The sequence below is a fragment of the Dromaius novaehollandiae genome, chromosome 4 (assembly GCF_036370855.1).
Source record: "Dromaius novaehollandiae isolate bDroNov1 chromosome 4, bDroNov1.hap1, whole genome shotgun sequence".
Lineage (NCBI taxonomy): Eukaryota > Metazoa > Chordata > Aves > Casuariiformes > Dromaiidae > Dromaius > Dromaius novaehollandiae.
Window position 1 is genome coordinate 87210267 of NC_088101.1, and position 144179 is coordinate 87354445.

At 46.0% G+C, this 144179-nt stretch overlaps 1 long non-coding RNA gene across 3 annotated transcripts; it reads right to left on the reverse strand.

Moving 5' to 3' along the window:
- Positions 1-34370: 34370 nt before the first annotated feature.
- LOC112989009 (uncharacterized) lies at positions 34371-109301 on the reverse strand. 3 transcript variants are annotated; one of them, XR_010389175.1, is made up of 8 exons: positions 109000-109126; positions 108779-108846; positions 78581-78930; positions 50715-50772; positions 47778-50182; positions 40196-40253; positions 37328-37469; positions 34371-34628 (listed from the first exon to the last, which is right to left on the reverse strand). It is a non-coding gene; the product is annotated as an uncharacterized LOC112989009 (long non-coding RNA). The 3 variants fall into 3 exon arrangements; XR_003260689.2 differs by lacking the exons at positions 34371-34628; positions 37328-37469; positions 40196-40253; ... (1 more) ...; positions 50715-50772; positions 109000-109126 and adding exons at positions 60595-61724; positions 109265-109301; XR_010389174.1 differs by lacking the exons at positions 34371-34628; positions 37328-37469; positions 40196-40253; positions 47778-50182; positions 50715-50772 and adding an exon at positions 60595-61724.
- Positions 109302-144179: the final 34878 nt, after the last annotated feature.

Genomic DNA, 144179 nt, shown 5'->3' on the forward strand with positions numbered 1-144179 from the left:
TCGCTAGAGTCTCGCAGTTTGCACTCACCACAAGCACCAAAAGCCTGTGCCTGCCCAATCACCAATGTATTCAGCAGCTTCAGCAGAGTCTAGGAAGCAACTGGACTATGTCTGCGTTGATTTACGTACGTACCTCAAGGAGCAAACAAGCCAAGCAACATGGAGTGTGCTGGACCACTGCTGCTCAGAGCATACCTCTTCTAGAGCAGCCTTGTTGCAGCCACGCTGTGTAGCGCTTAGACCAGGCCCTGGCTCGGAGCATGTCCGTGTTGTCGGCACAGAGTGAGACCCTGGGGTGAGTTAACCCTTGGGCAAAGCCTGCGCTTCTTCTCAGAAGGAACTGAGAAGTTTGCCCTGGAAGTGAGGCAATGGACGTGAAGGCACTGCCAACATGCAGGGAGGGACCTATGCACACCGCCTGAGATGGGCTAGACTGACAGCACAGACATTCCCTTTCTTTCCTAGGACAAATGGGGAATGCCCTTGGAGATGGGGGAAGGGAGAAATTTGCATCTCTGCATCGGTACTGTCCCTATCCTAGAAGATAGATACCTTAAATCTAAGCCAGTGAGGTCAATTCTAATAAATAAAAAATAATAATAATAATGTAGGAAATGGAGGTATCTCAGTTCAGATGCAAAAGACAATGTTGCTGTGTGGTATCTCACTGGTTGGTACTATCAGTGAATGATTTAACTTGACAGGTCACCCTCTAATGACCTGCTCTCCCATGGCTCTCCAAAAAACATATGTTAAGGCGGAACAACTTCTGGGCCAGTGATCATTTAGCTTAAAAAATCTGCCCCGCTTGATTCCTTGCCATGAAACGGAGTTAAATTGGGACCCATGCTGGGGAGCTGCCTAATCAGATCTCTAATAAGAAAGAACTGACCTTGAACCCTGTTCCTATTGTGCTGAAACTGCTGTGGCATTGAGAGAGGTAAAATGCCCTGTCGCTACCTCCACACCTGTCTCTGAGACCTCGTGGTAGGAGGTCTGTTGGCTTCAGGGGGTTCCTGGCATGGTCACAAATGCTGGCAGGGATGCACATTGTGTAGCCACCCTTGAGTAACATGCTAAGGACCCCTGAAGGGACACTTGCTCCTTGGTGACTCTCTTTGACATCGGCTAAGAAGGAGGAAATGATAGATTATTAACCGTGGAATTCCATGAACCGGAGGTCAATTGTTGTTCAGGCCTTAGCAGGCTCTGGATATCATAGGACCGGTTCTCTTGCTTGCATGCTCACTTCTGATGCATGTGTTTACTACTGAAGTGAATTTATGATGGTTAAGCATTGACCAAAGTCTGAATTTAGCCAAAGTCTGAATCCAGATCTGAAAGAAAAAACAACAGGACAATGCAGTCTCTCAAGTCTCCTTAGCTGAAATTATCAAAAAGGGAGACATTTAAAGGAGGTTAATTTTGTGATATGGCAATGTGCCATACTAAATACAAAAATCTGAGCTCTGTTCAGAGAGTCTCTGAGCTACAGAGAGTATTTAGGAAAAGAATCGTTCTATTCTTGTCCGGTTTTTATATTCTTTCTTAGGCATGGACCTCCGATAGAGAGAAGACATTAAGTAAGATGGACCATTGATCTGACTGGTCTAGTGTTGTTCTTATGATCACTGAAGAATGGAATGAGATTTCCAAATAAGCTTTCAAACAACCATTTGGAACCAGACTCCAATTATTTCCAGTAGCTGTTGTTTCGTTGTGCTGGATGTGCTCCATTGGTGTGAACAAATGCTGGCCGTCTGGTACCCTGAGAATCCTCCGCAGACACCCTGATCCCTGGGCTGATGTGTGAAGTGATGTGATTAGCAAACATGTAGATTAGATCATACTCTGGCGTCTTTTGTATATATAGAAAAAGAAAAAAACCTCCAACAGTCAGAAAGAAAGAGAGAAAGATGAAGGAAAAACAAGACAAGAAGAGGCATTTCTTGCTAAAGCCCAATGACAGGAATGTTTCTGACAGCACATTTGCAGGGCTTTGGTCTCACTGATCCCATCTTTCTCTCTTCAGACTTCTCCATAGCCTTAGAGAATTTGTTGGAAAGTATTGTTTCCTGAAATTCCTTTCCTGGTATTCACCCTAATTAGCCCTTTTCTTAATTTTCTCCCATTATTTTTTTCCCTTTCTCTCAGTCCTGACCTGCTTCTTCGGCACTGCCAAGTCTTGCAATAGTACCGTAAGTCTTGCAATATTTAGTGTTTTACTGTAATCCCTAGCATCTGGAAGCAAGTGGTTGTGCAAGGATTCCAGCTTTCATTAAAGAAGTCTTGAGCCCTTGAAGCTGCATAGGAAAGCTTGAATATGTGACCTGAGTGTACTGTAAAGCCAAAGAAAGAAAGAAAGAAAGAAGGAAGGCAGGAAGGAAGGAAGGAAAGAAAGAAGAAATGAAATCATCAAAAAAGCCAAACTAGAAGGGAAATGTACAAATAAAATGTCATGAATTACAGTCTAAAGAATAATTCACAACTTTGAATATTTGGGATTGGTGATATTGGCATATGAAACCAAGTCTGTAGGATGTGGGTATATTACAGTACACAGAGGTTGAGTGCAAACAAGGAGAAACCAGACTGTTTTCCACATTCACTGGGGGGCAGAAAGAAACAGCACCAGTCTAAATTGCAGCAAGGAAAATCCAGATGAGAAATAAGGGGGAAAAAAACCCTTTTAACAGTAAGAATGGTTAAAAAATGGGGACTGCTGGCCTGGGGGTAGGGTGGACTCTCCTTCTCAGGAGATCCTTAGGAGCAGTTAAACACACATCTGTCAGGGACGGATTAGGCAGAGCTGAGCACAGCTTGGGTGGAGCAAGCTCAGGGCTGAAGAAGGATGAGAAAGGAATGGATCGCACTTGTCTGAAGGCCACCACCAGCCTTCTGTGTTATGATTTGCCAGTCTCCTCATGTCCAACTTCTGCATAAATAATTCTTTGACTTTGCCCTCATTATAAGGATGAGTTAGGGAAGGGAAGGTGAGGAGTTGTGTTGGGAGTGAGATACGTAACTTCCAGAGAGTTCCTGTAAGGACAAAGTCTCATAGTTCAAAGCTTTTATGACTCACTATTAACAACGACAATGAACAATGACAACGATCCTGGAGCTTTTGGAAACTTGACAACAGAGAAAAGATTCGTCAGAGAAGCCAGTAGCTTCATGTGGTTTCAGGGCACAGGCTCAAGTCATCCTCTAGATTTCCTGAGACTTGGAAGGTTGGACATGGTCCTTCCTTTGTCTCACAATAGCCAAGAGAAGGTCTACAGCAGGGAGGCAGGTTGGCACCTTCAGTCTGTGTAAGAAAAGGAGAGGGGTGACCAGTGATGTTTACCTGTTTCTGCTATAATTAAGAATTAGAAGGTGTGATAAGGATGGTCTGACATGGCCCAGTGTCACTAAGCCAGTGAATCCACCCCTTTGCTTTGCAGGCTGCCCCTATAGGAAGGTTTTCCAGGATTTTGCTTCTCTGATGCTTAAACTGCCTGATTTCTATCCATGGCCAGTTCCCCATCCCTTTGTTCTTGTGCCAACACTGGCCTTTAGCTTTAATAGCTGTCTTCCCCTTGGTGTATTACTCCCAGATGTAGTTCTGGTCACCAATTAGATCCCTTTTTATCCTTCATTTACTAAGCTAAGCTGGCCAAGCTATTCTAGCTGCCTCTCATGAAACCAGCTCTCCACCCTCCTGATTATCTTAGCAGCCTTTTTCCACACCAGTTCCAGGAACTATCTTGTCAGCATCAGTTACCTTGCTGCAGACCTCAGCAATGAAACTCTGGTCTTAGCTTTCTCCTCTGAAATGGGATTTATCTTTCCTCTGAATGCAATGGGAGCAGCTGGAAACTTATCACATCTCAAAAATTGGTCCACTCATGGAGGGGCCTAAATATTGGACAAGATGTCCAACCTCACATTTGAAACTAATGGCACTGATTATGAAGAGTCCATGAATAAGGTGGAGTCAATGCAGGTTTGTAATCTGAACAAAGGCTAAAGTGTTGTAGAAGTCTTAAATGTTAACAAAGGCCATAAATCTAGAGAAGGGCTGCAAGGTCTATAAGCTTGACAGTGACTTTTATCTAAAAAAAAAGCTGGAATCTTAAGAGATGGCCTATGTGATAATAGCCACTTGCACACAATAATTAATCAAGAGTCACTTAAGGTAGGGTTCAACTCATCTGACTGTAACCATTCATAAGTTAGTCATATTGTCTAAACTAGTCATCTTCCTCCCTGAAAAGTCATGAGAGAGAGGCTGGCATCTCCAGAGACTGATTCAACAAACAACTTCTATATTGTGCTGTACCATAAAAAGCAATGGCCACAGAGAAAACTCAATGACAATGATGACAACATCATAAAATCCTGAGAGTAGATGGGATTGTGCTGTTCTCCTAGTGGGGATTAGAGGGCGAGGAAATTCTCTAGCATTGACTTCATGCCAAGTAGTTCAGGACCTTTTTATCCACCTCATTGGATTATCCACAGGAAGTCTTCTGACTCATTAACTCCATTGAGAAGGTCAAATAGGATTTTCAGCAACCTTAACCTCCCCTCAGCAAGTGGTTATGGGCTGCAGAGATCGCCTTGATTTCTGTCGCAGTACAATAATCCCTGAAAAGACATCGCAGAAAACTTACTTTCTAATTTTTGTTCATTTTATGACTGGTAAACACAAAATGGCCACTGAATATGAGGATGAAGAAGCCTGTGGATTTTCAGCCCATTGGTGAGATATTTTAGAGTTGCAATGATTTGCTCAATTTGAACTTTGATATGGTTTATCTAGCACGGGGACTGCCAGGAGCACTGGGAAACATGATTAGGATACAGTCATAATTTTCCAAGGAGTGGTGGGAGAGATCAGGTTAGGAGAAACACCTCCAAGAGTAAGATGTGTCTCCCCTTAGATCTGTGCAGGTCTACTTCATTTCAATTCATTTAATACAAATTATCTACCCTGAAGGCATAGACTTCTGATCCTACACGTAGGGGAACACGTCAGTATTCCTGTTGACTGCTGTGGGGTTAAGATCACAGTCTAAGAAGAAATGGGGATGGGCACCTAGGCTAACCATGAGACTTGAGCTACAGCTGAGAATTAGTCTACTGAGCTGGTCACATCATGAAGGGGCTGTACAAGAGCTCTAGCTGCCCTTAAACACAGGCTCAGGAATGCACCTTCTGGCCCTGTGGATGATCCATCTCTGCAGCTCACATATGGCTTTGCCAGGACGTAGCATGGGTGCTGCTGAGCAAAAAAAGCTAGTCTGGGGTTCTTTCTTGAAAAAACCCATATGACAAGTGCACAAGGGATTTGTGGACGGTGGTGCTTTAGGCCGTCTGCATAGGTACAGCACTACTGTAGGGCTGGGTCAGGGAGGGTCCTAGCTTGGCCTGCTCAGGTTCAAGATTGCTACCTCCATGGCACTATGTAAAATTGGTCAGTGCCTATTCTCTGAACCAAGTGGCATGTCCCAGCTCTCAGCCAATTTCTTAAATTATCTTTTCCTATCGAACAAGCAGATTACAGCCAAATATCCTACTGGGGACAGTCCTTGCCTTGTGCCATCCCCTGAGATATGACCCACATTACTGGGAAACACTGCCCAAAATCCACAACAAGGATCATACAAAAAACTGTACAGGATGGCTGCTTGCTTGCCATTACGTCAGCCACCACCTAGGCCCTGTTTTGCTTATGGGTATATATGCAAGCCATGTGTGAAGGGGCAGAAAGCTATGCATCCTCTCCCCAGCGCATTGCTAAACAGCTAAATGAACAGAGTGTGAGTGTTTTGACCCTGTAACATCTTAAGCAGCTGTGATTTGTTACCTATTTCTGCACTGTCTGGTTTGCATTCGCACCCTGGGAATTAGTGCCTATTTGCTGGTTCAGATCAGGCTGGAGAGCTTGAGGTCTGCTATCACTTCATCAGATGTTTTGGTATCAGACTCCTGCTAACCGTAAAAAAAAACATGGAAATTGGGTATGCATTTTGTGATTAAGTGTCTTCTGTGTTGTGGAAATCACCTTCCTAGTGCTATACTGAAAAGTAAAGGACACTTCACATCCTGTCCTTTGAACCTAGATGATCCTAAAAGGATCTAAATTCCTAAAAGGAATCTAAGGGAGCTAACGAAGTTGTCTCAGCTCTGTATTCAGCTAGATTTTTTTATAAACTGTGTTTGATAGTGGCTTACATCTAGAGAGAAAATAGAATTTGCTGCAGTAAATATCTGCTTATCAAAGAGGAAAAAATATATATATAACTGAGACCTATGCTATGGAAGCAGCAAAGACAGAGATGCTGCTTTACCTTAGTAGGGAGCAGTGGTCACCCTGGTATAGAAATGCTGGTCCAGTTCTGGTGATGCTTTAAGAGAGAGCATGCTAAAAACACCACAAAAGCAATTAAGCAGCAGGAACAATTACCTTCAAAGGGAGAGACAGAGCGAGCCCGTGCTCTGTGTATCAGAAGAAACAGAAACGTGGGGAGGGAATTAGAATAACATGCACAAGCAACAACTTGTGAGGAAAACACAAGTAGAACACCATGTGTGTTCTGTAACCCAGGAGAAAAAGGTAGGAGAACTGACACACGGCAGCTAAGCTGGGAAAACTTGGGATAACTGAGAAATGGCAGCAGTTAGCTGTAGCAGCATGCTTCAGGGCAGGAGCAGTCTCTTGCTTAGGATCTGTTCTCTGAATCCAGTTACCTTTCTGTACGGGGGTTCAGCTGCACACAAGCTATAAAGATTAATGCAAGAATATTCGGGTGGAATTGAGAGCTTGTGCAAATGAAGGTCCATCTAAGTGAGCAAAGTGATCTTTTTGAACTTACCTTGCAAGACTTTTAGTCTGTTGTCAGGGATGGGAAAGTACAAATTGCTGCATTGCAGAGGTGCTTGAATCTTACACAAAAATCAGCCAGAGCACAGAGGATTCAAGATAGATAAATGCTTGTTCTTGGCCGGGGGGGGGAAGAGATACTGGGAGCAGGAAAAGGTGTGAAATTGCCCTTATTGACAGTCTATTGATCACCTCCCCTCTTCTCTTGTTGTGGGATTTATTTATCACTACCTAGCGAATTAGACGGACTCTGTCCTTGCATGACATCCAAATGTGCAGCTGGGGGATTCGGGCAATGCCAGAGGCCACATTAAACCAGCGGATGGGAACAAGACTCGGAGTGTGATTGCACAAACGGGTTGAAGACATACGAGCAGCCTTGATGAGTGAGACCAGCCACCCATCCAGCACTGTGTCCTGTCTCTGGCCAATAACCAAGGTCTAGGAGGGGTTCATCCAAGGGTATGAACATGCACTGGTGACTCCACAGGCAGCTGCAGCAAGCTCAAGGTGGTTCGCCCAGGAGAAAGGCTCAACAGCTCCTGTCTACCAAACGCACTGTGTGGTGCAACACTTTCGCAGGTGATCTCTGCAGTAGCTGCCGTGCTGTGAATTTGCACCGCAATTCAGCCCCCAGTAGTACCCACAGACTTGGAAAAGTCCCGACCAAAATGTGCCCAGTTAAGGCTTGTATCTAACAGCATTTACTGGAACCCAGGTTTTACAGCAAAATAAATAAATAAAACCCAGTAAAAGCCTCTGTTGGGTTTTGCATAAGAAACTGGGAAAATCTATGGCTTGAGCTGGAAGAAAAGGACAGAACTGGCTGCAGATAGAGAGCTGATGTCAGCTGTCATCCTCCTTTAGAAAAGCCCCGGACAATGGCTCTGAATTAGGACAAGCCTGAAAGACATCCCTGGTACTGGGAGCTTGGGTGTCCCGCCTGAAAGGGCCGGAGGGCCAGTCATTATCTGCAAAGTGAGGCCTCTTTTGTTAACCCTGTCACCACTCCTCCACCCACAGTGCTCGGCCCCGGATTGCTGGTGGCCAAGAAAACAAAACCCAGTCCCGCTGCATTAGAAGGACAGCAAGGCAAGAAAAGAAAGCAGAGGGAGGGCAGGCAGCGAGCGGGAGTGAGAGAAACTCATCTTGAATGCGCTATCAGATAAGGCCTGTTGAAATAAGCACTTTTTTTCTTCTCCTCCTTTTTTTCCTTTCCATAGCTCCCTCTGCAAGCGGTAGCAATGGGAGGAAATAGATAATTAGAGGGCCTTTTAAAATGGCCCCACTGTTGTCCCAGGGCTGAGAAGGTGCGCTGGCAGGACAAGTGAAATACTCAGCGAAGCAGACCTTTATCTCTTCCTAATGACTCGCAATGAAAAGGGTTTTTTTCTCGAGGCCCCGGGCTCGGCCTCCTACCCTGGGAAGATTTCACTCTCAAGGCCCGGAGAATAAGTCCTCTTGTCCACTTGCAGGCTGCGGATAAATGGACAGCACTGTTGCGGCGGGGTTTTGTGCCTCAACAGCCCCAAATGGCTTGGGCTGCCAATGAAAGAGGAGAAGCTGGAAGAATTGATCTCAGGCATGAGTGTTTTCCCCTCGCTCTCCTTTCACCTGTTTTTTCCCTCCTCGCCCTGCCTTCATGTCTCTTCTGAAGATTTCTTTCTGTATTCTTGAGGAGTACAAAAAATACCCCATCTTTTACCCTTTCTGCCCTTGCACCCTCTTGAGGGGTGCTGCAGCAGGCTTGCCCCAGCCAGGCAGATGTCCCGAATCCCCTTTGTCCTTGTACGGACTTGGATCTCGGTGCAGCTGAAGTGAGGAGTGCCCTACGTTGGAGCAGGTTTGCATCCCACTGCCCATATGCTTTTGGGGTATCGCGAGTTCCCAGTCGCGTCCCTGTCCCCTTCATCGCGGCATCCATGGCACTCTTTCTGCGTGACACTGGTACCAACTTGAAATCCCTCTAAGTACCTGGCAAAAGCGGTCTCCATTCCCCACGTCCACACGGCAGGAATGTTGTCTGCTGGCTGAAACACAGGGATGGTCATCGGGATCCCTCCCGGACTCTGGGCAAGTCATTGCCCTCCTCACCACCCCGTGCCTCAGTTTCTCCATTTGTAGAAGGGCGGATTACCTCCTCCCCTGCCTTGAAGGTGTGCTTTGATCCACAGAGGCAGAGGTAGTGAGTAAAATCTTCCCTTTCAGCCTGCTGAGAACGGAGGCTTGGGACCAAGTAGAGCTATTGTCACCAGCTGGGTCCCTGCAAAGGAGACATCGCAGGTGCCACAACGCGATGCACAGTGACACAAGCTCAGATTAGGGCTCCGCAGTGAAAAACTCCACACCCCTGGGTGCAGATGGCTTTTGCTGGAAAAACATCTAAATTTCGCAGTCTAAATAAAACTACAGAGAGTCTGAAATCATCCAGTTACAGAGTCCGTGCTATGAAAGCAAGAAGTTGTTTGTGTCCTTATTCACGGAAGCAGAGTTTCTCAGTCTTACTTTTTAGTATTATTTACTTATTTTATTGAATGCCTGTGTGACTTCTGGAGTAGGTCAAACTGCCAGATCATCTTGTATCACGCTGCTAGCTGATGTTCGGGGGAGGAGAGACGTTAGATAAATAGCATTCTTAGCAGGCCAGGCGGGCCAAGACCATTTTATAGCATTGTAAATTTGCTGCTGCTGCTGTTGTAATTACTAATAGTTTACTTCAGCCTAAGCAGTAGTCGGGAGCTGGTCCCTGAGCTTCGTGGAAATGGGAAAGTGGACGGTTTGCAGCCTTTCCTGTTGGCTCTTTTCTGGTGCTCTGTGGTGCTGCCGTGGCCTTTCAGCCACAAGCTAAGCGACGCCGTGCTGGACTTTGCTTGCAGGGTTCAAACTGAATTTTGTCCATATAATCTGCAAATACTGATGCCTCTCCCACCTCATCGCAAGAGACCGGCCAGGTAGAGGACAGGCTTTGACTTCACTCACCCCTTAGCCCACTTTTCCCTGCTACGCTTCTGAGACTTCCCCCAGTGACTGTGCCTCATATATGGACATGCAAATCCACATCGCCCTGCTCGTCCAGCTTTTAATGCACTTTCTTTCCACTGTTGGCCACTCACAAACACAGGTAAACCCCCAGACTATCTCCTACAGGGGCTCCACAAGCCCTGCTAGGTACCGTTCTCAGGGGATGACCAGCGTAACAGGGCAGCGTCGATGTGAGCTATAACTTCTACTATGGCCAAAGGAAGGGCTGGCTGAAGTCAGCCTCAGGGTCCATCCCAAATAGCAGTATAGCTCTACAGAATGGAAAGGCAGCCACGGAAACTGGGTTTAGGGACAGGGACTTTGTTTCTGTTCCTTGTCCCATCTCTGTACATCTCTGCATGACCCACTGGATCCATTCCCTTTCCCTGTGCCTCAACTTTCTGATCCAGCAAGTGGGGAAACAGCAGTCCTATCCGACCAGCCAGGGGTGTCAGTCCCAGAGAAACTCGACCTTGCCTCGTGCTGCCTTCAGCGCTCCTGCAAAGTGCTAGCAGACCTGACCGGCCGTGCTCAGCACCCCTCCTTGCCCTGAGGTCAGTGATGGGAGTGAAACCAGCACCGTGCAGCATTGCACCATCTCTCCAACCCACAGGAAGCCTCCACCCCTGAAGAAGAGGCTGGGAGCAGACAGCGGGAGAGAGAGAAGCAGGCAGAGGCTGGAGGGAAAGGGCTGGGAAGAAAACTTGTGAATCGTGCCAAACATTAGAGGTGGAGGAGGGAAAGTATGCAGGGAATAAAAGCACAGCATCGTCTCAGATTCTAATTAATGTAAAAACACCGTTCACTTGGGCTAAGACAGATCTTTTTACTGAGTGGAGACAGTTTTTATCTGCCCTTTGCAGCTCCGGCTATTCTTCCCTTTGGCATCCAGTTACCTATTTAGCACACATGTGCGCACGCACTCACACACCCCTGGCCAGCACACGCGGAGTCGAGCCTCATGGACACAGCTGTGGTTGCGTTGTGGTGTGTGTATTACCCTGCTCATGGTATTAAACAATTTCCTGGGTGCCTTCAGAAAGCCCCTACACAGCAGCGTTTGATTTGCTAAAGCAGCTTCTGAAAACGGGAGGGGAAAGAGAGAAATGGTAGTTTTGATTTTCCATATGCCCTGGACAGCTGGAGGGCATATGAAAGCTGGGAACTAGCTTCTGAATGAAGGAAGGAAGAGATGAGCCGCAGATTCTTCTCGTTGTAATGGTGGGATTCATCTGCCTGAACAGAGATGTCACTCCAGAAAGGTACCAATCTCCTGCACATGCCATGTACGTTGGTTCCATGCCAATCTGCCAGACACCCCAGAGCATCTAAAATGACACCAGAATCTTTGTTTAGGCTTCTGCACTCAAGGCTACATCTCTGGGAGGAGAGAAATCACCCTCTCAAAGTTTATTTTTCTCCCTCAGAACCAAAGGGATCCCCAGGATGCTCAGAAGACTCCCCCAAGCTCCCCTGGAGTAAGTCAGCCTCGACCCAGGGGTTATTTTTATTGTGCATGTTCTGCTTAATGGACAGAATAACATCAGACGCCTTACATGTATCTGAAACACGTGTCCCCCCCAATACACCCTCAGTACTGTTTCCCAGGGGAAGCTAAATATTCAGGATGGTTTCTCCCCTCTTTCCAGTGAGTCACTTCCACCTCCTGGGTCGTGTGTGAAGGCCCTGTGGTGGGCTGGCCCTCCATACTGCAGCTGTATAACTCTTGCCAGGCCCAGGTATAAAGCAAAAACTCCTTCAAAATCTGATCCTCTGTTTATCACGGAGTGCAGCTGCAAATCACTGTCTTTTATGGCACTTTATCATTTTTCTTTTACTAACCTTCCTGTGTTCAGCTGGTATTAAGTTACTTCTGGCTCTCTTCTCCTTACATGAGGATCGCTTTATCATGTCTTCCTTCAGAAATGCATCTTCTACCATGCAGGTACTAGCCATCTTCTCGCTCTCTAACATTTATAGTCAAACTCGAGGCAGTTGTTCTCAGCTTGCATTTGCCTTTGAAGTTCACCATTGCTATTTCACGCTGGGAAGCGACTGTACCTCAGGAGGTACCTGAAAGCTCCTGTTTCTGCCCGGTTGTCCCAGCTGTTCCAACAGCAGGTGTTATCTCTACCTGCAGACCTTGTCTTGCTTACGAGTGACGTATGTGAAAAATGCATTGCCCTGGAGAAGGCCTGGAGTCTTCCAGACAGTGCGTCCAGCCAAAACACGAATTTCTGCTAATTCCTCTGAGCCTGGACCATTGCACGATGCAGGGAAAGCCACTCCATCCCCTTTCATCTCTGCCCACACCACCTGCTCTCTTTGCTCATTTTTGTCTAATCCTGACTTCAGGTCGTGATTGACACAGAGGTGTTGACCATGGCTGGAGACTGAAAACGGTACAGTTTGTTACCGTTAAAATAGAAGGTACCTGATATACCTTGTATGCCCTCCCATAGTGAACACGAGAGGAAAATGAGACATGGGGAATCTTAGTGTTGTATTAAAGAATAAACCAGACACCCAAAGTCTGCAAGTTTACCACCTGCCACTCTCTACTATATACTATTGTTGCCTTTGTAGCTCCATGAAAATAACAGATACAACAACAAATAAGTTGTCATCCGCAGGCCTAGACAAGGTCAGGAGCATTTTAGTGAAGTGTTCTTTTCCTTGCTATTTTCACTGCAATCAGAATGTTTAAAAAAAAAGAAATGACATCCACATCATTTTGTTTAGACCTAAATAATTAAAGCATACAGATAAAAGTTCTGAGTGTCATTTTCCTTCATTTGGAATTTACCCTTCCTTCCAAGCAGAAAAACAAAATTATTTGTGTATGTGTGTGTGTGTGTGTGTGTGTGTGTGTGTGTGTGTCTGTATATCCTGCAGTTATATTTATATTCTATGTTTTAGCTATTAAAAACAAAGTTTCAGTCAAAACAAAACATGCGCTGGACCAACAAATAACTGTTATTTATTTAGCCAGATGTCACCTCTTGGCAAATGAGTATACACTTTTGGGTTTAGTCATAAAAAATTAAAACTGTGGAATGTTCCCCAAAGTGGAAACTCTGGATACATGAGCGCTGCTGAACAAGAGAGGCCAGGGAGTGTGCCTGAGCTCTGGGCCCTTTCCTGTCCACAGTGTTTCACTCACGCCCCAGTTCTTAGCTCTGCTTCGGACCACCCCAATTTGTTGCCTCCAAGCCTCGGTTATGGAGGTGGTTCACCCCAGTGACCCCAGCCTGCAGCCTGAAAGGGTGAGGTTGCACCCAGCTGGGCTCTGCTCACCCCACACACGGCTCCAAACCGAGCCCAGGAGGCTTTGCACCCTCAAATATCTCTGAGCTTGCGAAACATACCCTCTTGCTGTGATTGCATCGTTTTGAGCCCATGCTATTTCACTACTTCAGACACTCTGAACTGAAAAAACACAGGCAATATAACGAGAGTGTATTGGGGTGTGCAGGGTGGCTGAGAGGAGAGCCTGGTTCAGCTGCTACACAAGGTGGATGTGGCCAACCTTCTTCAGAGGGGACGAGTCCTGAGCAGCACGGGTGTCAGGCAGCCTGCGCTCCTTGGTCCTTGGCCCTCTCTTATTTAGCACAACTGTCATACCTCTAATTCCTGCCCAAGTCTCTTTGTTGCATATACCGTTCACCTGATATTCTACATTTAAAGATAAAGGATTCATTTTGCTAATGGAGGGAAGGGAAGTGATCACTGCACCTGCACAACACAGCTGACCAGGAAACAGCTACTGTTGCAGCCACTGAAGACAGTGAACCAAAAGGATTTTCCCGATTCAAGAAATAAAATGTTGAGAGAGAGAGAGCGAGAAATAGAGGTCAGCTCTGCAAAAGCTCCAGCAATAACCCTGGCAAAGAGTTTGCTTCTCCCCTTTCATGGTGAAAGCACAGCATGGTGTGTCCATCCCAGAGTCCAGCCAGTCATCTTCGGGGCAAGTGAGAAGGAGCCAGCCCCGTCACTTTGGGATGCTGGGGCCAAACTCATCAGTGGTCTTAATCCAAGGTAGCACCTTGACCGTTTACTGCAAAGAGGAGTTTTGCACATGCCATGATGGAGGTGGTGACTGGCTTCCAGTTTCCTGATGTGAGCCGGGGGGGAAGGAACAACTTATAATCAAATACGGGACTAAACCGTGAGCAGAGCCTCTCTTCTCCCTGCTGCAGGCGGGAAGGGAGGGAAGCGAGGTGTAACTGTGGCTGGAGTTCAAGTGAGGTTGACCTTGGGCTTCAGTCAGCACCTGCTTTTCATGCGAATGACAGCCCCTCTGTTCCCAGCACAGAGCTAGCTCAGTGAAAGCCTGCATGACCAGGCAGCCTGGCACAGACCCAGGCTCCCTCTGCATGATAAACACTTTGTCTCTCTACTGTTTGACAGACATCCAAGAGAGAAGGGGAGAGAGAGCGCGATGCTAACCGGCTTGGAAAGACATGCTGTGCAGAGAGGAAGCCTCTCTCCGGGGACTGCAGAATCCCTTCTACACCAAATGCCGGGCCAGAGTAGGCACTGCACCTCGCAGGCTTTATTAGCACTTGCAAGTATCAATAAAAGGAAGGATATGTGGGTTTGGTGCTGAAATACATCTTTGAACAGGGAGAAAAAAAAAAAATCCCCCCTTTTAAGACATCTATGCTGGCATTAAACCCGAGTCTGCTTGCAACAGGGAGGGGATCAAAGACATTTATGGAGCTGAAAGTAGTAGAAGAACGATGGGCAGGGAGGAGGTGCATGCATGCTGCGTGTGGGGATGCCTGCTGATTTACAAGGACAGAGAGAGTTAAGCAGTACGAACTAAATGTGCCGTAGAGACATGGCTCGCAGACCAGAAAGGTTTTGCAGACCCCAGCTGATGTGCTATAAACCATGCTCTATACAAAGTTCCTGCTTTCTTTAGCAAATTGATATCTCAATGAAAAAAAATCGCAATGATAAAACACCATCAACTCAGCTAGCACTTCTGCAGAACTGAGGAAACCTTGATCTGGGGCAGAAATATTGATAATTTCTTGAGAGGATGACATCATGCACAGCTCTTTCTTTGACAAAAAGAAAATAGAGAAAATCTAAAAAATTGTACATGTTGAAATTGCCTTTGGCATGTACTGTATTTCTTATTCTAGTGTTCATTCATCAAATTAAAAAAATATATGTCTTTAAAACTCTTGGTACCGCAAAGTCCATCATTGTGCTGAGCAAGGTCTTTTCTTCCGATTCTCACTTGTATTCTCACACAATACCCTGAAGGATAGCTCTTCCAGCCCATTACATTCATGATCTGAATACCAGGTGCCTAAATCTGAAATTTCAGTTTTCAATCCCCTCATCCTTCAGCTGCTGCCTGTTGTTAGATGCACCTAAATCTCCACAAAGAACCTGCATTTCTGTTGGTCGATATACACCCAAATCCTTGTAGCGCTCCTCAAAGCTATAACTCCCAAGAAGGCCTTGGAGGGATTCTCAGATTAGGGTCTCAGGTGAGCTTTTGGGGTGGTTTCGCAGTTAGATGCGGAAGTTAGGATGCTCTAGCAGTTAAAAAAAAAATCACAGTCTTTCCTGGTCCCATTTGCTCCCTTATGGCAGCTCTGATGCTCATCTGTGAGTGTGTAGCAAACTCTCAGAAAACTCACGACCTTTCCTCCCTGATTTAGTCCTTTGCCAGTTTAGAGAGAGAAAACAGGGGTTCAGATAGTGCCAGAGTCAATGCAAGGGAGAGAGCAGGACCACGTGGCAATCGGCAGGGCTGAGCGAGTGGGTCTGAGCCTTCCAGCAGCTGTGAGCTGCCAGGTCAGCTCAGCCATCAACACCTCCCCCTTGCAACCACACCTAAATGGGGCTTCACACGTGTCCTAACCACAAAAATCTTCCCACTCTCCTCATACCAGGCCTGTAGTTAGAGCACAAATTAGTTTGACTTGCCACCACCAGAATAACCCAACCATTGATCTTTAAGATATCCTAGACTGTGCTTTAGCCACAATATCTCCTGCTTAAGTTGCTCCACTTTGAATAAAGTGCTTCAGTATTCATTGCTGGAAGGACGGGGACCCAGATCTGTGAGGCCTGCAAGAGTTATGCCATCCCGATGAGTAAGAGATTGAGCCCTCAGCTAGACATCTGGGCTTCCTATACGGTGCACAGGGAGAGCCGGGCATCTGTTCCGCTGCAAATTATGCTTGTGTGCTACTGTGGCGTTAAAAAAAGTATCTCCAGAGAGGAGGGATAGGGGAGATGAAGTCTGTGGGAGTGGAGCTGAGGAGAGGATTTGCTGGAGGTTATACATGAACTTGGACCGGTCCCATGGAATTTCACCAGCCTATTAAGGAAGCATTTACATCAACCACAAGTTGCTTAATGTTTACTATGTTAAATAATCCAAATTCCATGGAACTCTTTGTTCTTGTGCATTCGGGGGAAAAAATGATACCTATAAGTAGTGCTGTCCAAGCTTTAATAGCTTTGGCCCCATTTGTCTGCTCACTGTGTTCCGATGGCTTTTGTGCCATTACCGAGTAAAGTATTCCTTGTAAAGCGTGCATTCCCGGGGAGGCAGGTCATACTGCAGGGCTTTCAGACTGCCTTTCCAGCACCCTCTCAGACCTGCTGGGGTGAGAGTTAAGCTTCTCTGCCTGAGAAGTGATATTATCAGATCTCTTCTCAGAGAAACCCTATTATGCCTGAATAGAGGCAAAGCAGGGAGGGATATAAGCAAAGAGACGATAATGATTCTTTTTTGAAGCATGACAAAAGGCAGCCAGGACTTCGGTAGGAAACCTGAGGAGTTAAGAGGCAGCACTGAGGTCTCAATGGAGATGGGGTATTCTTCTTCCCCTCGGCAGGCCCTTGAGGTATTTTGGAGTGGTCAGAGCTGAGAGGGGAGTTAGTAATCACCTGTCCAATAAAAGGATCATTGATGGTGGAAGGTGAGCATGGGGAGGAGGGTTTTCACATTAGATTTGGGCCAGGGCCAATAGACTTAATCATGCTGGCTCCCTGACTGGCTCCCAGTAGCTCCAAATCCCTCCCTTGTTCACTCTGCCACGTTGGTGTTGGGAAAACATGAGTGAGGTCAGCAGAAACCTTTGTGAATGGAGGGTTTTAGCTGTCAATAGATTTTTTTCTGCTGCAGGCCAAACAGCCTGAGGAGAGGAGAGAGGGGGATTCATACTTGCAGATCCCAGCTGCAGTGGGTGAGTTGGAAGGAAAGAAATGCTTCTCCTCCTGGCCAGCATAACACGATGGGATTCAACTCACAAGGCCCCCCATACTGTCTTCTCCTAGGCAGAATGCCCTGGAATGACAATTCCATGGGATAAACAAACCAGGGGCTTGTGGACATGGCTGGCTTCAACAGCACTGATGGCCTGTGTCTTCACTCCTCCACAGCCTATTGCATTCGGTCCATCACATGGGCCCACTGACTTGGAGCTATGCAGTGGTCCTAGTGCCAGATTTTCCCCAATGTTTCTCCAGTGCTTGTACTATCACATCTGTCAGAGATGTGTTACAGTGCCCAGAAGTAAGGCTCTGTACATCCGCGCTGTGTGCGAGCCGACCGGTATTTTGTGTTGAGCTCTGGGTGTTGAAGAGGCATGTCATGGCAGCAGCTATGCCTCGCATGTTTGCAAAGAGATGGCAAACAAGGCCCTTCAGACCCTTGGGCTCTTGAGACTGACAGGGTTTTTCCTCTGTTTTTTGTGGTAGAGCATATGACAGCCCTTGTGTTGTGGGATCCAAGATAAAATTTACAGCCTTGGTATAAGTGGTTTCAGATTAGTACCCAGTGGCTCCACCAAGAAATCTGCAGAAGGCAAACAGACACTGTTTACTGCAGAAACAGCTGCTGAACATGGCGAAGAAAGTAGAAGGAAAGTTCCTGAAAGAAGCTGAAGAAAGCCCAACACGGAGAGAGGAAAGAAAGGAAAAGCTTAGGAGAGATGAGTGAAGAAAGGACAGCAATCCTGTCTCTTGTAAGACTTTCACAGCTGATTTCCACCTCACAAACCCTTCTCTGCTCTCAGCTGTGGGTTTGCTGTGACACTGCGTCCCAGCACCAGGTGCTGGTCGTGGTCCAGTGACCAGCAGCATCTTGACAGCATAGGCAAGGAGGCAAAACTGGAGGCTCCACTGTTGCCTAGTGCCACCTAACTTACCATGCTGCTTCTGTCTCCAAATGTGTGATAAGACACGGTGCTGGCCTTGCAGTGGGAAAGAAGGGCAGAGGCAGGCAGGGTGTAGGTCACGATCTCTTTTCTGGACAGGCAGGGAAGTGTGTTACAACAAGTGCATGAACTGGAATTTGAGGAGCAGGGAGCTGGAGTTGCAAGCTCCAAGGACAGAAGTGAGCATGGTTCAAGGAGCTGAGAGTTAATGCCAGAGTGATAAATGTGTAGTAGGGTGCTGAAGGTCTGGGGGAACCCTTCTGGTGTTGTCAATAGTGAAGTATGCATCAGATCCGAAGATGATGGCTGAAATTACAGTGGGTGGAAATTCTGAGGGTCCTTGTTTGTGAAGGAAATATCTGGACTTAGAAGTAGAAAACACAGGAGGAAGTAGAAAAACTGGAGCTGTCAGGAGCTGAAACCATGGGAGCTGGATCGCAGGGGCTGGAGTCAAAACATAAGGAGCTGTGTGGTCCTGGAGTGTGTGCTAGAAGTCAGAACGATTCCTGCTCACAAAGACAGTAATGTGGCAAAGAAGAGAGGGGAGGGGAGGAATAAAGAATAGGAAAAGGAGAACGATATGAAGGGGAGCCTTGTCCATGCTGCAAATCATATTTTGCTCATAGAAGATAGGTCTGGAAGGGATTTCAGACAGGATCCCAAGACAGAAGCAATGCTGAACTGTATTTCAAAGGTATTTATCTGCTGAGTGTCTTCCAGAGATGGAGATACCATGACGTTCCTAGCAGAGCCAGTCCTGTGCTTAGCTTTGCATTGCAAAGTTTTTCTCCTTGTCTACCTTAAAACTCTCTTCTTGAAATTTAAGCGTGATACTTTTGTCCTATGTAACACAATCATGAAGAAGACTTTTATGGCTAGAAGCCAACAAGAATAACATACAATAAGAACAGGAATAGATAAACTGCTAAGAAGAATTTGCCCAATGCTCAACCTGTGAATACAGAACAAGCTTGTCTGGTTCTGTCAGAGCACAGGAAATCTGAAATCGGTCCCACGTATGCTTACCTCTGCTCCAGCACTTTATTTCTAGACATCACCAAATATGAATGAACATCATCATTTGCATTTCAGAGTGAGGAAAAATGAGCCATAGAAAAAGGAAATAGTCAGGCCATGCATGAAGCCAGGAACAGAATGCAGATCCCGTAGCTTTCCTTCCTTGAAAAGCTATGGATGAATTTTTCGACACCCTAACTAGGGCTTTCAAAGATTGCTCAGCAGAGCTCAAAGAAGCTCAGCCACTAATATCTGCTTCCAGCCTACAGCTTCTGTTCAGTGATATTCGAAGTCTGTAAAGGAAATCACTCTTCACCTGGTACTCTTGCAAAACAAGGCCACCAGGTCTGATTAGAAATGACTACAATTTTAAGTAGTGGTGTCTTTTGTGTTGTTTTCCCAGAGGATTAAAAACTAATACAAATTAACTGCATTCATAAAGAGTTTTCTGTGCAAGGATATATTCATGAACAGCCCCTGTATCATGTCAGGGCAAATCTGGGCTAACCAGTGTCCTGGAGAACTGTCCTCAGCCTGCCATGCGAGTAGCTCAGGGAGGAGGAGTCATCCATCCATCCTGCACTGCACCAGAAGGGAAATTCTCAGCCCAGCCCAAGCAGCTGGAAAGACTCATCAGGGAGAAGACTGACACAGATGGGAAGGGAATCGGCATCTCAGCCTTGCAGCAGAACAGCCTTGGCTGGGCTTCCAGCCCGCTGCAGCGCTGACCTCCCAATGCCACGTCTGCCAGATCATGCCCCTTCCTTTCCTTGTTGGTCAGTTCGAGTGCCAGAGGGAACTTTTCCAGACAGACGAGCAAGAAATAGTATTGCATCAAACCTAACATGTGATGTGTTGTGGTAAAAGCTGTCTTATTGTGATACTGAGGCTAGAGTAGGCACCGGGCCCTGAACTATAGCTCAGATAAGTCCCATCTACCCTAAACTTCAACAAGCAGCCTTTAAACTGGGTTCAAAGCCATATTCATTAACAGCTAATGCTTTTCTATCTGAAGGAGCACAGTTAAGGTGGCTTTGAGGTGAGGCCTCAAGTGGACCTCCTATATGCCTTCTTCCTCAGTGTGCACTTCTCTGAAATATCCCAATTTGTGGCAATATTACTTGACTGATGCAGGGCACAGAAGATGACTTCAGGCCCTTCCTAGAGAGGACCTCACATCACAAAACTCTGCTGTAGTCTACAGTACCTAGAAGGGTGACAGGGACGTGAAGAAACAAGTGTTATGAATAAGTATTTTGTGTGTAGGACATGTCTACTTGGTGCACCATGACATTACTGGGACAGCGATCAGGGGACTCATGTCTGCAAATGCAGAACAATAACAGCTGAAGGCAGGTACATTAAAGCTGTTATTTACAGACACGTGTCCTTGCTCAAAGGAAATAATCAAAAAGTCTAATGCAGGAAACTTACAGTGAAGCAGCAGAAAGCCAGAGCAATGATTTGTGTCAAGGGTTTCCAGGAGACGTTGGCACTTCTCTAAAATTGCGGGCAAAGCATGCGAGGCCTGCCTGAGTTTCTCTTCCAGTCTATTTGGAGAAGCTTCTGTTGGACTGGATGCTTCCCAGGCTCCCGTGACAGGATAGTACACTATGCTCCACTTCCCATCTCATGCCATTGGAACGAAAGGATGGAGCAATGGCATGTGCTCTGTCACCAAGGTTCATTAACACTGGCCTTCCAGAATGCATTTTGCACATGTGGCAAGACAAATCTGCATTGATTTCTTTCTTATTTTCTTAACAACGGGAACAACAAAAGGTCTGTTTACCATTATTTAAGCAGCTATGAGAACCATTTGCTTAGAACAGATTATGATGTTTCCATCAGCTATTGGGTTACAATGGTCAACTGACATTAACATTAATTGCCTACATGTTTTTGTCTGATGAACTACCAGCTTCCTTCCATGCCGCAGTCATCACAGAGTGATTATTGTGAGCCTTGAGTTCATGTTGTATTTGAGATACCATCTTCTGTTCTCTTTCTGACAAACTGACATGTGCAGAAACACTAACCTGAATTTGACAGGGCAGAAACCAAGGTAAATTTTCATACTCACAAGAGCAATTTTTTGGCTGAGGTTTTCTAAAGCTTCTACCCTTTTTTTTCCTTCCAATTATCCAAAGGCAGTAATGTTTTCTTTGCAAAATAGCTAGCAGGATTTTGCCATTTCTATATACAGTATGGCCAAGGGAGGGAGATAATATGATTAACTGTTCTCTGTGAACATATCTCCTTTAGCACTGACTGGGTGCCAGCACCAAGGATGGTGCAAGGGCATCAGCCTTACAAGGGTTCCCAGTCCAGCACCAGTGTGATTACATCTGCTCTGAGACAAGGCCATGCTATGGCAAAGGTCTGCAGGGTCTAGTCTTTAGTAATGCCTGAATCTCTGACCATTACTGTCATTGAGGTCCTACAGCTCAGAAATAAGATTGGCTTGCTTTCCTAACCGGTATTAAACCTATGCTTTCCTCTTTTTGAGGCAGAACCCTAAAGTAGAGACAGGCAAAGTACATGAGTCCCTTGGCTTAGGAACCTGCAATGACTTAAGCAACCCTAGACTTCATCTGCAGCTGAGGGACTGCTTTGCTGTGAGTGGTACAGTGCAAACCTTCAGTGTCTGGCTCATCTGCCTAGCTAGCTGAGGCAGTGCACATGCTTCTGTTGGTGGCTGGATTCCTGTTTATGCTCAGATTTTCACAGCTGTCTGGCTGAAGCCAGTCGTGACCATGCTCTTTGAGCAGAAGCCCATCTCTCCCTACACCTGAGGTTCTTTGCCTGAAGTTCCTGTTCATTTGCTGGAGGCCACAGAAGGGCTGATAGAGAGATAGAGAGAAGCCTGGTACAATTTTCAAGATGCCAGATTACAGACTGGTGACTGTACTGGGAGAGAAGCACCCAGGGTTTTTAGAAATACTTTGGAAATGTTTTAGAGATATTTTAGAAATATTTTGGCATGCCTATCTGCACCTGCAGTCATGACATACCTTTGAAAACCTGGCTTACAACTGGCTGCATTTGCACTTGTCTTTTCTAGATCTGTATTACTATATAAAATAAGCCAGGGTCCAGTCCCTGGCTTTGAGGGCAAGAGGCATAGCACAGCTTGTGTACACAGAAATAAACTCTCCTCCTGGAGCCTCTCCAAAATCAGGTGGCAGCATCTGAAAAGTGTTTGGGGAGCAATGTCTGGCCCTTGCCATCCTACCCAGATATGGGATGACATTGTCTGGGAGAGTTCCAAAATTGGGCCAAAACTTTACCAGGGATTTTTCTGAAAAGTAAACACTGGGCAATCATGACTCAGTGCCCTAAGCCATGCTCTGTCCTTGTTTAGTTTATGAGTGTAGACATGAACTCTGTGATCCAGCTGGCCAGGGAGACCTGGTCCATGGTAGATTTGCTTCTTCTGGAATGGACTGGCATGGGGAGACCTGCCTGGCCCTGCACGTATCAGTATCAGTGACAGCAAACTGCCATGTTGGCTGTGCCCTGATTTCCTCCAGATGGGAACCGATAGCATCCTCCAGAAGGGAGCCTAGGAGTTCATATGCGGTGGGGACAGTCAGTGACCAGGGTCCCAGCAAGAAATAGAGACATTTCTTAACTACGGTACTTTCCTGCTTCTGGATAACCACCGCTCCCTGCCCTTCCTTCACAGTTCTATGGAAAGGCATTTTGAGCTGAAACTCTGCTGGGATTAAAAAGGAATGAAACCAAACTCACTGGAGTTTGCTTATTGTTTTTTTTCTGACAAGCAGTGTGACAGAAATACGATGCTGTCTCTCCTTTTTTATATAACATTCTGCTTAGATTGCTTCAAGGAGAGTGCACGAGCAGTCCACAGAGTGGAGAGGTGGCATAAATCATGCCCATAAATCAGGAGCCCAAGCTTCCCCTACTGGCAGAGAGTGAGGAAATTGGAGCAGGTGCACAGATTAGATCCCGTATTTTACCGCACTCATCACCACACCTTCTTCCGACTTAGCAAACAGTTCGTGGAGGGAAGAAAAATTCTCTCCATGCAGCAGAGTTTTCTGAGGGAGTACAGGCCTGCCCAATGCACCTTCAAGTTTGGGAATCAGATTTTAAATGAAAGGAGGAGGGCTAATTCTTTTAAAAAGAAAGCAGTTACAGACTGAGTGGAAGGCCAAAAGGAACTGTGGGATCAGCTAGTTTGTATTTCTGGGTAGCACAGACAATGTCCTGGATTCAAGCTCAGTGCTACGCTGTTGATCAAGACAGGTCATCCGTTCAAGCTTGCTTTCCTCAAGGACTGGGGAGATCAGCATTCGCTTTTGGAGGTTAGTCCAAGTGTCTTCACTCTGGGAAAAAAAATGTGTTAAATTTCCCGTTTGCATGGTTTGGCTTCTGCAGTGCCTTGACATGCTCATCCCTATTGGTCTGGATAGCCTGTGATGACCCAAGCTCTGTAGCAACACCAACACCTGCAACATAACATCACTGAAACACCTTCTGAGCTTGCTGTCCTTAGCTCTTTAACCCTCTCCAGCAGAATTCATCTCATGTTAGCTTTAGATATCAGAAGAAGTGAATCCCAACTTCACTATAAGACACTTTCCCTAGTTTTCCAACCAATATTCTGATGGCTTCCCTACACTGTCTCTAATGTTTGTTGGTCCTTTAACTGCACTAAATTCTCGTGTCTGTCTGCCCAGCACTGTGCTCTCCTTTCTGCTTTGAGTCATTGCTTCACGGACGATGCTTTTAAGGATCCCATTAATCTTTTCCGGGATTCAGTTGCAACAGGAGCTTGTGTTGAACTGCCGTTAGTCTCTGACCCTTAAATCCTTTAAAAAGTTGCTGTTTTCCAGGTCTGTCTTTCTCCAATTGTGGCCTTCCTGCCTTCCTTGTCCCTAGATATATATGTGACTTTGCATCACCCTAGACAGAAAACATGTTTGAGTAATGCGGATAAGCTAGTAAACCAGAGCCCTTTGTATGATTGCCCAGACCTCATCACTATCTGACTCTGTGAAACTTCTTGTGTCAGTTTTTCAGGGTTTCATTCGTATTTCTCAATCAACAGTAAAACGTCATCAGGACTAGATCTCCACAAATGTTCATACAAAACTCCTTCAGCTGGTGATGATTTTCCAGTGATATATGTGCTCTGAAACCTGTCGGTGGTTTTGTTCTTAATAGCATAAGTATGGCTTTATTGATCTAATTATTTTAATAAGAACAAAAGTGCAATGCTAAGTCAAACACTTTCAGCCATCAAAGTACATTATGTCTATAAAGTTACCCTTTCAGCTAAACTTATTGGATCATCAAAAAGTAAAGCAGGTTTCTTTTTTTTTTTCTTTTTTTTTGCCAAAGTACTGTCTCCAGAAAAACACATTGATGGGCAACCTTTACTTCTACGGTGTCTGAACTGCGTATCTGATTTCCTGTTATTTTCTCTTTGAGCTGTATTAGCTTAATTACCTTATGCATACCTGGCATATGCCAGTTTCTGGGCTGAATGGCCCAGAAGTCACATCTGCACTGTCGAGACTGCTTGGTCCTGTGACAGCATCAGACGCATCCTGCATTTTGAGTGAGCGCTACAGCATTATGCCCCATCCTCGCCTCTGAGCTCCTTCCCTGACAGAGCCCGGAGACAGGTCCCAGATCAAAATGCAATAGGCAACGTGGAGAAATAGTAGACTGTGTCTTGGCTTGAGCTCTGAAGTGCTGCTCTCTGAGAGCACAGTTGCATCCTAATTTCTTCCATTCGGGGATATGGACACATCCGGTCTGGAGTAGTTTCATCTCCATTTAGGAAGTTAACCTTTAGAGGCACAGCTTTGTCAAGACCTGGAAAGAATCTCTATGTCTTAATGGCTTAAAGGATTCTCTTCATTTGTTAGTATTTGAGCTGCTTAATTGTGATATGGAATTCACTGATTAATGATTTTTCCTATCCCTTCTTTTCTGCGTGATGCTGATATGCAAGGAGGTCCCGGGAAGTTAAGGGAAAACTAAGAAAATTCACGCTAGCTGTAAAGCTAAGTTGAAGCCAGGATATGCTAGGGGAGACTATCTGTATGATCCGGATTAAAAATCTGGGTGAGAGGCAACCTGAGAAATATTTTTTAATATGTTATTCAAGTGCTTTCCTAAAAGGCAGTTTAAAAATCTCTGTTCTTTCTTAACTATCATCTTCCAGAAAGTTTTATTGTCTCAGAATCAGGTTCTGAGGTAAGTCTTCGAGATCAGAATCAGGAATTATAGAATAGGGAAAGAAATACTGTTTGGGTCAAGTGTGCATTTCATGTCCCAGAGAAGCGCTATGAGGGGAAAGGACACCAGAAGGACCCTTGCTTGTTTGCAAAGGGATGCTGCACACTGTACAGCCAGGATCCCTCTCTGGGTAGGATTTAGATGTTTCATGGAAACATCGGAGCAGGTCTATGGTCAGAATTAGTTCTCCCAGATTTGTTTTGAGTAGAAGGATAACTTTCTGGATAACAGCATATTTCTGAAGGCCCAGACACCCCTGCGTTCTGGTTGACACTACGAATTGCCTATTTGGCCTTGGCCAAGCAATGTAGACCCGATTACCCAAAAGTATTTAAAATCTGAAATTAGCAGTGGTAAAACACCTATTGCTATCACTCAGTTAGAGTTAGGGTGAAGCTAGGATTTATCTGGAAACCCTTCCTGACATACGCTTGAGAAATCAGATCTGCCCCAGAGTTGCAGGCTTGATCCCATCATTGCAGTGATCAGGATGAGCCAAAACTAATGTTTGTCTTGCAGATCCCCAAACTCCTGCTTTTCCCCAGGCAGTGTGGGAAGGAAAAAGAAGAATGTCCTTAAACTTAGCGTGGTAGGAGCTGTTGCAAGGTTTTTTTTTTTTTTTTCCTTTTTTTTCTAGGTGAATTTCAATAAGGTGACCGCCAGTCTTGCACAGGCTGCAGCTGCTGTAAATCCAAGCTCAAAATGTCAGAGTCGTAAACTATTTTGATGAAATGCCATCAAAGAAATCATATTTATCGGGATGATTTGTTGATACTGAATACCCAAACAGTTTGGAGTGCAGTAAAGTTCAGGGGGACGCCGGGATTTATGACTCTCTGTTGCTGGGGTTGTTAATAACATTTCAGGAGACTAAACAAGAATGTTCTGGGGACTTGGATGGCTTGGGCACAGGAGGGGTAAAGAATTTCTTACTTCTGAAAAGAGCAAAAAGGTCATCAGTGTATTTATGGAAGCAGATTATCGTCCCATTACATTAGAAAGTTCCACTGACCTGAGTAGTGGGGTTGCTCATCATGGCCTTCATTTCTGGCCTGTTTAAGCTCTTTTAGAAATCGGGAGCCCAGGTTCTGGTTGTGCTTGAGGTAGGCCACAGCACTGGGAAATGCAGTCCATCATACTCCTCTTACCTGAGCAGCTGAGGGGCAGTGGCTCGTTACCTGTGCTTCATCATACTGGATATCCCTTGACTTCATTTCCAAAGAAGGAGTTTGTCCCTCACTTCCAGGACACTGGATATTGTTGTTGCTCATGTGAACATCTTCCCATCTTGCTTCAAACCGCTGTGCTGTTCTTGGTCCCAGTGGCAAACGTTCACTCTCAGCTGCGCAGAGCAATGTTATCCTGAACACAAGTCACTCTCCTCCCTTAGCCTTGTTAATGGTCCCTTTTGTTGACTGACCCTTTGTCCCCTCACTACAGGGGAGTAGCTTCTCAATGCCTTCCTCCACATCCCTCATTACTGTATGTTCTGAATCCTATTCTTTATCAGCTCTGATTGCTGATGCCATTCTGCTGTAACTGGCTGCCTGTCCACGACAAAGGCCCATTGTGGGCTTGGACAGACAATGCATCGTGCCTTAGCAGGACCTGACGTGGACTGGAGCATGGAGAAAGGAAGCAGGGCTGTCCCGAGGAAGGTTTTCAAGGATTTGCTCTGTAATGAGTGCAGTTTACTGGCCAGCTAGTTGAGCCCTTCTCAAAAATAGGCAACACCGGAGCATGAAAGTGATGGAGAACCTGAGTCTTTCACCAGTGTGAATGATGTGCAATTTCATGTCTTGGTTTCATCCCACTGAGGCTCAGGGAAGTCTTGAAAGCTTTCGCAGAAAGCGAAAGCATTTTCCACTCAGCTTGAGCATAATTAAAAAGCACCAGCTGCCCTTTTCTCTCCCTCCCTCCAAGGGGTGGTCACTGACAAATGACAGTTTGGAGAGTAACTGCTTCCACAGCAGGCTCCTAGATTATATTTGATCACAGGTTCTCAGCAGGGGGTGAATGGCTCCATTAAACATAATAAATATGTTTTGGGAGGAATATTTAAGTTGGTCAAGTTTCCCATTAGAGACGTAAATTGCTTAAAAGACATGGGTTGTCCAATTAAATAGGACAGTTTTTTGGCTCCGTTGTCTTTTTTAAGAGAAAAAATAAAATAACTTTTGTCAGAAAAACAAGCTTTTCTCTCAAATTTTGACAGGTTTTTAACAAAAAAAGCTGAGATTATGCAAGGGGAAAGAAAAAACCCAAATATTTTCCAACCAGCTGTAGTCTTCTTTAGTTGTAGAAGGGAACAGATTTCATAATGCTCATGGGAAAAGATTCCCAAAAGTTTTCATTTTCTTTCTTTCCTTCTTCCTTTTATTTTTTTTTATTTTTTTTTATTTTGACCTTCTGAGATGGAAACGGTTGAAATTCACTTGGTTAAATCAGTTCTGAGAAACATCTGCCTTGGAATACTGGCTGCTCTTATGAAAAGAAAATATTGAACAAGCTCTTTTTTTTAATAAATCCAAATAACTGGCTATTAACAGGATACTGTAATTATGCAAGATCAAGCAGCTGAACAGATCTTTATTCCAAAAATTTCTAACCAATGCTGTAATCCAGCACCCAATTATTAAAATAACATAGCAGTGTGCTATCACACACAGCTAATATGAAGCCTGAGGGTACTTACATGAGTAGCCTTGGTATGTTTTAAAGTAGGGCTAACAGACGTTGGTCACAATCTGGGAGCCATAGCCATGGTGGGGTGACCAGAGCAGAACCATGCAAGGGTTGTCCCTGGCTGGAGGAAGCAGCAAGTCCTAGACCAAGCAGGCCAGCTGTGTGGGGCTAGTGTGGATCCAGCCAGCCTCCATCCCAAGGAGCATCCAAAGGAGCAGTAGTTGGGGACAAAGGTAACTAATTACTCCAGCTAATGGAAAAGATTATGACTCACCCTTTATTAGAGAATCTAGAAAAGAGAATTTCTATTATGAACCAGGCATCATTAGTTCTGCTGCTCACGGGACTAATTGTTTTACTCCAGACAGCCCCAGAGGACCAGCCCAGCTCTGACAGAGGAACATGGATTCACCAGCCCAGGTCTGGGGAAGACAACTGACCTCTGCTCCAGCTCATGTGTTATCCACAATACTCCTCAGACCCGAATGCAGAAAGCTATATTAGTGCCAATGATGAAGGGACTTGGCTGATATCAGGCCAAACCAGTGGTGCTGAACAGCAGAAACTGCCTCCCCACTCTTGCATGCTCCCAAGAAAGTCACTGGGGAGGACAGCTATGGATGGCTGCAATGTCATTTTTCCAGGTTCCCTATTCAGGACCTAACAGCACTTTAATGGAAAATGTCCCTCAGTGATCTATAAATCACTGTTTATCACTCCAGAGGCCTCCACAGTCACCGAGATAATGCACCAGTATTATAATATTGATCGATGGATATCTCTTCCCCGCCCTCAGCTCTATCAAATAGACTGCTGTCCCGAGTGTCAGGAATGAAATACTTTGGCGTGGAAGATGGAATTTGGAAACTGTCCATTCACAAGCTCTCAGCAAGATGTCCGGTTTTAACCTGATTTTCAGAAGGTAATTTCCTGAGGAGTAATGCTTTTTTCTCTGCCAGGGTCCTAATTGCACACAAACAATAAATAAAGGGCTTTGTTTGGGGCTTTTAACATTTTTATTTTATGAGGTTTTACATGACTTCAGCACTGCTTCAGATGAGGCTGTAATCCTTGCTAACAGAGCCAGGAGTGGAATAACTATCTTCTGTGAGCATAGAGATGGTCCTCAGCTCCAGAGTATCAAAGTTCTTCGCATACTTATCCTGTGAGGTAAAGAAATACCCCCTTCAAAAGGAAATGGGGCAAAAGGAGATAAGGGACTTGACCGTTGTCCCAGAGGAGACTTGTGATGAAAACCCTCTCTCATCCAACATTCCTTCTTTCACCACCCACTCCCAAGGGTTCAAAGCACTTTGCAAACTTGGCTGAGTTTACTAGATCACTGGAAGTGGCTCATTTTTATTGCCCTATTTTCCCATAGGGTTGGTGAATTGAAACGTGGGAAGATGAACTGGCATGGTCAACAGCTCTATAGCAAAGGACACGCTGTGTTGCAGGGATCAGGACTATCCAGAACCCAAGTAAACTGTGGGTTATCCAATGCTCTTACTTGGGCATGAAAGTCAATTTCTTCGACCTTCCACAGCATCACTCAACCAAGACCTCAGCCAAGACTCCACATGTTCTGGTGGCCAACACCTCCAGGTGTTTTGCAGGGTTTTATAAATACGCCAGGCAGGGGCTTAGCGTGCACTGAGTTCCACAGAGAGAAAAGCCAGGGTTGGTGCTTTGTAATTCTCCAGGGAAAGCCCACTGATGATTTCCACTGCGGAGTTTTTAATATCTATATATGCTCTACCAAGTCTCATTGCGTGACTCTGACATGGCCCTGGCAGTAGAGAAAACCACTCACTGATGAAGAATCAAATCCGTACCACCTCTCCATCCTATCAGTCTCACAGAGCTCAGGATACCTAGTAGAAAGCTCAGATACTGTTCCCCTTCTCTCTCTTATCACCCTATCCTATGTCCAGCCATACAGGGGATTGGAAGAGGAATGACTCTTCAGCATCTTGAGCTGAGTTTTAGCTAGAATCCAGTCTCTGACACGGGGAAGTGAGCTCTGCTGGGCTGGGCACAGTGCCTCCTTACAAAGCAGCTTACAGCCAAAGAGAGGAAGCTGCAGATTTCCCTGGGATATATCTCTGAACTGAGCTGAGAGGCTGCTCACTGTCTTCTCACCGATGGTATGTGACCCTCGATGGCTTTGTCCTGTACCCCCTTCTTCTGGTGCAATGTTGTTAAGTTCCTGCTAGTGGCTGACTGCTTCTGGCTTTGTAAGTCTCCTCCAAAGGGCCCAGTGTAGACCACTAAGCTCCATCCCCAAAAGTCATGTGCATGAACTCTCTCAGCTTGAAAATGAGTTTGCCAGCGCCCTCCTGCCTGAGTGGCAGTTCCAGGACCTCCCTGCTCTACTGAATAGGGATATTCTTATTTCTAGCTTGACTTTATCCACAGTCGGCTCGGACTCATTTCTTTTTGCACTAGCATTGATTGTTAGCTTGGAGATCTGGATGTTCAGTTCTCAGTGGTGGAGCCCCTCTTTGCATTGGTCCAGCAGCTGCTTCACTTATTGGCATTTGGTATTTGGGCTGCCAGTCTGCTGCTCGGTTCCCCCCATTGCAGAAATTCCCCAGTCTGGGGAGCACAGTTTTGGGAGAGCCAGATGGAGCCATTCGGGAATAACAGAAGTGAAACTCCTTCCTTGGAAGTGGTCTGGCTGGTCTGGCATCGGGGAAGTGTGCTTTTCAGGATGTAGTGCAAATTCAGGCTTGCAGAGCTGTCAGTCGGCTTCACTTTTAAAGTACTAAATTCGTACATAAAAAGCTTGGTGTGTTTTGGAAGAGAAACGTAATCTGTGCAATTTCTTTGAAAAATTATGGACACTGACATTTTACACCTGTAATTATGATAAAAGCTCTCAGCACAAGCCTGCGAGTGTTTCCACCAAATAAATCATCTTAACCCCTTGCTTTTAGGAATTTAGGGATTGGCCCTCAGCTATAAATTAGGAACAAGTGATAATAGCTCAGCTCACAGCTGCCGTCTCATGCTCTGGAGATGAAACACACCACGAAGGAGGGCTGAGTGGTCGCAGAGCCTCCTCCCCCACCTCCCATCTGCCCACACAGTTTCTGCATTTCTGCATCCCAAAACCTGTGCCTGTCCCTTTACGTAGCACACCGTTAAGTTTTTTATTTGATGGCCTCCTCGTGCTGAGGTGACAGCTGATGTGTGGGACAGTGTCCTCTGCCTGCAGCGTGGAGCTCAGGATGGCATCACAGCCACTGTTTGCACCAGAAATAGGGTGCACAGAATTGGGAAGTGAGCTTGTGCCGTGTCTGACGGGTTGGGAGAGTGAAGGAACAGAGAGGATCCATTGGTACTGCCTCTGCTGTGTTTCGCATGCAAAATCCTTGCACAGGATTTCCCTGGTCTGCCCCTGCTGCTCTCAGGACACCTTTCACCTTCTAGCCAGCTGTGCATGGCATCGTGAGGGCGTTGCCCCATCCCTGCTGCTGCAGAGCTGGGCTGTGTGTCCTCACTAGCAGTTTAGATGGGATCAGAAGTGCATTTTTGAGGTGAGTGTCCTGACTCCTCCCCCCATGCCATTTACCATGCTTTTCTCCCCATCGCAAGAGTCAGAGCTGGATTCCCGCTGGATGAAAGGAAACCAGAAGATGTGCCCACCTGATGCGCCCAACTGCTCATGGTTGGTCAGTGCACGGGACCAGACTAGAGGGAGTCCCGAGGGATCCCCCAGCCCATGTATCATGCAGACAGGGGGTCCTCAGCACCTTCAGTCCGCACCTACGTCTCTACTACGCTGCACTGCTTGCTAACATGGACACAGCCTTGGTACGTGGGCTCTCACACTTTCAAGGTAATTCTGCAAAGTTAAATACAAGTGTTGTGACAGTCACAGCACACAGTCAAAGCCTTACTGAGATAAAGAGAAACCACCTGAAACTATGCTTATGCTTGCAGGCAGAGGGCATCCCCAGTTACATCTCCTGAGACCCGGTCCACACAGGCAAAATGTACATTTTCAGGCCAGCAAAACACTAACGCCCAGGCTGTATTCAGCAGATTCCCTTGCAGCTGAAATGGAAAAAAAAAAAAAAAAAAAAAAAAAAGCAAACTTCGTCCCTTACTTCTTTTTTTTTTTTTTTTTTTTTAACATGGGTACCTGGAATAAGTGACACTGCGGGTTTTGAATGCAGATAGGTCCCATGTACATAGCTTCCCAGCGTTGTTCCTTTTTCATTATTATTACCAGCCACGTTTTCACTCAGCCCCAAGAGCAGTCATTTTTCAAAGGCTCTTTGCACCCTTGAAACGCCTGAGGTGACACATCTGCAGAGTCCCACTCTTGCAATGTCTCACTGGGCTCATGTCTAGTCAGCTGTCTGAAGAGAAGGTCCGAATGGAAAGAGCAGGCCAAACAAAGTGAAATGAAAGTGCCTTTCACATCGACAGGACTGCAGGGAAACAGAGGAACAAGAACCACCAAGTGTGGAGGCCAGTCCTGGGCTTTCTCACGGAGTGTGACCAGGCGGGAGCGTGGGAGGGAGAAGACATGCACAATGCTAGGAGATGGGATCTCAAGAGTTGTGAGTTTGAGAAGCTTTTCACTGGTTTCTGGAGCCATCTCCTGTCAGAGCTGATCAGGAGCAGGACGCAATCCCCCTAACTTCACTTATCCAGAGCACAGACACCTCCAGGAGATCTGTATGTCTTGATTCCCTCCGTTCTCTGTAGTGGCATGAACGGTGGCCCGTCCCTTGGATGATGCAGAAGATAAACGCTACATGGGCTTAGCTCAGAGGGAGAGGTCTGTGCTGTAGATGTCCACAGGCAGTCAGACAAACTCTTCATTTAATTAGGCTTCTAGCTCAAGCTGGGCTCCTATGAAGGAGCCTAGAAAAACAGTTTGAATGGGCAACCTAGTTTTCAAGGACTAAAATTAGACGTTGCATCCCACCTGAAGGATGGAGGCCAGGACTCGATGTGATCATTGCTGGGGCTGGAAAGACAGAGATGCTGTCTCCATTAAATGGCAGCAACCAGATCTGCTGTGCAGTGCCCATGGGAGACCCTCTGCTGAGGTAGAGTCTCAGGCCGAAGGAAGGTGTGGGTGTCCTTCCCGTTTTTGGAAGGGGGTTGATTTCTTCATTGCCCTCCCCAAAACCTGTGGCTGGGGTCCAGTCCTGCTTTCCGGATCCGCTCTCCTGTTCAGTTTGAAGAATTTGCTTCCCCTTTTCTCTCCCGAGTACGGGGATCTTTTCCACGTTGGGGTTCACAGGTTGCCGTGTTTCCTATCAGAGACGGCTGTCCACAACTGGCAAGCAAAAAGCCCCGTTGGCAATTTGTGTGTTTTGCTTTGAGGGTGCGTGTTTGTGTGTGAGAATTTGCCTGAAGTTCCCTCTCCCAGCCGAAATGCTGACGTTGGAGAGTGCTTGCATAGCAGTGGGGAGAAGAATTCCCTCCTCCGCGAGTATCCTGAAACGAGATTCAGGAAAATGAGAACAGATGGCCTTAAAACATATGCAATAACAGTCGTGCTAATGATCCAATAACTTTCTGCCCCATTCCAAGCCCAAGTCCTTGCACAACATAAACCTGGTCAAATTGTAAGAAAATACAGTGTTCACTAGACTGATAACGAAAGCGAGAGAGGAGAATGAGCTCGGAAGACAAGCGGAGCATGGGGTGAAGTGGCAAGAGCACAGCGGGGAGGGATGAGAGCCGTACACTTTCCCTGAACCAGGAGAAAGCCCCGGCGTCCCAGACTGGCTGGACTTTCTTGGAATGTGCTCCTGCCAGGATAATGTACTGGGTTATATTTGTGCACAATATTTTGAGATATCTGACACCACCAAGCGCTTAATAGTGGGTTAGCATAATCCTAGGCTCTTTGCGGTCACAGGAGGTGGTGGGGGGAGATGGGGATATAGTGTCATGAGTTACTTTAATCACAGGGAAGTAGTGTTTTCCCTGCAAAATAAATGGCCCAGGGGGAATATATACTTGGTTCACCCCAGAGAGATTTTTTAATTTCATTGTTTTTAAATTATGTGGAGTAAATGATGCAACTTTAACTGAAACTTAGGCAAGGCATCACAGGTAAAATGAAGATCATCCTTTACAATTGAAAGAAGCACAGGAAATTTAGTGATCAGAGCAAGAGATTCCTTGGCTGGGAGAGGGCAATGAGTCTAGTGGTTAAAGCAAAATTCTCAGGTTCTGACTTTTTGGTTCTGTCATTGATTCACTGAGTCACTTGGACAAACAACTCATCCTCTCCTAGCCTCACCTGCAATGGCAATGGTTAAATTTCATTCGTAACCTCCAAGGAAACAGAGCTCATGGAAAAGTAACATTTCACCAACATCCCCAACATTGAGGGCAGACGTTATTTTGTCATATATTTGTCAGAGGACAAAAGTTGTTTTAGAATTGTTGATTTCCCTTGAAAAATCAGGGGTAAAATACACAGCCTTTTTTTTTTTTTTTCTTCTTCCTCAAAAATGTGAAGCACATCTGAAAGGATGACTTTTCCTTCTCCTGCCATCCACAGCTTTGGAATGGTTTTCTGCTGGTGACAGCTGAAAAAAGACAGAAAATGGTGGGGAAAAAAGCTTGATTTTAAAATGAAAGATGACTTCCTCCCACTTCAAAAATAATTTCATCAAATTTAAACCATCCCTCTAAAACCAAGGAAGGCTTTGTTTTTCTTTCTTTTTCTTCTTTTTTCCCCCTCCCCCCCCCCCAGGGAAAAAGGGCTTTTAATTAGAACCTATTTCCACCAGCTCTGGTTTTGACACCAGTAAGATTGAGATCATCTGGTGGAAGATGGTATCAAAGCTTTTCCTTCCCTTTTCTCTATGCAGTCTCAGTACTGAATTCCTCAGTTGTGTCAGTATCAGACTAGTTCACTCCTTCTTTCTTGTCCCCCAAAACAGCATCCAAGGTTGGGGTCCAGGCTCTCCATCCAATAACCCACCTGTACAGTAGTCCCTGCAGGGATTTTTGGTCTGTATCAGTCAGCACTGCTCTGGAGTTAACATGGACCAGGGACTGTTAACAATCAAAAATCAGTATGAAGCCTCCCTGTTTTGGAGGCTTAGAGAGTTTAATGATACGGACACAGAATAGCTCGTCCCACTGCCAGGAAGACTTCTTTATTGTGAGTGTGGCTGAGCACTGGAAAGAGTTGTCTTGGAGAGGTTGTGGAGTCTCCATCCTTGGAAATATTCAGAAGACATCTGGACAGGGTCCTGGGCAGCCTGCTCTAGGTGACCCTGCTTGAGCAGGGGGTTGGTCTAGATGATCTCCTGAGGTCCCTTCCAACCTCGGCTGTTCTGTGATTCTGTAATGGCCCAGGACATGTTTAATCTTCTACTGTAGATGAAACCTGATGTTACAGTTTTAATTTGCATCCAAACACTGATGGGCAGAGGGATCCACCAAGCACCTGCCGTCCCCGCAGAGCACGGAGCAGACCTTCATCAGCCTGTAACTTCCGCACAGAGCGGGATGGGGGTGCAAAACCACCAGGCCAACTTGGCCTTCACAGAGATGAGGGCATGAGTGGAGAAGCTGCAGGATCATGGGTAGACAGACAGCCAGACAGACGGATCCATCCCGCTTCTCCCATTCTAGCTCTGGCTGGAAGTTTGCAGCAGAGGAGGTGCGTTGTTATGCTAACTTGGCCTGTTTGCCAAACTCTAATTACAATCTGCTCTATTGACTCAAGCTAACAAGTTAATTGACTGCTCTTTGTGGCTTTGGTGTACCACAAGCCTAACTATCTTCTTAGGTAATGCGAGTGTGGGTGTGATAAAGCAACACAGCCAGGGCTGTGAAAATCATTCCAGGGAATGTTTGGCCAGATAAATTTTCACCATCTTTTCTGCCCCTGGGTTGTCTGCCAGTTAAGTGTCAATTGCTGCCAAGTCCAGTTTGGAAAGAGTAAACTCTCTCAAAATTTAAATAATTAAAATAAGAGGAAAAGCCATATTGATCTGCACGGACAAGCTAGGCTGAACTCGATTCTGTTTGCTGTACTATTTTAGCATATTACTGTTGCCCTGGATTATGAGTTGGCTGCAGATTTACTTGCTCATATCTCACTATTCTGCAAGTAATGCTACTATCACAGCAGCATGCTGAAGCCCCAGTTGAGGTCAGAGCCCCCATTGCCTGGACTGCAAACCAGTTTTTAAAAGCTAGTTTTAGCCTTTGTGAGCTTATGATCGAATCTGAAAACAGAGAGAAGGCTTGATAACACCATGGGCATGTGAGCTGCTCTTTTTATATATGTAGCTTTGAAGGAGGTCACTGTCATCAGTTGGGAAGTGGTACAAAAGTGGTTTCCCCAAGTGTTCCCAGCAGGCTGAGGAAACAGGAGACTGGCCTCACTGGCACAGATTAAGGTCCGTGTAGCTGGATGCATCTCCCCAAGTTCTGGCATAGTCTAGTCCCTTGGTAAAACCTTGTTTACGTCAACGTTAATGAATTAAATGCCCCTGGTCATGCTCCTTCTGAGGGGAAGGGGCAGAGCCTCACTCATATCCATACACATAACCTCTTGCCGCACCAAAGCGATGGATGCAATAATTCCTGGTGGGAACAAACAGTGGTTTTGACTGTCTCCTGACCTCTGCCTGGTTTTCCTTTGGCAGTGCTTTGGGCACAAGCCAAAACCATGCCAGAGAGTGTGCTGACAGTTGAGCGGTGTGGATGGTTGTGGGACAGTGCTCAGAACAGGGCCTCTTTGGTGTCACGGTATAAACATGGTCACTTATACTTCTGGCCTCCCCAAAATCCAGCAGAAGGCATTTCCGCAGTTCAGTTATGGGTAGGACAAAAGGGCTGGGAGTCAAACTCACGAGCACCATAAGCTAATCCAGTGTTTTATTCCTTCAGTCCCACTGGCTGCCCTTGCAGCTGGGGCCCAGATTGCCAATATTGGGCTGCTTGATTTCTTCTGAAACCAGGCAGTGTGACTTCTGCCACTGCACACCCCTGCTCCGGCAAGAGGAACAGTTCCCCTTTGCCATAGGCATTGCCAAGGGCTGGAGTCACCCTGTGGGACTCCTGCTCCCGATCCGAAGGTCAAGGAGCTGCAGTGCGGTGGGAGCATCGTTTCACGCCCAGAAATGTTCACCTACAGCAGCGCAGGAGCAGAGCATCCCCGCGCAGCCACCGAGGAGAGCTCCCCAGCCTGCCCCGGCCGGCCGGCACGTTCCTGAGCCTTCCAGGAACACCCACGCGCACGCACGCACTGAGCACATTAACCCACCCATCTCCCTGCCCTTTGGTGCGAGGCACCGGGCCTGGAATCCACGGGGTCAGCAGAGACACAGAACAGGCTGTTTACGGGGAAACAATTCAGCCTTGTCTTCAGCCACGTCCAGCTTCGTGCACGGGTCTCCATGCAACCGCTGGAGAAGGTCGGGGGAGAGGGCGGGAGACAGAAATATTTTGTGTTCTTCCAACTGAGCTGGAGCAATTCAGTGATGGTCACACATGCCTCCCCCCCCAAAACTCATTTTTAGCTCTGAGAGACGGGGCTGGGTTACCAGGAGTGGAAGGACAGCCCTGAGGAAGGAGGCAGAAGAGAGAGTTTCTCTCCTTGGCTTTCCCACAAACACACCACCAGTCCCAGTCAAGTCACTCCGTCACTGACTGCCTCAGTTTCCCCTTTGCCAACTATGGAAAACCATCTTCAAAGTATAGGGCAGCAAGAGATGGGAAGTTTTCTGAGCCTAATGTATTCACTCACAGCACATGAAATGTGCTCCAGGGAGCCAGAACCCAAGGACAGGTATTAGCTCTTCTAGCTGGTATTAGCTCTGATTTTCCTCTTGATGTCACAGGAGCCTAAAAGATGCTTTGCCCTTTTTTACAGCTAGGTCCCAGGCAGCAGCCTCAGAAATAACTGTTCCTGAGGCAGCTGTGAGTCCCTGGGCCTGATCAGGGGCCAGAGGTGTTTGCACCTCCAGGCTGCCAATTGGAAGAACAGCAGACAGCAGGGGACAAGCTTGAAGAGCTCCTGTCTGTGCTCTGCCAGATGCAGCCTAAATTCCTGCAGAAAGAATATTGCATTTGTGGTAGTCAGAAAATTTGCACACACACACACACATGCACACACTCCCTCCCAGAGTGCTTTGCATACTACAGGTATATTATTTGTTTCATTGACTGGGTGCACCGAAATGAGGCCATGTGGGCAGGTGAACACAGCATCCCTTTTCTTAGCACACACTAGCCAGTTCAACCTATACAGAGGAATCTGAGTGAGGCAAAAGATTCAAATGTTGAAACTTACAGTTCATATTTGGCTAGAACTCAGGATAAACCTGCTCCTGTGTTGTAGCAAGTCCTGGGAGATCTCTGGCAGTGCTGATATTTACTGCACTGATGGGTAATGAGAGACAGTAGTCCTTACCTAGCAGCTGCCCAGTACCTGTTGTGCATGGGGGAAGCCAAGCCATAGAGCTGGCAAAGCATCATACCTCATGCAATAACAGGGGTTGGTATAGAAAACAGTCCTGTTTTTCATCCCAGTCCCATGACTCTTAACCTTGCATTCCTGTGCAGCAGTGACAAAGCACCTCCCATCTACCGCTGCCTAGGGATACGGCACAAGCCAGAAGTCTGCAGCTGCTTCAGCCAGAAACCTGGCTTCCAGTGTTATCCCATCACCATCAAGCTGCAGAAAAGTCCTGGACAGTCGGCACAGAAGCCCTGTGGGCACATGGGCTGTGTCCTGAGCCCAGCCATGGCGTATGGACCAAGGAGCCTGCACTGATCCTGCTGCTCTGTAGCTGGGGTCTCACTGCACCTGCTTACACCTGCGGGGCAGCTTGTGCATGGGGGGGGCACCAATCTCATACGGAGCAAGGCCATTAGTTGGAAACTGCCACTTGCACTAGCTGGTGTCTAATGTGACGAAACTTCTTCCTCCCCTTCCTGCTCACCCCTTTCCCTCAGGGTCCCTCCAAGTCCTGATCCAGCTCCTCTTGTGAGACCCTGTGGGCTCACTGTGCGTTAGCCTGTTCCCCCTTTAAACCCAAAGAGCGTCTTTTCTTGGCAGGGACTTAAGGCTGGAATTACTTAAGCTAATAGAGCAGTTAAATAAGACAACGCTGGCTGCACTATCCACAGGAAGGGTACATTATACTACCCTGGAGACAGAGAATACATTAGTGGCTTTTAGACCCTTGGAGTCTTTCCTTGTACGTGGCAAGTCCTAAGCAAATCACTGCAAGCCCAGCATCCCTGGGTTTATCTGTCGCAAACCCTCAGCCAGGGGTAGATGTTGCTATTAGGGACTTTGGTCTCTCCAGCCAACAGCAATGAATGCACAGTACAGCAACAAAGGCCAGCAGGAATGTTAGAAATTAGCCCAAGCAGAGCCCGTTGCAAAACCACGTGACCTCTGGAAAGTCACTTTACCCCGTGTCTCTGTCAGTCCCACATGGAAAATTGGGGAAAGCAGGAACTATGCTAAGATAAAACAGATGCTGCCTCTGATCCGGCTGCTCTCAGGGGGAGAGGCCTGGTGTCCAGGCTGTTGTACCATGCCATCGGGATGTTGTCAAAAAAACAAGTATATAGGGGTAGCTGGCTTTCAGTGTGGCAGGAAGGCTTGTGCAGGCCAAAGGGATTAGGGCTGAGGATGGACCCTCATGTCCCTGCTCTCTGCAGAGGTCGCAGCACAGAGCTGCTCTGTCCCTAGAAAGGTCCCTTTGAGCTTCACCCCTAGCCATTGCTCCCAGTTCGCTTATCCTTCCTCCCACCCCACAGCCCCATCAGCACCATGACCTGCCCCATCCCTGCCCTTCACAGGGTAACAGCACCTCTCTGAGCTGCGGAACCTTATGAAGCATAGGGATTTTGTGCTTTTTCAGGCTCCCAGCACGTGGCTCTCCATCTCCTTCTAGTGGCCAGTGCACACATGGAAATGCCAGCATCTCTCCAGCATCTCTCCAGCTCATCGCCCAGGTCCTCTGTGCAGTCCTTCCCACTGTGAGGGCTTCTGTCCACCCCAGAGCACCCATAGCCCCTCAAAATGCCATATGTCGCATCGAGAATGAGGGGCTTGCTTTTGGCTATAATACTGATATGTGGGGGCAAGTATTTTGCCAGCCACCCGTGGTCTCACCTTCCTTTCACAAGCAGTATGACTTGCACAGTGTCTCCTCTGGCTTCTCTGCTGTGGCCTTGAAGAAAAGAGAAGTTGTGAGGAAATTCCTTTGGTCTTCTCCTAAGCCCTCCCATCTCTATTTATGTAATTTTCTGTTTCTTTCCTGTATTGCAAAGGTCTCACAAGCTGTCTCAGAGAGAGCCTCTGCAGCATTTCTCAAAGCTCTCTGGGTTCTGGGCTGGTCTCACATTGCTGGAAACATTTTTTGCTGCTTTGCTACAGCTTCTTTCCAGCACTCTCATATTTCTACCTCAGCCGAGAGGAGCAGAGCTGTCTTCTTGGACTGAGGATACCTGGTGCCTCTGCCCAGTAGCTGTTTTGATGGTGACTCAGATGCCAGAAGGGACCAGTTTCTGGGCTGGAGGTGATCAAATCCCCAGTCTACCAGGGATGGATGAGTGGGCTTTTCCTGAGTCTAGCATGTATATCTAGGGCCTTTAACTTGAATTTGATGGGACTCATAAGGGTTTCTCCTCTACCTTTTGCTTCTACTCATGAGGAATAAAGGAATTAAAAAAGTAAGAACCTCTTTCCCTTAGTCTTCCCATCCAGCAATAAAAACCCTTCTCTAGGCTCAAATCCTTTGGTAAAGCCTGACACAAACATCCTGTCTGCAGCTGTGGGTTCCTTCATTTATGTCCTATCTTCCTTCTCCAAGGAGTCTATTTAGCTGCTGAGCCTTCAGGACACAAGCGTGCCTCTTCCTCAACCTGTGTGTCCCAGCACCTCTCAGCAGCCACCTTTAGATATGGTCTGCAGAGGCTGTGAGCAGTTGGAGCCACTACGCAGAAGCCTGGACATTTATTGTGCGCTGTGGCAGGCTGTGTTGCACCTGGTATGTGACCAAGACTGTGGCTATCAGGAGCTACTAGAATGACGGTGGTTCTTCAGAGCACAGAAGAGAGATGACTGAGAGGGAACAGGGAAGAGAGTCAAATCTTGTGAATCCGCTTTCCCTCCCAAAATGAGAACTGCAGGGCATTGAATGGAATGAGAACTCTGCACATTCAAAGTACACGAAAAGCAGTGCTTCACAGAGCGTGCTGTTGTGGGATTTGTCACAGAAGGACACTGTGGAGGTAAAGGGTCTGCAGGGGCTCAAACCCAACTGTACAAGTTCATAGGTGAAAACCCCTTCAAGGTCTGCTAAATGCAAAGGGTTGTTGCTCAGGAACTGCACATCCCAGATGGCTGGAAAAGTACCCTGAGAACTACCAGGATGTGCTTGCCCTGATCCTTTCAGCAACACCCTGACTGACTCGACCTGCCCACCCTCTTGGTTGTCTCAGGCATGAGAGTGGAGAGGGAGCCATGCAAGCAAGCCCCCAGGCGATACAAATTCACCGTAATGCAAATTCACCATTAAATACCAGGAGTCTAACAAAGAGTCCTTAAATTAAGCGATTCCTTTCCTTCTCTTTTCGCCTATTCTCATCAGCTCAGCTATGACAGGAGGAATAAATGGAGCCTCCCACTGAGTTCAACTTCCATAGCACTGGGTTTGCCAGGTCTTTGATCAAACCCTCTTGGCTGCAATATCTGGACTGAAAAAGGTGGACCTCCATTGGAGCACTAGTCAGGACCAGGCCTGCCTAGCTTTCAAGACCGTGTGCATTCAAACCAGTATGGACAAGTCAGAAAGAGCCGATAATAAAAACAAACTCCAAAAAAGAAACAAAATGATCAATACCTTGATAAAAATGCATGCTCTTAGTGCCAAGTGTGTATGGCACAATTCAGTCTAATATGATTTCAGATTTATAAGGTATTGGAGGGCTCCTGATTCCCATCACACTGCTAATTCATAAAACACAGTAAGATTGCAAGGGAGAAAGGCAGCATGTTCATATTCCTGCAGGCCAGATGTCTTTGGAGAAAAAGAAAGGGTCGTGTGAAGAGCAGAAGTTTTGTTCTGGAAGGGGCTGGAGCATCTGAGGTATGGTTTGGATACAAATAAGGGGAGAAAAATAGAGAATTTTATAAATGCTTACAAAGAGAAGAAAAACATCTGTTTTGATTAAAGTGTTTCAAATGACCCATTTTACTCTGATTTCCATCTTTTTGTAGATTGTGTATTTTAAATGTAGATACAGATATTAAATGTCACAACAAATTCTTAAACTAAAACTAAAATTTAAAAAAACACATTTTGCAGCAAGCAATCGGAATATTTTGTTCAGAAGACACTGATAAGGGATGTTTCAGCATGGCCTGATATTTTCTCAAGGTCTTTTTCCAAAATGAAGTAGCTGTGAAACATATCTCTAGGTGCAAAGCACTCCAGTCAGTGTGTTGTGAGCTTGGTAAGGCTCTAGGCCACACTAAGAGGAAACATTTTGGGTCTCAGCAACGAGTTTTGCACAGAAGAAAGGCAGCACTTTCTCACCCCACACTTGTGGTCCCTGTGGTGCTCCTTGGTGTTACATTCCTGGAGACGTCCCCGGGGGCAGTGCCTCCACCGAACGAGACTCCAGGGCAACCCCCAGCTGGATGCTCAGCGCTGGGAGGCTATAACCAGGGAAGGACGGCTCACGTCTGCCTTAGGCTCATACCTTGCTTAACAGGATCTTAGCAACCATCGCCAGAGACAAGACAGGGCTAGGTGGACCCTTGGTCTGGAAGCCAGTTTTATCTGAATTGCTGCTTTTTCCTTTTTTCATTTTTTCTTCTCTCATTCTGCTTTCTTTTCTTCTCTATTTTCTTTTTATTCTCCTTTATTTTTCTTTGTTTTCTATATTCTTTGCAGTTTCCCTTTTTGTGTTTTCCTTTTTCACTTTTCTTTTTCTCTTTTTTTTCTTCTTTTCTTCTTTTTCTCTTTTTTCTTTCTTCTCTCTTCTTCTCTCTTCCTTCTTTTTTCTTCTTTGTTTTGTTTCCACTTTTCTTCCTCTTTCCTCTTTCTTCTCCTCTGCTCTCTTCTCCTGTTCTCCTTTGCAACCTACTCATGCCACTTCTAGAGGTGAGCAGACCTTCAGCACAGCAGACCTTTTTAAGAGACTTAACAACTCTGGTGAATATTCCTGAAAGCAAAGAATCTGTTTTCTTGGTCCTAATGAAGATGACTCTGGTGAGACCTAGCTGAGCAATTGGTGTTTTCACATGTCAGCTAACACCCATATCCTATTTTACTGCTGAAGGGTCTTCCCACCACCTGTGTCCTAGCTGGTCTCTTCTCCTGTCACCATTCCAGCCTTTACTTTTATGCATCCCCCGCTTGTTTTTAAAGATCCCTTTAGGTCAGCCTGGCAACTTCTGCTCACATTTTGGAGTAACTGGGTCTGTGCTATTCTCCACGCAGGGAAACTACGATCACCTTCCCGGTGTCGCAGGGTCTGGCGCAAAGTTACTCCAACATTGGAGTAAACCTTGGCCTTACAACGAAAAGTTAATTTGCACTTTGCTGACCAGTTCTGATGTTGAAGTTTAGCTTCACGCCTCTCTCAGACCAGCCAGGGAGACCTTGCTTTGCTGAGCCACAAGCAGCACTGCAGCAATTTTGTTTTCACGGGAGATTGCAGCTGTCTCGTAGTCTCTCATGAAAGCACCTAATGTGGGATCTGGCTGTGCCGCTTGTGGCCGGGTGGGACTCCCGAGATACCTATGGCCTGATTCAGAAAAGCAGTTAAACACGCATCTAACTGCATCATGAGTCAGGAAAGGACACGTATGTCCCAGTGGTTTATGTAGGAATTAAGCATGTGTTTAAGTGCTTTTCTGGCACATGATAAGGTTATGAATGAGATGATATGACGCGGTCCCCAGCACAAGCCAAGACACGCCTTTCACATCAGACACAAATTTCTGAACTTGGATTACCTCAATTTAGTACCTTGAATTACCGTATTTAATCTCTAAATAAATGTGATGCAGGTGTTTAAGGATGCTGAGTGCAGGCAGATCTTTCTCACTTCATTGTGGCAGTGGGTGGGGAGGGGGAATCACCTCTGAAAATTAGGCTGTATCTATTTTGGGGACAGAATATGGTCATATATGTTCCTTGCTTTTTTGGTGTGTTATACAACAAAGCTTTTGAGTTTGACTACCAGTCTGAGCCTCCCTAGAGGAAACAGGAAACACTGTCATGTGAAAGAGAATGGAAGATATCTAGGTTTTTATTTTTATTTTTTGCCAGTTGGAGTCTTACTATTTGTAATTAATACAAGTTGGACTGAGCCAGTGCACTGGCAGTGGGTTCCCATTGGAGCCCATAGCAAAACATATTTTGCAGCTCTGATGATCTGGGATTCTATTTTACATTGAATCTAGTTTTTTTGTTTTGATTTCTCTTTCTGCTCAAGAAACTATGCTAAGAATTTTGCACCCAAAGAACTAGGCCTGTAGAAAGATGGCCAAAATACACCTGCAAAAACCAGAATGGGAAAAATCATGCTGATAGAAAAGCGCCTTCAAGGCTGTGGCTGTCTCTCACAGCATGAAGCACCTTCGCAAGGGGTACTACTTGTGTAGCAGGAGCTGTAGAAACCTATTTGCTTAGATGAGGCTTTAGGCTGAGCTTTTTCCCTTAAAACTGTGCAGTCTCCTTTAGGAAGTTCCTTCTGCCCATACATTAAAAGAAAAATTTCTCTGCTGAGTACTTGTAGACTTTATTCATTCTTCTTTCTTCTGCGGTGGGACAGTGAGACATGACAAGGCTTTAGCCATTTGCAAGCAGTTGTTCAGTTTTGGCTGCAAGCACGGTGGGCAATTCTAAAGTAGTTAGAGAACAATGAAGATTTGATAGGAATTGAAACACTAGAAATGAGTGCTGACATGTAAAGATGGAGGAATAGATACACAGACATCAGAAAAATAAGTACAGGGAGATAGATGGGATAGGTATGTACAAGGTATTTGGATAGATGAGTATAAATGTAAGACGGGGGTGAAGAGTGGCTGTGCTGCGTTGGAGCACCTAGCTCAGTATCCTGTGTCCACCAACGGCCAAGAGCAGATGGAGGGAAGGCCCAGTAAGTGTCATGTCTTATTATTTATTATTGGGGTGACGTTCTCACACAAAGTCCTGTTGGGGGTTGGAGGACGCTGCATTCATCGCATTTTTCTGTTCTGCGTGCCCAGATGTTGAGCAGAACTCTCCTGGTAACGCTAGCCAGCTTCCACTTTTTACCTTCCCTGTGAATTATGGCCCTACAATTTTTGCTCTGTAAAGGCTGAAACCTCAGAGTTCATAGGGAGTTTAGTGTCTCTGCACGGCGAAAATCCATGGCAAATGCATTTGGCTCCAGCTGCTCTTATCACAGGAGGCGGGCTCAGTGCTGAGCCCAATCAAGCTAGCTTATCAGGACAGGCAGAGAGCACTTTCTTTTGCAAAAAAAAGAAAGCAGAATAACACCCAACACTGGGGCCACACTTGGCTTTTTCTTTTCTTTCTTTTCTTTTTTTTCCTTTTGGAATCATCATAAGCCCCTGGCAGATCCCTCAGCTCCATGCAGCACAATCAGAGCTAACCAGAAAAAAAAAACAGCTCAGTCAACGGGGAAACGTTCCTTAAAGATTTACAAGGTTTCCTGTGGTTTTTGAATGCAGCAATTACATTTTGTTCCATGCAGTTTGCACTTCGCTCTCAAGGTGGAAAAGCCGCAGGTTTGGGGTGTGTGTATGTGCATGCGTGCATTTCTTCAGGAAAGGAAAGTGCAGAATGGGTCAGCCGTGAGATGATCCTGCTCACTCCTCTCAGGAGACACCAGGACTGCACGGAAATGGCAGCTGGGGGAAGGCGAGGGTACAGGTATCAAAAACATTTCTGAGCTCTCTTTAATCTCTTTGACTCTTCTTTTAATATTTTTTTGTTGAGTTCCCCCTCTCCTCCAAATTGGGGAAAGGAGCTCCTTGGTGGCATAGCAGGACAGGAACCATCAGACAGTGCTGTCCCCTCCTAGAGAAGCCAAGGTGGGATCTCTCTAAGGCAAGCCATGTGGCTTCGCAGAGACTTAACTCATCCTGGTAAGCCTGAGGCATCCCAAGCTTCTGAGTGCAGATGCCCACTGTTTGAAAACCACTCTCAGATCTCGACGATATTCAGGTATCTGGTTCTCCAGTTGCCTTCATGGACAATTAAGAATGCAGATACCTCCATGCCCATGGGGACAACTGCTGACAGAAGCATGGTGCTGCTTCCCAGCAGGACAACTGCTAATCCAGAGTCAAACTCTTAGAAGCCTGGGCCAGGATATCATGTCTTGGATATCTCTGATGAGATGGATATGATGGATATCTCTGATCTCACTCTGATGAGTGAGAATTAGAATTAAAACCACCAAAGCTGGCTTGAGGTATGGCCAAACAGGCAGCAAAATGACAGTGTTTCTGCATGGTCTTCCCATAGTAGAGCACCGAAAAGCCATTATTCATTTTCCTGTAGAGTACTTAACTCCCATCTGAGAAGGGGAGCCAGACAGATAAGCAGCGCATGAGTCCAAGGAAGCAGAAGAGGGCACAAACTGAGCAAACGAGGCAGGAGTGTTGAGTAAAAGCCACTAAAACTAGTAGCTAGCATTGCTTGAAACAAAACTATTCCAGAGAATTAGAAACATCTTCTTCAAATTAAACAGAAGAAAGTATTTTAAATGCGAGCGCACATATGTGTGTGTCAGTATGGATCGGTATTATTTTACCGTAACGGATTCAGACTCACTGTGTTGGGAGTGGTACACAAGCAGAGCAAAATGAAAACCCCTGACCAAGAGTTGCCTTTCCCTGCTCACCTTTTCCCTCCTCCTTGTGCATCAGCCTAATTTAAGGAAGAGGTGCTGTGTTTCTCTCTGTGGCATTGAATTTCAAAGACAAAAAAAGCCTGACATGCACTGTTGGAAGGAAATTCCTCAAAAAGTTTGATTCTCAAAATTTCATTGGCACCAAAAATTGGCTTTTTTGGAAGCAAATCCAGAACAAGCTGTGAGAAAGAATTTCACCAAAAAACTGCTTTCTGTCTGTTCTTTCTCAGTGCTGGTGGGTCCTGGTGGAAAACATTTGCATGATTACAAAACTCAAACAACCTGAGCAGTGCAGCAAAGTCATGAGAATATTTTAGTAAACAGAATTTTATGGGGGGGGGGTTGTTTATAACATTAGAATTTATGTTTTAAGAAATTTCCTTCAGCCTGTGAGAGCTAGAAATTTTTTTTGTAAAAGTTAAACCTGACATTCAAACATAATTGCATCATTCCACAAACCGTGATAATAAAGCCCCCTATCCCAAAAATATTCTGAGACAATGCAAATCTGACTTTGTGTTGATTTTCCTCAGCTCTTCCACTGGCAAGTCAGGTCTTAGTTTGGTTTTATTTAACATTTTAATTCAAATTACACTCACCAATGGACAGTATGCTTTTGAATTGAAAATGGAGCCATGAATAAAGTGTGGCTGACTGTTCACTCTCTTGCATTGGTGGAAACCAAGACTAACTGCATTTAAACAACAGATAATAAAGCTGATGTATGGGAAAGAAATAAATGTTGCAGTTGTTTAGCTTCTGTAGACATAGATCAGGTCAAAGCTAGAGACATGGCCTTCAGATGCACTTACCTCAGTCAGATGTTGTACATGACACTGAGGAGTTGGGACCAGCAGAGACATCCGTCCAAGGAAGAGCACATGACTGAGAGTCAATGTGGGAAGGGCTGGTTTTGCTCGTTAGGCATATAGGAGATAAACAATGGCCCGTGTCCAGTCTCACTCAACCATCCCAGCTGCCTCTGCAGCCAGCACAGAGAGAAGCACTTGCAGAAAGCTGAGCATCCCACTCCGTTCCTCACCAAAGGTAGAGGAGATGGCCCACCACCCAGGGCACGGTGTCCCTCATGGGCTGTAGAGGAGTCTAGAGCACACCCACAGCCCACGGGCTGTATTTGGAGAGCTGAAGGGAGGTGAGATGAATTCTTCCAAAGCTGCTCTTCTGACCCCTGCCACCAACTCCCAGGATTTCCTCGCTCAAATTGTGTAGGCCAAACCGCATCAACCATGTCTGTGGGAAACTGGATCTACATTAACTGCCTGCACAGTCATGGGTGTTTCATCTCTCCAGGCACCCATCTCTCTGAGAGAAGTCATTACAAGTGGCTCCCTTCAGCCATAAAAATGGCTCAGCTCATGTCTCCTTGTGCCTCAGTTTGCCTTCCCTTTTAGAGAGAAGCTTACTCACACCTTTTCCCCTGGACCAGTAGAAGACAAGAGACTCTGCTCCAACAAAGCGCGTTCAGGTGGGCTTAACTTTAAATGTTCACCCACTTTGAAGTCAGCAGGAATTAAGCAGACACCGAGGCACTTCTCTGAACCAAGGGCTCATGCATTCATGCTGAAAAAGGCCTCTGAGAACCACGGCTGATGCACGCCCTCAAACCCTGGGGCACCATTATTCTTCACACATGCAAAGTGATCGATGGTGGCTGCAGCGATAGCGAGCGGTTAAAATCAGCCAGCACTGGCCATGAGGTCGTGGTGCAGTAGCTGGGCCATGGACACCTTATGGTTTGTCAATAATGACACCTTCGTCTTGAGCTGCAGCGTCCCAGCAGGCTGTGGAGGACCGTGTGGGGAAGGTCTCTGAAGGAGGCGAAGCCAATTAATTTCCATTTTCTCAGAAGACACTGCTGCTGGTGTTTCAAAACTCCCTCTATTCTTTGCTTACCCTTTTGGATCTCAAGGGATGCCCCATGACAAATTGGAGTTCTCTGGTGAACCGATTGCTTTTTTTCCCTGCTTTTTTTTGGTGCTAAAGATGAAAGATTTAAAATGCAATAATGTTTTGTCTAAATTCTTGTGGAAATAGCTTATGACCTTTCATAGAGAAATGTGGTTTCAGCTTTCCGGTAAGAGAGCTCCCAGCTAATGATTTAGCTCTATTTTCTAATAAATAGTTGGCAAGAGACAACCACTCTTATACCCTTTGTCATTAGGGACCTATTATTTATGACTCAGAAATGAATCATTAGGCTTGGCAAACAGCAATTTCTTTGTGGCCAATGTATTTTTCCACTCGGTAGCAGAGTATGCTTGTAAATTCTTCCTAAAAATTACCATTAAAGTATCTCCAAACAGACTCTCCCCCACACTACTATAAATTTCTCTCCACTTTGGTGACTATTGGTGGTCTTCCCACCTCAGAAAAAAGGGTTTCTTTTTTGTTCTTAACGCCTTTCACATTTCCTTCCAGCTAATTACACTTTTATTTAATAAGGTAAATGCATTTTGTCTTCCTTACAGTCTCCTTTTCACAGGATGAACTATTTCCTTCTAATGGAGCCTTCCTGTCTTCCGTGTTCTGGCTAACTCAAGGCCTCTTAGCAATTAGAGATGGAAAAGACCTTTGCACTTGCACTTACGAGGTGGCGTCAGGTTGCCAAGGGCTTCAAAAAGTCTTTTTCGTGGCAAGACATGATGACAATAGTTGCACATGAATCATTTGAGGGGTAGATTCCCCCAGATTTCAAAGGAGTGTAGGAAAAGCAGCAGCCCAGCAACTCGTTCTCTCTCACACTCTCACCCTTAAATTATTATTCGCCTAGTGAGTGACTTTTGCAATCTGCTTCTTGTACCTTGAGTATGTCTTGAGGGATGTACAATTGTCCAGCTGATCAGCACATGGAAATTAGAAAAAGCTTTGAGGAACAGAGTTCAGGTTTCATTTTTTATGCAGATCTCACCAGTACTCAATCATGTCCAAATCCAGGAAACTGTTTCTTAATGAAGAATCAGCCTCACTTTGGGAATTTGATCTCAATATCAACTTTTTCCAGTTTTGTAAAAGTATAAGTCATAGGTAGGGTGCTGTCTTTTAAAGCAAGGAAGAACTGATAGGAATATTTTACGGAGTCTGGGAAAGTTGCACTCCATTTTTCACTGCTGCTGCTTCTGGGCTTTCTTTTTTTATTATTTTTATTTAACCTCCTTGAGACCAGAACATGTCAGGATCCTGTGTTCTTGTGCGATTTCTGGGCAGAAAGCAGAAGATAAGAAGTGCTGAGAAAATTCAGGGAAGAAAAGAACAACTACATGCTCGTGAGCAATGCAGCCTGCAGCCCTATGTTGACAAGCCAAAAAGATGGAACAAACCTGGGATCAGTGTGCAAATTCATGTATAGATTCATAGACCTCAAGACAGAAGGGACCATTAGATCGTCTCACCTGACCTCCGGTGTAGCCCTGATCACAGGGTGTCTTCCAGTTACTCTACTACAGAGGCTGGAAACAGGGTTAGTTGAAAATTCAAGATTTTTCAGAGATGGAGAAGCTACCCTTGCCCTGGAGAGTTGGCTTAATCATGCTCTCTCTCTGCAGCAAGTACTTTTTGGCTCACTGTGGTGGTTCAGAGACTTCTGGGTATCTTCACTGATATGATATAAGAAGGAATTTATTAAAGAGAGCATCAATGGCTGCTGGCAAACAGTAAGAGATCAGCCTAGACCTAGCCCCAGTAGCATCAGAGAATAATTTGCTTTTCCCAGCCAAAGCAGCAATACTTACTTAAAATTTGTGTTTTGGTCAGAAGGTCGCTTCTTATTCATCTTCTTCCACAGAAAGCCTACAAGTGAAATGCATATGTTGTAATAGAAAAAATATATTTTAATAGAATTTTGCATGTTTTGGGGTATTTTTTTTCCTTTTTTAAGTGTAACAGCATTTTATTTTAAAGAAGGTTCATGTGAATCTTTTAACAGGTCAGCTGAGAAAAGAGAGAAGTAAGATGGGAACCACCGCAACCTTTGGGGAATAGAAGGAGCAAAGGACGTGGATGAGCGCAACAGACTTTGGGCATAGCAGAGAAAAAGATAAAATGCAATATCAAAAAAAAAACTTCTACAAATTTAGAATAAGAGAATGAGTTCTGAGAAATGGAGTCCTGAACATACAATTATCTTAGATGCCTCATGCGTATGCTGGAAATAGCAAACTATATCTAAACAACCTTAACATAAGGTTAGGGAAAGGAAAGGTGGCTGAAGATTCCCATCAAAACACCTTTGAACTGATTATAGAAACAAAATTAGTTTCTTTCTAAAGTCTGGCGTATTAATTTACAAGAAAGCCCACAAAATTTTGGAAATTACCAAATTTTTAAATGATGAAAAATAAATCTTTCAATAAAAGTCTGGAAAAAACCAACTTATTTTGGGCTGGGATGAGTCATTTTCTGAGCATCTGTAATACAGGGAAGATCACTGTGTTCCTTATTGGATCAGACCAAAGATCCACATGCTCACAGAGGGGCCAGGAACAGATATCTTAGAGGCAGAAATGAGAACCCTGCAGAACGTTAGGTGACCTTTTTGTGGGGAACAGCCCCATTTAGCACTCTCCCTCCCCCTTTTAGTCTGATGTTGATTTGTGCTCCAAAGAAAAAAGGTTTCCTATTTCTTCCAAGCTTTTTAAAATTTCTTCTGGTACTCTAATGCTCAATAGCTTCACTCTCCATATAAGCAACCAATCCTCCGTTGATTCTTGCTGAGCTCTTAATATTTCTTGTCACAAGGAGTTCCACACTTCAAAGGAGAAATGTTATCATTTTTACTGTGATAGTGCCATTGAGTAGCCTTCAAGAACTATGAAGGTTGTCTAGGTTGAGAACACAATCTCTAAGCTGAGAAAACAATACCTTTGTGAACCTAGTCCAACTCCTTCAGATGAGGATGCATCTAGAAAAATTGAGTTTTATTATTATAAAGTAAGAAGCATCCCTCTGGTGAACTTGCATATAACATGAAGAGAACCCATATTGAACCTTATTTGAGGTTTGAAAAAGTGTGAATAATCTTTTTCTGCTCAATATTTTCATTGTACCTCGACGTTTTCCAGTTCAGGCCAACACTGTGAACAGATGTGCCAAAATTCTGAGAAAAAAAAAAAAGAAGAAAAGAAATGCAACAAAAAAACCCCACCCACAAAAGAACCTTCACTCCTGGGCATTCCTGGACCAGCTGGAAGCTGAAAATACTGGCAATATTACAAGAAATGCAAATACACAGACCCAGGAGGTTAAATAAACAATATCTAGGTTCCTTTTGTTTGTTTGTTTGCCAAAGCCCAGAAATGGATACAATGAACATTTTTGTTTCTGTTCAAGTGCAGTCATGCACTTTCGCTCCCTTCACCCTGTCATTGGTAAGTGATCCCAACAGCATCAGAATAGAAACTACCAGCCTCACCAACCACAGCTAAAGAGCTCATTTCTGCAGAGGGATCACCTGCAGATACTCACATGCCATGCAGGATGCCAGGACAATCTGCAGTCTTTCCTTGAGCACCACCTGAGACATTTTTGGGTACATCACATTTTGGGTATATTACTCCTCTAGTTTGGATGAGGACTGCGTTTCTGAAGTGAGTCTCCTGGTTCTCCCAATTTGCCATGCTTCGGTTCATGTCACAGGACAATCTCAGAGTGCACAAACTGGATTCCTAACCCAAACTGCATGCTACCGGAGCATGCCTAATGTGCTCTGATGGCCGATGGGCATTCAAGCCACAGGATCTGATTAAAACTAGTTCAAAGTAATCCCTGCCAAAAGATAAGGCACAGCCAATAGATATGGCATGGCCATCAGTTCCTCAGCACCATCCGTTTCACTCTGCAGCACTGGCTCTATTGCACTGTAAGATTTTCTAATGTAAACATGATCACTGTGGCTTTAGTTTTCAGGGTTTCCACTTCACCTTCCTACCACATTCACTTTGCTCTTGGTTTGGTGGTTTGCTCTTAACCATCTGACTTTGACTGCTAAGGTGGAAGGGCATTAGGGCTCAGCAATTTAAAATTCAATTAGCAGTAGTAGAGCTGAAAATTTTCGTACATGCACCTCAGATACAACATAAAATATGCAGTTAGATAGAAGAATATATGCATGTCTTAATTTCTAGAGTATATGATTGCCTTCGTGAAAGCTGGAATTCATGTGTTGTGTTTCCAACGAGAGGCTGAGTCAGGGGCACAAACACAGGTCTTTCTGTCTCCAGGCCCATGGGGTCATGAGACTTCACTACAGGATTAATTCAGGTTCTTCATCTGCATGTCGTACCCTCTCTCTCCCCGGCCTAAACAACTGACGCCTTGTTCCCGAGCTTGGCAGCCCGCTGGCGCCACTGTGTTCCTGTAGCTCGAGAACCCTGTCAGCAGTCCCAGGGAAGCTGATTTATTCCTTTAAGAGTTTTACGTTTTTTCGTCCATGCAATCTGCTATATATAGAAAATCCCTGTGCACTCAGGTAAATGCAATATAGGTTAATCTACCAGAAAGTTTGTGCATGGTGAGTCTATTCTCCAGGCTTACATTGTTTCCTGGATGCTTTTACTTCAAAGGTGGGTGACCTCCCTTCTGGAGAGCTGGGGATCCTTTCTCCACAGGAGAATTTGGCACACAGGCAAGGGTAGGTCAACCCTCTCTAGGACATTGCCGAATGCAAAGGGAGTTCAGTGCTAGCAGGAGAGGTGGGATAGGGAGAGGCTTACTGTGAGGGCGACTGAGCATTGGGACAGGTTGCCCAGAGAGGCTGTGGAGTCTCCATCCCTGGAGATAACTCAAAAGCCATCTGAACAGGGTCCTGGGCAACGTGCGTTTGGACTCGATGACCTCCAGAGGTCCCTTCCAACCTCAACCGTTCTGTGATTCTGTAATTTTGTCACCTACCCTTGGAGATGGAAATCCCATTTGTGAAGGATGCAGCAAACAGGGCAAGACCTTCCCGCACCAGGCCTTAGCAAGACAGCACCCTGAGCGGTGCCAAGCCACCGTGCTCTTGTCTTTGCCGAGCACCCACTTCGTGGCCTGCCCGGAGCAGCACCAAGGTGAGCGCTGCTGAGCGCGCTGCTACAGTTCGCTCTTCAGAAGACGTGCCCTGCTAGAGCAGTGGTGATGGAGAGAGAGCAGGCCAGTTTTTGCCCCAGCTCTGACCACTCTTTAGTTTGCACTTTTTTCTCCTGTGACCTTTTTTTCTTAATATGGTTCCTCTGTTATTTTCCACGCATGTTTGTCCTCACCATGAGGAACAGCACTGCCTCTCCCCTACCCTGAAATGGAAGCGAGTTGGACACTCTGTTCCATAGAAAGCCCTGGGGGGCAGCGGGACATTATTTTAGTATTGTTTACACTTATGATCATCAGACCCAGCAAACGCCCACAGGCTGGAAACCCATCCTAATTGTTGCAAGTTGTTTTGTTTTTTTCCCCTGGTGGAAAAAAATCTGTTAGTTATTAATCATCACCAAAACCTTGGTTTTCAGCAGCACGGAGATGGCTATATTGCATCCAGGGAGCGACAGACAGAGAGGAGGCTGTACCATGGGGATGCAACTGAGAACCTGGCTCCAAGAGCTAGGTAAGTAGCTGGGCTCCTTACAGTGCCCTGCCATGCAGTTCTCAATAGATACGGTCACTTTTGGCTATAATGTTCCCAATGGGGATATTTGTTTCAAACATTCCCACCCTCCAAAAAATTCTGAATTAGCTTCTCCTCATCCTTCCAAAATCCAGTAAAACAAAGACATTATTTATAACATAATATAAACTGAGGACTAAATAATAAGGCATTAATCTGGCTATATACACACAGATTCAGTCTTCTTCTGCTTGCATTCTCATCTATCCATTTATCTATTTATTCATCTATTCCTGCATGCACATTAGGTGTTGCCACTGTATATTTATCACTCCATGTTTACATGCATGCACACGTGCATGCGTACACACACACACACACACACACACACACACACACACACACAGAGCCTACGTACCCTCTATCCTTCCTGCCAGTCTTTGGAGTAGCAAGAGACTTACTTTGATCAGATGCCATCCAACCCCACTGCAAAATATTCCAAGATTCAGTCAATCTTTGATGTTGTTATGCATTAAAAGTACTGTCCAGAGAAGTACGTGGGACCTGCAGTTGTTTTAAATGTATCTCTGAATCTCTATTTGGAGCTACCATAGAGGGAGTTTGTTTTTCAGAAGGATTTGCAAAAACAGCCTGCTCCCGTACCTGCACGACTGGGCAGGCAAGGAAGAGAGAAGTGTATCTGGTCCTAAGGATGCACAAAGCCAGCGCCTATTTATAGGCCCCAAACTGTGGAGAACAGGGTATTGTTTGCTGGAGAAAATGAGCAAGGAGGTCTCTGCACCCGTCGGGGGTACAACTGATGCGTGTGACTGATGTGCCTTCAAATAACCTGGCTCTTCAGAGAGCAAGTAGTAAGCGTAACAATCCGGATGCCTTGCAGCCGTTGTAAATTGGATGTTTACAAACTGGTATAAAATGACATTTGTGTTTCTCTCAAGCTATTTTCTTCCATGGGGTGCCTCTTAGAAGATGTCAAAAACATCTCCCAGGAGGAGGAAGAGCCCACATTTTCATCCTGCCTCTAATTCTACCTTCATTTTGGGAGAAATGCAAATAGTGGGAGGGAAGATGCGGATTGTGAGCTTGCACCTCTTGTTATCTATATCCCTAATTTCCACTCCCCACAGTATCTGCAAAATGCAGACACTGGTATTGATCCTTGTAATGTTAAAATAGCCGTTTCTCCCTGTGGGGTACAAGTGACCATCCTCTGGTACCTCCATATACATCTTCCAGCAGACACATCCCATCATCCTAAATGGCCTCCAGCTGAAATACAGCTCTGTCTCCGAGAAAGGGCCCAGAGCTGCACAGCTCTGTGCACTGAGCCCTGACATATTGCTGGAAAGGTCCCCCCTCACGGCCCGTCCAAGAATAACAAACCTTTGCAATGCACTCTCATATATCATCAATAATTAAGGACGGTAACGATTCAAACAGCCATCTCTCCAGGGACAGAGGGAGGGAAGGAAGACTTATTAGGCCCTTGAAGAAATGTAAACCCAGCACTGTGCCGGCCTTGCAGTTTCCACCCCACTTTGAGAGGCTCCTGCACGATCGTGAGTCCTGGTCATCTGGACTGCAGGACAGCGGCTTGGGCGGACCCGTGATGGGCCAAGAGCACGGTCTCCTTGGAGAGACACGCTGAGGCCAGGGCTTGGACTGTCTCATGCTCCCTCCCCTTCTCTTTTTTTGGACCTTGGACAGTATCGATCTGCAATCCATGCCATGGGGAAGGTGCCATCTATGCATAAGACGTGGGGCTCTCTGGTACAGCTACGCGTTGCACTGCTATCCCCCAGCCCCGCAAGCCGAGTTCAAGGTATCAGCAGGGCCGTGCTCGTTAGCAATAATTTAGAAGCAGCTGATTCTGCCCTGGAGCAGCTGACGGGGTGCAATGATCTCTCTCCAGGGCCTTGCCAGCCCTGCTCTTCTATGATGTGGTTTAATGGGAAAGGAAAGCCTGCTGGGAATGGCTCCGTGGTGTTGGCTCATGGGGGCTCCAGGAATGGAGCAGACAGACGGACTCTGGTTTGCAGCCGCGCCTCAAGATCTGCAGGCTGCAAACAGGGACGTCTGGCCGGGGGTTTTTTTTGGTGGAATTGCTCCCATGGTTCTCCTGGAATAAATGTTTCACCCCTCGCTGGAGAAGCTGTTGCTCGCTTTCCTCCCCGTGCTGAGGACAGCCTGGCTTCTGCCACGGATGAAGCCGTGGGACATCAGAGCCACAGCCTGCGGTGTGAGAACAATGTCACACCTCCCCAGCCAAACTGGCCCTTCGAGAGGAAATACTCTGAAACGGCTTGTCCTGTCTTGTGTCCCTGCTCCTCCTCCTTTCCCAAGCACCTGGAACATGGCAGGAAACCTGTCTGAGCTAGCTGTAAATCATCAGAGCAAGCGGGATTGCCAGGGTGGGGGTTAGAAGGGTTTGCTGTGCCATTTAATGTGTCTATTAACCGTCTTGGGCTCATGCACTGGGAAAGGTTTTGCAACCCATCCTTAATCTCCAAAGAAAATGTTGGATTCAGACCTCAAACGTGTCGGATCCCGCTCTGCGAAGGGCTGAGCACTCACGGCTCCGAGCAACCACAGCTCTTTATCCGCACACTCAGCATTGCCCAAACGTCTCACTTTGCCTGTTATTGCACAAACCCTGCCCCAGTCTGTGCCATTCGATGCCGTGGGACAGCACGATGTGTCTTACCCGGCACGAACACGTTCCGCAGGTACCTCCTAGGCAGCAGGAGCTTCACAGCTCCGCTCTGATGAACCCTTGTTAAGAATAGCCTCTCTCAACTTTGTGCTTCGCAGCGCGGTTTGGCTGACCAGCTGGTTTTATATTAATTGCACTTACTTCTTAGGTCCCTGTTGGACTACCCTAGGAGGCCAGGATCAGGCCCCGTGTTTTTTTAGACCTGGCTTGTCGCCTACCCGCATTGCTGGGCCAAAGCATGCTCTGAGCAGGCCTGGCGGAAAATTTTGGATGGGACAATTTTCCATTGGCAAATGCAGTGTCAATGAAACCCAAATATTTTGTGGGTGTAGCTCAATTTCCATGAAATTCTCAACAAAAATTGTCAAAAAAAAAAAAAACCCAAACCATCGCGGCAACTTTGAATTTGCCATTTCAACTTTCTCCTTTTATTTGGGATTGCCAGGGCATTTTATTTAATGAGGTAAAGCCCACTGTATGTAGACATTATTATTTTGTCTAATTTTGTTTTGCCTTTTAGAAATGATATTCAGTAACATCTTTAGTATTTCATACCATCGTGTTATTTTGACATAAAGCATTTCTGTCATGTTGAAATGAAACCCTTAGCATTGTCAAAATGAAACGATCTTATACATCAAACAGAAATAATCCTACAATACTGAAATGCAGTGAGTCAATGTTATCAACAAAAAAACATTTCCAACTGGACTTTTTTGGAAATGCCATTTCACAAGAAGTTTCAGATTTTCACCTCTGTGTTCCAATTTGGAATAAAAACAAATGTAGAAATGTTGGCATTTCCCCTGGGATGGAAATTTGATTTTCCAAAAAGTTTTAGTAATAATCTGGGCTACAAAGAGACATTTGAAAATGGGCTATTAAAAATGATTGTTCAGCCAGTAAAAAATGGTGTGAAAGGAATGGCTTCAAATATAGATTAACAGGGGTTTTTTTATGTTTCCCCTTCGTAACGAATGCATTTTTATAGATACATTTTGCCTTCTTAATACTCCCTCTTTGTTGCAAATATCAATCATTTTCCTCCTCAGATGCCGTGATTAACTTGATCGAGTCAACCATGAGTAATTGTTCTTGAACTATAATTTATCTGAGACAATTATTGCTTTTATTTCAAAGCTGAGAAAGAACATTTGTGCTTGAAAGCTAGTCTGTTATTTTCAAAATATATCAGTTGATTTAATAAAAAGCATTACCTTTTATTTATTGAGCATTATTTATTAACCTTATTTATTAATATTTATTTTAATAGCTTATAATAAGTATGCTGTATTCATAATATTATTAATATAATTATTACTTATATTAATGATATTGATAAATATTGCTTATTTATTAAGCATTACTAAACCTAATGCACTGGTTTAAGACCATAAGAACACCCACACCAAGTCAAACCAAAGTTTTTACTCTGTTTCTGACAGTGAGAAGCACCAAATATACAGAAAAAGTCTATAAGAAGGAAAGCAAGATTAGAGCTGTCCTCTTGGACTATACCCCCAGCCTCTGGGAGGCAATAATTTAGGAACTTACTGAGATTAAATCTGCATCTGGACTATCATGCTTAATAACCATAGATGGATTTATGCTAATTTATTTAAAACCTTTTAAATCCAGTGGACTGGGATATGTTAAAATAATTCAATCTAAATTATAACTCCTGTTTCTTTTTGGTTTAGCATTCATGGGGGAAAATATTGCTTGCAGGGGGGAAAAAAACTATCTCATTTTAAGTTTTTCGTATTTAAAATGGCTTTCCTTTTATCCTTTCTATCACAGTCCAAAGATTTGCATTTTAACCAAAGAGGGATGTCTGCATACTCAATTCAGATGGATAACCAATATTTGGATGTTTATCCTAACTTTCTACCACTTCAGTATTGAGCTGGAAACATCTCTTATAGATAGGCCCTTTTGGCCAGAATTCTTTTGTTTCCATCTCCCATCAAAATAGCAGAGTTTCTTTATTGCTCAGGGCATGAATGTGTGTGTCAGGGTGATAAATCCCTTTGGGAAGAGCAGTTATGGTACACCGGTGCAGTGCACATTTTGCATCCTCTCCCATCAGCTTTGATAATGATGCAGGGAAGACAGAATGGAAAATAACATGTTATGCTGTAGTTAAATTGCTTAGTTTGTATGTGGAGTCAGGAGTTGGGCTGAGGATTTAGGGCTCTAACCAGAAAGAAGTCACTTGAGGGAGAAGAGCCTGTTATAAAGGAGAGATGTTTAAACCATGAAGAAGTTTCAATGAAGAGCTGAAGATGTGAGTGTGGAGGGATTCTTGGCGAGGAGGGGATATTTTCCTTGTCATCCCAAGAAACCTAAAGCAAGAAGAACCATGAACTGTAATTTAGATTAAACTATTTTAGCATATGCCAGGAAACCTCGGATGCTTTTCTCTCCTGTTCATAAAGTCAGGAGTAGTTGCCATAAAACATGCGGGTCGGCTCTTTATTAGCTATATGTGAAAATGAGTGCACACAAAAAAATCTCTGTGGGAAAATCCTGAGTCCGGGCTAGCAGTCAAGCTTGTCTTCCCAAATCTTAACTCACTAAGACACAGCTTCTTCTAGATGAGGATCAGGAGGAATCAAAGCCAATGGTCTTCTTCCTGGCCTGGCTCTGAAATACAGAACCAGTCTCTGCTTGGGGCTGGTCATGTAACCTTAAATAAAATATTCTGTGAAGATAACCCTGCAACACATACTTCTGTTGGGGAGAGCGGGGTTAGTTGGGCTGTTTGTTTGTTTGCTTATTTTTTAATACAGATAGCTTCAGTAAGGCAAATTCATCCCAGATGTTACTCATTTGACTTTAGCGGGGTTATTTTGCATCGACTTTGATGGGATGAGAAGACTATCTGGTTGCGTCTATACTAGTGAACAAAGTGCGCCGGGGTCGGGGTACAGTCTTGTGCGCTGGCACAAGGTCTGAGCCTGAACTTGCTCTTTCCCCTGTGGTGGAGATGCCTCCCTCGACCCATTGGACAGAGAGTCAATCTCGTACCTGTTTTCACAGGATTAAGATAATACTAAATCCAGCAGGGAGCTAAGAAGGGCATCCAAACCCACCTGTTGACCCAAGGAAAAATCAGTTCTACCTACAGCTCTCCTGAGAGCCTTTTCACTCCTTTTGGATTTGGGTGTAGTTGTATCCAGTCTGGGTTCAGGTCCAATTCAAGACACCACAAAAATAAAACAGATGTTTGGTTCCCAGAACAAACCAGTCAGAACCGACACCAATCAAACTCAAGTCATAGTTCAAAACAGTGCTGAAACTCAAAATTGGTTTTTTGTTCGTTTATTGATTTTCTGACTTTAATAACAAAAAAATTTCCAAGTAGTTTTTGTGTTGTCAAATAAACACAGGTTTTTTTAGGAACACTTTGTTTTAGTGAAATAAAAACAACATCTAATATTTCCTCTGTCATAGTGGATGCCTGCAACAAAATGATCTGAGGACTGAAAATGTTCTTTCAACACACACTTGTGTTGGTGGAACAGCCAGAACAATTTTTGCTAGTTGACACAGCTCAGGCATGACATTTTTATGATATTCCTGGTAGTTTAATATGTTTTTTTTTTCTCTTCTTATTGAGACATGGCTCATCTGCAAATGAATCAAAAGTTGGCCTGGTCTTTTGGGGAGTTTTTCTTCTTTCATATATTTCTTCCTAGTTAGAGATCTCATGAGCTTTCAGACGAAGAAATTCCAGTCCTTCGTCTGGTGTTTCAACTCTAGACCTAGTTCACATTGATTCTGTAACATTATCTTTTGCTTCTGGGTGAAATCTTTCCATCTACTTACTGATATCAATAGACAAGATACACGAAAAACAGATTTTTTCTTTTTTTCTCCTTGATGCAAGCAGTGTTTCAGCAGAAAACAGAGAGGTTTTGTGTTTCCCATTGATATCTTAAAAAAAAAAAAAAATCAGTTTTTCAGTTGCTGAAAAATCTTTGTCCTCATCTCACAGTCTTTCCAAACAATTGTGATACATTTAATGCAACTTTATCCCCTTCTGTCAGATCGAGCAGATGGTTTGAGATGGCCATGCGTAGCAGAAGCTCCTGAGGAGCTCTAGGAGTCATGCAAACATCAATAACAGAGTGCCAGCTCCATCGGAAGTACAGAAAATACCACTAGCTGGGAGGGAAATTGCAGCGTATGAGAAGCCACACTAATCAAAATAAGTTAGTAGCAAGGACCAAGACAGTCCCAAGTATTTCTTAACGCTCTGTCACTGTAGAGGTGAAGAAGGCAGCATACATAGTCTGTAGGTAGATGCCAGCTTCTCCTGGAAGGAACTGCTTTCCAGCGGATTTTGCTCTATTGCCTGGAGGCCTCTAAACAAAATCTTAGTCCTGTGCTAATAGGGCTCCTTCCTGTAACTCCAATGGGAAAAGCCTGTATGTTTAGGAACAGAAGAAAGAAAAAATTATATACTCCTCTTGATGTCAGTGCTCAAGCTTAAGTGAGCCAACATAAATGCATTTGGGCAACAGAGGGTTTATTGTTCCCACGGCCCTGTATTTTCTTAAGTGAGCGAATGTATGTTTTGGAGGAGAATGTCTTGACAGTGCTGGTTAAAGACATCATATGTTAAAGGGAGTTTGGATGTTACCTCCTTAGTCACTCCACCTGTCACTAAGTTGGCCTGCTATTTGTCAAGGGGAAAAATTTTTGTTTGCAAGGAAGCAATCATGAGTTTGAGAAAAATCCTGCAAAACTGCTCTTTTATTTATTTATTTTTTTTAATGGGAGGAAAAAGAGTTGCTGTTACGTCATCAACTGGACCCTTCCACCTCACAAAATCTCCTGGAACTTGCTCAAGACATGCAATCCCCATTAGGCTTTCGAGAAGTGATCATCTGGTAAAATTTAGGGCAGCTTCCAGTGGTCGGGTTTCTGAGGAAGTGCTGTCTGGTGGCAAACAGAGAGGGAGAGGATGTCAATACAGACAGAAAGAGAGCTCCTAAGTGTTCTCCCTTGATATGTTGTTGAGTTCCTGGGAGACAAAGGGCTAGTCTTAGCCTCTTTCTGATTCTCACCATGTTGTTATAAAACTGGAGGCTCTGTTCTTCAGAAAACCCTTTTAGATGCTGCAAACTCCCTGCAGAAGCATATGGCAGGAGTAGGATTGGTCAGATGGGATGAAATTTGCCTTGCAAAAGGGAGGTGGCACAAAGTCTAGACCACCCAAGAATGGGACTTCCATGGTCCTTCAAGTCTGTGCCACCTCCCTTTGAATTTCTCCCAGTGGTGGCTGGGCATAGTGAGGTACAGATGTGGTTCCTGTAGGCATGGCAGCCTGCCAGCCATGCACCGTTTCAGATGCTCATTACTCTTCACTTTAAAACACCACTTAAGGGATCTATACATCCACTTCAGAGATGAAGGTCAGAAGTGAAAAGGGAACAGCCTGGCAGTTACAACTTTCCCATCCTCTTTGGCAAATATGAAACCACTTCTCCTCCATCACAAACAATCCCCTTCACCGCTGTAGGGGTTTGGTGGAAGAAGAAAGGTTTTGACCTATTTCAAAGCGTCAGCCGAGGAAAATGTGAAATGATGTATGACCTGGCTCCCGACTCTTCTGCGCATGAAAGAGAATGGGCTGGTCTACCCAGTACAGCAGAAGGCAGTGCCAAGGATCCAGATCAGATGCCAAAAACAGGAGAGGAGTGTCAGCATAGGACTGAGCTCAAGATAATAAGCTTCGATGAGAGAAGGATGAATTACCACTGCCCTTTTATGACTAGCCTGCTTCCTGACCTGCATCCTGGGCCACATTGCCTATGGTCTTTGAACCTACCAGAATAGGTGGCACTAGCTCAGATGTCTTTGGACCATGATGTGCTGCATAGTGCAGAGGTGCAAAAACCCTGGTCTGTCTGATCCTGGGCCAGAACTGGTGCTCAATATCAGATATGAAAGAGCATTTGGTATCCCAGGAAATAAGAGGTTTTAATGAAGGCAATTGTAAAAATGACACATTCTTGGAGGGTTTAAATAGAAACTGGTGTTGTAAGTATCTAGGAATTCAGTGTAATTGGTTAACTATGTCCATCCATTAGAAAAATGCTATTACAAGGCAAGGACGTCTTGGACAGATGATGAGCACAAGTCCATGAGCACTTTAAAGATCAGAGGCAAGCCACATGGCCCAGGACACTTCTATCCATCTCGCTAGGTAGTTAGAGCTATTGCTTTATCTCTTTCCTTGTTCCTGTGTGCTTGCCTCCTTGTACCCATCAGATTGATCTCACCCTTCCATTTACTTATTTACCTGAAAACCAAGGATGGGATTGACACATACACTGAGACACCCACATTTATAACGTGGGCATCTACAGGTGAGCAGGGCATCTGGGCTCCCATTCTGGTCAATGGAGATCAACAGTACGATTCATTTGCCTGAATGCAAATGTCTAGTGTCATTTGAGATTTTCTGGAATGTTAGAGACATCCATATTGGGTTGACAGATATGACACAGAATTAATAGGAGATGACAACCTTTCCGGAGTGACTGCTACAGGCTGGGAAGGATTTCTTAGGGTGTCTCAAATATCAGCAAATGCTTATGTTTAGGCCACTGAATGGTGCCCATTGCTTGAGTTGACAAAATCTCCATTGAGAAGTTTAGTCAACTTGCCTGCATGGAGACGCTACAAATTCAGTGTCTTAATCTGCATGCAGATTGACATCCTTGGCGTTTAATCTTAACTACTCATTTAAATGGAGGCATTGTAGAGCTCTGAGCTTGCAGAAAGCATCATCCACATCTGAGACAGCTACTTTAGGAAGGGACGAAGCACTTTCTGCAAGTACCAACTTCTTCCCATTGACCAGAGACAGACACAAGGTTATTGGCTCAGATTCAATGCCTGGATGAATTTAGATGAGTTTACATTCAGATTGATTAAACTTAGATGAGTCTTCACTCTCCATTTTCGTATGAGCGGCTCAAGCTCAAGAAAAGCAGCAACTAGTTAATTGCTTTCAGCATTTGGGTTAGAATTTGATGTGAAAAAAATGTCCCTTCTGATGCAGTATTGGCACAAGAGACCCTTCCAGGAAAAAAAAAGGCATGCAATACCAGCGGGACTGATAAGTGTCAGAAATCCCCATCAGTAATATGACATCAATAGGAAAGGCCGTGACAAAAGTCTGATAGTGCTATTTCTGAAAGGCAGTGTGTGCAACTTAAAAGCATAGGAAAGTAGCCAAGCAACACAAAACAACAGTATTAGCTTGGAAATATCTCCAAAACAGGATGTTTTGGACAGGATCCAAGGTGAATGCATACAACTCCCATAAAACTGCCAGATTAGAAAGGGTATTTCACATCTAAAAATTGGTCACAAGGCCTTGATGAGAACAGAGACAGAAAACAGCAAGCTGTCCAGGGACTTCCATCTAGATAGGACTTTTAAAAAAAGAAAAGACCCTACAGCCCTCAAAACAAAACTGAAATATGGGATGGAAAATACAGTGAATGCTGCCAGGAGATGCTCAGTGTGCAGAATTCGAAAGAGCGAAGTTAGAAGGAGGAGATCCAGCAAAGTGCAGATTGGAAATTCTGCTTCTGCTCATGCAGCAAGGTGCATTCATGGTGAAAGGGAATGATTTGCCTCTGTCACAGGATGCCAGAAATTTCATCATAATGTAAAAATGGCTGCATTGCAACTACTGAAACTGATCCCAAATTCACACCTCTGATGTCTGCTTTACTGAGACTCTAGGTTTGACCTCAATGCTCCTTGGGGGAAATCAGCAGGGAAAAATATGAGGAAAATCTCCCCAGAAATTCTTCTCTTGTGCAGTGTCAAAATTCAAAACCACAGGAAGATTCACAGGAATGTACAGCACTATATTTCTTACTAACATCAAGAAATATGTTATCAGTAGCATGATTAGCACAGTGATGATACGGCCAGTCTGTTTCAAAGAAACAATGAAGTCGCAGTGGCCTGCATGAAACCACAAGTTCCTCTGGCCCTGGGAGAAGTTTGGAAGGAAAAGAAGAGCAGAGTTACTGTACAGCATCAGCTATGCTAAAAGGGGACTAGGCAGCGAGTCCAAGGAATGTGCAGCCAGAAGTTCAGAGAAAGAGTCATGAGGGACATGATGTGCTATGCGAAAGACAAGAGGAAAGACATTTTATCAGCTTCAGTAAATGCACAAGTTGAAGAAACGGTCAGCAGTGCTGTATCTGGGCTGAGCATCCAAGATGGTAAAGCAAGGGGACTTTACTCATGTCATAGCCTTCAGTAATTAGCCACTGACTTCTTTGAATGCTGGGCAAACTGCTAGATACACTGTGCTGTTTATCACTGTTTTAACTTACTGTTTTTATTTTTCCTAAGGTGATTCTGCCAAAATATATGTCCCTATCCATGCAATGAATCAGCCCCAAATAAGCCCCAAATAACACTTCTGCCCAAGCTCTTTCCGAGAAGCTTTGTCTGGGTCATGGACGGCACCTGAGAAAATGTGAAGCATTGGAAAGAATTGGCCAACTTCCTGCCTTGCTCAGAGACCGAGAGTAGCCAAATCATGCCTATAACTTGCTACGCATATACTTATGCACAAGTATAAGCATATAGGCCCCACTGACGGTAACATACCCTGGATCTATGCCAGCCTTCAGTTCTTCCTCCCTGCTAGACCAGGGCAGATGCCCAGTTTAGGCCATTGCGGTCCTGGGCAAAGCTGGAGAGGCAACCAGGAGACTCTGCTTGGAGCCTGCTGAGCTCAGCGTTATCTAAGAGTTAGGACCTATGCTCTGAAAGGTGCAAGGCATGCTCGGAGGATATACAAGAGCTCTGTTCAGTGCAGCAGGTCCAACCTGATATCTTGTCCTGGAGAGTGATTTTTTTACCTCTTCCATGGCACATCAAAATTTTGCAATTGTTGCAGAGAATCCTCAGTTGGTATCTACTGCCCTGGAGTATATTGGCAAAAGAAATCTTTTCTCCCCATTAGAACGGTGTAAGAAAATAACAAAAGTGTTGGTGAACAACAGACACTGAAACCCTCTGAGGTTTCATGCCACCATGCTAGAATCACGCCAGAGAAATGCCCATGTGAGGAACCTGCGCTGTCAGCTGCAAACAAGTGGAAATATCGGAGGAAGTTGAGCACTGGATGGCCATTACATAAGAGAAACTATTGGTACCTGAGGGCCACTCCTTGGAGAGAACATTATGTCCACCTCTGGTGACACCACATCTGTATTTAAAAGAAGCATCCAACAGAATGAAGACTTTAAACCTGGATAGTGCAGGACTTCTCAGTGGTGCTACAGAACAGGGATATGATGATATCACTACCCTTGCTTTGGCAGGAGCCTCCCCACACGGTCTTAGGAATGACTGCATTTGTCCCTTGCATCACCAAGAGACACTCCAGCGCAGAGAACAGTGAAATGCGGCTTGGAAAATGCCAGTTCTGACACATCCACAAGCAGCTCAATTTGCTTCTTACCCTTTTTCGCTCACCCTTAATAGGATGAGCACTTCTGGGTGGAGTTTATTTCTCCTGGACCACAGGTACTCTGAAATCGGTGCAGTCAGCTCCTGCCTGGTTTGTCCCAGCATCCAGGCCCTCGTGTCACCCCTTGGCAGCTGACTGCTGACAGGGAGAAGCTGCTGTGCAGAGATACAGAGCAGCGCAGAGGCCCTGGGGTCAGGCAATAACAAGGGCATGCTGAAAGGAAAGTTAACCCTACCAGGTTGCATGACAGCCCTTCTTCCATCGCGTGACCCCCCCTCCAGCACCAGGAATGTTCTCCTGTCACAGTAGCTCACACCGGGTCTTGCACACCAGGGCAGAAGAAAGGTGAACAAAATGCATGGGACGGTACAGCCCCCACATTAGAGGTGCCAGTGCAGCAGGGACGGCCTGGGGCTACTGAGCTGCGTGCAGCTCCTGAGCAGGACGATACAGCCCCCGGGCTGAGCCCGCTGCGAGACTATCCGTGGTGCAAGGTTCCTGGGGGGTCACTGGTGTCCCTGGTTTATGGGTTCACCCCGGCACCCAACTGCATGTCCCGTCCCATGGAGCAGTGGGACTTGGAGGAGGTTGTTTCCCACTTGGAATGACTCCAAGAGCCTGGCCAGGCTCAGGGAGGTGCCTTGCAGCTCTCACGGCCACGAGGAGCGAGGCCATCCCCGCCGCAGCCAGAGTCATCCTGCAAAGATGCCGCTCACCAACCACGGTCCCGGCCACCGCTTTCCTTCCCCAGGCAGTGTGGCTGTGTGCCAAAAGTGATGGAAAACTTCCTGCGCTTCTGAAGAGTTCGGCTTAACAGGTCCACGAAGGAGAACGTAGAGGCCATACCCCTAATTTCCCTGAACCGCTTTTGGGGCCATAGCCACACTCCAGCTAGGGTGGCGTTACGTGTTCCTCTTTCTTCCTCTCTTTTTTCGAGTGAGGTCACCAGCTGCTCCCTTCCAGTCTGACTTGTCTTGCCCTGCACAGACGTTGATGTGGTTGCGGAAATTGAAGGCGTGATAGATGACAGAGTTGAAAGAAAACACAGAGGGCGCTGGGTTTGCCTATTTATAGCGGGCAGTTCAGAGCCTGCCACTTAAATATACATTCCTGATAAGTGAACAATCTCTGGCAGGGCATAAAAATAGCTCTGTGGCTCCAACCATAATTACACGGTCATGGTTCAGTAACCTGGCCCGTATCAAATAGACTACAACTGTCACTGATGGGAAAGGACAGAAGCAGTGAGGAGGAGGACAATTTAAAGTTCAGTGTAAAATATAGTGTTTTAAATGCTAAATATATGACTAGAAAGCTGCAAGGACTGGGCTCAGGATAGCTGCAAGAAGAAGTCATCTTGACTTTGGGGCAGGCAGAGGCAGAAAGTCTGGATGCTTTATGTCCTGCTCAGAGCCAGAAAACCTGTTTTTCTCCCTCACAGATAATACTGAATTTTCTTGACCTCTTCTTGGACATATGATCTAGGGACATCTCATGGACGAATCAAGTGCATCTTCTTATAGCCTCTGATTGGAAAGAATGGAAGGGGAAAGTCAAGCCAGGTCGGCCCCAAGGTCCAATCAACCCAACATCCTGCCTCTGACAGCTGTAAAACACCAGCGGTTTTTAAGGGTGGTGTAGGATATCCGCAGAAGAGAGACGTGGGAATATCAGCCCTCCATCTTAATCCTTATACTTAGAAACTCGTTTAAACTCTGAAACATGCTATGTTTTTTATTATTGTTATTCCTTGAAAAAAACACTCCTTTCTTTTTTCTTTTTTTTTTCAGCATTAGCCATAATAACCTTTGCAAAACTCTTGGCCTCGGCAATGTCCTGTGGCGATAAGACTGACAATCTCATTATAATCCACTCCTGAGCTGTGTTCAGCCTATATGTAAACAGGTGTATCTTCTGTTGGTGCCAAGATGCTCACATCTGCATATTCCCATTGACAGGAACCGCAGCCGTTCATTAACATCACAGCAGGCCTGGGCTGAGATTGGGTCCCCACGTTGCACTAGGCAACTGCACTCTGAAGGGGAAAAAATGGTTGGAGAACTGACTTGCTCATGACCTCCAGTTTCTCCCAGCAGTAGACTCTGCCTTTTCCCTTTGGAGTAAATACAGTAAGTCCTTGCACATATTATATTGTACCCTCCCCTGCCCTAAACATCTTTCAGGAATCATATAAATAGAGCTGAACTTTCCATACAGCAGAAAGATGTCCAAGGTGAACTCTTTTTTTCCATGGCACCATAATCCAGAATTCAGGCAAGGGTAAGGCTTTGTAGCTAATGCCAAAAACAGAGACAAGAGTCCCGGATTCTGTTTAAAATTGACTAACTTTGGGATTTTCAGAATGGAGTGGGATTAATCACACAAACTGTTGCTGTCTAACAGTTAGGTGTTGATCTGACCTACTGGTCTAGGCCCCTCTATCATCATAGGCAGAGCTCAACCTGTCAGAGGGTAATTTATCTCTCCTGTCTCAGACTCCAGCCTTTGGATGGATGAATTACCCAGCGAAGCTGTCTCTTTCTCTCGTAGAAAGCCTGGATGATTTAGGCAAGATGAATAACTCTTAGGTGGCTTGAAGCAAGATGAAACAAATCCCTCCCTTGCTCCCTCTGGCTTGCAAATGTGCTGGCAATCTGGTTAGTCTAGGGATAGGTGACTAAATCAGCATGCAATCCAAGATTCCCCAGTGCATAAATAGCCTGCTTCACCCAAGGGACAGGCAGGCCAGAGAGGCAAATTTTGAGATCACCCCAGAGCAGGGAACAGAGCCCAAATGTTCCATCTCTTACCCTGTTTCTGCTGGAAAAAGAAAAAGGTCTGAGACTGGTTCATGGCTATGTTTTGCTGAATGGGTTCAAAAACAAACATTTCCCACCAAAACACCCCCAGCCATTTGGAAGCAGTCATCGTTCCTTCTCAAAACCTGCAGAATGAACCCAGCTTCAAAACGTCCCTCAAAGACATCCTCACCATTGGTAGGCCTGGGCTGAACTAACCTGCTGTCCAAAACACTCATGAGGGGAAAAAAAAATCAGTTTCAACAGCAAAATATCAGGAAAAGAAATCATGGCCCAGAGAAGGCAAGTGACTTTCTTGAAACAGAGAAAGTCATCTTGTACCTAGGCAGATATTTCTGCTATTTAGGCATGCTATCTCCCCATGGCCATAGTTCCTGTCCTCCTGGAGTGCTCTGGGGACACATACATTAATAATTCACTGCGGAGCTCAGGTACTGTAGCAGTAAAAGCCATGTAAGAATAAGAAAAAAAGAAGAAAAGCGTTTCAAAGACCCATTTATTCCTAATACCCAAGCCAACTGCCAGATGAACAGAAGCCTTGACAACGAATGGAGAGAATTAAAGAAAACCTTTCTTTCTTTCCCTAGGGAACTGCCACAGGAGCTGGATGAGCTGTGCACACACTGCTTGTTATTGCAGTATCTCATAGCTTCTCATCCATCGTTGTTAACGCCCGCACAGACTTGCTGAAACATATAAATGTTTCTCAGCGAAGTGTTATAAATGAAACAGAAGGGAGAGCTGAGCTCCACTTGGTGCTCTTTCAAACCACAGCATCTTGAGTGGCAGCGGGTAGCGTCTTAGATGGCAGATCATTAGACCACATTGTTTCTATTAATCACTTGATTCCACAGAAAATGTTGCAGGCCTCTTCGCCTGCTTCCAAACTGTGCTTTAACACAGATCTTTGGAAAGTCTAGATTTGGGAGGTGTCTGGTAGGAGGCAGCTTCTCTTTTCCTTCCCAAAAGAGTTCCAGAGCTAGAAGAATACTCCACATTGCACACATCATTGCTTATTTTACAGCAGCAGGTAGAAGTTCCCAATGAATCTTAAACCACTCTCTCTGCCCCCCTCAGCCACCTTTCTTTAAAATTATTTTTTTAGAGCAATGTGCGTTTAGTAAGAGAATATCACTTACCTTGAAAGCCAAAGTTTAAATCTAGGAGGTCTTACCTTTCTGCTGATGGGGAACCAAGACAACTAGATAGGTGTATACAGTTTTTAAAAGATTTTAACACCTGCAAAGAAAGCCAGGCCTCCCAAAGCACAGACCTGTTGGAAAATCCCAATAATAATGAATCTGAACTCAGATCTGGGGCTAGACCATTCACATAGGCTCAGCTGGCACAAACCATGGCACTTCAGTGGACTATGAGGGAGCTTTATCCTTTGGCCCATGTTTCAGCTTGTGATAGACCAGTCCTCTGCAATGCAACAGTTCCTCCATCTCCCACCCCTCCTGGAGGCCACAGGGCAGACTGTGAATATCACATCTTGTGTCCACGCATGGGTGTATGGATGTGAGTTATCCAAATGGTGCCAAAAGCTGTTCGCGTCCCTGTCCTCACCCAGAATCCTAGCAAAGTGAAGATGTCCTACAGCAACCACTGCCAACAGGCCCTGCTTTCAGAAGCCCGTCTTGTATCTCCTCTAAAGTAATCTGCTCTTGTGCCAACACATCAAGAAGGGAGCCAGCACTCTGGCATGTGCTGTGCAGAAGACAAGACCTTGCTGACCACTACTGCAGTATCTAGTCTTCCACTTTGCCCTAAAATGACTGTTTCCCCAACACAAACAGTGTAACTGTGGGTGAGTTTTGGACTTGTGTTTTGACTCTGAGTCACTCCTGTTAGCAGAAAAAGTGGCTGCCTTAACTGACATCTGCCCAAACCTCAGCATCTCTGAGCTCTCCCTGGGGTCTCTGAACCTGCACATGAAAAGTGCTATAGCAGAATTACATATTCTAAGAGTTTAAAAATCCAGGGAGCTCAGCTGATGCTAGGAAACACTGTCAGGCAATGCTTTCAGAGCCAACATTTGACCAGCCGCTCAGTTTATTAAAGGAAAAGCCTCTTGTACTCTACTACATCCTGTCTGAAATAAGTGCTGTTCCGGATGCGCTGCACTACAAAGTCCTCGCTTACCAATTACCCGGCTCCGCGGCCCTTTGCCTCACCCTGAAGACACCGCGCACGCTGTGTGCAGCCACACGTACACGTCTGGCATAGGCACTTGTCTACCCAGGCCATCGCTCCAGCACTGCCACCTCTTGGCAAATCCTGCAGGATCTTGCTACCGCTGAACCCGCGTGGCAGAAAGCTATTTAAAGACGGGGAAAAGAAAAGCACCAGTGTTGCAACCAGAAAGAAGCCAGTAAACCATTTTTCCTCCAGAACCTGGCGGTGCAAGCCCCAGGCTCTGCCACCTCCGAGGAAAGCCGTTATTTCCACAATCGCTGTCCTGGCCCTCCTCCATGTCCCCCCTGAGCATGCAGTTCCTCCTGGACTCCCGGGTCCCTGCATAAAGGCTCTTCTGCTCATTAACTCCAGTTTGCCAGCTCCTCTTCAGGGTTGCATTGACGACATCGGCACCGGGGAATGTGTTTGTGTTTGTTTTGACTTTTGCCCTGAGCCACCACAAATCCTCAGGGCCAGATTTCAACTCGACACTCCGTTCTGGGGAAGGCAGCTTGTCATCAAGGCCTTTATTCTGTGGGAGGGGAAGCTTGTACTTAGCGTCAGCCCGGGGAGGAGGAGGAGGGAGAGGGGGCGGAAAGGGACGAGCATTCATTTTGCTGTCCAACTTGGGGCCCTTTGCTCCGTCTTTGGCCTCCTCCACTCCAGGTTCTTGCTGGATGTGTCTCCTCTCTGCCCTCCCCACCGGAGCCAGCGTTAGAGCTGCTGGAGGCCTTGCCCAAGTCCCCCACCTACGGAGGAAACCACAGCTCCTTGCCCTGCCCCACGTCTATGGACGAGGACAAGACCCTCCTCCGAGGCTTCTTGCTGTGCCCAGCCTGGGAGCAGCCATCAGGAGCACTGGGTTGGTCTGTTTCGCATTAAACTGGATTTTATTCTTATTGATTAGCTGGATAAACACATAGACATTTTAACAATGATTTTTTTTTTCTTCCATGCTGCCAAAGCCACTGGGAGATTTTTCAATCTGCCAACTCCCACGCCAGATGCGAAGCGTGGTGCTCATGCAGCCTGACCTCCTGCACGGCCAGTGTATTCCCGTGCAGGGACACCAGGGTCCAGCCCAACACGATGGAGCTGAAGTGTGGCTTCACTCTGCAAAGCAAATGTGCACCACGGTGCCAAGCATTTCTTGCCGTCCCTGTGAGCTCACTTAGTCTGTAGCAAATAAAAGCAAAGGGGAGGGAACGAAGATTTGGTTGGTGGTGTTTTTTTCTCCCTTGATATCTGGTGGCACCCTCTTGAACTGCCATCCGAAAGTTAAACCAGGGAGGCTTCTCAGCCCACGTAACCAGGAGGACACCAGCGAAGCAGGCTGCCCTTGGTGACCCAGCTCCACCGTCTGCAACCCGGGGGCTGCGCTCTTCCTTTTAGCAGGGTTGCAGTTGTCTAACAAAGAACAGAACTTGGCCTTGGACCCTTCCTTGTTTCTAGATTGCCACTTTGTCTGCACGCAGTAGAGGGCTCTTTAATCTAGCAGAAAACAGAATAACAAGATCCAGTGGCTGGAAACTGAAGCCAGACGAATTCAGTCTGGAATAAAGCACACTTCTTTCCCTTTTAATATGATAATTAACTACAGGAACAACTTACCTAAAGGTGGGGTAGGATCTCCCTTTGAAATTGAGATGGGATGGCTTTCTAAAAGACATGCTTTAACTCCCTTGTGAATTAAGGTGCAGGAACTCCCGGGCAGGCAGGGGGAGATCAGAAATCTGATTTTGTCTTACATTCTGTGAATCTACCATTTGCTACAGAAGTTGGATCCTTTTCCCCTCTGAAAGGCAGTGCTTTCAGTGATTAATGCACAGCATGTTTCCTTTAGTCTATCAGTCCATTGCAGCTTTTCCTCTCCATTTTCTAAGCCTTTTCCTGATAGATACTGGACACCATCATTGACTTCGGCACTAGCTTAATATGCTTTTCAACACGCTGCTCTTTTTCTCCTCCTGTTTTTATTTTGGAGCAACTGTGTTACATTTGTCTCCATGAAGAACTAAGTATTCCCTGATCCCTTTTTCTGTTGGACCCTCCAGAGCATCCATCAGCACTGACGGAAGTGCTTTGGTTCATCGTGTAAGGGTGCATGCAATGACGTATCTGCCACATTTACCTACAGATTTCTTTTTGGCAGAACTGCCAACTTCCACATAAGTCCTAGCCACAGGATTTTGGTGCCTTTATTTAATTTTGCAGGCTTGCTAGGAATCCCTCGACAACTGCAGACACGCTGGGATTTCACAAGGCTGCAAGAGGTGGCAGCTAGCTTTTTATCCTTAGCAAGGATATCCATACATTAATTTGAGGCCATTCTTTAGCCCCAGGGTATTGCAAATCTGAAATCAAACCCCAATTCCTTCTCCAACTACATTAGGTCTCAACAAAGCCAGAGGCAGGAGCAGCAGATGTGTTTCTAAGACATTTCCACATCATCTCCGTTACTAGTCTTGAACCTGCCTTGTTCCAGAGGCTGGCTCATACATCTCCACAGCGCTGAGGAAGCCAAACCATGGTGCTGGTAAAGCTTTGTGTGCTCCCAGCCGCAGCTCCACGTGTCCATGCTGCTGCGGAGAGGTAGCCTGCAGCTCCAGCTGCCAATATTCACAGGATTTAAGAGCTGTTTAAAGACTGGATTCAGGCTGCCCGCAGATCACATCTGCCATTTCAGTAGTAAATATCACAGCTTTTCTAGGGATGGCCTCAGGCTGTCTCATCTGTCTGGGGATGCTGGCTGCTACCTGGTAGGGGCCAGGCAGATTAAAAGGCCTGTTCCCACGCTTAGAGACTATTCACCCCTTTCACCAAGTGAAAATCCTTATGTGAGTGAACAGATCTATTTTCCTGACCTACAGACACAAGAACACTAGTTTTGATATTTCTGGGCTCAGCAATATCTGATGGTCTGTAGTAGGTATCCTCATGTTGGCATTTTATTGAGAAAAAAGAAAAATGCACTACTTCCTGTATTGTCAAGGGACAGGGACCTGCTTTCTCAACATCCAAGCAGATAGTAGGCGAGAAAACAGCCCAAGAGGCTGCAGCCAGAGTCAATACATACAGTGCCAGGCCACGCATCGCCAGATGACACCACTATGCAAACCGATCCGCTGCACCCAGTGCCTTGAGTCCAAGGATGGGAGAGAATCTGCAACTCTGGGTTGAGTAGGAAAAGCAGGAAACAGGGCCCAGATGACTGACTCTTTTATCAGGCACAAGATTCAGCTGAACTGCAAGGTTCACACTGACATTTTGCTCAAGGGCTGAATCTTGGGGAAGCCCAAGACTCGTTACAAAAGGTTTTAGCCCACCAAGGTCTTCTGCAGCCTCCCCAGTGCCCTGCTCTCCCAGAGGCCCTCTCCTCCTCCTCATTCCCCTCCCTGAACCCAGAGCTGGCCACACATTGTATGATGAATCACAGCCAAAGCGAGGCCTTGGCTGAGGACATGCCGAGGAACCCATGCCAGCTGGGAACCCAGCAAGCAGGGAGACGGGAGCTGCAGAGGGTCCCATAGGCAGGAGCTGAGATGGAAGCCATTTCACACCATGAGCCGTCTCCCCAGTCCAGCCCAAAAGTAGGACAAGCTGTTGGATGGAAGTGGGAATCTCACAGGCTTAGGCCAGCCAGTCTCAAGATGCCATGAGAACAGCCTTTCCTGGCATAGATTTCAGTGTTTCCAGCCAGAACGGGGAAGCACAGAGACATGAAAAACAGCGGAGGAAGAGGAGAGAAGGAGGTGAACGTCTTGGAGCACCCACAAAGGGGGGTCAGTGCAGGACAGGACGTGGGCTGAAGCATTGGGACACTTCTCAATGTCCCACCTCCCTGTCAGCCAGCACCCAAGAGACAGTGAGGACGTGCAGACAGAATCCCAGCGCCCTGCTCAGCAGCGAGCACGGCTCAGCTTTGATGAAGGTGGTTTGCGCTGAGAGCCAGCTCTCAACCGCAGGTTCTAGCTGTGAGGAGCCTTCCTCCTTCCTCCCTGTAACGTTCCACTTGCATCTTCACATCCTCGCGCCCGCGGCGGCTGCCACCCAAACCACAGCTTAATTTGACGTGTCAACATGCCCCGCAGAGGCACATCCGGCTGATGGAAGAGTTTATATAAAGAAATGTTCCTGCTATAAATGCCTTTGGATGGAATGAAATTGTAAGACGGAAGGCCATGTTGTCCTTTTTGAGGAGAGCCTTGCTTCTGTCATCTCACTGCAGAAACCATTCCAGCACGATGCTTTCTGATCTTCACCCTACCACTGCTTTCATCCAGTACTCCCAGATCTTTTTAGCAGACGTGCTGTTGTGTTGGCTAAGAACTGTCCACAGTTGGCCCCATAATGTGTCACCTAGAGATGTCGGGTGCTTTGGGCTGTTCAGAATGCCTCTCCAAGGTGGCACACCCCTCACAGGGACACATGCCGCCCAGGACATCCATAGTTTCCAACTCTTAGCATTCAGCCAAGAAAGGTCCAAGTATCCACTGTTTATGGTTACTGAATCTAGCAACACAACAGAGGCAAGGCGGCTGCAGCTCCATGTTCCCAGGTCCAGCCAGTAGCAAGGCTGGCCATGTATTCCCAATAGGAATAGGCACACGTATACATAAGACGTATATATACATGTATACATACACATGCAGCCAGCCACGCAGATCAACACAGACAGGAAACATTGCTCACATAAACAGCACCAACAGCCTCACCATGTTCTCCTTGCTGGCTGGTCAGGATGAAAGCCCACTAATGGAAAAAATATATATATATATTTATATATACACATACACATATATGCAATATAGATCCCTCTGGTCACTGGTTTTACCACTCAGTCCATCCAGTAGCTGGCCCCTGGATTCCATGGTCTCCTGGTTGCCTGATGCAGACACTCAAATGCAAGTCTCTCTGCTAACTGACCCAAACTTACGACCTTGCTAGCAGCCGAGCCTCCAGGCCTTAGGGACTCTCCCACAGCCGGCCTGGACCACCTAGTCTCTCCAGTAGCCAGTTTGCAGATCCTCTGGTCTCACCAGTATCCAGCCCAGACTTACGGCCACTTCAATGTCTGTCTCCCAGGCCTTGTGTCCTACTTGCTGGTCTGGCTTGGTATTTACTAGCAGTCCCACACTGACACACTCGCCCACAATACGCACTCACACCAGTCCCTCCAGGTGCTGGCACCACAAGTGCACGGGCCTGCACGACCTGGGGTCCAGCTCCAGCCCCCACCATGGGTCATCCTCTCTCTGTGCTCTTTCGTATTCGTGGAGATGAGCCTTTAATCACATAACCTAATGCACACAGCCCCTTCTTTGCCAGGAAAACCCTGCTTTCCTGCAGCTCCCAGAGGACCCAAACCTGGGAACGCAGCCCATGTGCCGGCTGCCTTCTGCACATCGCGCAGGCAGCTTCCACGCGCCAAGGGCTCAGCCGGCACTGGGAGCAGGCACTGCACGGCACCGCAGCCCGGCTCTACCGGGGCACAGCTAGGCAGCAGACAAATCCTCGGAAGGAAAATTTCTCCTGATATTACCTCGATTCCTTAACAGATTACTAGCACTTACTGTTCTTCACTGTCTTCTCTCGCCTCTCTCTCCCTGGTATAGATTTTACAAGTACATGCATAATCTCCTCCCTGCCATGGCATCTCTCAATTTTCAGCATCTTATGCTGCCACGCCCTTCTGATACCTTCTCTGCTACTTAGGTGTTTTACCAGGGTATTGCTCCAGTTCCTGTGGCTGTAATCACCAGGGTTATCAATGGCTATTAATTACCTTTTTTATTATTATTATTAATAATGATAGGAGCCCCTGATTACTTGTACCACAGCTGAGTTACAACAGACTCATGAACATCTTTTTGGCAGGGTAGAAAAGGGTTGTTGAAACGGGGAGCTAATCCGAGGTCTAATCACTCTACAGCAAGAGTTGAGCGTAGAGGGAGGCAGTGGCCTGAGTCTTCTTTCTCTGATCAAGGTACAAATTCCAGAGCAGCTCCCTGGACACCAGCAGGGAATGAGGCATGGAGCGCACCAGGCTCAGCACAGCGCAGAATTTGTGCGCCTTGGGGTCACAGCGCTTTTCCCTTTTCCCAGCGCCGAGGCGGCGTGCCCTAGAAGCCACCGCGCAGAAAGCGGTTAATATCGCCTCAAATGGACTACACCAATTTGCTCATACTCGGAGCATATTCTTTTTCACTAAAGCCTTTCTGTGGTTTTGGCTGGGTGCCGCGGCCTGCCCCGAGTACAGAAGCTGGCAGGGCCGGCGTGTGCGTAGACGCACAATTGAAACGTTACCAGTGCGAGACTGCTGGAGCAGCCCGCGGATGACAGAAAAGCGCTTGTGAATTTATTGGCTAATTAGGAGACAGGCACGCTGGAAAGTGATGTGGGAGGTGGCGTCGGTGACTCAATGGGTGGCAGGTTTCCACGTCCTCCTGGACGCGTCCTCGCCGTACGAGAGGGCACTGCACTGGCAGAGCCTTAGGCTGCCGGAGGTGAAGACAGAAAAAGGCATTGTCCCAGCTCAGGCATTAAGGAGGCTCTGGCATGCCTGTGTTTTGCTTTGTTTTTCTTTCCAGGGGAGAGGTGTTAACCTCCTTCTCCTGACTGTTCTCCCACCGGGGTAAAATGCTCTGCCTTTACCTCTCCCCCTCCTCTTGCAGCGGTTCCGCTTCACCAAGCGCGTTGTACTTCCCGACGCAAAACTGCACCACCACCGTCACCCCATCCGCCAAGGTGCTCACAGCTGAACATACCTGGTTGCGTAGCTGCCGCTTGAGAACTCGGGTCTCTCTTCCCCAGCGCAAACACCCCAGGTCCCACGGTGAACATCCCACATGCAGAGGGACTTACTAGTTGACGGATGCATAAACGATTCTGGTTTGCCATCAGAAGCCGAAAACCATTCTCAGCTCAAACCTGTGCGTTTTGGTTCAGACAGGCAGCTGCAGTGCCCTATGGGAGCTGTAGTCCCCCCATGAGAGTCTGGTTCCTCAGCCAAGATGCCACTGCCCAAGAGGCCCCGTGGTCACAGCAGTCCTCTGACGTTCTTCGTTCTTCAGTGACTCAAAGGGAGGGGAGATGCAGAGTAGCTAGCGCTCACCTCCTAGAAGAAAGAAAAGGGGACGAGCCATTCAAATGACAAATCTTATTGGGCACAGAATGGCATTTCTGATGGGAAAGTTCAGGATTCAGACAAGGTTTTGATTGCTGGGTTTTTGCTTTTTTTTTTTTTTTTTTTTTTTTTTTGGAATGAAACAACTTAAGTTTCAACTAAAATGGCTCAATCTGGGCTGAAAACACAAAGGATTTTTTTTTCCCCTAGAAATATTCATTTTGCAATTTCAGGGGTCACTTTGCTGCCAGAACGCTAGTTCTGGGCCTGAAATCTGTGCTTCTCACTCTCCAAACACTTCTAGCTATAGGCTGTTAAAAGGAACAAAGCCATTACAGTGGCAATTCAGTGACAAGCTCCAAGGAGGCTGTGAATAATACAACTCTTCATATTAAAGCTGTGAAATTGGCATCGAGAAGGTGGAACTGACTTGCTCGCAGTAAGTTTCTCCATCAGGTCCTTTCCGTGATGCACAAAGCATTAAGCAAGTCCAGGAATGATTTCTCTAGTCTTTGGCTAGTCTCAATACTGGCCAGGAACATGGAGAGAAAGTCTTAATTGCTTGTGTTTGCGATTCAAAATACTGTTTCAAGAATTTCTCTAAAGTAAAAGATCAGGAATGTTGTTAACATTTGCTCCCATTTAACATGCTTGTTTAGGATCTACCCCTACAAACTGACACAGCTTTCCTGGGAGGCAAGGCAGCACTATGACTCCTAAAGGGCTGGTGGACAACGAGGCTTAGTGGCCTGACAACAGTCACATCAGAAAGGTTGTGGATGCGCAGGGGCTTCAGACTGACTCATAGCAAATGTCCTGGCCCATGGACCATTCTTCCTTCTCATGGTTAAAGAACACATATAGACACATGCCAAATCATCACTGCTACCTTAAAATGCCTTGTTTCTTTAAAAAAATGGGGTAGGCCAGGCAGGTAAAACAGGCGAGTTGCTTACCATAGAAGCAAGGGAAACCAAAGCAGCGTTGAGTTCAGATCAGTCAGCAACCCCAACATGCCTGTTTGCCTAATAGTGATCCAAGAAGTGACTTCTAAGCCTCCTGTCTTGGCTCTGGAAGTCCAGGCAAGAACAACCACAGCGCACCTACAAAAGCAATTATCTAGCATGTTGGAAGAAAGGAGGATGTGATCGATGCATGAGTGGGGAGGCAACTTCCAGGAACACACAGCTCCCACAGGTCTCACACCAAAGTGAAGGCGTCCTTTTTTGATGAGGCTCCATGTTCACATGAAGGAATAGACCTGCCTGCTTATTACAACAGGAAAGACCCCAGAGCACTAACCTGATAGAGTCCAGCTCCCAAAGTGTTTGATTTCATGGTCAACTGCCAGCACTGGTCAAACCTCTTCATAGAATAACGTAGGTCAAAAGGAATCTCAGAAAGTCATTCAGTCCAACCTCCTGCTTGAAGCAACACCGAATTCAGATCAGGTTGCTCAAGACTGTTGTCCAGTCCAGCCTTGAAAATCTCCAAGGAGAAAGAGATCTGGGCCCCTGCTCCTGTATTTAACTGTCTTTATGTAAGGAAAAAGTGTTTCCCCATGAAGTCAGAATTTCCCCTAGTTGAATTTATGACTGTTGCCTCTCATTGTCCTGCCATGCACCTCCATAACAGGCCTGGCTCTGTCTTCTTCATGACCTCCTGATAGGCTCTGGAAGGTGGCTATGAGGTCTCCCTGAAGCTGCCTCTTCTCCAGGCTGAATAAGTCCTGCTCCCTCAGCCTCTTTTCATGGGGCAAGTACTGCAGATCTTGACCATCTCAGTGGCCTCTGCTGAACTCACTCCAATTACTGGTGTCTTTCTTGTACTGGGGAGCCAAAACTGGATGCAGCATCCAGATGTCATCTAACAAATGCTGCACAGAAGAGGGTAATCATTTCCCTCAAGCTGCTGGCTGTGCTGCTGTTAGCACTGTCCAGGATGCTGTTGGCCCTCTTTGCTGCCAGGGCACACCACTGGGCTGTGTTTAGGCTATTTTCCACGAGGACACGCGGGTACTTTTCAGGAAAGCTGCTCTCTAGGGAGGCAGTTCCCAACCCAAGTTTTCCCACAGTTGACTCTTTTATAAGATCTCTCTCCCTTCCTTGTTCCCTAGTGATGAATAACACATGAACTTCTACACCACAGCTACATTCCTCAGTTGAAATGTTTATAAACACAACTTATCATGTCTCTCTCATATTTGTTTGCTAAAAACTGGCCAAAGCTATGTAACTTTGCCACCTCTGTCCCAAATCCAGTCACTGAAATCAGGCAGGAGTAGAAAAAATAGGCAAAAATTCATAAGCGGGCAGAAAGACAGATACAAAGCACAGTCATCTAAACTTGATTTCTTGAGGAAGGCAAGCCTATAATTCAATCCTAATGCCACCCCCTGGGAACAGAGCAGATGTGCACTAGATATTGGCTAACTGGGGTTTTAACACATGGGATCATCTAGAAGAGCATGTTCACTGCAGAACAAGGTGTGGCACGAGATACCTCTCTAAGCTCTGGTAGTGCATTACTGCTCAGCAGAGGAGGCCCAGTTAGATCTGAAGCACGCAGTATTTTCAGCTCTTGCTTTGAAACACCTTCCTCCCTTTGGGCACGTCTCCAACTGGTGCAAACAGTCATGGCTGTATCACAGACCTACAGCAAACATAGATGCTTCAGAAGATCTCCCTCTCTCCTGATGAAGGACTGAGACTCCATATATCACGGAGCAGACCACAGCAGCTATGGAGTCCTGGGATGAGAGCTCGGCCTCACACCGCACGTATATATGTAATTTACAGGGTAACAGCGCCTGTTGCCCAGAACACAGAAGGGCCTTACGCACTGCTGGTTCAGAAGTGCTTCTGTTTCTGATATTTTTCCTTTCCTGACTGCAGGGAAATTTGTCTCTCAGCCAAGCCATCTTAGAGAGCAAGAGAGTGGCAGAGGCAGGAAAAAGGCGGATTTGGCATCGCACTTTCGAGACTGTTCATTTTAGGTAGGACGCAGACATTGGATAACTTTCGTGGAGACTTGACATATCATTCAATTTCCTCTTTCTCCCCCTGAATCTGAATGCTGCATGGAGAAAGACTAAAATTCAGGCAAAGGCTGGTGGGTAAAACGTCTCGTTTCAGAAAGTAAAGGGCAAGGACAGCTCTTTGGTACATTCAGAACTCTCAGTCTCCCCTAATTATTCCTGATTTAAATTGTACTGAGACACACCCTGAGCCATAAAATACAACCCTCAGGAGGTGGAATAGCAGCCCCTTTCTGACAAGCATCTGGAAGGTAGAAGAGGTTGTGTCAAATTCTGGGCCCTTGAACTGCACAAGCTGGAATAAATATGTTCAAAAGGATAGTTCTCGGAATGGAAAATCGTGGGAAATTAAAGAAAAAATACTGCTTGGATCTAAATTCTCATGAAGCTTAAGAGGTTTTCATCAGTACAAATCTGAGTGCTGTGAGATCCTGGGTAAAGTCACCCACCTGGCAAGAACAGCTTTTTCATTAAATACAGTTTGGAAGGGGGAAAACTATCATCTCCAAGGTCATGTAAGGGACTTCTAATTAATGCTGATGGAGAATTTAAAGGAGTAGTGTCTCCTAGCCAAAGCACATGATTCAGTCTCGCTTCGAACAACTGAAAACTTGTGGAATCTACATTTGAAATTTTCCACTCCACATTTCCTCAGCATCTACAAATGCTGAGAGTAGTCTTTTGTGACAGACCTGCCTACAGCATCAGGGCTTGGCTAAGTCCCCTCTTATGATCTCTGGCATCTTCATGAAGGTGCCTTCTCAAGGAAGAAAATGGAAGGAGGAGAGGGGTCTCCAGAAGACCCAGAGTCTGTTGCTGCTCCTTTATGCCCTTGGACAAAGCACACAGGGTAGGTCCACTTGTGTATTGTCTTGCAAACAGTGGCACTGCTGAAGGGGTAGAGCCTCCAGTGCAACCCAGATCCACCTGCACCCCATTGTGCCCGGGTAGAGGTATTCCTGCAGAACAGGAATCCTGGGAAGCAGTGCACCAAGCAGAGGGATCATCAGCCAGGTGAAGGGAAACCTGAAGGAGACCACTGACAGGGTGAGAAGGAAGGAGGAAAGGCATGAGCATATTAGTTTCAGTGCATCAGAAGATGTGGGTATGAATCCAAGACCCAGGCATCAGGAGAGCAGTCATGGATTTTGGGCCTGCTGTCACATTATCAAGCGACACCCACATGCAGACCAGAAACTAGCAAAGAGAGAGAAAAACAAGTTTACCTTTGCATGAGAAAAGTTCCCAGAGAGAGACAAGATCCCTCTTTTTTTTTTTTTTTTTGGGGGGGGGGGGTGGCGTAGAGGAGGTTGCAAATTCTTTTTCATACAGCAGCATGGCTTAGGGAAGGGGTTGCAATCATCTTCCCTCCAATAACTCAGATCCAGGGCATAACCATCCTCATTCTACAAGAGATGTGAAAAACATTGGATGACTCATAATCCAGGAACACCCACTTCTTTCTACCAAAGACAAACAGAAGCCAAGGTGGAGACATCACTATCGAAATCATCTGTACTTAATAGATCTCCATGTCCTTTCATCTGTGCTTGTCCCATCTGCAAAATCAGAGTAACGCCACTGTCCTGGAGCAGTCCTTCATCCTCCCAGGGGCTTGTGAAACACTTGGATATCACAGCAGATGCAAAGATTTTTTTTGTCTTTTGTCTTCTCCAGAAAAAGCAAGGCTATGAAGACACGGAATCTGGTTTAAAGGACAAGCACTAAGATGGAGAAGAGCAACACTAACTAGAGAGTGATATTTGCACAGGAACAAGTAGGGGGTAAAATGTCCATTAGTCATTTTAATCGAAGAGTTACTAGCAAATGACCAGTCACCGAGACAAGAGGCTCTGAAGCAGCGTTAAATAGCAGAAAAGGGACAAAAATACTTCAGAGTTATAACAGGGCTGGACTATTTCACTAACATGCAACCCAGCATCCTTCAATGACCAGGACCTGGACTCAGTGACTGCAGAGCTCTTTCAGCTTTGATTTACAAGAGTGAGGGCCAGGTACAGAAGTGAGACCAATCAATTCTTTAGCCTATGATTTTTCCTTGTTTTAACCCAAACTTTGTCTGGGATTGGAGTGCAAGGGGCCAAATGAAGATACTGGACACAGCTGTCCTGGCATGCTTATGCCAGATGGAAGCTGGTGATGCCAGATAACCTCTCAAACACACTGTTTCCAAGTACATGCACATCCTTTATAGGTAGCTGAACTTTGGGATGGCAGTTTGACCAAAATTGTGATATTTTTGAAGTGCATTGATGGCTGTTAGCTAATATTTTGCATAGGAAAACTTTTATAAAAAAGTCTGGAAATAAAAGAAACCCAAGAACTTATATTTTCAGTCCTCCCTCTGATCACATTATTCTCAGAAGCTTGGAGGAGTTTCAGTCAGTAAATGAATTAGCAGGTGACCAGTCACAGCTACCATAACTTGTTCTTTAGTCTAGTGCAATAGTTTACTGCAAATATTTTATTTAAAGCCCAACAGCAGTGAAATTCTCCATACTTAAATCACACCCTAGTCCTCTCAGTTGTTCACAAGCTATCAGTTTTCAAGTATTCCCTATGTGATATTAGCCTCTAATTTGAGTAGCTACTCAAATTGAGTAGCTACAAAACTGCTCAAGCTTTCTTTGGAAGAATCTGGACAGAAAAGGCAATACTTCACTCGCATCTTAGTAAAACCAGGGTAAGATTTCACATAGACAAAGGAAGGGCTTCTTTTCTGATCTTATACCTGTCCTGATAACAAACAATCAAAGGCTTGCTAAACATAAAAGCTTCCAAAATTTCACAAATAAAACAAACCAGCTCTTGCAGCTAACCTGGGCAGGTGATGGAGGTAAAGAGTGCACATGTGAGGGCTCTGCTATCTCCCTCTATTTAACAAAAGCAGATTGCGTGTTGCTGCTCTATTGCACCTCACAGCAGATTAACTAGGACATAAGCAAATTGAAAAGGTTTTTTATTGTTTTTTGGGGGGGTTGTTTTTGTTTTAAGTCTTCTTGAAACATTATCAGACAGTGGAACTAATTACCGCACGTTGTGGAAGGCAAGAGTATAGGGAGATACAGAAATAAACTGGATGCTGGGTACAAGTTAAAAGAATATCAAGACTGAATAGAAATGCTAAAAGCTGTAGGGACTTAATTGCTTTTTTAGAGGAATTTTGGATAGTATGCAAATCTCTGAAACCATCCTCTATCAGTATTATTCATGACTTACAAATTAACCTGCAGTGGTCCTATGGTTAGGTTCCTTGCATTGCCATTTGAAGCGTTTGTTTCAGACCACCAGGGCAGACAGCAGAGGGGCTGGCAGTGGAGCCTTGGACTAGCCTGCAACCATCAGTCCTCTACGATGGGAAAATTCAGAGATCGTCTCCACAGAGCATGTGATGAAGATGGGATTGGGCTCCCAGGCCCCAGCGCTCGCATCTCTGGGAACGGTATTAGCTTTGGCTCATTGACATTGCATTCATGACTTTCCAAGTCCTCCTACCCACCTCTTCCTTCAGGGACAACCCCACCCCAGCAATGTCTTTTACTGCCGCCTGGCCCAGCAAGTGACAGAGTGAGTGAAAATCCAGGAGGGAGGAAGCACTGGAGCCGAAGGCATCTCCTGAACCAGAGCAGACATTGCTGACTCAAGAACCCGTGAACAGACACTGACAGCAGCCAAAGCTGGAAGTGCTTGCGGCACTTCCCAACCCAGCCCAAGACGCTGAATAACCCAGAGAAAGGAGGGAAAGATGGATTAAAAAAAGGAGTGGGGGTGGGGGGATAGCTCACCTCTCAGCATGAACTAATATAGCTTGGACGTGGCACGTGATGAGGGGCTGCTAGGAAGCTATTTTGTGTTCCCCTCCCTACAGCATCCTTTTTGCCCCAGTATTTCCAACAGGCTTGTTGGCAACTGCTCCTGTGCATTGCAGACACTTAATAGCCCCTGAGAAACAGCCAGTCCTAGGAGGGGGAACAGCATCAAGGAAACCATCCCGTGACACAAAGCAGAAGCCCCTCAGGTCTACAAGGAAGTGGACAGCCAGGGGTAACAATTAGCTCTCTCCCCTGTATGCCACATTGTATTGAAGAAAGTGCCTTGTATTTATTCTGCAATATTCACCTCACCTAACCTCCAACCCTCAGTGTCCGGCATCCAAACTAAACTCATCATCTGGGCTTCCTCTGTCTGGACAGTGGGAGCAATATATCCAGACGGTTGTTCGTCCCATCCTGAGACAGATGCTTAAGTCATTTGAAATAACTGTGCCTTGAGGTATGGCAGGAGGGCATGACAGGGGCAGCCCATACAACTGACTCATCCCAAATTGCGTTACCTCTGCACTACAAACCTTGTGTAGCCTATACCCTTAAGACATTGTGGCAATGCCAAAATATTACTCGCTTTGACTAGACATGTCATTTGTAAGTAGCAGTTAATTTAGATAAAAGTAGGCAAGACCGAACCCATCAGCATGACCAAGCTTTGTCTTTTTTCTACTGTGTTAATAGCAACAACTTTTAAAGCTAAGTAGGTATTTCCACAAGAGCAAAGAAAATCAGATGAAATTTGCTTCTCCTGCAAGCCTGTCATTAGCTTTCTCACCAGAGAAGCAGCATCTGAGATGGCCAACACAGAAAACTCAAAGGCCGAAGGGAAGTTGAAACATGGCTATTATATTCTTTGCCATTCCCCAGAGCATCTTTCTTCCTGGTTGCCTTTTAACAAAGGTCTTTCAATTGCATATTGTGGGCAATAAGCAATGTACCTTTTAGAAAGACAGCACACTCGATTCAGACTTTGTCATTAATGGGGTTTGTCACATGCCTGCTTGAAAATCTTCATTCTTCTCTTGTTACAAAATATTTTACTTATACACCCATATGCCACACTTCATACCTCTGTTTCACCTCTGCAGGTAGGATTCATCTGAGGAAACAGTGATGCAGACACACATACATCTGGATTTAGTTTTTAGAATACTGCAAAGAGAAGCACTTTTGCGTGTCACTAATCTTTCTAGATTAAAGGTCTAAAATAAGTCAGGACACCACAGATCCTCCTCAATATCTCTAAAACTGGGAGGGACAAATCCTATCCTGCGACTCTAATTTAAATTAGTCTGGAACAGATTAAGTCAACCTCCTCCCATTTAGTACAAGTTCATCAATGAGCAATATGGCTTTGTTGTATTTCTGGACCTTCCCCAAACAGTCCAGTATAAGGATCACTTGCTCCAAAACATCCCTGTTTTTGATTTTGCAGGGGAAGAGGATTGACTGATATTTACAAAACCAAACCAAGCTCATTTTGCCCATTTTGCTTTCCGCAGGCCCAGTGGTTCTGCTGAAATAGCCATCCTCACAACACCCTGCTGGTGGGAAAGGACGACTGAGCAAAAAAAGTTAATTGAACTTTTTTGAACCACAGAAAACATTCACAGGATGATGTCACTTTATGGCTCTAATCTGCGTGCCAGTCCTTCAATCATCTCTAAGGGCTCAAATACATCAACAGTTTTGCTTGGTATTTGGCAAAGAAGGGAACAGATCATGAAGCTGTGTGAGAAAGATGCATACAGGGTTGTAGAAACTTCAAGCATCCAAGTACCATCCAAGAGTCACTCCATCCATTCACAGAGCTACTTCTGGCATTGCTGGTGGTCTCCGAGAAGGGATACCTCCTTCTTGCCAGAAGGACCCAGAATTATTTTTTTTTTTTTTTTAGACATGTTTCCTATATGGACAAGGTGGCTTTAAAAGTCTCCTAGCTCCTCCCTCTGTTAGCTACCTTCTAGGTGTCTCCTGCTGAACATTGCTTTTAGGTGTTAAATTCATATCTAATCCCATATCAGCACTTATTTGGTGTTGAGGTGCTGTGGAAGAAAGCTTTCAATTAACATTCATTTTCAGCATCTACTAGCTCAGAGGTGATGGGATACACTTTTCTTCTCAAATCTATGAATCAGAATGGATTTTGAGGGTCATGGAATTACAGATGGTTACCAATGTCAGCTGCCACAGAAAACAGGATTTCCACTAATGCAGGAAAAGAGGCTGCCAAGGGTGGAGCAGAAACAGGTATCTTGTTTAGAAGGAAGAAATGAAACAGCCACAGGATCCACGCTGAGCTTAGCAGGACAGTGCAGGGAGACAGAGGAGAAAGAAACCACTCCTGTAAGTGCATGGGACAGTGGTACATTGAGAGCTGACTGGGCGGAGGAAAAACAAAAAACCACAAACAAACCACCTAGCCCTAAATCCTGCTCACTCTTAATGAGCTGCAAGTCTGGACCAATCCCATCAACTTCATATCTAGAAGACATTAGATTATTCCCGATTTGGTCTTGCACGCTGTCACTGGGCGTTGAATTAACCCACCCTGTACATTTAAGGACAAAGCACGTTGTCCATATCATGCAGCTGTACTTGCTTAGAGTCTTCAATTTAGCATGATTTAAAAATCCCTCTCCTCGGGGAGCCCCATCTGTGTATCTTTTCAGTGACTGTTTACTGCCTAATTCCTCTGCCTCATTTTTTTCCCCTTGCCACTGAGAAAACAAAAAAGAAAAAGGGAAGAGAAAAATGGGCCTTACAAGCCAGCAGCAGTGGCATGAAAAATGGAAGTGGTCGTCATTGATTTTTCACAGTTGTTACTCAAAGGCCAGGATTACAAGTTCACAGGGAGGCCACTGGCAGTAACCCCAGTCTGCAGTTAATGTGTTCCATCCAGAAACTCCCTTACAAAAGCCATCCAGTTTCTATGAATCTCAGTAGTGATAAGTTGAAGCTACCCCAGCAGATAATGGGAAAAATATGTTGAAAATACAATGCACCTGTCTGATTATACCAAAGCATTACCAAAAGAAAAGGGATGCAAAATGTGTGGATGCATAACCACTTACTGGATCAAACCCTCATACCCCAGAAAGCTCTGACCTTGGTATCACTGGCCTTTCAGGAAAGAATTAGGGTCATTTCTGGTATGATTACTTCCCCATCAAGAGTAAAGAGATGCTTTCATCTGGAATGTAGGAAGAGCTGAGACAACAGCATTTTTCCCCTCCCCCCCTCAGTGGATGGTGCTGAAAACTAAATTTAGATTTTGACTGCACTCATCACCCAAAACTGAGCATGTTTTGTATTAGAATTCTCAAACATTTGCAAGGTGAAAAGAAAAAAGTAAAAATAAAGAGAATACCTAGTGACCTGGTTTGGAAAGCTGCAGCGAATAAGATTTCCATCAACTCTTTGCAGCAACTCTCTGGTTTAAAAATCAGACCAAATAGACCTATTGTATCACCCCTTCCATCTCTTCGCTAATGTAGATTCTTTCCCTCAACTATATTGTCCATTCTAGTACTAAAACCTGCAGCTTTCACTCCCCCTCGAGGACAATTCCAAGCCAAAAAGATTTCACTGATGGTCTAAGTGATCATCTTAGTCTCATCCTAGTACCTCATCATTATAAACTCATTAGACCACATTAAGCAATGCATTACTCTCCACACTGTTGACGTCTTCACTGTTGTTAAACGATTATCACATCCCAGCTTTAGCCGGGACCTTCTCTCCAGCTAACATTAATCACAGGACCCAGAACAGATGAGCCTGTGCAGGATGATGTACTTTAAATCCTTCCTCTTAAAATAAGTCTTGCCAGCTCTTTGGTCATCTCTGCTTCTCTAAACTCTCTCCAATTTGTCCATGTGTTTCTGGGCGCAGGTTGCTCAGAGGTAAACACAGCAAGTGTGATTTACTAAAATATTCACCCCTTTTAGGCCAAGGTAACTTCAAGGTGCCAAACCCTCCCCAGGAGGCAAAGGACCAGATGCAACATCTGGTTTCTCCAAGCAGGTCCCAGCTCCCATCACCTCACTCAGCTGGACCAAAGTGGAGTAGTAAGACACATGCCCCAGCATCACGCAGCAAGCCAGCACTTATAGCAGCTTATGAGGGATGGTGTGTCACAAAAATGGGACTTTTCTTGTTCAACTTGTTACTGCCTCCTTGACTTAGTTCCAGCTTTCATGGCTTTGTAGCAAGACGCATTTGCAAAGAGCAGTAGGCTGGAGGAACACAATCTTTGGTGAGACTAGTGCAACATGTATTAAGTAGTAAGAGAGCAAAAGAGGTCATATTGCCTTCATCCTGCGATGAATTTTGGACCCACTGACAAGTTATGTGTACTCATGGGTGTATGCAGGTATATCATGGTGCACCACTAACAGAGGGAAAGCCTGTAAGCATCAGCTGCAACTTTATAGGGATTCATGTACAAACTGATATAACCTCTGCCCAGCCCGAAATATTCATTTCATTTCACTTCACTCGGCCAGACAGCTGCAGACAGCAGATTTTCACTTTGGTGGCTAAGAGTACCAGTGATCATCTCAGGTTAGCTCAAAATACTGTGCTCTTTTCAGGTTATTTTGCCCTACTTTTTTTTTTTTAAATCTGAAAAAGTCACTTGTCCATGAAAAAGATAATGGTCAACTTTTTGAAGTTTTCCTCCCCTCCCATCTTTGATTTTCATATGAAAATCACTCTACTCTGTTCCAAACAACATTTTTCAGGATGAATTTAACTCTCACCAGAAACATTACAAGCTCTGTTCTTCTCAAGTTGTGGTTTTAGGCAACCTTGAAAATATTTAAATATGTAATTATTATAATTTACAGTTCCCTCAAATACCCCCTAGACAGCAATTGCTAGAGAGAAACAATGCCCTTTTACCTTTTGCTTACTATTCCCCAGCCCCTCTGTAAGAGCTAGGGAGAACAGCATACTAGACAGCATAAATCATGATATTTAACAGGTTTCTGGACCACAAGTCTTCTTAAATCTGCACAACTGTATCATATTAATTACATATAATATCACATATTGTGTATTAGATAAGTGCCTATTAGATAACAGTGTACACGTAAACTGCCTATTTTTAGTAGAACTTGAAGTAAGAATGGAAGCCAACAGCACCAACATTAAACTTACGCCTGAAGAATGCTTTTGCATGCATACTATTCTGATTAAAAACAAAAAACAGCACCAGATAAGTGATCTCTCTCCTACAATAACTGCAATCGAGAAGTGATTATGCCATATGCGCATGCTTCCAGTGTGATCTCAGCAGGGAATTTGCTCTTGATCTAATGTTACTCAATACTTTTATCACTGATCTAAGAGAAAATATGAAGCAATGTGTTAAAGTCTAAAGATGACAATGATGTAGTGGAAAAATATGTATTTTTTCTTCTGGCACTCTCCACTGAAACTATATAAATGAGTGTCAATAAGCCATTTAATATCTGGTATTTGTGGCTAAGACAGCAGGTCCCATTTCCTTCTTACGGGCAGCTCCGTTGCGCAAGTGCCATTGAATTGTCCTTTTAACATAGTCAAATAAGGGGGTATATGAAATTAATACTAATTGGGCTAGAAGAGGACCTCAAGGGGTTCATGGCCACCCCAAATTAGAAACAAATAGACTAAACCTGTGTCAATACAAGGTACCTTAGTATTCAAGCCCCAAAGGACTCTGCTAAGCTCACTCCAGAAGTCTCTGGCAGACAGGGAGATGAACCTGGGTCACATCAAGCCCCGACCGTCTGCCCTAACTAGTGGCTGGCTTTGCTCTTGCAGGGCTGCAATTCCAGGAACAAGGAAAGCAGGTCACGTTCAGCGAGTACATTCCTGGATGGTCTCGAATCCTGACACACACTTGGGGTCACAGCCGATGAGAGAGCTAAAGGCAGTCCTTGGATGTATAAACAAGCCATTAGGACAAGAAGGAAGATGGCATGCCCTTTATATATATATATATATATGTGTGTGTGTGTGTATATAGCATTAGTGAGATGCTATATATGACAGAAGAGACTCATTCTAGTGTCCACATTTCAGAAACAACATTAAAAAAGGGAAAATTGGAAGTGATTCAGGAAAGAGCTATAAGAATGGTCTGAGGTCTGGGAAACCTGCCATGAGTATCTCAAGCTAATAGCTTATCCAGGAGAAGGTTAAGAGGTGACTTTATCACAGCCCACAAGTACCTACACAGGGAAGAGATTTTTTGATAGCAGACAGCTCTTTAATCAGCCAGCTGATGACTGCATAACAAAATCCAAGAGTCAGAAGCCAAAAGGAGGCAAATTCAGGCATGAAAAAAATGGAAGTTTTCTGACAGTGTGAGGAGTTAACAGCTGAAACAAGACACCTTGAGATGCACTGGGCTTCTGGTCACTTGGAGCTTTAAATCAGATAGTCATTTTTCAGAAGTTTGGGTGAGATTCGCATCTCTTTCACTATTTAAAAGGAGTCCAGGTGATTGGCCAGACAGCCACTAGAGAGAGAGAGGCATCTCCAGATGGCAGTTTGCTCCGCTGTTCTTGGGGGTGTCCATCAGCATCTCCCCCAACCACACAGAAGTTGCACTAGCTTTAGAGGCAGGGGTGTCAATAGATCTCATCAGATGCAATGGTCAGGTCCATAACGTTCATATGATTCCCTCCTCAGAGTCACTCTTCTGCTGCTCCCATCCCAAACAAGTTCTTTAAGCATCTGGTTTGTGGACCAAGAGCATGTTCACACGCTCAGAGGCCACAGGTGCTCTGAAGTTCCCAACTTGTTGCCACTGTGCCTCAGAAAAGGCACCACAAAAGAGCTGAAGGATGGGAAAGGACTGCTTCCTAGGCCTCCGACATGTAAGTACGTACAGGAGCACACCTTCCTTCCCTGTAAGAGTGTAAAGGCAACCTGGAGAACCTAAACCACTGCTGCTAGTTCTGGGAATTTCCACGTGGTTTATTGTCCAAACTGCATTTACGGGAAAACTCAAGTGACAGTAGCATCCAGCTCCTCAAGGACTTGCAAGCACACTCGAAGAAGTCATTAGGGGAGGGCAGGACTCTCGGCAGTTTGGATCATTTCCAAGCAAGGACTGAAGCCTGGATACAGTCAGCAGCTTAATGAAGAATATAGGCATCCTGAGTCAAACTAATATTCATCTGCTGAAGCAGACTGCCCTGCACAGTGGCTGTGAAGTCTGTTCCTTAATTAGTGTTTGCAGGACACTCAAACACAACAGCACCAAGGGCTGTAGCAGCAGACAGATGAACACTTGGGAGTATCAGCAAATGGTATCCAGAGAACAAAACACTGCCCTTTCTTGCTGTGCTTCTGGCTTTGCAAATTTATCCAGAACAAGACAGTCTCCACAGGCAGTTTCATTTGCCTCAGCCTAGGGTTGCTACAAACCAAAAATGCAGAGAGACTATAAAGTTGACTCCCTTTCATCTCCCTCACCCCAAATAAATCTTGGCCTTTATGGTTAGTAGCCAGTGAGCTATTAGGAGACAGTAGACTTTCCAGGGTATGTTTCTGAAATGCAGCAGCAGACAGAGCAATTGTTGCTTGGGGACTCCTTGGAGTTTTTACAGTTTCCATAGAAAACCCAGGCTGTGATGGTCTGAAGGTTTTTTTTTTAAAAAAAAAAAAAAAGAAAAAAGAAAAAAAGCATTTTTCTTTTTAACTGATTTCCAGTCTGGTATCTCTTCAGACCTGCCTCCAGTTTTTTGGGGGTTTTTTTAAAAGTCCTCTTAAAATTATTGCACTTCAGTTCACTACTTACTCGAAACTACCTTATTCTCAGGAATTATGTCTCAACTGCTAGATCTGGAAACAGTTCCCACCTCCACAGCCTGTGGGCTGTGCCCTGGCCTTGGCTTGACTCCATGGAAGGGCAAGCCCTAAGCACTCACGTCTCTTCACTTATTTACATCCTGCTTTCTACAGAAGGAATGAGGGGTGGAAGGGACTTTTACTGTATGCTCCATCTACATCTGACCTTAGCAGCCCGTGGATTGCTGCAAGATAAGCCTGTCACGTACTTTAGGCAGAGCTTTAGAGAAGCAGCAAAGGGACAGGAGTTGGTGGACAACATAAGGTTAAAAGGCGGCCCATGCAAGACACAGCATACAGGGGTTTTTGGAAGAGCAAAACAGACTTCATATTTAGAGGCCTCAGGGTGCTTTATAAAGCAAAAGTCTTAAATACCATCTTGCCAAATGGTCAAATGTCTCAGTGCCCAGTAATTTCACATGTCCATCAGAAACAGAACTCGGCTTCCCTGCTGCTTGCTCCATCCACTAAGCTAAAGAGGGGGGGATTAAGCTGTTCCTTAAACACATGAACAAATGCAAACACACATGGACTTTGGAAACTTCTGAATCGGACTCTGAGTTAAGACACAATCCCAATCCAGTTAAAAACATTAATAACCTACCAAGGAGCTTGTGGTTGGAGTTTCCCTCTCAGGTCAAAGCCCTGCTGAAGACAGTGACTCAACTGACCTTTTCAGGTGCTGGATGAAATCCCATCTTCTGTCACGCAGGAAAAAATTGCTGTCTCACTGCAAGGCAGTAGGTACCAGCACCCAGCAAAGCAGCCTTTGGTTTTGTCACGATCCTGCTAATATTGAGCAGAGCCAGTCAGTGCTGTTACTTTGTACAGATCCCCCAGTTCTCAGTTTGCAAGCAGATCTGAGAAACTGGAGAAGAGATTTGTTTCAGGTCAGACCAAAACAGAAATATTTAAAAATTCTCAGCAAACCAGAGAGTCATAAAAGTGTCATTGTGAGGTTGAACACAGCCCATCACCAGACTCAAAATGAAATGGCTTGTTTCCTCCTTGAGCTTATTAAAAGCTTTTATTAAAAATAAAAATGAACATAAATTTTGAAACTGAACTTCACTCTCAATCCAAAATTGAAACTTTTGTGCTGAAAAGATTGAAGTGAGCCATTTAGATCCTCCTCCCCCCCGCTGTCGGTGTTACTTAAAGGGATGGATATTTCCACCAGAACAATTTGTCCAAAATCAACATAAATTCCAGAAATGCTTCCTTTGAACCCACTGCACATTCTTCAGTGAAAAACAACTGTGGCTGAAAAGACCAGCTTGGATCTAGCTGGGAAGCAGCTCATAATGAAGGTTGCTAACAGTTTCTGCCAAAAGCATGCCGGGAGAAGGCTCCACCTGAATACTCCCTAACCCATGTCAAGTAGGCAACCAAATTAGCCCAAAATGCCAGTGGGTGTAGGTCTGGGTTTGCACATCACTTGGCCAACTGTCTGATGCAGTTTAGGAAGTATCCTCATAAGTTGTTTTGCAAGCAGAACCGTGGATACAGAAGCCTCCACCCTAGGAAGAGGGAGAGGGACCAGTGAGCAGCTGTGGTTGGTAGCACCTCCCACAAGCACATCCAGATGTGGGGAAAGGCAGAATGCGTGCTGTGCCCCATCAGATGACATGTAAGTTACTGTGACCATCTCCAGTAGGACTGGCCCATCTTTCAACACGGAAAAGAGCCGGGCACAAAAATCGCTCCATGCTATTCATTTATGCATGGCATTCAAATGCCATCCTCTTCAAACCTGGCAGGTTTCAGCATTAAAGTGAGATTCACCTGCACATCTGGATATCCAGTGGCTGCAGGTGACAGTGACAACTCTGGGGCCTTTCTTCACCTCATCTGGAGCAGGGTCTGACCATAGTTCTCCCCAGGGCTGCCTGAAAGCCCTCAACCACAAGCCTGTTTAGTTTACTGTATTGAAGTGTTGTCCTGTCAGTCTTTCCTCGCCTGGGGAGGCCTTTCCACTGAAGCTCTGAGCTTTGCTAAGATCTCCACAAAAGCAAAAGAAAGCAACACAACCGCAAATTTGTTTTACCAGCCTAAAATTTTCTGACAAAAGCCAGACAAGCCTCACTGAAAAATCTCAAGTGCCTACCACTCCAGACATGAATTTGCAGCCCAGATCTGCAGGTTTCCAACACTATTAGTAGTAAAAGGGGTTAAAAGTGTGCCAGCAAGTTAAAGACAAGGCAAAAAGTACTGTTCTTCACAAAAATGCAGGGAAGAAGGGAAATCATCTCTCTCAGCTGATGGAGCAAAGTCTGTGGCTGGAAACTTGCTTCCAGCCATCACTTCTCGACAGCTAGGCATATTGTCACGCAGCCATTTCCAGTGGGACACAGTGCTTATGACCAAGAGATGTGCTGGCACCTGAAGGACCTCCCATTGTCACCTCCTTATTGCTCTGACCCAAATAGGAGCAGCTGCACCTAATGGTTAGCCTAGCCTAGGAGAAAGAAGTCACAGCTTGCAGTAAGGGCAGGCCTAAGTCAGGAGCCAAGTCCTGAACATACTGGTCCTGGATGGGAGGAGGGACAGTCAGCAGAGACACTAGAAGCTGAACAGACCATACAGAGCATGTCCAAACAGCAAGGCCATGCCATGGTCTGAGTCAGGCCAGAGATGAAGAACAGGAAGGGCAAACAGTGAGGAAGAGTGCAGGAACAGGCAGAGGTGGAAGAGAACTGAGAAGACTTTTGCGGAGCAGGTGCCAGGGAAGAAACAGCTGGAAGCAAGTTTGGAGACTCACCAGCAGAGGTGCCAAGTAGATGCACAAGGAATGGTAAGAACAGGGCAGATAGATACAGTATTTTCCCAAGCAATCTGACTGCTTTCAGCCCAACAGGCTTATTATTATGGATTACTAAGTAAACAAGCCACACCAGAACTCTTCCAGGTATTTGTCCAGTCTCAGCTTTAATCCACACGGAAGAGTCAGGACAGCACATTTTGGTGCTCTGGGAGTTTTAAGAATCTCTCTCATGCCCCTGTTCAGAAAGCATGGGGTAGCTCCGTAAGATGAGTACACTGGAAAGCTGTGAAAAGCAGCCGCATTTATATCGTTATCCCTTGATAGGGCAAACTAGTGTCATTCCCGTCTCAGGCCATGGGGTTACAGTAGGGGAGTGACACCAGACTAGCAACACATTCTGGCAACTACTCTCACAAAAGGAAAGCTCCTGTTAGCCTCAGCCTCAACGCTTATTTCCCTGAAGCACTGTCGCAGGGAACAAGGGAAGTGTTCCCAAACCCCCAGAGAACTTGAGCAGGGCACAGATAACGGGACTTGTGCACCAAAGTCAGATAGGGACATTTTAACTTTTCTCCCTCTGCCTAGGGGATGGACTAAATCTCTTATAAAGCCAGGCCTGGAGCAAGATGCTAAATCTAAGAAACACTCCGGGTTTTTTCTTTAAACAAATCCTTTGCAGCAGGATATTGTGAAATCCAGACAGGGGCCACCGTTAAAATGAAATGCCACGAGCACAAAGGATAGCGCTTATAGCAGAAAGCCTCGGTGACTCCGTGCATGAGAATGCACTATCTATACACACACATTTTATAATTTTTAAACTGCTCTGATTCCCTGCCAGCTGCTGCAAATTTTACCTGGAGAAGGGGGATCAAGTCCAGGCCTCATTAGGTTTTTATATTCTTTCTGATTGCTTTTGCAGGCCTCCAAGCCTGTCTCCAAGGGACCCCAGAGTTCAAAGATCAAATAAATTGTCTGGCAGATTTATCAGGTCTCATGGTAGGTAGCCATGTAGTAAACTTCCTTTGCTTTCCTCCCCTCCCCCCAATTCAGCAGCAGAAAGTAAAAGGGACACTAAAAAAGATGGTCTCGAGTTGCCCACTTCATCACCTCTCTGCTTTTAGGACAGAGAGCCCCGTGTCTTCTGTGCAACCTGGCTAGCAGAGAGCAGTAGCAGCACAGGAGGAAAGCAGGCAATGGCAGGAGCAGTCAAACAAGCCAGAAGTCAAGCTGTTAGGCTGAACATCAGCACAAAAAGAGTTAGACATTTGCAAAGTCACATTATCTTTCACAGAGCTTCCCTCAGGACAGGCATCCCAGAGTATTTCTGCAGAGGCCATTGCAAGAAAGGTGCAAATCAGCCCTGCCAAATGCCTGCAGGCAGCTCTGATCCCAATAGATCATTAGCTCAAGCAGGGAATGGTTTTTACCCTTGTTACACGCCTTCCTGCCCCATGCTGGTTTGCAGCTGGCCATGAGGAATACAGACAAAAAACACACTTTTACCTGCCTCTGAAAGACCACGTGAACACAGGGCTTGACAAATACTTTTCTCCCCTAGTTCTCCATCAGCAGCTTTCTGGGGCAGAAACTATCTTTTTCTTCTGCTTACACAGCATCTGGTGCAGAGGCCCAGTTGTCAATGACTGTTTAACTGACAAAAATAGAAGGAATCCCTTGTGTTCTTTGTGAAGCTATCTAAAAATTACACACCCTAAAATGAAAGTCTTCAGCCCAGGCACTTCCGTTTCTAGGAGAATAAGGACCTTCAGGTCCCACCTTACGAGGACCAGGACTGAACTGGAACATCTGCCTCAAGTGTTTTTGACAACATGGGTCTCGCAGCACTTCTTGGTGGTGGTTAGCAAAAGCAGATGAGGAATACCAGATGTTTTCTGGGAGAAGCAGCAGCAGGGTTTCAACTGTGGTGGTTAGAGGGTACAAGAGAAGTACAGCTTGCAGGAGGAAATTATAACTTAGAGACCAGTGAAGGCAGCTGGAAGAAACAGAAGGCTTAAGGCTGAGAAGCACAAGGGCCTGGTAGCTTGTCCATTGCCCCAAGCTCCCCAGTTATACCTCCAGTTCCATAACTAACTTTCTTGCATCTTTATATCTCACTCACACACTTGCCTCCCTTTGCTGTCACCCCAGATAAACTAGCAAGTCTCTGAGGAGGCAGCATGAGGCAAGGAGAGGAATCTGCCTGATCAGGTTCCTCCCCTTGGCCTGCAGCAACTGTTCTGACACATAAATCCCATCTTAATGAGACTTGAAAGAGAGCCAAAGGGAAGGGGACAAGGCTCTGAAGGCTGTCATGACTGAGATAAAGCCTCCCTACCACAGCAATGCCCCCTCCACCACCTCCGCTTAGGTCACCTCTAATAGAAATTTGGCTGTTCTGCTGTTAGACAACCTCCATGAGGAAGATCTTTGGTGCAGGAAAGCAACATCCTACCTACACCTTCCCATCACCCATCCTGACAAATAGCATCTTCTGCCAGCCAGGAAGGGGTAACCTGTATAGGTGACTACTCTGCAGCACCTCCCCTCTGATTTTCCTCTTAAAGCAGCTATATAGGGTGAGTATTGCCTCGTGGCATCAGGCAGGGGAGCACGTGTCAGGAGACGGGACTCGTGCTCAGGCAAGAAAGCAGCTCTAGTAATTAACACGAGGGTAAGCAGGTTGCAAAAGCCAAAAAGAGCCCCTCGGAGTAGAGGCAGAGCCCCGATCAGCTGGCATGACCCAGGGGTGTGCGTCCCTCTCTCCAGGCTGTGACCAGCCAGTGCCACAGTCTCCAGAGTTATTGATGAAGTGCTGGAAAGGGACGAGTGCACCAGGCCGGAGAGGGGGTGAGAGAGAGAGAGAGAGAGAGAGAGAGAGAGACTTATTCTTGTGCTCCCAGCAGAAGCCTCGAGGGACAAAACAGCATCTCAAGCATTTTATTCAGGCATTGAGAGGGCTCCATACTGCAGGACTCACAAGCCAGACAGTCCTGAGACCTTTGAGTGGGCAACCCATGAGGCCATCCAGGAAAGAAAAGCTCCCACAGAGGAATTGGGCCAGGAGCAGAAACTAAGTGGAGACAAGCAGAGACACAGGACTGGGCAAGACCAGCTACCCAAGCTGTGCCACAGAAGAGGGACTTCACCTGGGAGGGGACAGACAGAACAGGACATTTCAGCATTAACTGAACCACCCAGATCTTGGTGGCATTGGGAATCCATTGCTAATCAGCTTTCAGCAAAGCAGCAAACCCCTCCAGCAAAAAGTAGCAGTGTTATTCTTTATTCCTTACACTTTCCCTCATGCTTTTCCAGGGCAGAAGGGACTCAAGGGGCCAAATTTCCACCACCATTTGCCCACTGGTAAAGCAAACTGGAGGGCAGCCCATACAAATGGAAACTCCAGAAAACCCCATTGCTGCATGCTCAAAGTTACAAGTTACAAGCCAAGAATTGCCTTTGTCCCAAATCCCCATGCACACCAACATGACAGTTACCACATCTGCGTGGTGGCTAATAGGGACATCCTGGGAAGACTAAACTCAAGGGATGGCTTGGTACCTAGCAAGCACATGCAGAAGACAACAGCAGAGACCACAAAGGGCTGTTGTTCCCTCTCAGAGCTCTTTTCTCCTGCCTGATGTTGCTGCCTCAAAGCCTGGTGCCCTATCTTGGCCCTAGCATCCATTTGATCAGCACTGCGCAGCTAAAGAGTCCCCTGGAAAGCCAGCAGGGTCATCCCAAAACCACCAAGCCATGGATACGGTGCCAATTTTGGCCTCAAAAGTGCATAAAGGAGAACTCTACAGTCAGACGGAGCCAGCTGGACTAAGTTCTTGTCTTATGCTAAGCTCTCAGATGGTAACACTGAGCCCGGTTAATCAACTGTAGCGTTCCACCCCAGAGTTGGCTGCACTTAAGGGAAGAGGGAAATGATTTCTATATATAGGCTGGTAAGTGTTCTGGGAATGAAAGATGCTTTATAAAAAAGTCCTCCTCCTCCTCAACATACAGGATCAGCTGCGCTTTTCAGGAGGGTTTTTTTTTCTTTAAATGATTTTTCCATGCACCAGCTGATCTGGAGTTATCTAAATGAATTTCCACAAGCATAAAGTTTAATCTGCTCTTGTTGCAGACTTCCATATATTTTTAATATGTCAGGCAGTGGAAATTTCTCAGACTGAGTCAAGGGAGCTGTGAGGTTTACTGCTCTGGAAGATCAGAAATAATTTATCCATCTAACAGACTTACACATAATAGAAATGCATAAGAAGCGTTTGAAATGTGATGTTTAAAAACAACAAACAGGAGATGTAGGCTAGACAGTCACCTAGATGGAGCTTCAGAATGGACTCCATGCAAAAACTAGGATTAGAGCTGACAAAATATTTTCTATTTACTGTTCTTTTTTTTGGGGGGGGGTGCTTTTTTCCCCCCTAAAAAAAAATGGTATTTGGAATAAAAAGCCCAGCCCTTTATGCAAAACGCACACCTGTTTTGGTGAAAACAGAATGCAAGTCCTCAAGTCAGGACTTCATTTTCCAGGAAGACAGGCCACCTTTTGGTTTCTATTCAAATTTTACACCCATGCTCCCCCAATTTTCTCAAAGTACCGCCTGCATTAAATGCGGTACATAGACATGGCAGAGCAGTGTCCCCTGCCTGAACAGGCTGTGGAAAGCAGAGGTCAGAAAGAATAAGTGATGTACAGGCACACAAAAAAGCTCAGGCAGGACTAGCTCTCAGATCTCCTGCCCCATCCACCACAGGTCAGGGACGTCCTGTGTTAAAGCCCAGGATTCCCCCAGCCACCATCCCCACACTGAGACCATCCAAATAGCATCATTGGTTCGGGGCACAGAGATGACATGAGGCCACACCTCGGAGGGAAAGGAGACCATCTCAGCAAGCCTTTACACCACCCCTCCGATGTCCATTACCGAGCAACACAGGGGGCCAGACCACTGCCTTGCGAGATGCAGGTGGGTCAATGAGAAGGTGAAGAATGAGAAGATGAATCTAGTCTTGTGTAACAACAGGGAGCCCATTATGCCCTTTTACCTCTTCTCTACCATGTCCATTAATCCCCTTCCCTGGGGACCTCAGCCTTTACATTAAGGCTCTATACAGCTTGCAAGAGCTCCTCCACGGAAGGACAGGTCATTTTACATGATGTCCAAGGGCTACTATTTTCCCCCCTCCCCCCAAAATGAGAATAATAAACCTTTTCTTTTCCTCGCAAACCTCACAGAACATACGGAGCACCTTGTATAACCATTGCCTTGTATAACCATATAGCTGTCTCCACTTCAGGTTAGAGGTCTTTCCTTTTTTAATTAAAGTAGTCGATGGAAAAAGGAAAGCATCTCCAAAGTGAGACTCATCTCATGAAGATGAATCCCACCCTAAAGCCTCTGGAACCTCTTTCCTTACAAAATCTCAGTGAAATTGTCTAACTGGCCCAAAAATGATTAGGGAGGGTGACAGAAAGACACTGTAATTGCATTAGTTTCATTGCCCAAGGAAACCAGGCTAAAAAAAATCCACTACAGAAAATAGAAGGGTGGAGTTTCTCTTCCACTGCTTAGGCCAATTTCAACACATAGAAATCCCACCCATGCTTTTTTGCTCACACAAAAAAAGCTTGCAGTAAGCCTGCTGCCTGTCCAGGAAGGGAAATGGGTGGAAAAATTACATCAGTTTCCCACCACCACCCTCTTTTTTAAAGACACTTAATGCTAGAAAGTAGCAGGAGCAGCCAGAATCGCAGTTACAGACAGTTAGCAAAGAGATGACAGCGGGGGAACCCCATTCAGACACTTCATTATGTCCACCATAACTAGAGTTACTGTCCTGAAAGTCATCCTCAGTCTTTCAAGCCCATTTTATGCCTTCTGCTCTGACAGCCTCCTGCAACAGCAAGTTCCACTGCTTGGAGGGGACATTTCTGCCCTTTCTTCTCTGCTTACAAAAAGCTGTCTAAGCCAATCTGGTTGGTCTGAAAGAAGTCTCCCTTGTCAATCCAACCCGTTACTCCCATCCTTGCAGTCCGCACAGCATCATCCTTGGGAAACAGAGTAAGAGAAAACAGTCAGAATCCAGCCTGACATTTAGTGGACCAAGAGCCTGTTCAACTCCCAGCTCTGCCATTGAGTGATGTGCTGACATTCACTTTCCTCACCAGTGAAACCATTCCCTTGTCTATTTAAGATGCATTTCCAGGACAAAACTTGATTCCCAAAGAGAGCTGATGGGAGCCAGGTACCTACCACACGCAGGCAGCTCTGGAAAGCCTCATTCTTGCATTGCAAACACTTAGGTATGAAGGCTATTGTGCACAGCCCAGAAAATGAAGACCCTGTTAAAGCTAGGGCCAAATTCAGCTCAAGCAATGATGTTTCTTCTGCAGCTCCCCTGAAGACATAATGATGCATCCGATTAGACCTTGTCATTAGGACATTCTCCAAGCAACATTTCCTCTTGCAAAACTTTACCCTCTCCTTTATCTCCAAAACGTTATCCTCTCCTCATTCTTGGACTCCCAACCTAATGAATTCCTGCCTACCAGAATCACTCTGGTCTCTACCTGCTGTTCTTCCAAGCATATAGGCTGGTGGCCATTTACCTCCATCACTCCCAAACATGCAAGCAGGCCTGCTAACAAATTAGCTTTCCATCTTCCCTCCAGTCCACTGATCAGAAGGAAAAAAAACGTTTTTTTGCATCAGCCACTTGAAAGACTACAGATCACCTACAAGTATTTTTATTGAGGGAGTTTTGTTCTTGTTCTGAATTGTAAATACTTTATGTCTTCCAGGTGTTGGCTACTCAGCTGTCCATATACTGCATTTTAGCAGCACACACAGCTGCAACATGCAGGTGTGCGCAACCGGCAGCCAGCATGAAGCTAAACAGCTGCTGGACCAGGAGAAATTGGAAGTCATTTTCAGTCCTAATGAAGATGGTTTCTTAAACTTGAAGCCATAGCATAAAGTTCTTCAGGCCTGGAGAAAATCTGCATCTAGAAGCAATCCCTTTGCAAACTGTTTTGGAGAATTAAACAAAAGAAAGTGAGCAATTGGGGGTAAAGCAGCAGCAGAAAAGTTGGAGGGACTTTGCACGGTCAATAGACAGCAGCTTTCAGGCACACGACTCACAAAGCTGCTCCATAGATGGTAAAGGACTGGGAGGTTTTAGCAAGTCCAGCCAAGACGCTGGGCAGTGAAAAATTAGTGTAGTCAGGAGGTTAGAATGGTGAAGGGAGAAGACCACATCCACCTGAAATTTTAAGAGGCATGTAGAGGAGCAGAAGTGTTCACCGGGGTTGGAAACGAGGCCAGACACTAAGTCATGCAGGAGCACAGGATGATCAGTCCAGATGGTTGATTCCACCTCACATACACTTTATGAACACTCACTGGTGAGTCAAATGCTGACCTATGACCCAGCATACCTTTAAGATAAAGGGGATCAGCTAACCTAGGAGAGAGCATGTACCGCTCCACTGGTAGATCCTTGGTCCACAGGACCCAAGAACAGAGCAAAATTCCACAGGTAAACGGGCTAGTCCTCAAATTAATTTTCTTTATCCATCTTTGAATAAAGCCTTTTCACAAGAGCAAGGAAGACAACTGATAACTTTGGCTCAGATCCTTGATTCCTGGTCCTGATTTCTTGACTTGATAAAATAGTGTAGGGGCAGGAGGGCTCCACGCAGCCATTTGAATGCTAACAGCAGGAAGTTTACACTGGCTCCGTCTTTGTGTTTCACACATATTCCCTTTGAAATTATCTGGTGACCATGTTGACAGCTGCCATGAATTTTTAAGTGAATGTTTATAACTTAATATTTGTCCTCTGGGATTTGAGCTAGTACATCCTTTGGTTTAGTCCTAGTTTGGATTCAGCCGAGACTGAAACTGTTTCAGATCACATCCAATTAGAAGGTCATAAAATGTTTTAAGTTACCCATTCGATCCTTGTTTGGGGTAGGGAGAACAGCAGTGGATTTCCCCTCCCCTGTTCAGAATCAAATCAGCTGAGTTTGTCATTTACGGTCAAGTCCAAAGCCTGGGCCCCAGCCATGGAGCTGTGACTGATGCCACACAAACACATCAGAAGGGACTGTCCCAAGACACTTATCACAAGGATGAAATAAGGCAGATAATAAAATGCAAAGACAAAGCGCTCAGCTGATCTAAGCCAGTACTGTCTCACAGACTTCAGGGGCTCTGCACAGCCGTACGCCAGCTAAGGAAGGACCCCCTGTTGAGTTTATAGCCATGAGCATGTGCCTTACCAGTCCCAGTTTAAGGATGTAGCTGAACAGCACAGCTAAGTTCATGGCCCTTTGCATTCTGCTGGGTTGTTCTTCTGCCAGCTTAGCCCTGAGGCAGATCAAAGATAAGTTGAGAAGCAGTGCCAACGCGAAGGAGGCAAGCGGAGCATGTGGTGAGGATGGGGCAGAGATCAGGTCAGATGCATCAAACCCAGTCCAGAAAGGAAAGAATGCAATAGCTAATAGCAGAGATTCATAAAAACATCCCATTTGCCTCTAGCATCCCTTATAACTAAGCAGTAACCGGGTGCCTAGTTCTCCTCAGCAGGTAGAAAATCTCTTTACATTCACAGGACCAGTTTTGTCTCAGGTCAGTTCCCCAGTCTGGTTCACCATGTGGTGCCAGAGACGTGTGCCATTAAAAAGGAACAAGCAGCCAAGGCAGGCAGGACTGCTGCTTTTGGCAGTGGCCCCAGCCTAACCAGTAGGTTAACTTACAGCCCAAGCCATTTTTTGTGACTAAAAAGAACCAATTCAAAAAAAAAAAATGGAAAAAAAGAAATCAAGCTCGCTTGCTGACCAGAATGGATAGGCAGATCATTTTTCAGTCGGGCTTTTTGCTGAACATGTTTTTGAAGCATGGGTCCCTTTCCTAAGGGGGCAGAGGAGGAATTGCTCATTCCCTGTGAGCAATTAGCAAGTTAGAGGCCTTGTGCTGTGCATCTTCCTTCATCCTCAAATTTGCAGGTAAAGTGCGTTTAGCCCATTTCTAACAAGACTGGAATGCAATCATCAGTATATCAGGCAAAGATTTAATCACCTTCCAATAAATATTTTTGCTTTTTAAAGGGAAATTACTCCTAAGAAAAGTCCAGTCTGTTCATTTCAAGAATGTGTGAAAACAAACCCTTGGCCTTAATCTTTAAATTTCCTGAACTTTAGCACTTTTTGCTTCGCTTTTAATTAAAATTGGTCGGGTTTATGTATATACATTGCAGCAATAAACCAAGCCCAGGGTGCCTCCCTAGTAGTGGAAAGTGTGCCATGATGGAGAAGGAACATCTGCAGCCCCTGAAGTAGTCAGAGGCCTGGCTGCAGATGACTATAAAGATATTGACCTCAAGGACCAGGTTATCTCCTAGAGCTGCCCTTTGACTGTTGGGCAGGTTTGGATCAGCTGAAGACAGTAGCTGTTCTCCCCCACTTTCCCCTCCCTCCCTTACTCCCCATGTTGATTTCCACCAGCTCTGCAGCAGCTGGAGCATGTGCGCACACTGCCCCGTGCATCACGCTGCCTGACAAGCGCACAGGGAAAGGTCTGGCTTTGCTGCCCAACTTCACAGTAGGTCATATTCTGTCTTGAGGCTGTTTACCATGGCCTACTGGCTGCTTCTCCCACCAGAACTGTATGAAATAAAGCTCAGTTTTCACCATAAAAACCTCAATGCTTTTGTTTAACGTAAGGTTATATTTTCCATGAAAAGCATTCACTTTCTAAAAACAAAACTCCAAAAGCACTTTGAGCCAGCTACCCACCAGAGCTGACTTGCAAGCGCATTTCTCTATCAGTCAACTGAGTAGTAACTCCATCTCTCAAAGTGCATTATTTGTAGGGATTCCCCAAAAGGGAGACAGTCCTGTCATGAGAAGGGCATGCTCCTTCCTCAGAAAGTCTGACCTAGGAATGCAGCCTATACATGGAAGGGACTACAGAAAATGCCTGACAGCAGTTAACCACAGCAAATATCCACTGCATTTCTCAGCCATCTCTTGTTTTGGACTTCCAGTGTGGGAATCATCTCCACACATGCAGTTATGACCACATCCATGGACCACGTCCACCCCACTTTGCAATGAAAACCTTAGAGTATCTGATCTGTAGTCAGGACTCTAATGCAACTGGCCGCAGGTTGAACTGAAAAGGTAGGACTAGCTTAAAATAAAATCCACATTCCTCTGACACTTCCAAACATATCATATTGCTACAGCCCTTAGAAAGGGTCAGGGTTTCCATCTAGTGCATCAAGTCATTACCAAGCTTTAATTAATGTGCAAATCCACTGAGGTGGTGACACCTCGCTTGGGTCATACCACACAGTCTTAAACTCAGATGATTTGGGCTGTATTTACATATCTTACCATGAGGACCTATATTAGGAAGAGCTCTAACATCAGTAGAGAAAGGAGATTTCTGAAGGATGATGCAGAGGACTTCAACAAGGTGCTCTGCCTCTTCCCAGTAACCCTGTAGGAGATTAGACACATTCTGAAGATCTATTCAAGTCCCCAGAACGGGTGGCTCAAACACCAAGTTGAAGGGTTTATCTGCGGACACCTGAGCCAAGGTCATCCTGCCATGCACGCGCAGCTCAGCCCCAACTCACTGCTGTTTGATATTCCAAGATGAGAAGGAGCAGGCCACCACATGCCCACCAGCCAGCTCTCCTTTGAAGCCATGGGACCCAGACACAAGACCTTCCTCAGCTCTGAGGTTAAACCCAGCTGTCCCGGCTTCCAGACAACATAGGGAGGAAGGTCAACCTCAAACAGGCTTTCTGGGGAAGGAACTATTTCTTCATTACACATCCAAACAGCAGCAGCACAGGGGCTCCAGTTCCCAGTCTTGGTTCTGTTGTGTGCATTTCTTCTCAAATAAAAACTACACATTTCTCCACTGATTTTTTCCCAGCCAAGAGGCACAATCCTGACTTACCTCATATGAAAAAAGGGATCATAACAGTACAGCCATATTTTCCCAGTTGCATCAGGGCAACTTGAAAAAAATAAGTTTCATGTGAATCCTTTGCCAAGTATGCAGAGTCAAGGTAAGAAAGACCAGTCCTGAATTGTTTGAGCATTATACATACATGTATATGAGAATAGAGTGTTTCATTTTGTTGCATTCACATAAAATGTTTAGGCAGCTTTCTTTTCTTCTATTTAACCTAGTATGTTAAAGTCTTTCAAAAAAGCCTTTAACATTTGATAATAGGAAGTTGAGGGGGAGAAACCATTCCTCAGCACAGAGGAGACTTGCACTGTAGGTCAACTTAAAAAGTACTTCATATTTCTTCTCTTTCCATACCAGGCCAAAAAACAAACTCACTCATTTGCGCTGTTCTCCTGGCAGATCATTGTTTCTGATCATTGAACACCCTGGCAGTTACTTACATTTTGAACAGGATTTTAAAAATGGACTGAGAATAGCTACAGACTTCAAAAGTGTGTTTCCAATATTCATTCTCTTCATTTAGGATAATAATCTTAATAAATTTGAGCTCAATTTACTAGAGGAATTATTTCATTTTACTAAGCTACTGATTGATGACTCCAACATACTTCTGTTAGGATTCAACTATTCAACTAGGTTACCTAGCTTTGACCTGAAAGCCATAAGCTAGATTCAATCTTCCTCCAGGTCTCTTGCACAAAATCAGGAAGTTTCTACACAGCAGCCACACTGGAAACCTTACCAGGCCTCCTTCAGTCCCGGGGAAGTGAAACCCACCAGGACCAGGGGTCCAGCGCAAGTCTCAAGTGATATCTGCCTATAGAAGAGCTTGAAGACCATTCCTCTACAGGAGGCAACCATCCAAACGTTTCCTCACACATCATCCCAGGGGTGACGGCCCGAAGGTCTGATGACACACATAGAGCTGGATGCTCATCACAGTAAAAGGTTTCAGATAGGCACATTGAGAAATTGCCTTTCTCTCTGCTGTTATCAGAGCTGGCAGGAGACCCCACAGACTTGCACTGCCAACAGCACTAGGTCCCAGACGAGGGGCAGGTCTTGCTAACGAAGGATGCCAAAGCAAGAGGGCAAGGAGCAAGCCACCAACCATGCTGAGATGATGTAGCCTGTACTCTCTTTATGAGCAAGTGCTGCAGTAAGGACCAACAAAAAAAGGAGAGGACCAAGGAAGCAATATCATGACAAGATCAAAGAAAGAAACCAGATTCCAGGAGGAAGACGCAGGATTGGGAAAGACAGGGGGTAACAAGAGGTAAAAAAGAAAGCAGAAACACTGAAATCTGCTTTTAAAGAGCTTGGGACTCACCGATATATGACAGGGTAGCTGAGGTTCCTCATCGCTGCAAGCCAACCACCAGGTGCAAGTGGCCCCTCCTGGAAGAGAGCATTCAGCTGAAGATTCAGCTCCAAACACCCTGAATGTAGGCACATATATTCAAGACAACCACCACAGACCTTTTCCTAACAGAGGAGAAAACAGACTGTCTAAAGTGAATCATGACTTAGAATTATATCTCTCTTCCTCACCTATTTAGGCTAGTTTTACTCTGGGTAAAGGATACTTTCTCCTCGTGCTTTTGTGCAATAGCTAAGGCTTAAGACCCCTTCAGCAAACTATTGCTTAGAGAATCAAGGTGAACGAGTCACAAGAAAACATTCTTGCTTTTCTATCACTCATCAGAGCCCTTTTACTGCCTCCCCACCAAAACCTAGCCTTCTTTATAAGCTGCTATTAGCAGCCTTACATTACATAGCTTCCCAGCCCCTCCCAGTCACAAGAAGGTGTTCTTACCTTTCTACAACTCATCAGAGCTCTTCTGTTGCCTCCCCACCAGTATCTACCCTTCTTTAAGAGCTGTTATTAGCAGCCTTGGCTTATATAGCTTCCCAGACCCTCCCCCTTTCCAGTGGCCTCTGGGAGCATTAGTGATTTGTGGAGTTCACCTGCTGAAGAGTGCCTATCTCTGTTCTGCATACTACTTGTTCTGCTCTTTCCCCTTGTTTCTCAGAGATGTTTGAATTTTGGTGGTCCTTAAAATGATCACTTCTTTAGCTGATATTAGATTGCTCTCATAAAGCCCCCTTCTCAGCCCAATATATTTTAAATATCACTTGGGTGCTCAAATAGCACTAGTGAGGGTTGAATATGAACCCAGGTCAGCCCAAGCTATCCATTATTTGCCCTCATTAAGAGCCCACAGTGCCAGAGATGCCGTATGCAAGCAGAGCTCAGTCCTACCTTGGGCTGGCTGAGGGAAAGAATCTCCTTCCAACAGGAAATCCCAGGGTTTTCCCAGTCATTTTCACCCAGGATTGAAGCAAAAGGTTGAAATATCAAATACTCTTCTGCTCTGGTGCCTAATGGGAGCTATATTTGGCTCCAGGAATTGTGTTTGCTGAGGTGAAGGAGGGACCTGGAACGAGAGAGCAGGCCATGAAGCGCCCAGGGGAGGTGTGCAGCCGGGGGATAGGTGAGAAGGCAGCAATGAACACAAACTACAGACGAAACACTGCTGTTCATCTCAGTGCACTAAAAATGCTTGGCACTTACTTTTGGAGCAACTTGTCTTTGCCTCTGTAAGGAATAAAAGAGAAGGAAATACTGTGATAATGGTATTAAAAGAGAATATCTGATTTTAAAACCATCTCTAGCTGCTCTTTTGCTGAGCCACTTTACCTGGCTGCTGGTGTCAGTGGACTGGGACGATGTTTAAAGGGCAGAAAGTTGGTAGGGACATGGGATCTGGTTATCTGGATTTTGGAAAAAGCCATTAGGTTCCTGGTGCCAGGTTAGGAGGGAATTGGAGGAGGTGATTTAGCACAGCGAAATGCAGGAGGTAACAGTTGAAAGCCAGGGGCTCAGTGGGAAACATGGCAGAGCCCAAGGGGCAGGGGAGCGTGCGGTTTCTTCCGGAGAAAAGGAGCAAGAATGGAGGAGTCATTAAATGCTGGGTGAGTCTGGGTGAGCCAAGGCTAAAGAGAAGGACTCTGCTGTGGGAGAGCCAGGAAAAAGCCTGAGGGTGATAAAGAGAATCAATGATCAAATTAGCAGAAAGGGGTGAAGAGATCACAGCTGAAAGGACGCAGGGCTTGATGGAGCAGCAGGAGCTGGGAGGAGATGGGGCTGTGCTAAATGGAAGAGGCAGCAATTACAACCACGAGAGCAGAGTGAAGGAGCCTCTTCTCGTGGTGCTTGAAGTCCTCCCACGGCCTTCCTCAGGATCTGTGTTCCCAAACAATGCATCCGTGAGTACGAGGGGTATCTGAAATATAAGGGTCTGTAAGCAGCCTGTGTTAAAGGAGTTTTGTGTTTCATTCAAGAATTCAGCTTCACATCCTTAGCCCAGAGGATCCCAGGTTAAAGATTTGGAGATCACTCTGAAAAGTGCTACTGTTTTAAAAAAGGCCACCTTGGTGCCTGGCTTTTGCAAGGCTTTTAGGATGGACCAAAGATACGGGAAGGTCAGTGGTGCTGGGAGAGTCATTTGGTGAGAGCAGTGGAATTTAAGGGTGTACAGGAAGAAAGCTGGCACAACTGAAGGGAAAAAAAAAAAAAAAAAAAAGGAGTAATACTCCAGCTGAATGTTTCCTGAGTTGCCTCAGGTAATTTCTCATTCCATAATTTAATATTACAACTGCCAAAGTCAGGGAGGTGTAAGTTACATTTCTGCTTATTTCTCTCAGGAGACTCCTCCACGGGGGACTTCGCAAGCAGGACATGTTTCTTCGGTAATCCTTTCTGGAGTCCCTTTGTGTCCCAGAACTTGTGCCCAAGCACTCTGTGCTGGATTAGGTGGAGCGCAAGAATACCGGGAACGGCGGCGACTGCAGGAAAGACGGCCAGCGTTTCCATGGTTCGGTCCCTGCGCCAGCCCTCTTCTCTTGGCTTCCTTTCGGAAAGGCTGTGCACTACAGAAACCTCCCCGGAGGCTTCAATCAGAAGCTACCGCATGTGTCATTTGGACAGCTCCAGCATCTGCAATACCTCCAAGGCGACCCTCTCGCATGAGGTGCTTCTGCCGACTTTTCTCCTTGCTCATCCAAGTTCCTCTGCCTACGGCCAAGTTGCCATTTCCACCCCCCCCACACACGATTTCTCTGTGAACTCAGTAAATAACTTGAATTGTTCCCAAAAATACTGGGCGTTTCATCTGGCCTTTAAAAAAAATGTGGTAAGCGAAACAACAAGATATTATTCCGGATGCTAAAATTCTAGGTGTTAACGAGTAACTCGCAGGCTGGCCAGCTGGGTGCTTTAGAAGGCAGGTAAACCTATGAATAAGGTTTTTATCAACTCATCTAACTCTCTTGACAGATGTGGCAAAAAAAAAAAAAAATCTCCTTGATTTCTTACTCTGAGCCAAACCTGAAGAAGGATGAGAAATCTCAAGCTTTCAATAAATGTTTTACATGGATAAAAGCTCTATTTTTGGTTCTTCTGTGCAAAAACAAAAGAAAATGAATAACATTGTCCCTGTTGGAGTCAAGCTTTGTTTCTTCTTTTTAATTCTTTTTCCTTTCCACACTGTGAAGGGAGCACGCCAGGGGTCAAGCACAGTTCAGAAATATATACAGTCCAGGCAAGATTTTATGATTCCCCTCAGCAGGAAGACTGGGTTCTTCTCTGACTCCCAGATCCACAAATGAAATGAATTTCTTCCGTAATAACGAATGCTGGCCTGCTCCAGTAGAGAAATGGCACCAGTACAAGGTAGAAACAAATCCAACCAAGATAGTCTTGAAATATCAGCTACTGCTTGTTATTAGATTTCCTGCAAAAACTACAATCTTTCATTAGAAGTTTTATATCAGGGAGCAGCAGTGCGCCAGCGGTTGTTTAACTAGAGCAGAGTGAAATGTTCTAACCTGGCTTGCTTTCCCCACAAAGGGAATTAAAACCGTTGAGTGAAATCCTGTAATGCTGAATAATAAGTAGGAGCAAAATATCCTATGGCGGAGTGGAGCAGCCTGTGTGATAGCCCAGGGCAGGAGCATACGAGGAGAGACAAACATGTCTTAGTTTCATCATTCCTCCCTCTCCAATGCGACACTCACCGTTTCTGTTCAGCCAGCAGCAGGGGAAAATGCAAAAGCATCATCTAGACCTCGATAATAATTCCAGGGATAGAGATGAGCCCAGGCCTCTTGAAGGAGAAGCAGTTGGCCACAAGGACATATCAAGGGAGCTGCTGCTGAGGTGGTAATGAAGGAAAACGTATCCCCAGATTTGGGGATGGGAGCAGAAAAAAAAAACCTCCAGAAAATCCATTTCTGATCAGAGTGGTTGAGCTCAGGATGACATGGTCTGGCAACCTCAGGACCTTCCTGTGGGCATCACGGCTGCCAGCGGTAGCAGCCAGGCTTTGCTTTGTGTGGCCACAGGAGACAAGCCCCTCTCTCAGCCACCGGCAGTGGTGGAACCTGTGGACCATCCCTCCCGTCACCCGTCCTTACCCATCCCCTTGAAATTCGCATAGCAGGTACCTCTCACGCAAGTCTGAGCTTTCAGAGCCAAACAGATGCAGCAGCAAGGAGACGGGGAAAGATGATAATCCAGCCAATTAGCAACCAAGGAATGAGCCATAGCCCACCTACAGATTCATGACCATCCAGCAGCCAGTCTTGGATCTCTTTCCAGCTGATACCGTACGCAGGCAGTCTATTTAAGAGCTTGCCTTTTGGATAGAGCCTGCTGGAATTTCTACTGTTTTTACTACTTCTTCAGGCCAGTTTTCCTCAGTCTTGGCCGGCGCTACTGATTCCAGCCTCATATCACACTGTAGTATCGTTTTATTTTATTCTCGGCAGCTGCCTGAGCTTCCAGGAGGGATAGATTGAAACTGAGTATTTTCTTGGAGAAGCCTGTTGCTTCTGGGGTGGGTATGGGTTGTGCAGCCAGCCTGAGTTTCATCAGGAACAAAGAAATGAAAACCTCACACCAAGCTCTGCATTGCTCCACAGTCAAACTAGCCACCTGATGTGAAATCAGGGAAAAATGTGGTCTCCTGAGGAAAGTCTCTCGCTCTCTCCTTGATCCTGATGCTGCCCTGCTTTCTCACCTTGACCAAGGTATCACCCTTCCCTTGCCTGACGCAATCCACAGGCTGCCTCTGGCTCACGAGACACTTCTACACCGCATTAATAAGCTGGCAGGGTCACGTTTGCCTGGCACGCTGCCCGAGTGAGCAGGCCCTGCCTCGCTTATTAGAAACCTGCCTCTAATAAGCCCCGCTGCAGCTTCCAGTTCTCAGCTGGCAGCAGCACAAGCGTCTCTGCTCGTGCCTCATTTCGTGCTGCCACCGTGCCCCGAGTGTGCACGGTTCTAGTGACAGCGCTTCTACACACCGCGAGGAAGCATTGCAGCAGAGCAGCCCTCGTCCTCTCTGGGGGAAATTCAGTCTTCTTTATCCAGCTTTTTGCTTGCTTACTGGCCAAGTGTATTGCTGCTGTTTGTGGACATGTAAAGATAGTCTGGAAAAAGGACGGCAGCCTGCTCGTTAATGGGCTTGCCTGCTTGGTGGCATGGACTGGTGTTGCCTCATCCAACCTTGCATGACGCGTGTGCTGTCACCACCAGTTCGGTGCATGCATGAGGAGACGGTCTCAGGAAAATGATGGGCCCCCAGGAAGGAGATGGGGAAGGCCTGCTTTAGTGGCGTTTGGCATAAAGCACCTACGGCACAGAGATACGACCTTGGAAGGGAGGAGGGAAAACGTTTCAAAGACTGTTAGATAGAGAGACTCCCCTTCTTTTGAGATGCTTTCTTGGGAATCCGGTTATTAACCTACAGTGGGAGATGCCTTCTGCTTAGCAGTAGCTTGGGCAGTGAAAAGAAATTCTGGATCCAGTTGCATCTGCAGAGGGAATTTGGTGCTTGGAGGATAAATACCTATTTTCATTTTGGAAAGTATGCCGAGCTCACCCACAGGCTCTGGCAAGGAGCTCCACAGGAGCCATAAGTTCAGGGAAGGGGGTCAGGGCTTTGGTTTCGCGTCTCGTTGGAAATATGGCACGCACCCCTCATTCCTTCCCCCAGCAACATTTTGTTTCACGCTGACTTGGGGGAAGAGCATGGCCCCTTCCAGGCCACCCCCTCTTTTCCTGCAGCATTGTGGGTTCTCCGTGGAGGTCGGCTGCCCAAGAAGTGGCAAAGAGGCCAAATCTCTGTCGGAGCTGCTGAGAGCACAGCTGGAGGTGGCAAGGCTCACAGACAAAAAGCAACTTGCTGACAACGCTCAGCTAAGGGATTTTTTTTGGCTTTTCTTTTTTTTTTTTTTTTTTCCAGCTCCAAGGAACTGCTTGTTCTTTACACTCTAGAAGCTTCTGGCACAATAAAAAAAATAGAGCCCAAAGCCATGTATGGGAGCTGGCAAACGCAGGAACAGAAGAGCAGGTGGGGTCCTGCATGTCTGCTCCTTTATCTTCTGGAAAGCACTGTCCGCATAGGGTTCTCGAGGGAGTTGCTAACAACAGTTGGGATGATGCCGTGATTGGATGCCATGAGCAGTTTTTGCTGCAGCCTAGGAGAATAAACCCTTTACCTCCATCAGCAGCAGTGACCTTTTCCCAGAATGACTGCGCTGGGCAGGCAGTTTGGGAGCAGTGGAAAGCTGGAGCCATCCCTCCTGGACTGAGTCCTTGCACGAGCTGAGCTGCAGTGGATGAGAACACAGTTTGCTCTGCTTCAGCAGCCATCGTGAGCAAGTCTTTCATGACCAGAGCACAGGCTGTCTTCTCCTGCACCTCTTGCTTCTTCTATATAACCAGTGAGTGCTGGGGGACGGTGCCATAAAAAAGTGATGCTTTAGCCCTCCAAACCAGCAGGCCACACAGATAATCTCGAGTGAGCTGAAAGCTGTATTCCATAAAACTTCTGTCAGAGAGCTTCTGTAGCAGGCCAAGACCAGGAAGACCATCTAAGAGCAATTCATCAGGCTCAAAGCTTGTTCCCTCGCTGCATCAAAAGACCTTTGAAAATGAGCCTGTGTTGCTTTAGTCACCCATAGATGGCCAAAACCTTTAAAATTTCATGTATTGAAAACTCAAGCTGCTGCCTTGACTAAGTATGGGGGATGGAGAACCTCATGATAGATATTTCATGATTGTTTTCCAAACTTTGAGCTTAAACATGGATGTAGCCTGAGCATGAGATATTGCTGTTTGCCTTTCCCAGTTCCACCCAGGATCCAGTCTGAGATCTTTCTGAGCCTCTCAATTTCTTCTATTACAGTTTTTAACCAAACTCCATTTCATATGAGTTATTTCAGTGCAGAACTGGCCAAGAAGTAGCATTATAACTTTTACCATTAGACTAAACTATTATTATTCATAAATAGAAAAATTTCCATAGGTGCCTTTTAGGCTAATATTCTCAAATTTGGGTAATAACATTCACTGAAAATCAAAACCTGAATATTTAGCTTTCCTGTATATAACTTTTACTTTTTTGCCTTTTTAGTTTCTGAGAATTCCCAGGAAATCCAATAATTCAAATTAAAAAAAAATCCACAAAAGATGTTTGCTGACAAAGCCATTTATCTCCAAGCAAATGAAATCTGACCTACCCTAGCCTTACGTGAAAGCAGCCTTTGACTCCATAATGAAGACTAAAAGGGCTTTTGTTTAAAGAGCTACTTTTTCAAAGTGGTCTAGAAGGCTCATGTATCAGTGGATTGGCCTGAAAATTGCTGCACTGCCTTTGTAGCTGAGGTGGGTCTCATTGCGCAAATTTGGAGTCACTGTCTCTGGTGGGTTGGGACAGATCCTTCTCTAGTCTGCACGACGAGTGTTTCTGAGCGTCCCAGTTTTACTATTTCTTCTCTAGAGCTGTAGACAAAACAAAACAGGTGGGACCTGACCCAAAAAATGAGATCATCGTCCTCCTCCGAGCTGGGGAACAGCATGGAGAGCCTTGCCCCCTCATGGCAGCGAGAGAGCTTCCGTCTGGTTCCTTTGGGCTGCTGCTGTCCCCAACATCTGGTGCGCAGCTACGGAGATGTCTGAGCATGCAAGTCGCAGATCTCTTCTTCAAAGCTCTTTAAAAGCCGCTCAGCCAGAGAAGCTGCAGCCTTGGGTACAGCTTGTAATGCAGACGTGACGTCCCCTCCAGGCCATTGGGGCAGCACTGAGTACACGTACCAAGGCTGCCAGGGTAAGAAGGGAAGCAATGAAGAAAATGTTTGTCCCTTGCAGTCAGGCCCAGGATGAAGTCCTACCCCAAGGACTGTATTTCAAAATACCAGAGCCCAGCAGGCGAGGAGGAAATCTTGGACCAGGGTGCCCAGGCGTTCAGCCAGACCAAGCTGGGCCTGACAGTCCCCTTGAGAGGCCCTCCCTTGCAGCCAAGCTAATCTCCAGTCTTGTGTCAGGAAGGGGCTAAAGAGGTCTGGGCAAAGAGGGAGTCAGGACACCAGTCCATCCTGGGACCTGCTCCGTCTCCAGAGATAAAAGTCCTAGGAAGGGGGAAGATGGCATCGGGCAACAAGCAAGATAATTGCTCAGGGCAGTTGGGACCACTGTATGGGCCAAAAATTTCCCACTCTGTCCTGAGATAGAAGCAAATAAGTAAGGACAGGAGTATTGATGCTGTGTCTCCAGCAGATTTTAAGTCACCAGGATAGTGGGGTGCAGTGGGGACAGGGACACCACTCAGCTCTGTGAAGGCCCGTTCACAGCAAGGTGTGTGTCTGCCTCTACAGCACGGAGTAGCTTTGGCAGGATCTCTGCTCTTGACGGCTTTAAACACAGCACAAAGAAAAGACTGTTTTAAAAAAAAAAAGTTCTTATTTTAAAAAAAGCAAGAAGAAAAAAATTCTTCACATTTAAAACTCTTTTTATTGCCCTCATTGCTTAAGATAGCGTTACCATAAATCGACTCGACCATAACATTATTTGGAAACCAAAAGGATTACCACATCTATTAGAATATTTAAACCATATGTCTGGGGTTCAGAGCTCCCAGTCCCACAGTGCATGCACATACTGGCCAGCAAAGCTTCTGCTCCTGCTGGCAGGGAGTTGATAGCTTTTCACAGAGGGGAGGTCTGTCTCCCTGTATTGATGTGGCAAATTGGGCATTTCTTTGTTCTTTTACGGCAGCATTTAGCCAGGGACCACGATGTAATTTATCAATAATACCGAAACCTCTCAAACCCACCATCTCATCACCAGCAGCAGCATGAAGCCTGCTGTATCCCACAAGGTGAGTGACTCCAAACTGAGAGGAGCGATGGAGAGAGATCACATAAGTTCATTTGCTTCCTCTGGGCTCCCCAAAAGATCTGAGGAGGGCCAGTCCCTGATGTCAACCTTTAGGAGTCCAAGTGATGACCAAAGTGACCAGTCCCAAGGGGAGACCAGATTGGAGATGAGCAGAAAGCAAATAGAGGAGCCCTGAGTTTCAGCTCCCAGTGCAAGATCCCCATGGATAACTTCCTTGTCGTTCTAGCACAGCAAACCTCGCTGCTCCTCTGACTGCAGAGCTAGGGGATGCAGCACTGCAATGTGTCACCCTTGCCGTGGATTGATTAAGTGCTCACTGTGTTTCAGCACTGCAGGCCCAGGGGCTGCCCTGCTCCCTCCAGGCTGATGCACCTTATGTCCCGGGGCCTCTCCAGCACCATCACAAGCTCTTTATGCATTACCCAGCGTGGTCCTCTGCTCCGGCTGTCGTCAGACTCTCAAAGCTAGCAACCATCCCCAAAACGCCTCACTGTTCTCCCTCTGGAATGCAGCCCAAGGAGTGCTGTGGGCTGCACTTTAACCCCTTGCATGCAGTCAGCAGTCGGATGGGGATATGTCGAGATCCTCTCCAAGAGCCGACAGAACGGGTTGTCAGGAGGCAGCCTGCATCTTCAGCATCTCTTCCCACCCATGCGGGGGGTTGTGAAGCTACGGATCCACCCAGCCACCCCTGCCTCTGCAGGAGGAGGACAAACAGGCCCAAGTACCTCTGCCCATCTGCTCTGCTCCCATGGAGTGCCGGATCCAGTAACTTCACACGAAGGATTGCTCCTTTGAAAGGAGGAATCTAAGAGCAAGTCTTGGAGTTTCCCTTCCTCCAGCCTGTGTGAGGAGGTGGGCAGGCATGGCCACGTTAAACTGGACTTTTAGACAGTGCCTCTAGCCTAGAAATCTGCTTTTCTTTAGCAGGATTGTTTTTAAACCACATCATTTCCTAGACTGATTTTAGACTGTGGCCATACAAATGCCTTCAGCTGGGGGTGGTAGAGAGCAAGGATGGAGAGCCTGCAGCAGGATGAGAGGGACTCTCCCATGTTGGGTTCATCGAGGAAAGATTTGTATCATGGCACCTCAGCACAGTGTCTGATCCAGCATGAAACCACGCTTGAGCTGCAGAGGCCTGTAGGATGTAAGTCAGTAACAACATTCAATGACCATTGCAGGAAAGATGGAACCATCAAAGAGCAGATAAGCAAATGGAGAGAGCATGAAACAATAGATTAGGTGAGTTATATTAAGCTATAAAAGTTAAACCATCATCTAAATTAGGTGAGTTGGCTCTTCCCTTCTTAAGCCCTGTTTCAATTGTTTATGACCTTGCCATTTTCCAGCTATCTGGTATGAACTTTTTCATGTCAGGTGTCTAGCCAAAGCTGCATTTTTCTGGTCAGGTTTCAGCAAAAGTGGTGCTGCTATTTCTGAAAACCGAATTCATTAAAAATAAGCTGTCTTGCACACAAGGGAAAGAAAGATCTTGCAAATGGTTCCCTGAGATATTCCAGCACCCAGATGCTTGAGAGAAAGCACTTGAAGACAGGTTCACCCTGTTCATCCTAAGAAGGTATTATTTGCTATTCTATCTGACAACTAATCCAGGATGGCTGAGCCACAAATCTCCGTTCACACATGCTTTAAGCAGATGTACTGCAAGTAGAGCACTCCAAAGCGGGACCACAGGAGCTTATTCAGGGCATTCCCAGCTTTTGTGGCTCTGGAGATAAGAAATCATCATGTGCTCCCAGCATTCTTGCTGCTGCTGAGGATGAACAGACCAGGGGAGAGAAGCTAGGTCTAAAGATAGAGAGAGGTAGAGAGCAATGAAGTAGGTGAGGACTAGGGTTTGGAAGAGAAAAACTAGGATTTGAAAGAAAAGGAATAGTTCATATAGAGTTATCTGGGTAGGAAAAAAAGCAAGATCTTCATCTGCAGAGGGAGAGAGTTATGCAGGACATTGGGAACAGGAGGGACCATGAAGCCCTGGGACGGAAGCCTGGGAAAAGACTGGGGTCTCCATCAGGAGAGGGTGTAAGACCAGGTTAGATGGCTGCACATGAAATAATCTCTTTCCCCCGTTTTTGCTGTCAGCTGCTGTGAACTGTGTAACCAGAGATCTGGGACAGGTGGGATAGCAAATGACAAGCCAGGGACACTGGGGCTGAGAAGGAAAGGACATTGGTAGAGGGAACAGGAGGGGCAGGACATCAAAACAAGGTCATTTGTTGCTTTCAAGCACAGAGATGAGACAAGGGCTGGAGAGCAGATCCTGAGATAGTCTCACGGGGAATGTCACCCAGGAAGAATGGATCCGTCTGATGGGAGAGGTGAGTCCACATGTGCTTTAACATTCCTGCTGCCTTAGTACACTTTTAGTACCCCCTGGATGGCTCAGCATGTCTTGGATACACACTGAGGAAGACTCTCCTGGGGTGGCCGAGACACCACCGTGCAGACAAGACGGACTGGTCAGGACCCTCATCATCCTCCCTGGTGCTCCTGAGCCTGCTCTTTGAGTGAGGCTTAGACAAACCCATGAAACGGTCTCTAGTGCTTGAGTATTCTGAAAAATAGATCCCACAGCTCCTCATCTGGGCCCCAAAATAAAGTGTATACCTCTTCTCACCTTTCTTTTTTGGAACTGTCTTCACTTCAGCTCCTGGTAAGTAAAACAATGGCATCTACAAAAAAAAAAAAAAAAAGAAGAAAAGAAAGGAAAAAGTACATGGACATCTGTGCAACGGGGGCCCAGAAAGGGAACCCCAGGAGAGACCCAGAGGGAGCAAAGTGCTTTGCATTCAACAGGTCACGCTCAGCCTGTCCAGCAAACGTCATCTGTGCTCTGCCCTGGCAAAGGGTCTTGCACGGTGGTGTAAAGGCCACACGTTCACACCTCAGCTGCAGCTGGTAGATTGTGTGGCTGGGTCCTCTCAGCTCCATTCGTTGTCCTAAGTAGGATTTTCTCCAGGATGTTTGGCGGAGAGGAGGGGAGTCTTGTCCCCTATCAACTTCCAAGCCTTTTGCCAGTGCTCCCTCCAGTCTGGCAAGCAAACTGAGAGGGTGTCCCACTGGGGTGGGAAGTGCCTTGAGGGGGGGGAAATGGGGAGGAGGTGCTCAGGAAGGCCGAGATCGAGGGATTCAGCCACCGGAGTATCCGTCAGGGTTGGGGATCACGTTGTGTCGGAAGGTGGCTCATCTTCAAGAGCTTGGTGCAAGGCTGCTCTGTCCCTGCTGCTGTCAAGGTGCAGGTTAACAGTGACACTGGCAGGACTTGGCCTGTCCTAGTTAATGCTGGAGAGAAAAAGCTGGAAGGAGAGCCCAGGGCTGCGGATCCGGGGGAGTGAGGTTTAGCACTTCAGCTCCAGCGCGTCTGATTTTTGCCTCATTTGCAATGGAAGGGCTCCCTCTGGTGCAACCAGGAATCCTCTCTGCCTCTTTCCTTTATCTTTTTCCACTTTTTTTTTTTCCCTCTCTCCAGAAAGGGCATCTTTGCTGCCACATTTCTACTGTGGATGGGAGGACAGGGACCACCCTTACGTGTTCTTCAGAGTCAAGGAAACCCAATTCCTTGACTTGCACCAACCACTGAAATGCCTGTCGTGGCAACTTCAAGAGACAGAAATCCAAGGAAATCTTCCCTGCGAGGGGAGGGGAAGGTGACTGCAACATGTACCAACCCCTCAGAGTGGGTGACCAAACCTGCACTTTGAAACCGTTCAGTTAATTGTGGTCATGGGCTTTGGTGGGACCTTTCCAGGAAGCGGGATGGAGCAGTCGGGCCGTAGGAAGGGAGCAGAGGCCTGTCTCACGTCGTGTCAAAAGGCAACCGGGGTGACAAGGCTGCAAACCTCTCTATCACGAAACATCCTTCTCCGCTTGGCAAATGTCCTGGCGTCTGGATGCCAAAGCCAGAACCCTGCCTTGCTCGTGCCTGAGTCCTGCTTCTTGCTGGAGCCAGACCCCTTCCCCCTGGGCAAAATGGGGGAAAAGCTCTGGAGATGGGGCACATTGCAGAGCTGCTTCATTAGCTAGCAAAGGGTTCAGAGCCTGAGACACGGTTAGGGACTGCCCAACCGCTTAAGCTCATCCCTGTGGGCGCCCTGAGACCTCTGTCCAGAGCAAGCTCCTGCCTGAGGGATGAGCAGCGTTCCCAGCCCCAGGTTCCTCGCAGGCTGGAGAGACAAGAGAAGGAGAGATCTGAACTCTTTGCTTCCCTGGGCCTTGCAAAAGGTCATCAGAGAGCTGTGCTCCAAGAGGCCACCGAGTTGCAAGGGCCAGGAGCAGGATCCCCCAGCTACTGGCCCCTGCCCCAACCACTGCAGCTCATCGTAACCCTTCCTATCCAAGCAGAAACGAGACGCTGCTATCCCAACATCCAGCCTGCGAGGCGGTGAGCACTCCGGCTCTTCTCCTGTCCGAACGCTCGGGGCACAGCCCTTCGTGCAGCCGGATGCTCTGCGGCTGGGGTCTGCCCAGCAGCCGGGAGCGGGTCATTCCCTCCCGCGCATCCTCCTCCCGGGGAAGTACTGCAAAGCTTGGGCAAACATCAGCCGCTGCCCTGGCCAGAGGTGGATGCAAACCTGTGCTGGGCCAAACAAGCCCTCGTGAAACAGCAGCGAGAGGGGCCCGTGAGGCGACGCGGATCAAAGGTGTGCTATAACACAGCAGCTGTTGTTGTGGATGTGTTGCAGATGTGGAGGGGCACTGCTCCGACCAGGGCTAATTCATCTCGCACTCGCAAAACTGATCTGGCAAGGAAGGATTTGAAAGTTCCCACATGATTTTTTTGTTTGTTTCATCTTTTCCTTCTTTTTTTTTTTTTAATTAAGTTTCCCCTGATTGCAAAACCAAATGTAAAAACCTGCAAGCCTGGATAACTCTGGGGAATGGAGCACTCACAAAGTTCTTGACAAAATTATAATTCGCATTTTATTTTTGCAATGTGAAAATGTTCTGGCTGAGAACAAGTTCATGTATTAATTACAGCCATAGATGGTACCGTGATTTAAAAAGCCAGGAATGCAATAATTGCCATTAATTTCATTGGAACTGAGCAAATAATTCTGAGGCAGAGCATAGTGTTCTGGAATCACAAGAGGAAGAAATATCAAATAATCTCAAATAATATTTAATAAATTATTCAATAGTTATATATATATGTATATGTATGTGTGTCTATATGTATATATACCTAGTTTCCCAGGGAGATGAATATCAGCCTGCATGTATTTCTCTCTATCTGTATGTCCCCTGACACCCCAATTGTTACTTCCAAACCCACTGGCCAGTTGTGACCGAGGGGCAGCAGCCTCAAGGTTTGCAAAAATAAGTAACCAGGTAAAGGAGAATGACTGTATCTGCATCCCCTCTGAAGGAGAGGCTGCAGTGATGAGCACCAGACTTTTTGGACACCAGAGAGTCCAATCTTGCATGGGAAACCTGTGGCTCTGCTGCTCCCAGGACACCTTGTCTTGTACAGCTAAGCTACATGGGAGAGTCCCAGGTTTTTGCATAGAGATAGGTGGCTGAAGGGATGATGTACCCTTGAATTTAAATTTTGAGTAAACCTGTCTCTAATTTTGCCTTTGCTGACTAGTCAGCTGAATAGATAGGGGAGTGAATGTATGGATTTTACTATGGGCCAGGGTGGCAGCTGTCTCCATCTAGGAGAAGGGAAGAAAGAGTCAGTTTGACAGCTACATTGCGATAAATCTTGGCCCAGGGAGGACCTGGAAGGGCTGCAAAATGACCAGAGCTGGTGCCAGGCTAAGAATATGGATGCATGTAAAAGGAATGTCTTTGTCTGAGGAAATGACAGCAGGAAGGAAGGTGCAGAACCAGAGGACTAAGCATTTTTCAGTGTTACTCTACACGCATTGGCCAGCCAGGCCCCACACAGGGACGAACCTCGTGGTCTCTATTGTGGAAGGATGAGGAAGCAGCCCAGCAATCGCAGACCTGGGCTGGGAAATCTGCCCCCATTCTCCACGCTGCATCCTTACCGCATGTCTCCTTGTCTTATCTTTGTCTGTGCTTGCCGTCCCCTTCATTTTTAACCTCAACAGAAAGACTAGTGTTTGGCTGGCCATGGCGCATGAAACTTGAAGTCATCTCTCCAAAGTTGTATAGGAAGGGGCTGCTCAGGAAGACCTCAACGGGCTCCTCTTTTTCACTCACCAATGGGAGAACTCCAATTTCCCTGGAGCTGCCAAATCCACACCCAAACGCAGTGGAAAATAGCAGCAGTGAAAGACCTAAATCTCCCTCCAGCTTCTGAAGCTCCTTGGCAGTATCCAGCCATCTCAGCATCCTTCCTGGGGAAATGTGCTTTACATTCCAGCCATGCATCTCCACACTTACAGGGAATTTTTTTTTTTTTTTCAGACACAGCTTTGCCTCTCCCATTTCATGCACCACTTTCCTCCTACCCTCTTCCCTCTCAGACCTTCCTCTTACGGGAAAGCACAATTTGCTGCAGGGAACGCAAGCAGAAATTCTCCACAGACATGGGCAACGTGTTACACCGGGGCTTTGATGTTCCTTTTGTTTCCTTTAACTATGGAAAACCGAAAAAAGGATGGCCACCCCCAGAGATGCCATGAAATGTTCCAAAGATCAGTATGGGATAGACAGTGGAATAAGATCTGAAATAAAGCCAATATGGATGTGGTCAAAGAAAGAGAGAGAGAATGAGAGAAAGAGAAAAGAAAGAGAAATAAAGAGAAAGAGAGAGAAAGAGAAAAAGTAGAGAAAAAGAAGGAGAAAGAAAGAGAAAAAAGAAATAAGAGAAAAAGAAACAAAAAAGAGGAAAAGAAAGAAAAAGGAAAGAAGGAAAGAAAGAATGTTTTTTAATTGGAAACAGACCTGGAAGGAGAAGTTCTAATGAGTTTACAAGTAAGCTTGGAAAAAGGAGAGATTGTACATGCAATTATTAGATGTTCAGGGGCAATAAAAATAGCTTGTGGGACCTCACCTGGAATCAAGTTGGGGGTTAAAGGCCTCAGAGCTGTACTGAGAAGCTCGTAATTGCAAGGCAAGAGGCGCGTGGCTCCCTGGATCAGTTGTGGGTTGCTTTCTTCCCTACAGAAACTGGAAACTAGCTTGCACGTGCCCACATCACCGAATCAGAGCAGAGGAACAGTATCTGGATGCCTGAAACAGGACCTCTCAGGTCAAGGATTTGACACAGCCACTTCATAAGTCAGTGGAAGGGTATGTTTTTTCTCCCTTCTCTCCAGGAAATCCTCCAGTAATGCTAGTGATGCTGAAAGAAAAGATACAGATGGATTGCCTTTTCTTCTTCTGTTCCACAGGGGAAAGAGCTGCTTCAAATGGTTTTTGAATGGCTTTTAATATCATCCTTTGGGTTGATGTAGGAAGAAGAGGGAGGCTCTGCTGAGGTAATGAGGGATGGGGAGTGCGGACAGGGTGAGGAAGGCAAAGTCAAGGCCTCCTCCATGGTACAAGTTTCATGTAGACAGGGAAGGTGCAGCCTCCGTCTTCTCACAACGTGAATTTCAGAGCTCTACCTGGCAGGCTGAGCCTCAGAGACCACCTAGTTTTCTTATCTTAATGTCTTCATATCTGGGCCCTTTGCATGCCCAGAGGAAGTTACTTTCACATGCCACAGCCACCAAGACAGGGAGATGCGACCACCAGCCTTCGCAATGCAGAAAACAGATAACGGAGAAGCAGGGGACTTCTTGCAGGGGAACCTCATGGCAGGAAAAAAAAGGAATATGAGTTTCCTGAACCTCCCTGAAGCCTACTGTGATTCACTTTTTGTGAGTGCACAGAAAAAGTGAAGAGATTTAACCAAAACCACTCAGGAAGTCAGTAGCGGAGGGTAAAAAGCTGTCTGGAGTCTTGTATTTTGCATTCATTTCTCTCTGGAGCTAACGAAGACAGACCACTCCTTCTCCGTATTGCACGGATCTAGCAGGAAATTCCTGCTTGTTTTTAGACATTAACATGGAGAGGCATAACCTGACTCAGAAGTGTGAATACCAACACACTGAAGTATCTGGGAACTTTGCACACCTAAAGGAGGTTATCTTGGTAGTTCTCAGACCTGGATTCAGCTCTTAAAACCAGGTCAAACCAAGGTTAGGTCATGCCCAGCTGCTTAGACATGTCGAGTTCTGTGTCCAGACAGGGATGTGTCACTGGTATGACACACTGCTGGCAGTCATCTGCAGGCCACCCAAAAAATGTGAGCCTGAATACTTAGGATTTATTTGACCTAAACACTCAGTACTGACATCAGCTTCATAAACAAACAAAAAAAAAGAGAAAAGAAAAAAGAAAAAAAGCCCAAACATTGGATCTTGAAGTTTGGGGCACTTTAGGAGTTAAGCTCAGACCACTGGGTAAGCAGGACCTTGCAGTACTTCTCTCTGTGGTGTGCACCTCGAGTCATCTTCCATCACAAACTTTACAACCGACGGAGACCACTAGATTAACCTTTCCAAAGCAGCCGATAGCCCCTTGGAGAACTTGCCCTCTGCCAAGGCATATCTGCCGGGAGGGCTTCCAGCTGGACCGAGCACAGGATGCGGAGAACCGGCCACGGTTCCTAGAGTGTTATGTTCTAGTAGTTAATTGCTCTCACCATCGGAAAAATGAAAATTGCTTTATTTCTACACTGAATTTGCGGTGGGTACTTATGACCAGACTGATCTACCATGGTATGTTTCTTTTTTATTTATCTGTTTCACACTAGCTTCAAGAAACTTCATCTGGGTTGGGGCCCCACTGTGGTAGGCAGGCTATAAATCCATCTATCCAGTTACTTAAAGCAATCGCTAACCACCCACCAGCCTGGATGGAAATTCGATGACCTGCTCCCTCACACCTGTGAAATTCCTCTGGCTTCAGAGCTGTTCGTCCTGATTTAGAACAGCCACAGGCACATCAGCTTCGAGCGGGGAACATCTAAATCTTCAGCGCTTATATACAACACCACAAAGTTTATCAGCCATGAAGAGGCGTGCTAAACTTTCCCTTGCCTTTAAAGGAAAAATAAAAGAAGGAGGAGGAAAAATGAAAGTCGGGTCACTGAACAAAGCCGCCATTCCTCCACACTTATCAGTTTTGCTTCATATATTTCATTTATGGCTTTTTTTTTATTGACCAAAGGAAGCCCTGGAAACCTTGTTTTCCTTTATGCCGTGGTAACACCGACTCGCTGAGACATGGGACTGACCACAGGCACATCTGAGCATAATTCACTAAAAATTCCAGTAAATGTTTTTCTAGTATGAAACTAATAGTAAGTAAGCAAACCCACCTTCCCCCAGGGAGCCACTAACCTTGCCGTTACCCGAGAATGTTCTGCTGAACTCCATCAGCTGCTCTGCCTCTCAAGTGGTACCTCCGGGCTTCGCCTCATTCGGTTTATTGTTGATGCTTGTTTTTTTGAATTCCCCCCCTACGAGAGCCCGTGGACAGTCTCCTTAGCACGGGGACTCACTTGCTGCCCCGGAAAGTTGCTGCTTCTTGTAATCAGGAGCCGTCCTGAGAGCAGCCACCTGCTCTGCCCCATAGATCCCCTGCCTCCGTGGGTTTCTGGTGACCACGTTGCTGCCTGTGCCAGGTTTGCACTGGTGGAAATCAACCGCCCTTGTGTGTAATTGAGGTCGTGCAATTTTGAAGAGAAGGGAAGAGAAGCCAGCTCAAGTGCAGAAGGGAAGATGTTAGAGGGATGAGAGAGGCCAGGCTAGACTAGACCTGAAATAAGGAAGGATGTGATAGGGAGAAGACAGTGAAGTGCCATCGAGCAACGATAGACAAAAATTCATCCCCATGTGATCTCCAGCCAATCCTGTCCCCTTCTCCTTAGGATTTTGGTGACTTTCCTTAATTACAGCAGTAAATTCCTTGCAGAAAACAGACTGTGAGAGAATGCTGGACAGGGGGAGAAGGCCAGCTTCCCACAAGATAATTTTGCGGCTTTCTGCTTAACCAAAATCCAGGAGAGAATCATTAAGGGGAATAATACAGGCATCTCTGTTTTGGCTCTGGAGCCTGTGGGTTTATGCTCCATGTGTCGCTAACAGAAGGCTTCAGCTTCTCTCCTCCCCATGGTGAGCATGCATGGAGAGTGAACCTCAGCAAGGGGGACTTGAACCCGTGTCAAAGCATTACAGAGGTCACCCTAGCCTTGGGCCTGGGCAGGCAGGACTGACCTATCTGTACAGAGGGGCCTGGAGTGACCCTTGGGTCCCACGGGATAAGAGTCCACACTCTGTTGTAGCTAATGAACCTTTTCCAGAACTTTATATGATGCTCTGATGGCGTCATTATTAACTGTAGGCATGAAGGACTGACTGGAGATCTTCCCTTATGTGTTAGTCTTCCCACTGAAGTCCTGCCTTGGCTGTGAGTGGCTGAACATCATTATCCTTTCTCATCTCATACAAGAGGGAGTAGGAGGACCAGGGAGTGGGGGCAGGACCGGACCCCGTCCTTCTGAGCATCTTTCCCTTGTCTTCATTTTTCATGTCTTGATCTCCATACATATCATCCCTCTAGCTTTCATCCATCCATCTTGCTGACCCATCTGTCTATCTACTGGCCTGTGAACACTCAGTCTCTTATTTTTTGATCTTAAACTCTTGGTTTGCATTTCCCCGTCCTCCTTCCCTGGCTATGAGGACAAGGTTCAGATGTCTAAACCCCTTTGGAGCCTCAGTGTTTCCCACTGCTTGGCGTTAATAGCCACCCTGCTCAGGGTCACAGGCTGGCACACCCCATAAATCAACCTCCCAGCCTTGTAAAGGCAAGTTACACACGCCAAGTCCCTCAACGACAGTCTTCCAGTTTCCAGAGAGAGGAGGAGGGTAGTGAGAGTGGAAAAGGTGGGCAATAAGCACCTCTGTGGATTGACATCACGAGGCTCTGAGTAAATATGAGCATCCCCGCCAGACTCATAAGGTTTTTCTTTTTTTTTCTTTTTTTCTTTTTTTTTCTTTTTTTCCTTTTTTTTTCTTTTCTTTTTTTTTTTTTTTTTTGGAAGAGAAATTAAAGCAAAGTAAACTGCTGCCCCTTGCCATAACTGTGGCAAACACGTGATGTATTCATATGGGCCTGCTTCATTCAAACATGCCTCCTTGAAAATACGGACCAGCCTGTCTTCTGCAAGGGCTGGGATACCCCGGCAAGGAAATTGTTCTCAGCATGAAGGAAACAGCCTTCACTCCCTGTGCCTCTCTCCCTGCTTTAGGATTTGAAAAGCTCCGTATTCTGTGAAGGTTTTGCCTTCCAGCTTCACAGTTCATCCTTACAAGACTGACCAAAGACAGAGCAGCCAGATTTCTTATACACAACTTACATCTTTGAAATTAAACCAAAGGCATCTCCCCTTACCCCAGAACAACTGCACTGAGCCAGCCCCAACGGGAAACCATTTGACCACGAGCACTGGGACAGCATATAGCACTGGAGTGTGGGAGGGCAGAGGGATGTACCCTCTGCACCATGCCATTGATACGCCCGTCACCGATATTCCCTGTTTGAATCTGGAATGAGGATCTCGGCTCCGTCTGAAAGGCTAAACAACTATTTCAGCACTGAGTCAAGACGAGATCAGGAGCCCCACTGTGTCGGGCAGCTTCCATACACACCAAAGGTGCACAGACAATACTTGCAGGAAGGAAAGACAAATGGTGAGGGATGCCAACTTGCAAATTAAGTTCCAGGCAGCTGGAGTCAGTGGACTCCAGCTCTGTGTGGTGAGCTGAATTGCTCTCCGGGCTCCACCGCCTGTACTCACCTCTCCTCCACTGACCTCCGCAGTTTGGACACCAGCACGCACGCACACAACTAAATTTGGATGCCTCTGGGTGGGATTCAGGCATCTCAGTGCAGGTGTTTGATGCCTTGGGGGTGGTACGAGGTGCCTGGGACACCCAGATGGAGCTGGCAGGTAGAGCACAGGACCGTCACTCCTCTGGGACAGCGGCTGCTGTGACACCCCAAGGCACTGGAAGTGGCTCTAGGAGCCCCGTTCAGCTGCGCATGGACAGACAGAGGGGACAAGCCTGTCACTCATCACTTTTACAGGCAGGACACGGGGCAGGGGGAGCGGAGAGGGACACCGTACGGTCTGACATTCGCAGGGACCTTTATAAGGGGTATTAGTGCAATTCTGTGGGAGGGGAACAGAGGCACTGAGGGACTTACCCAAGGTGGAAGACACCCTGAGCAGAGCTGGCTTTGGGTGCAGACCCTCAGCTTTCCGTGCAAGACCTGTCCATTCAATCCCAGCACAGGCTGATACGAAGCAGGAACTGTCTGCCTCTCCAGCAACTTTTCAGCAGAAAAGAAGGACTCAGCCTACATCACTTGTGCAAGGAGCCACGAAGAACCAAGCCTCGTCCCTGAAAGGCAGACACCCTTCAGAGGGAGCCATTTCGCAAGACACACTTGGAGAGGCAATTTTGAATGAGCTGTCCTTACTCATTTGGTTAAAAATAAATGACAGTAGCATTATCAAAGGGCTCTCAGGAACTCAAAAAGGCTCGAGCCCTGTTGAAGCTTCCAGGAAATTGCTTCTTTTCTGTTTAACTAAAATAAAATTCCTCCCAGTGCGAGAAACAGCTCTTGAATGAAAACAACTGGCTACAGGAAAATCCTGCTATCTAATGCTGTAGAGCTTTCAAAGTCTTTCACAAAATATTGTTGATTAGTAGTTTATTCCCCTGTTTTCCCTCTTCATCCACTCCTAAAGCATCTCTTTTTTCTTATTTGCCAGTGCATCCGGAAGAGGGAATTAGTGCAAAGCTTTTTGAAAGGATTTAGTAATCAGGGTCATCTCATTATCACACAGAATTAATTCGGAAATAGCTTCCTCTGTGAGGCTCTTGAGCTCCCTGGTTTGTTTAGGGAGGTGAGTCATTTCACGGGAAGGACATAAGTCCTTCCCTCTGCGGCCGGGCAGTGTGAAACGGAGCCCAGAACATCCTCTCCGGGACCGCTGCACTTTGCGACTGCGGAGTTAGCATCGTGAGCACCTGTAGGGCTAAAAAAATGCTTCCATCAACATTTCCCGAGTTTTAACATGGTTCCCACTTTATTGACTTCAAACCGAACCAATTTCTCGATGTTTGTTGGGTAAATTTTTGTCCAAAGCCTTTTCTGAATTTTTTAATTTCAGATTACAGATTTTGATTTTGTTTTAATTTCAGATCCAGGGTTTCACTGTAGAAAATGCAGGAAAATATGGAAATATTTTAAATTTAAAATTCCTGAAAAAACAAGATTTCAGTAATAATTTTTTTTCTTTATTAGGTTAATTCTTCAGAGAAAAGGGGAAATGCTGCTTTCTCCCCCCCCCCCCCCCAAGAAGAGATAAATCCTTGCTCAAAAAGTTGAACCTAGTTTATGTGATGATTTGCCATTTTGTCATCAATAAGGAAGCAGTGGACGAGAAGGCGAATATCTTTATTTCTTATATAATGCTTTTCCTGAATAGACCCAAAGGGAAATAAGAGTGACAAGGCAGTGGGAAAAGGAGATGCAGAATAGGAGCTGTGGCCATGGAAGGGCCAGGGATGGAAGGAAACAGTGGTGGGACAGAGACAAGGCAAAAGAGGATGAAGGGTGGGCAGAATTCAGGGAACTGGGGGAAAAAAGCCTGCACAGTGCTCACACCAACAGCAGTCAGCACCAGGGAAAAAACACTAATGCAAATGCAGACAGGCCTCGTTAGTGCCTTATGGTTCTGCAAGTGGGAAAGGGCATGATGAGTTTTAGTCCCTTTTGCTAAAGGAAGATGACAGTCAGCAGCACTTACAGCTTGTTCCCTCCTGTCCCAGAACCTTCAAAGTTGCAACCCAGATTCAACCAAATTTGCCAGAAGGGTGGAAATCTCAAACATAGCTATGTTCTGCAAAAAAACATCATGAAAATCAGTGCTTGAGTAGAGGAGAGAGAGAGAGCCAAAGGACGGTCCCGGTGAGGGAAAGATGAGTGATGGTTAAGAGTATCCGGACGGCCACCCGGCAGGACTGTGCTGGCCATTTCTGTGGTGGACACAGTGCAAAGCGTTTCGAAGACACGAGACACACGTCCAAAGGGTGCTGGGCTCTGTCAGCTCTGCTGCTCCTGGGACAGAGCAGGAGATGAGTTTCCTCCAGGTTCAAGCCTGGGAAATTGTAGGTGCCTCTAGCCAAATTGAGCTGGACGTGCTGGAGGTCGGTTTTGGTGTTTCAGTGGGCAGACGCACGAGGAGACTAGTTTGTACACGGGAGCAGGGAAGGCCATTTCACACTGGGAACACTCTCAATCAGCCCTTTCCTCCCTCTTGTGGCTTTCCATGCACTTGCTTAATCACCAGTGTCTGGTTTATATTGTCACACAGAGGCAGCAGACCATCTTGGAGAGGGTTTGTGTGTGTGCGCGTTTGCGCGTGTTTTTCTGTTCTGGAGGAGCGAAAGGTTAGAGTAGCTGTTTATTTGAAAAGCAAAATCTTGGATTGAAAAATGGTCAGAAGGAAAAAATACTTCAGTTCCCATGATTTGTTATTCTGGTGAGACACTCTCCAGTTCAGGACATTGCACATTAACCCCGCAGCCATTGGTGTCCATATGCATTTATTTGTGTGTAGGTATGTGTGCGTGGACTTGTTTCCGTATATGCATATACGGCATAAGGCTGACTCTCTTCTTGCATCACTGCCAACTGCCTCATTCAAGGTGCTGCCCCCCACTTGGTGCAAAGTAAGAGTAGACCTTTAAGAGTGACATCCAAGCTCTCAGCACAGCCCCATGGTTAAAGCTTGAGAGGGGCAGGTGGGCTGCAAACCTCTTTCACATTCTGGTGAATGGCACTTCATGTGCCCCATTTCCCCAAAATAGAGCAGTAAAACCAGAGTGTTCATGGTGTTGGGACCGAGCATCAGCAGGGGCGATACAGAGCCATCCTATTCACCTGCTAGAGTCAAACTGGAGTGGTCCACATACCAGAGACATGGACCTTTTGCTCCCAGGTAGCAAGGAGCTGTAGTAAGAACTCAGTGCAAGCCAAGAAGGAGCAGCAATTGTTTGCAAAATTTTAGCATTTCCCTCCATTTGGGTCTCAAACCTCCTGCCTTCAAGCAGAGATCTGAGATCCTCACATTGTGAATCGCTGTTGTAGATCACCCAGCCTCTCTCCTGGGCCTTCTTCACCTGGGTACCTTCTAGTACCCATCTGTACAGGGCAGAGGTTGTTGTGGCCTGTTGGACTTCCCCATGTTAAAGGAGAAAAATAATCCATGGCAAATGGCAACCACAGCCCAGATACACCCAGAAATCTGAAGGTTTTGGAAAGGGTCCTGCGGACAGGAGAAATCCCCCACAGCACTGAGTCACCGGCCAACAGCAGGAGAAGTCGCCAGACATATGAAGTCCACATGAACATCCGATGACGGCATTCAAACTCACTTAAACCAGATGCAGACACCAAGGCAAAGAGGTATGAGGCCAAACATCCGCTAGCACGCAGGGAGTGAACGCATTTGACCTAGCCCAGCGGGGCAGATGGCAGTTCAAACTCTTCCTGCTCATTTCCAGTTGAAACTGGGATCAAGAACTGATCAAGCTTTCAGAAGCCCTGGGTGAGATGAGATGCAGCACTTGTCCATTGCTTCACGGGGTGACAGGCTGAGGTGCATGAAACACCGGCAGCTTGAAAGGAGGGCGGGAGGGGAAGGGAAACGGGAGTGGTGAAGGAAATTGGCTGCTTCTCTTTGACTAAAGACTTAAGTCTTAGGGACTTACGGACTAGATTTGGGGTAGACAGTTCCTATAGGGTGTAGAACCATCTCTGGGCCCGTGCTCACCATTCTCACCCCTCGGGACTGTGGGGTGAGGTTTCACTAATCGCAGAATAAGGTGATGCTCCCTGGGCATTGTCCGTCCAGGGCTTGCTCAGACCAGTGATCACAGCCCCAATACAGCAGCACCACCATGCACCCCATATTCACGTCTCCACAGCCTCTTGAGACTTCTCTACCTAAGTGCTGCAGCTAAGGCACCTTGGATGGTGCAGATTCCCAGCCCGTTGCTACGAGATGACACGAGATTAAGAGGCCTTGCTGAGGTCTGGAGCAGGAAGAAGGGGGGATGCTGCCAGCAGAGCTTTCAGTGGCTGCAAAGGCTGCAGAGCATTTGCTTTAGGTCTACAGTGGGCCACCTTTGCCCCAAGCAACCCAGCCCAAACCCCAGAGCTATGCTGTGAGGGCAAGACCTCGCTGAGGGAAGTCTTGCTTTCTCTGAGCCTATCAGATGGTGACTGGGACTCACCCAAGGTGATGGGGGAGTGAATCAATGGCAGAGCTAAGACACTGGTTGCTCCTAGGACATAATTACTCTTGCTAATGGCATTGGACAACAACAGCTATCTGGGGGGGGGGGGGGGGGGGGGCGACGACACATCCCCACTGGGGATGACATCTATATGTAATGGAACTAAGCCATCACCTTGTATGAAAGCCCAAATCCCCAGAAGGCTGGAGTCACCTCTTCTTTTGTAGCTGATTTTCTTTCCCTCTTTAGCTTTTTTTCCTATCTGGGGGATGAGAGCTGAAGCACGGTAAGGAAGGAGAGGAAGAGGGAAGCAAGCTGACTTTTGTTATCCAAGAAAATGTATGTAAAAGGGGATATTAACCAAGTTATAAATATGGAAATGAAAGCAAAAGTGTCACCTCGCTGAACAATGGGGGCATTTATGGGATAAAGTTACCACAAATTAAGGGCTGGCACAAGCTGACTTGGGATCATAATTTATAGCATAGCCTAAATCCTGGCTCACGGACAAGTGGGATAAAGTTGAGTTCGTTGAGGAAGTTTCTATTTTTGTACCACGGGCAGGGTGAGCCCAGCGAGCTGTGGAAGAAATGACTTGAGGGTCCTTGGGGGAGGCTCAGCCTACTTGGTGATGTTTGTTAAACCTGCCTACAACTCTGCTTGTTACAAAGGAAGCCCCAGGTTGGATTAAGGCTGGATGACCTTCCTGGCCAGCTGGTAGACCCAGGGTTTGAGGAATAGCGAGTCCCTCCATGCATTCAATTGGGTTTTGCTCTGTATTCAGCAGCAAAGAGCTTGTCTGATCTGTGCCGTCCTCTGCTTCACCTGACAAATCCTCCCAAGTATGTTCCTGGTAACATGTTCCACAAAAGCGTGGATGGAGATGGGACTGCAGGCTCAGCTCAGCAGAGCATTGCAAGGACAAGGAATTGCTGTTTCAGATGGAAATTCATTCAGCCCAAATTTCACTAGTCCAAGCAGAGTTGTTGTGGGTGATCGTTTAGCAAACACTAGAGCAGAGGAACTAAACGAACAAAACTCCTCCAGGTGCACCTATTGCTGATGCTGAGATAATGCACAGGGCAGAGGAGGAAGCATGTGAGTGTGGATGAGACCCCACTGTGCTTGGTGCTGTGCAAAACCTGTTCCGGGCGAAGTGGGATTCAGTCTATATTTGAGACAGAAGTTTTCAGCAAGGACAACAAAGTACACGGAGAAATGACAAGGTTTGTTCAGCCTGCATGAAGAGCAGTGGTTCGGTGACCCACATGTTTTCACAGGCAACACAAGCTTTGCAGAGGGATTTCAGGGAATAAACTAGGGGAATTTATGGAGAACTCTTTCTGGAGAAACTTCTCAGGCTTTCCTCTGTGTGCTCCATGGGGTGAGGCAGCACTGCCACATCAAGCACTGCCTTGCTCAGTCCTTAGGCTTAGGGATGGACGACCACCTCCTAAGCCAGCATCAGCTGGTAGCAGAGCTGGCACATCACCTCTTCCAGGATTGACCGACTCCAGCCCCAAGAGCTGTAGCAGTAAATAACATCAACAGCAGGAACATCAGAGCCTCTGCGTGGTCCTTCTTCAGACAAACGTCAAGCTGTCATTGCCCCACTGAGGTTCCCAGGAACTCTGCCACCAAATGTATGGTCTAGAGCAGTTCATGCCTAGAAACTATTCTTGCCTCAGTTTCCCCTACCTGTGACAACAGAAGAGGAGGCAAATTACTGAGTCTTCTAAGATGCTTTAGGAAACAGGCACAAAAAGTTCACCATCATGGTTCAGAGTTATTGCCTTTACTATCCAGGATAAATATGAGCAAAGACTTTTATATTATATAAACCATAAAGCACTAATAAGAGCAATTTTGTGGCTTTGCTTTTATTTTTTATAATGAAAAGGTAAAATCTTAACATAGCCAGATGTATATGTGCAGTGATTTTATTCAGCTTAAAATCAAGACTGATTTAAGCATGGCTACTTGCCAGGGGTATTAAAAAATATTAAAATCAAGCTCAGCTACTGGGCTCTAAAAATAGCATATACTGATAAATTTCAAATTTATTACTAACCTCTTAGGGGCTATATCTAGGACACTGTTTGCCTCAAGCCAAGGTTCTGGGCTTGTCCAGGTGAGCAAATTACAGGCTAATAAAGTGATGTCCCATGGTGTAGCTTTCTTGCACACTTTGTCTGCATGCCAAGTTCAAAGGTGAGTCTGGTCTGACACAGACTCCCAGAGCTACTGAGGTCGTCAGATGAAATTCCATCTGATCACAGCAGCAGAAGCTGGGCTAGAGTTACCATAAGTAACATGTACCCTCAGGGATGGCGGGGAAGGAGGAGGGGGAGAAAAAGTGAACTGCATCTGGAACCTGAGGTCATTGAGCATTTATGGTTTGTCGAACTTCAGGGACATCCACTGCAGAGATAACGAGGCTGGAGGTTTCCATGGGAGCTGGGCTTCTTGGGGCAACACTTCATCATCTCTCTTGGGAGAGGCTGGTTTAATCCATTAGCTCCAGATAGTGTTTATACAGCCTTGAAGGGCTCCTGGACAGAACCGTGTTGTATAAAAAGGAACTAAGGAATCTCTGGTCACAGGAAGAGGAAAGAAAAGATGTTCTCTTCTGAAGATCTTCCTTTATTTGCTCTGTTAGCATAATAATGTGAGCTGTAATGGTTTGGACAAAATGTTCATCTAGACCAGCATCCTCTTTCCTGCAGAGGCCACAACAGATCCAAGCAGAGCAAATCTAAGAACATGGCCTACATTGCATGGGCCTTCCTCTAGTTACATCCTCCAAGCACCTAGCCCTCAGCGGGTGGGGGATTTATGAGCTTCCACTTAAACCATGGTCCAGTTGCCACCTCCATTAGCATTTGTTTTACTCCTCCTTGCCTCCGTTTATACTATGATAATGATGTTTGCCTCCCATGGCAGTGCGCTGCATATGTTAATTAAGCATTGGATAAAAATTACTGGCATGCATTTTTGCCTCAAGCCTGTTGCCTGGCTCTCAGTCCTCTTATTGTGAAAATTAGCAAAAATTTGTCTCATGTTCCTTTCCTCCACACTCTTCAAGGTCTGTAAGACCATGAATACCCCAGAGGAAAAGGGCAAGGGTTGACTGTTCATAGACAGGGATTGGAGGCAGACTGAGATTCAAGGAAGACCAAGGAGGTGGCCCCCTCCTTGCATGGCAGAGCCAAGGTGTACGGTAGAGTTGTGAACACCACAAGATTACGTGGCTTCAGGGGATGACAGGACAAGTTCATGGAAGAGAAACCCATCAAGATCTATTAAATACTCTATTGTCTATCAAGTCTCCGTGTAATCTAAGTCTATTAACATGCAAGCTCTGTCGCAGGAATTCCCTGATGTGCAAATCAGGGATTCCTTGGAATCAAGCAGATTATTCAGTAGAAATACAGCTATATGCTTACCATGTGTTCCGCAGAAATGTTATATGCTTACCCTGATACTGCATTTTCACCTGTCCAGGGTGCATATGTTTGGTGTGACCCAGTACAGCTGCACTTTTATCCTCATATTCATAATAACAGGATATGCCAGCAAGCTTGGCAAATCAGTATATCTTGCTCCCCACATGCTATCTTAGAGCTGTAACACTTCTTTGTCCAGAAAAGCTGATTTATTGGAAAGAGTCCAGAAAAGACCAGCAGCTCAAGGCTTAAGAAACGCACCTTTCAGGGCCAGGAACTTAAAAAGTCCAACCTCTGTAATTCAGCAAAGTGGTAACTTTTCACCTACTTGCAACCATCAAAAAAAGTCTAACTTTGCTGTCTCATCTCTTGTCTATAGCCGGTGGGAGACACCAGCAGCCTCACAGAGCCAAAGGCTTAAATAAGCTCTGCAGTTTTTGGTACCCACTGTCAAGGTACCACAAACCCCACGTTGGGGTGGCAAAGGGCTGGAGCCCGGCGGAGGTCCATCCCCTGCTCCCCAGGTTTCCCGCATTGGATCATGCTCTTTCTTAAACCAATTCAGGGCAAAAAACAAGGGGATGCATTTTATTTTTGCAAACTAAATAAAAGTTTTCAAGAAGAGTTCCATAACCTGAAAAGAAAAGGAAACTTTTTGTTTCAGGTAAAAAAAATAGTTGTGCTAAATATTTATATATATTGGTTTCCCCTGAAAGCTGGGGAAAAAAAATCCTTGTTTTGGCTCACCACAAATCAAATTTCCTAATCCACTCCTACTACCAGCTTTTCAGGTCAGTTGCTGAAAATAAAAATTCATTATTTGTCTATCTCTGTGCACTATAAATCAACTCCACCACTTCTTAAAAGCATTCGAACATTCTCGGATTGCTTCAGAATTGGGCGTTTGCATGAATTCTTTCATGTAACCTGCGTGCCATGGCTGCTTCCCCTGCTGCACTCTTCCAGGCAGGCTGATTTTCCCTTCTTTTGCTGAATTTGAAAGCAGGACCTTCTGAGCCAGGTTCCTATGTGGCTAGGGGCGTGCAGACTCGTTTTAAACACACATCAGAGAGAAGTCCCAACTGCAGAGACCTGACCTGGGAGAACCTGTGAATTTATCCCACTCTGTGAGCATATAGTCACAGCAGTACAGCTTCTGGACAGAGCGCGAAGGAGTGGTAGGAAAATACTGGCAGAGTGGGGGGAATGCGGGATGGAAGGAAAAACAGGAAAGATGGGGATAAAGGAAGATGAGAGCAGGGACAAAGCAAAGTTCAGAAAATGCTTTTGCCTCCATTGGATAATCAAATATTTGATAAGAATAATAAGAAACTAGAGGTTTAGCTGCTCTGTAAAGCCAGACTCTGCCCTTGATCTCCATGCAAAGCTCCCACTCTGGTCAGCGGTGCTCCTTTCTGGCTATCTTGAACCTCTGAGAACATGAAGGTGGATAAACTTCTCACCAAAGGTGAGGTGCAAAAAACACAAGTGGTGAAACTCCCCTGGAATCATTTTGGCAGCCCAAAAGGTGGCCATCTGGTCTCAAACTGACCCTATTTCTGCCCACCAACTATACAAAGGGAGCCCAGCCCAGCTCCCAGGCAGAGCAGATGAACAGGAGGTACCCACAGCCTGCTGGGATGCCCAGATCCAGACAGGATTTTAATTCAGACACGCCGAGTCCTTTAGGCTTGAGATCACCAGGTCCTGTCCTCACCATGGGGGGGTCTTGTCCTGCGAGCCTGGCTGGAAATGCCCATGAGTTACAGGGAAGTGGAGTCATCCCTTTGCTCCAAGTGGTGTTTGATGTTTGTGTCCCTCGCTTCCCAAGGGCAACACTAAAATCTGGGATCGATTGGCCATGTGGATTTGGGAAGGGGTTATTATAAGGACCTCTGGACCCATCCAGTTGGGATCCCCTAGGGAGTTCAGTCAGCTTTCCGGCTTCTTCCTCCTGCCAAAGTGATGGGAAGCATCTGAGAATGTGGCTCAGCATCCTCAAAAGCCTCCTGCCTCGCACCGCTCTGACAACGCGAGGCATCCAGCGTATATACGTGGAGCGTGATGTGAGTCACGGTGCCTGGGACGCACTTCTGTCTGCGATGACACATTTCCCGTGGTGGCATTCGGCATTGTGCATAATCCATTAATTAAGTCGCTCAAGAAAGTTTGCATTAGCGCAGTCGGAGTCCAAACACGACGTTATACTGTAAATGCCAAACTCTCCAGAAAGGGCAGAAGTCATATGCAGACAAAATGTGAAAAGGACTGCGGTTAGATGAGAGATTCTTGGACATATCGGTCACTCCCCCAAAAAAATTATTCAAGATGTTATTACAGTGGCAAATTGTGAATTTTTCTTTCTTTTTTTTTTTCTCTCTCTCTCATTTCTTAACCCAGGCCACAGTACTGAAAAGTCCCGGCCTGAAAGCTTTCTGATGGCAGCATGATGGGAACTGAACATACTCTTACCTTGACAGTAGTGTGTACATTTCTCCCGGATTAAGCAGGATTAAACTATGGTCTACCTGGGCCTCCGGTTTAGGTACGCGGAACCTAAACACCAATTTTCTTGCACCGTGTATCAAGGAGGTGATGGCAGAGCCAAGAACCGAACCCAGCTCCCCTCAAGGACAGCCTGGTGCCTCTCCCATTTCAGATGAAGGAGAACATCCTTCCAGACCACACTCTTGCGCAGATGGAGGATGTCCCCTGTGCCTGGAAAAGATACTCAGAAGGAAAAGAGGAGAAAGAGCAAGACAGAGAGGGGAATTTGTACCTTTAGCCCAGCTTGGTTATCACCTACCTTGGGTCAGAGATGAGGTCTGGTGGCATGGCACATCCCAGCTTGGTTATCACCTTACACTGGGGTGGAGATGAGGCCTGGTGGCATGGCCATCGTTCCAATACTGGGAAGGGCTCGGTACTTAGAAAGTAGGCAACCCCCACAAATGTAGACACTTGCAGACAAAATAACCCTTTTCCTTTCCATTCCACAAATTTTGCACAAATTTTGTCTGCATGTAGCAACAGCAAAGCAGGCAGCACCATTAGAAATGCTTCAACAGCGATATCCCTTCCCCATCGCCCACGAGACATGAGACAAACAGAAGCCAGGCTCGGAAGGCAAAGAGTAGAACTGACTTAACGGGGGGCTGCGGAATATATGGCAACAAATGTTATTTGTTTATTTTCTCCACCAATAAAATCCCAACATGGAAATAATGAATGGAGCTTGCAAATTAGTCACTAGAAATCACTTAACTCGTAAAAAATTATTAGCCCAGAAACAGAGGCTTGGAGGAAAAAAAGGTGAAAAAAGCCAGAGGAACTCTTGTCTTTAGACAAATGTTCTTTACGCTGAAATTAATGGGGGTCGTGTCAGGGCATGGAAACCATATAAAACAGAGCAGAAAGGGGAAAACTCTTACTGAGGAAGCCAAGATGAAGTGAAGTTGGATTTGGGTCAAGTAAGCATTAAAATACTGTCAAGAAACCTGCCTTTTAAGCCAAAAATCAAATTCCAGATAGAAGTACAGATAGAAAGAGGTTCTGGTTTTTTAAAGTCAAAATTCAGCATGGACGACGATACTCAACTATGGCTGTTCTACTGCAGGACTAAAAATAGCTTGCTTGTTAAACATGGCTTAGAGATTTGGAGTTTTTCTCAAGTATTGCAAGACTGTTCCTATCAAAGATTTTTAAGGAGAGATTTATTATATTTGCAAGGATTTCACAGAAAATTTCTGCTCCATCAAAAGGCCTATCGAATCTCTGTGTACAGCCAGAGCTGAGCTAACTCCCAAGAGCCGCTATTACAAGGGAACGTGGTACAGAAATACTCGGGAGAGCTGCAGGGAGCCAAAATGGGGCCAGAGATGGTAGAGCAGAAGTCTCGCATCAGTGATGACTGTGAGATGCAGCACGTGGCACTGGGCAGGACTGGTCCCCAGGGGAGGGAGCTACAACCATATATGTGTATATGTGTGTGCGTGTGTGTATATATATATATATATATTTATATGTGTGTGTGTGTATATATATATACTCATAGACTCCAGTATTATTTCTGCTGCTCCCTTCTCGCTACTATCAGGAAACCTTGAGAGTGGCAGGAAACCCAGTGACACTGTAACATCCGAGACGGCACTTGGTCTGTTCCAGCTGTGAAATACGGGTGCTCCAGTCTCCTACTGGAAACTTAACCGAGAAGAAAATCAGGCATTAAGATGGTCCAGTGATGATTTAATATTTGACTCGTTTCATTAGAAGGGAGGCGCTTTTTTTCTATATGTTATTTTCTTTTTTTCTTATTTCCCCTTTTTTTCTTTCCCAAAGGTCATGCTTGGGTCATGGGAAAAAGCATAAAGGTGGGAATTATCTCAAACTGCCTCTCAAGTAAGTTTACCCCATAATTTACTTTGAAACAGGTATTTATGGAGCAGCAGGGAATGGCACCCAGGCTCAAAAATGGGCCAGATTACCATGGTATCCAACTGTAATTTTTCACAAAATATGACCCTTCAGGGAAAAAAGAAAAGGAAAGAAAAAAAATTCAAAACTACATTACTATATACAATTAAAGATAGTAGTTGCCACAGCTCGTCTGGGCTGAATCTGGCCTTTCATATGAAATCTCAGTTTTGTTGGGAGCACTTTCTTTTTCTTTTTCCTCCTTTTTTTAGGGGAGAGGAGGGAGGATAAAATTGCAAGCAGGCCTCCAAAACTTACTGCTCCGTGAGGTTGTTTTGAAACTTAAGTCCCCCACACCAGCAACTGCCTACTGTACCCAGAGTCACAGATGCCTCATGGCCTTGCTTTAAATTAAAGCCAGGCTTTGCTTTTCATTTTCATCTTAAGCCCCTGCTGTAAATCGACAAACAGTGCCCTTTGCCAACAGCTGCTAACAACGCTGCTAATGAACATTCATCAGGAAGGAATAAACAGAAGAAGAAGACGGAAAAGCAGCAGAGAGTTGGGGGTAGAGGGTGTCCTGACTGCTGTTAAAGTCGCCTCTGCACCCACTGCACCTCTGCAGACATTATTATAATTAATCATTTTAACTTGAAACCAGGAGGTATCCTTCTCAAGAGCGGACCGTACAAAAGGTACAGCTGTGCTGGGAAACCGTGCACTTGGCAGCCTGAAATGTTTTCCCCACTGTAGGCAGCCACCAGGATGGTTCCTCCCTTCTCGTTTCCACGTGGTTCAGCTTGGCTGCCGCGTGGAGGCTTTTGCAGAGAAGTCAAGTGTTTGCCAAAGATTGTGCAGGGTCCCAGCTAAACTGAGCAGTCGTCTAACTCTGAACCAGAAAGGACGGCACGGCTTCGGTGTGGTGTAGCTGAGCCACCCTAAAGCCAGGCCTTGAGTTAGTTTGGGGTGTCCCTGGACCTAGGCAAAAGGTCTTACAGAAGGTGCTTATAGAAGGTCTCCGACGCTTTCTGAAGATGAACAAAGTGAGGCACTCCACGAGCTAGGGCCAAGCCTTCCAAAAATCCCCAAGACCTGAGCCTCGGTTTTGGATAACAGGAACTGAAGCACCACGACAGTAAACGTGGATGTGTTGATCAAAACGAATGTCTCTCTAGCCCAATGTTCCTTCTTTGATTGTGGTCAAAAGCAGATATCCTGGGAGACCGTAAGAGTAAGGCAAGCATAAGTCATGCCTCTGTCCAGGCTTGAGGCGAGGTTCACGTGATCCATCTCCAGGAGCATCCTCAGGAGTCACTACAGGATCTGCCAATCAGTAGGGAAGACCCAGGACTGGCACGGGGCAAAGAGGATGGCCACAGGTCCTTCCCAGAAGAAATCTCTGTATTAGCCACTGGGATTTGCTCAAAGCCCTCCTTGAATTGAATTTATAGACTACAAAGACAAACTGAGAGCTTTTTGACAAATCCAAAGACAGCCATGGGATTTAGGCCATTAGGTCCATATTAGATCCAGTAGATCCAGTCCAAAGACTGCCATGGGATTTAGGCCATTAGGTCCATATTAGATCCAGTAGAAAAGTAGCCAGGCAGACCCTACAAATGTCCTAGAGGAAGAGGAATGGAAAGCTCTAGGTTCAGAAAGGCCTGTCCCCCTGATATTTCAGGCATCACGACACATAACCCCATTCCAGATATATTAGTCTCTGACTTTTTCATTCCCAATCTGTGCTGCTTAATGTGTCCCTCAAAAGATCTTAATTCATCTGGCATGGGCAGGTGTAGCACTACCCAAAGGTGACACTCTATGGGAAGACATGACTGGCTCACTGTTACCAGTCTCATGATGTCTAAAAGTATTTTTGGAGGAATCCTGGCAGACTAAACCTCTCAGAAGATGCTGTCGACTAGGAGGTCATCTTTTCAGAAGCTCAGAGGGAGCTTGTCCCAAAGCCTGAACAGCTGAAAGGAGCCTTTAGATGAAACCAGATATTTCTAGCTGACTTTGGAACTCCTGACGTGACACGAAAGAGAGCTATTTTCCTCACTCTGGTCTGCTCAATGCTAGAAGAGGACGGTGCTTTACTGGAACTTTGCAGCTCCCGTAAGGTTATCGAGACTCTCGGGAGCTTCGCCTAGGACATCTCCTCCTGGGGTTTTTGATCATTCCATTCTGGTGAAATCTATTACTGTTTTCTCAGCAGAGGAAGATTTTTCTCTGTGTGCCATTTTCCCATTCCTCTGGCACCATCCACCAAACCACAGAATTTAAATGCCGGCTGGATTTTCATTCTCATTTCCAGGG